The following is a 144179-nucleotide window of genomic DNA, read 5'->3' as shown; positions in this document are numbered from 1 at the left end:
ACAATTCTGCTTATATTAGGTAGATGCAGTCAAAATTTGTCAAATTGTAGACTTATGTGTAGGTTATTATATGTCAATTATTCTTCAACAAAGCTGTTTTGGAAAATGTCTCAAGGCCCTCTAGAAGGAGAAGAGAGAGTCTCCAATTAGAAACCTTGTTTTGGAGGTCATACAATTTGTCTGGTGCTCCAGTTCATGTCTTCTGCTCCTGCAAGATTGGTAGACGGCGTCAGACACACAGCTCTAAATTCTGAGTGTGGAGTCAGAATCTGGGAGTCCACAGTACAAACACCTTCCCAGGGTCCCAGATAAAAACACCTTCCAAAAAGGGACTATTAGAATGGATATTTTGCAAGCAACTACAAAGATTTTACTGGGGTAATGGCAAAGTTCTGGTTAGACCAGGACTGGGATTCAGAAACCTGTGGCTTCTGGAGGTGCAGCACCCCACTCCCCATGTGTCTGGAGGCAATGTAGGAAGTGGGGTCTCCTGAGGGGGGTGTTCAATATGTGTGCACAGTCACCATTCAGTCATTCACAGGCATGTTCGGTAAACTTTGTGTTGAGTGCTGGGAAGGACCTGTGGGTCAGCCAAGAGAGACTCAGTCTTAGCCATAGAACCTGAAGATCTTGGGTAAGGGTAGTTTTGGGTAGAGTCTGCCACTCAGGGGCCCTGGCTGCCGTGTGAACTCTGAGGAGGAAAAACATTTTTGAGTGAACTGAAAAAACTATCCCACTGATACTAAAGTCTATGCTCTTCATGATACACCCCACTGACTTCCTAGAGAGAGGTCTGCAAGTCACTAACCCCAGGCTGAATCTGGCCCATAGCCTTGTTTTATAAATAATGTTTTATTGGTACACAGCTCCACCCATTCATTTACATATGATCTATGGCCCCTATGGTGTGACAACAGCAAAGTTTTCCAGTTGTGTGACTATCACAGAGACCACTAAAATATTTACTCTCTGGCCTTTTAAGAAAAAATTTTCTGACCCTCCCAGCCCTACATTATAGCATGAATAACCCATTTAACTACTAAGCAACAGCACATTTTATTTAAAAGAAAGAAAGATGAATGGAGAAGCAAAGTGTGGTATGGATACACAATGGAATATTATTCAGCTTTAAAAAAGGAAGACAATCTTAAAGGCAAGTGTGGTAGTGCATGCCTATAATCCTAGCATAGCCCAAGGCAAGAGTATCGTGAGTTCAAAGCCAGCTTGGGCTACATAATTTCAGGGCTACATTGTGACACCTTCTCGGAAAGAAAGAAAGAAAGAAAAAAAAGAAAAAGAAAGAAAGAAAGAAAGAAGAGAGAAACAGAGAGAAAGAAAGAGAGAAAGAGAGAAAGAAAGAGGAGGGAAGGAGGACTTTATACTGAATGAAATAAGCCAATCACAAAGGACAAATGACTGTGTGATTCTATTCACGTGAGGTACACGTGGTTAAATTCACAGAAACAGAAAACAGAGTGGTGGCTGCCAGAGCTGGGCAGGGAGCTGGGATAGGGGTGGGTGTTTAACGAGTACAGAATTTCCGTTTTACAAGAGGAGTTCTGTGGACAAGTGGTGACAACGGTTACATAATAACATGGATGTGCTTAATGCTACTGAATTCTGCTCTTAAAATTGGTAAATTCAACGCTATGCATATTTCACCATAATTTTCCTTTAAAAAGAAAGAAAAAAGAAATAGATTTGTGATGCGATGAACTATGATTTTCCATGAAAGTTTTTAAAAAATAAAATATTAGGTGTCCTCCCCTCTGCTGTGAAAGATGCACAGGCAGAAATTATCTAGAAAGATCTAGAATCTAGCACTAAGCTGTGGCCTTTCCTTGTGTTCTCAAGGGCCCATTCAATGGTGTTTCTTTTTGGTACAGGTGAGTTCCTTCTGCTCACAGTGTAAGAAAAGGCCATGAAGCCCGGGTGAGTTGACAGGAGGGACAGCCACCTGCCCACTTCTGGGAGTAGGTTGCTCACTATGATTGGTGGGATCCCTTGTGGGGAGACTCCAGGTCTGGTATCTCCCCATCCATACCAGCAAGGGTCTATTGAGAGAAGCCAAAAGACAAGGGGAGGACATGGGGAAAAAAAGTTTAAAACACCTGATGGGAGCTGGGTGTTTCTCCAGCCTCCCAGGATCTATCTATCTGTTTGTGCAGGTGGGGCAGAGGTACCAGCATGGCTGAGGGCTTGGAAGACCTCCTATCAGGCCCCTGCTTTGCCACCTGCTGTTTTGTGACCTTTGGCAAAGCATCTCATTGATCTGAGCCTGCTTCCTCATGTGCAAATGAGTGTACAAATACCCCCTGGGCTGGCCACTACTTACCAGTGCAGTGTGTGCAATGTACCCAAGTGCTTGGCTAAAGCTGTACCCCAACTCACACCCCCCAGTGTCCTCTCCAGTCTCATACCAGCCAACCAATGGGCAACAGGCAGATAATGGGGTCCTCTGAAGGCCACTCCAAAGACTGACCTGTCATCCTTCCAACCTAAGGAGGGCTCTTTACTGGGAGGGTGGTCTGAGTGGGGTCAATGGACACCTGCTCAGGGTGCCAGAGACACCCGCATCTGTGTAAACCTACCCCCATTCTGTGCCCACAGTCCTGCAGGGTGATGAGTGAAACTGTTGCAAAAAATCCCACTGACTTCTAAGTAAAACAGACCTGGGTGGCGCAGCCTGGGGCAGCGTTGATTATTGTGACAAGCTGATCTTCAGGCTGAGTCCTAGAGTGAGTGCCATGAATTTGTCAGGACTAAAGCCTTCTGAGAACCAAGAGCAGAAGGAATAGCAGAGCTAAGGAGGGGACCACAGACCACCCACAGAACTTCTGAAGCACAAGACACCGCTTCCTGGCCTCTCCAGGGACTGCATCCTGCACCACAGCTCCGGGGTGGTGGAGGTGGGGGGGGGTGGAGTTGAGGGGTCTGAGCCTGTGGATCCTGACTCTCACCATAGCTGGCCCCAAGAGCACTCACCTGACTTCTTGCAGGGCTTATGGTACTTGGCCCTTAGATAAAATGTAGGCCTGGGTTATTTGGCTGTGACAAGGTTCTCTTCCTGTATGGGGGCAGGAGTGAAGGGGAGGGAACATGGGGGGAGCTAGGTTGGATGCCAGAGGAGAATGGCCCCCACTGGATGCTTTTGAATTGGGGAATGCAGACTCCTTGGCCTTCATTCTTAAGAAGCTCCATGTTGACTCTCTTAGCCAAAACAGAAGTTAAAACCCACAAATGGAAACAATAGTATTTCTGTGGAGATTTTAAAAAATCAAAGGAAGGGGGAGCACGAAAGATAAAGTAGTTGACCCTGAGTTATATCTTCTCATCCGGCTGGCAATCCAGGCCGTGCATTTATGGAGGACGTTCACTTTCTCCTCTTTCTGAATGCACTTGAATTGTCAAATGACACTTTTTGTTGAAAATATTAAAACCTAGAGGTCAGGCCAAACCCAGCTTGAAAGCAGGAAGGCATTCTTTCGTCTTAGCACAAGTGCAGATTTGGAATGTAAATGAAAATTCTTTGGAGACAGACTTGCCTTCCTGGCCAGCCAGTACAGACAGAACGTTTGAAAGCAGATCTCACTTTAATTTTTGACAAGTGTTAGAAAGAGATACTTTTCACAGCTTGAGAGAGGGGGAGAATGAAAGCCAGCTTGCAGGTCAGAGTGTGGAGAGTGGACAAAGAGATGGGACTGGTTTCTTGACGGAAGCCTCTGACTTTGTTTCCACCTCTGCAGAAGTTCTCTCTGAGGATAAGGAGGCAAGGGAGGTCCCTACTGGAAGTCAAATGACACTGCACAATGATGCTACAGGTACCTAAGAGTCTGGCAAGCAGTCTAAGTTTTTCTAGAAGAATAGAAGAAGCAGCAGGGTGTCACTACCTGATTCCCTTGCTCTTCTAGAATGTAAGTGAAGGACTGGAGGAGATGCAATTTGTCTCTTCATCTGGCGTTTTTCTACTCCCCACGCTTGTTCATGGGTAGGCACTGAGCTCTCACCACCCTGGAAGACCAGTAGGGAAAAGCAAGGCACTGGCACTGACTGTGTAGGTACTATGTGCCTGGAACTTGACACTGAGTCCCTCCACCACCATCTGTTACGAATGAGGGAATTGAGGTTGAGGAGGGCTGGGAACTTGCCCACGGTCCCTCAATGAGCAAAGGACAGAACCAAGATTCAACACAACACCGTCTGCCTCTGGCACTCCTGTTCTTTCTTCTCACAGAGCCACCTCCATGTGTAATATGAGGAGAAATCAATTGGCCAGGTTAAAGTTGCCTAGCAAGGAAAGAAATAAAGCCAAAACACAAGTTTGGACCAAACATACTATAGATAAGAGACCTCTGCGTGTAGTACTTACAGTTGATGATTAAGGAAAATCTTAAAGTAACCAAGAGAAATGAGTATTGAAGCTTTTTAAGCTCTCATTAGTCCCTGTTAACATTATAAATCTACTCCCCAAATTCATCTCCATGGCCTTTTCTTAAAATCGAGATATAATTCATATACCATCAAATTCACCCATTAAAAGTATATATAACTCAGTGGCTTTTAGTATACTCACAAAATTGCGCAACTATCACCCCCATATAATTTCAAAATACTTCCATTACTCTTAAAAGAAATCCCATATCCATTAATAGTCACTTCCCACCCTATCCCCAACCCCCAGCCCTTGGAAGCTACCAATCTACTTTGTCTCTGTGAGTTGCCTGTTCTGGACATTTCCTATAAATAAAATCATATAATATGTAATCTGTTGTGTCTGACTTCTGTAACTTTGTATAATAAAGTGTTTTCAAACTGGTTAGCAGTCTGCAAAAAACTGAAACTAGATCCATGTATATCACCCTATACCAAGATTAACTCAAAATGGATCAAGGATCTTAATATCAGACCCCAAACTCTAAAGTTGGTATGGGAAAGAGTAGGAAATACTCTGGAGTTAGTAGGTATAGGTAAGAACTTTCTCAATGAAACCCCAGCAGCACAGCAACTAAGAGATAGCATAGATAAATGGGACCTCATAAAACTAAAAAGCTTCTGTTCATCAAAAGAAATGGTCTCTAAACTGAAGAGAACACCCACAGAGTGGGAGAAAATATTTGCCAGCTACACATCAGACAAAGGACTGATAACCAGAATATACAGGGAACTTAAAAAACTAAATTCTCCCAAAACTAATGAACCAATAAAGAAATGGGCATGTGAACTAAACAGAACTTTCTCAAAAGAAGAAATTCAAATGGCCAGAAAACACACGAAAAAATGCTCACCATCTCTAGCAATAAAGGAAATGCAAATTAAAACCACGCTAAGATTCCACCTCACCCCTGTTAGAATAGCCATCATCAGCAACACCACCAACAACAGGTGTTGGCGAGGATGCGGGGAAAAGGAACCCTCTTACACTGTTGGTGGGAATGTAGACTAGTACAACCACTCTGGAAAAAAATTTGGAGGCTACTTAAAAAGCTGGACATCGATCTACCATTTGATCCAGCAATACCACTCTTGGGGATATACCCAAAAGACTGTTACTCCAGAGGCACCTGCACATCCATGTTTATCGCGGCACGATTCACAATAGCCAAGTTATGCAAACAGCCAAGATGCCCCAGCACTGATGAATGGATTAAGAAAATGTGGTATCTATACACAATGGAATTTTATGCAGCCATGAAGAAGAACGAAATGTTATCATTCACTGGTAAATGGATGGAATCGGAGAACATCATTCTGAGTGAGGTTAGCCTGGCTCAAAAGACCAAAAATCGTATGTTCTCCCTCATATGTGGACATTAGATCAAGGGCAAACACAACAAGGGGATTGGACTATGAGCACATGATAAAAGCGAGAGCACACAAGGGAGGGGTGAGGATAGGTAAGACACCTAAAAAACTAGCTAGCATTTGTTGCCCTTAACGCAGAGAAACTAAAGCAGATACCTTAAAAGCAACTGAGGCCAATAGGAAAAGGGGAACAGGTACTAGAGAAAAGGTTAGATCAAAAAGAATTAACCTAGAAGGTAACACCCACGCACAGGGAATCAATGTGAGTCAATGCCCTGTATAGCTATCCTTATCTCAACCAGCAAAAACTCTTGTTCCTTCCTATTATTGCTTATACTCTCTCTACAACAAAATTAGAGATAAGGGCAAAATAGTTTCTGCTGGGTATTGGAGGGGGGAGAGGGAGGGGGCGGAGTGGGTGGTAAGGGAGGGGGTGGGGGCAGGGGGGAGAAATGAACCAATCCTTGTATGCACATATGAATAATAAAAGAAAAATGAAAAAAAAAATAAAGTGTTTTCAAGGTTAATCCGCCTTGTAGTATGTATCAACACTTCATTCCTTTTTTATGGCTTAAAATTATTTCATTGTAGGTTACATCCCATTTTGCTCATCAGTTGATGGGCATTTGGGTTTTTTCTACCTTTTGGGCATTTTGAATCATGCCACTGTGAACAATGATGTACAAGTTCTTATGTGGACATCTATTTTCCATTCTCCTAGGTATAAGAGTGGTCATATGGTAACTCTACACTTAATTTTTTGAGGAATTGATAAACTGTTTTCTCAAGTATGTGCACTATTGTCTATTCCCACCAGCAATGTATAAGAGCTCCAGTTTCTCCACATTTTCACCAGAATTTGTTGTTGGCTATCTTTTTCACTATGGTCATCCTAGTGGGTAGGAAGTGGTATGTTGTGACTTTTATTTGCACTTATCTAATGACTAATGATGTTGAGCCTTTTCTCATGTACTTATTGGTCATGTGTACGTGTTCTCTGGAGAAATGTCTATTCAAATCCTTTGCCTGTTTTTTTCTTAATTAAGTTTTTGCCTTTTCACTTTTGAGCTGTAAAAGCTCTACATATTAGACCCTCATCGGACACACAATTTGCAAATAATTTCTCCCATTCTGTACATTGTCTTTTCACTTTCGTGATAGTGTCTTTTGAAGCACTTAATTTTGGTGAGGTAAAATGTAACTTATTTGCTGTTTGTTTATTTATTTTGGTTACTTGTACCTTTGGTACCATATCTAAGAAACCATTACCTAATGCAATCATGAAGAGTATATCTCTGCTTTCCTCTGAAAGTTTTAGCTCCTACATTTAGGTCTTTGATCCATTTTCAGTTAATTCTTGTATATGGTGTAAAACAAGAACCCAGTTCCATTCTTTAGCATATGGAAATCCAGTTGGCCCAGCAACCTTTGTTGACAAGACTATTCCCCTCCACCTCATCGGATTGTTTGGGCACCTTTGTGTGAAATCAACTGATCGTAAGTATATGGGTTTAGTTCTACAATTCTACTCAATTGCTCTATAGGTTAATCCTTTTGTCAATACCACGGTCTTCATAATTATCACTTTGTATTATTTCTTGAAATCAGGGAAGTGTGAGCTCTACCAACTATGCTCTTCTTTTTCAAGATCATTTTAGCTCTCTTGGGTCCTTTGCATTTCCACATGAATTATAGGACCAGCTTGTCAATTCTACACAAAGGGAAGTTGGGATTTTGACCTCATATCATTTTATTTTTGAAAAAGGAAAGAAGAAAAGCTGTGGACAGGTAAGGGACTTGTAGCACACTGAAAATGGGAACAGGACAAAATCTATCCTTCCGGCTAATTGTCATACAAAGGTTAATAAAAGCTAATAGGGCTTGTGACTTGCAATGATAGGGACATTGCAAATCAGCACAATGGGAGAGCACTTTATATTTGCCTGTCTGCTATGCCATGACCACTTGCAGAGGAATGATCTGATTTTCATCTAATGTAATCCATGACTAAGAGTGTTGTGAGACACAGTAAGTTTGATTTGGGGTTAAGTCCATCTTGAAAACTGACCATGCTTATAGAGGTATGGTTATACCAAATTGGATCACTGGTTAATACAACAATTAATTATGTATGAAGACTCACTGGTAGGGGCCTCAGTTTCCTCATCTGCAAATGGTGGTGATTCTTGATGCTAAGAGAATCCTCAGAGCTAGGTCTTGGCTGACTAGAGTAACAAAAGGACTATGCTCTGTTTGACTACTTCCAGCTGATATATATGAAGTTCTCTAAGACAAGGGGCAAATGTCTGCAAGGGAGAGGACAGTCTCACCATTACTGACTCAGACATCTTAAGGTCAATTAACTTCAATTCAGAGGTGGCTCATATCACTGAGATTTCTAAGGGCTTCATAGCCTTGAGTCACTCATTAGCATGATTAAACAAGTCCCAGGAGAATCCATCACAAGTTCCAGAAGTCTTTAGGTTCAGAACAATACTAAGCAAGCAGCCTCTGATCCCTACCCTCTAGAAACTTGCAGTCTACAGCTGAGGAAAGAAATCAATTTATCTCCCTTGCCAATTTCTATAGACAGGCAGTGGTTTCTTAGGATCCTGTGTTGGGAAGGACAGTATTGCTATCCCTTCTCTGTACACAATGGCCTGTTCCCCAATCTGCAAACTCTGAAGTAACTATAAAGACCATCAATTTGTCTTTATACTGAATATTACTTATAAAATGAATAAGTTATGTCTCCCACATGTGTAATGGTTTTTCAAATACAATTAGACTAACAAAATACAAGCTTATTTCAAAGAATTATTAAATTCAGGGTGGATTACCTTCGTTATATATTTTCTCTACCCACAGATAAGTCCAATTATGGATCTGTGAGGCTCCTTAAGAACCTTATGATATTTAAAAACTGTTCTCACCCTAAGATTATTGGGGACCTCTGCTTTTATAATCTTCTCCTGGGCAAAGACTAAAACAGAAGCAAAGGTGTCACATGTGGTCATGAGATGATTTAATAGGAATCAAATTTGCAGAATGAGTTTCTCTCATTCATGTTGCATCCTGGCATCCACACAGCTTTCCCAACGGCCAAGTAAGCCTTTTTCTACCTGCCTTGAGAGAGAGATCATGCCCCGCTAACGTAACGGATCCACAGAGATGAAGGAACAACCTCCACTAGTGTTTCTTTCCAATTTTGATCTCAGAGTGTCACAACCACCGACCCTTTGAAATGTCTACTTCAGTGATTCACAAACAGTGCTGTTAGTAGCAGATTTCTCTTTGCCACAAAATTTTGCCCAGAACTACAAAACACAAAACAGATAAAAGAGAAGTCATTGCAGTTGAGTGGTGGATGAGTCACCAGCCTCCTCCCTGCTGGCTGACACCCTGGAATGCTTAGCAGTTCCCAGGACTTGTACCAACAGTGTCTCCAACCCCTGACCTCAGCCCCAAACCTCAAACCAAATCCTGTCCAACTACCCCAATAAAGCCCAGACAAGCGATTGGTAGCTAAAAACAGTGGACAGGTGAATTGCCTTAGGATCCTCATGATGCCAAGGATAACGGGCAAAATCTTGAAGCTTCACTGTGATTCAATCCTTGTTCACCAATCCTTATAGGTTCTGAATTTGTCTGCACTTAAAAAAAAAAAAAAGACGAAAGAAAACTAGATGCTGGAATGCAGAGATCTCATGTCTCATTTACATCTGGGTCTTTAGTACAAACACTACCCAGAGTCCTCTTCTGCCCCTTTTCTTTCCTCCTCTTTCTCCCTTGCTCTCTTTTCCCACCACTTTGTTTTTCCTATGAGCTGGGTTGAGTCAACCTGGCCTGGGTCCCGCCCCTGCAGTCTGGGCCGGCAGCAGCCCACAGAGCAGTGAGGGCCTCACTCCATCCCATGCCACCCCCTGGGCAGTTCCTTGGCAGAGATTTGAAACATTTCTATTTAAATGACATTTGAACAAACGCGGAGGGGTTCAGTTGCACTTCAATCAAATTCCGTGGGATCCAGTTGGGAGCTGGGTCCCTGTGGACAGTGCTCACGGAGTTCCCTGTTTTCTGATTTGAATTGCTTTGTTCTTGGTCCAGGAAGGGGGAAAGAGGGGGATGCGTTTGGCCAAAAATGAAACATTTCCCTTTTAAGTCAAAAACTTGAACATGGCTTGGAGGAGAGAGTTTAAACTCCATAATCCCCCGTCCTGAGCAAAGTAGTAACATGCCTATGAGTTCCTTTCTAAAAGGGAGAAGTCAAGGGAACAGCTATTGGGCAGAGCAGCCTGGCACCTCGAGGCTGAGGCTAGAAGCTGGCCTTTCACATGCCCCAGGGGCCACCCTCAGAAATGCACTTCTGCAAGGCAGCTGGGCCTGTTTCCTTTGCAAGCTAGCACAGCTAGGAGCTGTTTTTCAATGGCTGAAGAAAGGAAATAAGGAAAGGAGGAAAAGAGGGAGAAGGAAAGAGAGGACAGGGAAGGAAGGAGAGAAGGAAAAGGAAAAGGGAGGGTGAGAGGGAAGGAAGGAAGGAAGTCACAGTGCAGCTTTTCTTTGTCATTTCAACTTTCTTCCCACTTTCCGTGCTAGGTGGCACTGCACACCTCTTACCACACTTGTTACTTTTGGTCTTATCTGGACCAGCTGCCAATGTGTTCTGCTGCAATCTTTCTTCTGTCCTTGCCCAACAGCCATTCCAGCATCAAGTGATGAAGTCCCCAAAGGTGTGAAGTAGATGCCAGGTCTTTGAGCAAATCCCTCAAGCTCTCAAGTGTTTTGTTTTTGTTTTGTTTTGTTTTTTTCATCCCAGACATGAGAAAATTGAACCAGACAATGCTCTGAGTGGTTATCTATGTTGAAAAATTTTTTTGAATCATCAAGGAATAACATTCTGAAGAATATGAGCAAAAAATTCAGATTTCTTCATTTTGCGAATAAATGAGGAGCATCTGGCTGAGCCTGGCCTCCAGGTCGGGAAGTGTCTTGTTAGTCCAACCTTGACTTAGTCCTTCAAATCCCCCCTCTTGGAAGGCCTTATGCCTAGCACTTAATTAAACCCAACAGATATTTGTTTAATTAATAGGTAAAGGCAGGGATGGATGGATGGATGGGGATGGAAACTCTACCAGACTTAACGTTTTCTATTCTGCAGGATTCCAAATCTGCTCTGCCCCCCTCCCCAATTCATATGTTCAAGCCTAACCACCAATGCATATTAGTAGGTAGGGCCTTTTGAGGTGATTAGATCCTGGAAGCAAAACTCTGGTGAATAGAACCAGTACCCTTATGGAAGAGGCCCGCAAGGCTGCCCCCCTTCTACCATGTAAAGACACAAACTAGAAGATGCCATCTGTGAACACAGAAGCTTGGCACCTTGGTCTTAGACTTCCAATTCCCAGAACTTCCAGTTCCCAGAGATATATTGTTGTTTAGAGACCACCCTGTTTATTTTGTTAAGACCTGAAACAGGTGCCAAGAACACTGCAGAACCAGCCCAAAATGTTCCACCTTTCCCTAGTCATGCAAGTTGCACTTAGCCATAGGGATGTCCTTTTAAGCCCAGCCTTGCTTCTGCTTTGTCCATTTGGGAGGAGGGAAAGATGGTTTATATGTTGATTTCCTACCTGGAACCTTGAATTTTTTTTCCAAGAACAATATTGCCAACTTCCGATCTAATTTCCCTGTGTTAATATTTATGTAGGAAGCTCACTGTGTTAGTCAGAACACTTTTATTGCAAGTGCGAGGAACTAACTCAATTTGGCTTGAGCCCAAAGAACTTATCCACAGGTAAAATTGCCTCTGTGTATAACTGAAATCCAGTCCATATGTGGTTAATAATCTTACTGTCTGGAGCAGAGGAGGGATTTGATCAGTCACTCTATATGCATGTATGGAAATATCACCGAACCCCATTGATAGGTACAATTCATACACACTAAAACAATTTTTTAAAGGCAAATCTCACTCTCTTCATTTCTCAGTTTTGCTTTCCTCACTTTGGGCTTCATTCTCAGGCAGATTCTTATACATGGAATCTTCTTTAAAAGATGCTACACACCAAGTAGTTCCAAGCTTACTTGATCCTTTCAGCCAATGATCATGGTGAAAAGAGTAGGTGTCTTTCCTGGTAGTTCTAGCCAAAGTCCCAGGGCTAACTCTTATAGGATTGGCATGGGCCTATTCTTGAATCAATCACTGTGACTAGAAAATTGAAATGAGTATTCTGATTGGTCATGCCAGGTTGTTGGTGGTGGCTGACTAAGAATGACCAAAGAGTAGAAATGGAAAGGGAAGAGTCTAGGTCAAGAAAGAGTGATGTGAACATAAAAATGCCACTTCATCCTAGGACATATTTACTTTCATAAAAGCAATAAAGACTTAGAAATAAATTTAACCAAGGAGGACTGAGATGTAGCTCAATGGTAGAAGAACTGCTTAGCATTAGTAAGATTCTGGGTTCAATTCCAAGCAACACACACACACACACACACACACACACACACACACACATTATCCAAGGAAGTAAAAGATCAGCACCCTGAAAACTGAAAAAGGAAATTAAAGATGACACAAATAAATGGAAAAATAATCCATGTTAACAACTTGGAAGACTTAATATTATTAAAATGTCCATACTAGCTAAAGTCATGTATAGATTCACTGCAATCCCTATCAAAACTCTGATGACATTTTTCACACAAATAGAAAAAAATACTAAAATTTGCATGAAATCACAAAAGATCCTAAACAGCGAAAGCAATCATGATCAAAAAGAATAGAGCTAGAGGCATCCTACTACCTGATTTCAAAATCAAGTACAAAGTTATATAATCAAAATAACATGATACTGGCATAAAAACAGACACATAGACCAAAGAAACAGGATACGGACCCAGAAATATATCCACACATACATGGTAAGTTGTCTTCTGGCAAAGGTGCAATAACACAAATGGGAAAAGACAATCTCTTTAGTAAATTGTATTGAAAAAACTGAATATTCATATGTAAAAGAATGAAATTAGGCCCTTGTCTCATAACATAAAAATTGTAAATTTATTTAGTAAATTTAGTAAATTGCATTGAAAAACTGGATATTCATATGCAGAAGAATGAAATTAGGCCTTTGTCTCATAACATACACAAAAAATGAGCTCAAAATAGCCTAAAGACATAAACATTAGCTCTAAAACTATTAGAAGAAAATATAGAAGGAAAGCCCCATGACATTGGTCTGGGCATTGAATTTTTTTTTTTTTTTTTTTTTGGTTATAGCCTTAACAACACAAGCAATAAAAGTAAAAATAGCAAGATAATATCTAACTAAAAAACTCTGCATTGCCGAGAAAAATCAACAGAGTAAAGAAACAACCCATGTAATAAAAGAATATATTTGCAAAGCATTCATCTGATCAGGGTTAATATCTAAAGTATATAGGGAATGCTAACAACTCAATAAAAATTGGATAAGGCACTGAATAGATCTTTCTCAAAAGAAGACATACAAATGACATGTGTGTGTGTATGAAAAAGTGTTCAGCATCACTAATCATCAGAGAAACGCAAATTAAAATCACAAGATACCACTTCGCACTTCTCAAAATAATTATTATCAAAAAGACAAAAGATAGCAATTGTTGATGAGGATATAGAGAAACGTCAATGAGTATAACCATTATGGAAAACAATACAGACAAGTCCTTCAAGAAGTTTAAAAAAGGACTACTGCGTGATCTAGAAATCCCACTACTAGGTATATAGCCAGAGAAAATGAAATCAGTATATTGAAGAGATATCTGCAGGCCCAGGTTCATTATAATACTATTCACAACTGCCAAGACATGGACGTATCCCAAGTACCCATCAATGGATGAATGGTTAGAGAAAATGTGGTCCATGTACACAGAGGAATACCATTCAGCCTCAAAAAGGAAGAAATTCTGTCAATTGCTACAACATGTATGAACCTGGAGAACATTACATAAAACAGCACAGCTACAAAAGACAAATACTACATGGTCTCACTTATATGTGGAATCTAAAAATGACAAAACTCACAGAAATAAGTAGCAGAATGGTGGTTTTGGAGTAGGGGAGGGATAGGGAGAGGTTGATCAAAGGATGTAAAATTTCAGTTAGACAGGAGGAAGAAGTTCACATACCTATTGTAAAACCTGGTAATATAGTTAATAACCATGTCTTCCATACCTACAACTCGTTAAAACTCTATAGATTCTTTTAAGACTATGATTTCTAGTGTTCTCACCACAAAAGAATCGTTATGTGAGGTAATACATATGTTAATTAGCTCAATTAGGCCATTTCACAACGTATACATTTTTCAAAACATTTGGTTGTACAACATTAATATATTTTTATTTTATTTTTAGTGGTAGTACTGGGGTTTGAACTCAGGGCTTCATGCTTGCTAAGCAGGTGCTCTAACACTTGAGCAGTGCCCTCCACCAGTCCTATTAATTTTATTTTGTCAGTCAAAATAAATAAATGAAATATTTATGGCAAGAATGAATAAAGGAATATAGTAGGGATGAATTCAAATCTCAGTTTACCATTTATAGCATATAAATTATAGAAGTCACTGAAATGTGACTTCTCTTCCTCTCTAAAATAAGAATAATACACTGTTTCCTTCTTGTGATTTTTATTAGGAGTAAGATAAATGTATTTTTGATGTCTCCAAGCCTATCATTGTCCCATAATACCTTTCTGCCATGTATTTCTCCTATGGGGCCCAGCTAATCTGAGTAATTGCAATGGATGTTTTCATGCCCAATGGTGGCTTAGCCTACAGGAGAGGTATTTGTGTGCCTCTGAGCTTCTGCCATGCTCACTGATCTTTTCCCAATAAAGTGACCAGAAATGGTCCCCTATTTGTTTTACTGATAGCATGTGATGCTGACACAGCTGACTGACATTGCAGCTGCCATCTTGGCTGGCTAGTGGCCTTTGAAGTATTTTAATGCAAGAACTCTGTTCACCAGAAGGCCCTAACAAGGTTGTCCACTGAAAAGTGAGGCCTTCAGAGAATGAGAGGTAAGATTAAAGGAGTAGGGCTAGCCATGGAAAGACACAAGGACAGAAGGTATCACACAGTAGTCATAGAAACTCTGAGACTGTGGGAGCCCCAGTGTGGGAGCATCTGGGAAGAGGGAAGAAAGTAAGTGTAGTTCCTCTTTGTCAGCAGCAGCAGGAGTCTCCTGGCTGAACAGCTGATCACTGATGTCTTCTGGTCAGAGGCAATAAGATGACCAAGTCCCTCTGTTGGATGGCTGGAGTTGTAAAAACACCAGGACTCCTGCTACAGTGTGAGATGTTCCAGTTCTTTGTGAAGTCTTGCTGAGGCTGCTGAGATATTTCCTGTCTCTTTAAAATCCCTGTGTATCCGTATCACAGACCTCATTAACTATGGTAACCTAAACATGTCCCTATTCCATGCAACTTAAAAGAATCTATCACACACTTCATTTTCTCTCTTTCTAACATGCATACTTAAGCTAGATAGCTAATATCTTAACTCAAAAGAAGTGTCATGTGGACATTTTATGCCCCAGTAAAAAGTCTAGTAGGTACACCATCCTTTTGAGCAGTGACACAGAAAAAAAATCATACCACACAGACTACAGTGTCCAAACGAATCAAGAACAGGAATCAGAATTCTACCATTTACAAAGGAAAATAGTAATTATCATACTCTCTACAAAAAAATCATACTGTCTGCAAAAGATGTGAATGGAGACTTCACAAGAAAAGAATAACCAAATGTCCAATAAACACATGAAAAGTCATTCAGGTATTTAACTTCTTTAAGACAATGACATACCACACCCACCAAAATAGAAAATAGAAAGTGTTGTCAAAGAATTAAGGCAACTGGAAACTCTAACACACTCCTAGTAGGGATGTAACTTGACACAACCACTTGAGAAAACTCTTTAATGGTATCTACCAATGTAGACTATACACATGTGACTGAGCAACTCCATTCCTAGGTGTGTGCCCCAAAGCAATGCATACATCTCTTCCCTGAACAACATGTAGGGAAAAAGGAAGAAGCAATCAAACGTCCATCAGCAGAATGGGCAAATTCTACTCTATATCCTCACAAATGACATAGACATGTGACATACACTTATACATATATCCACTAATGTAATATTGAATTCTTCTCTATATACTCACATAGGATAAATATATCCAATGACATTAAAAACTTTATAGAAAACATGGATAGATATCATTAACATACCATGATCCAGTTATATAATGTTTGAAATTTTCTGTTTACCTGAAGTTCAATAATAGGCAAAACTAACCTAAGGTGTTAGAACCAGAGTCATTGCTACCTTTGTTAGGGGAAAAGTAATGGATTGAGGACATGAGGGGACTTTTGGATCTCTTGGAATGCCTGATTCTTCAGCTGGGAGCTGGTTACATGGTTGTGTTCACTTTGTGAAAATCCATCCAGCAGTACCCTGGCTGCTACATGCTTTGCTCTATTTATGTCAGACTTCAATGAACATATACCTTTAAAAAATACTGCCTAGTTCAGAAAGTACACTGAGTAGATCAGTGTTGATGTGATTCATGTGCTTTTGCCTTTTAATAACAGTTCAGTTCTTTGAAAAAATGATCCTTTCATTGTTGCATCGATACAATCCATCATGGCACGTCTGTCGTTCACACTGTACAGACAGCTGTGTCCTCGGGCCCCACGCTGGCCAGCCCTTTGTTTGGATTCTTCTATTTATTGGCAGGGCCAGCTCTGCTCAGCACCTGTGCTCTTTTGCAGTCTCTAACTCTATCTCCAGATGCTTTGGCTAATTTTGTATTTAGCAAAGTTTCCCTGATAGACAATGGGGGGAAAACAGAAAGGACACAAGACTTGGAATCCATGCACCTGAACTATATCACTGCATATCTCCCATTTTGGGTAAGTTGTTTGGCTTCTCTGAACCTCAAATCCTTTGTCTATAAAATGCAGTAGTGACAGTACCTACCCCATATTAAGCTTCCTCAATAAACGTAAGCTAGTGTTGTTGTCATTTGGAGGAGGAGAAAGATTTCAAATTAACTTTATGTTCAAACTTCAAAATTAATATTTTATTTCAAAAAAAGCATGAAACACACAGGAGAGCACCAAGAAAGGAACAGAAATTGCTCCGTGATAAGCACTGAATCACTATTTGCGCCTTGTTCTTTTACTCTTTGCCTGGGCACAGGTGATGGGCTTAAAATAATAGTCCACATCTGTAGGTGGGCAAGAAACAGATCCTTATTTCCTCTAACTCAACTTGACTTCTCTTTCGAGCCCATTTCCACTGTGGGCAGGAATTCAACCTCTCCAGTTCAGTCTCCCTTCTTGAAAGAGGAGGAGGAGGGGCCAGGGGCAGGGGATGCAGTCTAGAGGTGGGTGCCTAGATCTGTAAACCTGGTCCCCTAGACCCCAGTTCCTCCCTTCCCCCACCCCAAACAACGCTGCTTTTCCACTGCTTTCCATTTCCCTTCCCTTCCCTTCCCAGGGGCAAAGAGCACCAAGTTAACTGAACTTTAATTCAGAGGATGGGGGGTAGGGAGGAGGTTTGCCAATAGGTCAAAGAAAATGCTGATGCTAAAATCCCTTAGTGTTTTAAAAATATTGTCTACACCACACACACACACACGAATAATGCAGCTTTGTGGTCTAAATTTTCCAGTTGGCAAGCTCTTATAGACCCCTCTCTGTATCATTATGGCACTTTTTTGGTGCTACTGGGATTTGAACTCAGGGCTTCATGCTTGCTAGCAAGACCCTTTATCACTTGAGCTATTCCACCAGCCCCTCGTCATAACATTTTTTATTGCCTGCCATTCTATGGAGACAGTGCCCAGTATTGGAGAAACAGATTCTTTCCAAATCTTTACTACCATAAACAACACTGAAATGAACATTCCCTGGATGTGACACCCTCAAGCTGTGGGTCCCAAGAATCTTTAAGCCTCAGTTTCTTCATTTATAGAACACACACAGTGCCTGACAGGCTTGTGGAAAGAATGGACTGAAATAATATAGGTAATATGCTCAGCAAATGCATGTTTAACCCAGAATAATGAAGTTGACTGTGATGACCATGAGAACAGCAGAACATCTTACAAATCTGTGAAGTTTTCCTCGGGATTAAAAAAAAGAAAAACTAAAAACAAAACTTCTGAGTTAATAATTCACACATTTTCAAAAGTCTTCTGGTGAATGATTCACTTCGGCCTCCCTAGCACCCAGCCAAGAGCCTCTCTGCAGGCTGATGCACCTGTCTCCCAACCGCTGTGAGTGGTGGCTGCAGGGGACTCACAGTCCCACTGTTATCTGGCTAGTTGTCCTTGTCCTCTGGCCACTGAGGTGGATCATGTCTGATACGTCAGCATATCTTAGAGGCAGCTACAGCCTCCAATGACTGATGTAGAATATTAAGTTAGCCCCCTTGCCTCAAGGGGGGATCCGCTCTGGGTGTCAGTGGTATCTTCTTGCCTGTCCTACTTCCTCACTTCCATAGGCTTTCTTGCCCCAAAGCCTGCCTTAATAAAACACTTGCATGAGAACCCCTGCTTGGAATCAATGCATCCCCAAAACCCTTCCAGTAGTGTGTGAGGTTAGGGGAAGGCCTCTCGTGCTTTATGTAGGTCTGTCTTTACAATGACCAGAGAACAGCTAGCATGCAGCACTGCTAAAATTGAGTTCTTCAGCCCAGAAAACCCCTGCTCAAAATGGTTGCATGTCCCAAAATGCAAGTGCAGAAGACACAGACACCCGATAGTCTGTGGATGCTCAGAGACAAAATGAGCTACACAATGAGGAACAAGCCAGTGCCACAGCCTTGCACAAAGAGAGGCCAGGAAAGCTATCAAAACAGGACCTAGGGAGGCCAGGGTGGCAAATGGGGTACACAGCCTGAAGACAGAGACATTGTTAAGGCAAAGTTCAGAATGAGGCCAAGGTGAAAAGTGAACAGTCTGACCAAGCTCATGGGCATCCGTGTGACAAGGACACGCATTGATAAGCTAACCACCTGATGCTTGCACAGTACAAATAATAATAAAAACACCTGGTACTGCCTTTGGGTTGATAAGCCAATATCTTTAATCTTTCTCTTTTCCCCCTCTTGATGACTGAAGTACCCACTCTGTGAGGCCTTCTGCTCGATCCACACTGGTAATAGTGACAAGACTTTGATGTCCCCCTCATTCAACAGAATGTTGTTTAGTTCAAAGTGAAGAACAGAGGCAATTCTTTGCTTTTAAATTATTAGCTTCCTAAGTCTTCTGTAATGATAGAGTTTGACTGAAGTGTGCAGTTTATTAACTACATAAAGACGACATTATGCCGCTGTGAGTTTTGCCTTTCAGCCTAGCAGCAGGGGTTCCTGAAACTTTGATCTCAATCAGTGCTAAATGTCTTTGTGAGATAGAGAGCTGAAATTATCTTTGGCATGACGGCAGCATCAATTATTCAAGCCTTTTTCTTATGAATTAAAGTGTTCTTCAACTTCTACCCCACTTGTGGGCTTGGGTGGGTTCCCCCCTCCCCCCCCCCTTATTGTTGTTTTTGCAGTCAGGAAAGGCACTTGGAATAAATCTCCAGGCGTCCCCTAATCATACTCCAGCTGACCTTTGAAAATGCACATCTACTCCTCCTCCTCCTCCCTAATTGCTCTCTCCCCGCTCCACTCCCAGCCCTGGTCTCCTCTGAGGTGACCCAAAGGACTAGTCAGAGAAAAGGGCAGCATTGTTTCTATTAGGCTTCATGCCAAAATGGTCAGCAGAGACCAATGAAGTAGCCCCTTGACAAGAACTGTCAGTTTGAAATTCAATGAAACGGAGGCGTCCACAGGCTGCTGGGAGCCTCTGGCTGCCCTCAGCTGCTTGCTGGGCCTCCAAGAGTGGCTCGATTCTCAGATTGCCCATGTGAGCAACATCTAGGTCTCTGCAATGTGCCCACCTTCTGGGATGTGGTCTTCAAACTATCGCTAATATTCATGAGTGGGCCATCAAAGCAATTTAGGAGGTCATGTCCATAAAGGAAAGGAAAGGGAAGAGAGAGAGGAGGGGAGGGGAGAAGAGGGAAGGTCAAAGTGCACTTGATGGTCACTGTTTCCTTAGTTCTTGCAGAAGATTGGTTCCAGAAACCCCCGGAATACTAAAATCCATGGATGTTCAAGTCTCCCTTCTATACTTCATATGATTTCAAGTTTTAAAAATTTATTGATATTTGCTTTGTGGCCTATTCAAATCCCTCATATCAAATAGTGTAGTCTTCATATAGAATCTCCACACATGTTGAAACTATTCCAGGAATGGAGGGAGGAGAGATAAAGGAGAATGATGGAGGGGGTGAATTCAACTATGATATGTTGTAAGAACTTTTGCAAATGTCACAGTGTACCCCCAGTACAACAATAACTGATAATTAAAAAAGAATAAAAAGTAAAAGTAAGTCAAGAGAGTCAACTGAGGAAAAAAATCTCCACACATCCTCCCCTATATTTAAGTCATCTCTAGCCAACTTACAATATCCCATACAATGTAGATGCTATGTAAATAGTTGCTATCGTTTAGGGAGGAACAAGAGTAAAGTTGGCGCATGCTCATTACAGATGTAAGTTTTTTTCTGATCCAAAGCTGTTTGAATCCACAGAGGCGGAATCTACAGACACATCAGGCCTAGTATACAAAGATAAGTATTGCTTCTTGAGACTTTTATTTCAGATGAGTGTACTGGATTGCTGTACGTCATCCTGTTCCCTTACCACGTTGGGTCGTAAGGATGATTCCAGAAAATACTGCGGAGAAGTGGAAACAAGAAGGAAGGAGAGCCAGTGAAGCATGTGTCAATGCCTGGGGTGCCACTATGGGCTACTGGGGCTCCAGCCCACAGGGAACCCTGGTCGAGACCCTATGAAACACAGCAAAGGTGTAGAAGTTGGAACATTGGTTCACATACCGTCCTCTGTGGGTCAGGGCCTCGTGGGTATTAGCCCCCTAGCATTCTTAGGATGTCCCTCACATAGACCAAGTATCCACAGTGGCCAAAGAATTCCCTAGGGCAGAGAGACAGGGTAACTTGTCAGAGTTCAGGGGAACTCTCTATGGCGACCTTGGGGTAGGCCAGGGAGACGTGGATGGAGCCCTGACAACATGAGTTCCACCATGTAAAATGTACTTCTTACCATGCATAGCAGTCAAAAGTGTATGAATAGCCTATCCTAACAGTAAAAATTCCTTAAATTTTCTAGACTTTTCTGGAAGACTCCATATTAACCACATGAACAAATTCACTACATTTATTTTACAAGGTATTAATGTTGGCACAATACAAGACCTTGTAGGTTAACAAGTCAAGTGTAGTGTTTGGCCTAGAATTGGCTATTCAAGTAAATGTGAGTAGAACTTGAATCCACCATGTTTGGGCTATGGGAGATCACTAAGCACCCACTGAGCATTTGACCTTGAGCTGCTGATTACCTCATGGGAAGACGAAGTCAAGCAGAAAGTCCCAGCTAGAAAACTAGTATGCAGCTGGTCATCACCCGGGCAGATGCTAGGACTTATCTCCAGTCTTTCTGACACTTAACTTTCATCCCCTAGCAACTTGGTCACCAAGCTTTGATTTCACCCCCTTTAATATGTCCCTAACCAATACCTCCTTCCTCATTGGTCCATATCTTGCTTGGATCATTGCAGTAGGCATATAACTGGACATCTGTTGTTACTTTCAGTACCACCTTTGGGTGGTACATTTATAAAGCATCAGTCAACTGAAGAATGAAACTTGGCCTTGACTGAGCTGACCTCTAGAGTTGGGCATAGAAGAGAAAGCAGGTAAACCAGGTAGAAGACTGGGGACAGAGGGAAGAAGGTACATAAAGTCTTTCTAAATATCAATGTGATGCTTGAAATAAGTCTTTAAATTAAAGAGAAAAAGATGTTTGTCAAGCAGGTAAGATGGAAGAAAAATCTAAGAAAAGTTTTAAAGGAAGGAAATGGCATGGCAGTTTTAGGGATGTAGCAGTTGTGTGTTTCCTGAATAAGAGGGAAGCTGTACAAACTATATAAGCTGTAAAAGAAAAGCAACACCTCGTGTGATAGGCTTAGGGAAAAATCTTGGATGTCATTCCAAGGAGTTTGGGTTCCATCTTCTAGTTTGTTGTTAGTCAGTTTTCTGTTTGCTGTGACAAAATAATTGAGATAAACAACTTAAAAGGAGGAAATATTTATTTATTTTGGCTATGGTTTCAGAGGTTTCAGTCCTGGTCACCTGGCCCCATTGCTGTGGGCCTGCGACAAGACAGAACATCATGGCAGAGAGCCTGTGGTTGGGTGAAGTTGCTCACCTGGTGGCAGCCAGGAAGTATATGCAGAGGGAGGAAGGGGCTGGGGACAAAATACACCCTTCAAGGACAAGTCCCAATGACCTACTTCCTCTAATGAGGTCCTACCTCCTAAAGTTTCCACCTCCTCCCAATAGCCAGTTGAGCTGTAAATCTGTAAGTGGAATAATCCACTCATGATGTCAGGTCCTCATGATCCAATTACCTCCCACAGGCTCCATCTCTGAACACTGTGCCTGGGGGACCAAGCTGTCAACACATCGTTTTCGAGGGACAATAAGAAGCAAACCGTAATGGTGTGGAACCGTGGAAGAATTTCAAGCAGGCTATCAGCGCTCCAGTCTATGCTTTTAAAAACTCATGCTGGAGGCAGTGTAGAGAATGGGTTGAAGGACAGAAGGTAGAAGAGTCCAGGGAGGAGGCAGTAAGCTCATGATTTAGATAGAGATCATAGCAATTGAATAAAGAGAATGCACTTTTTAACTTACAATACTAGGAGGAGCTGAAATGGGTACTCCCATATTCTGTGAGAGTATTCTTCTGAACGGCAAGCGATCAATGGGTACAAAAAGCCTTTACATTTTTCTTCCCATTCGACCAAGCAATTCTACCTCTAGGAATCTTTTGTAAGAAACACCTATAAAGGTGAAAAACTAGAAATATCCCAATAACCTACAAAATAGGGTTAGGTAAATAAATTGTGCTGCATCCCTACAATATAATATAATCCCATTATTAAAAATGTTAAGACAACCCTACATTGACATGCAGAGTGTTTATGACAAGTGACAAAAACAGAACAAGGACCATATGGAAGCTCTCTGTACTATCTTTGCAATTTTTCTATGAATCTAAAACTGTTCTCAAATTTAAATGTTCATTTAAATATTTTTAAAGCAGACATTTGCAACACGTTCTCATTTGACATCTGGAAGAATACACTTTAAGGTGAGCATAGAAGTTATCTTAGAGTGGTGGGATTTGAGAGTTTTGTTTTTTACTTATCTGTATTTTCTATCTTTTTTATAGTGAATATGTATTGCTTTTAGAGAAAGAAAAAGAAAAATAATCTTAAATTTTCTTTTAAGGGAAGGTGTGCAAAGAAGCCAAGAAAAAAGCGGAAGATACAGTAGCCAGGGATGGTCTAGCCTTTTATTTTAGTCTTTATTCTGGTTACAAAAATCATATATTCAATTTTGTAGTAAATTAGGACATTCCAAAAATGTATTAAAAGGAATACTAATCAGAGCTAAGTGCAGTGGAACATTCCTGTAATTCCAGCACTCAAGGGGCTAAGGAAGGCGGATCAAGAGTCCCAGGCCAGCCTGGGTTACAGAGCAAGACCCTGCCTCCAAAAATTGTATAATAATCACACAAAATCTGACTTCTCAGAAATAATCACTGGGCAGCAGACACTATGGTGCTCTACTCAGATCACCCATGGACCCTTTTTCCATTTCTGGAGCCCCTCCATCAGTTTCGATATGGTTTTACTTTGAACCACCAACGCCTGGGACTCTGTTGGAAGAACTGCACTCAGGTTACGGGAGCAGATTTGTTTAAGTGTGCAGAAAGGCAGGAGTGATTGGGTAGATGACTGTTGAAAAAGTAAAGTACAATTTGCTCTTGAATGAGGGGAGCTGGAAGCTACTCTCCATGGTCCTGAGATCCCACACTTGCTTGACTTTTTCCTCTTTCCTGCTCCACACTCCCATCTCCCTGAATGGTTTCTCCGGGAAGTACTTCTTTACTAAATTCCTTGTGCATGAATCCTCATCTCGATGTCTACTTTTGGGAAACCCACCTAAGCAATTGCTGTTGATGCTTCAATGCATGTCCTTCCATTCTTTTTCCTATACATACACCCCACGTGTTTGATTTGGACACGGTGTATTTTATGGAAGATCTGACTCTTACCTTCTTGCTAAGACAGTCATGTTTGGACATATGATTCATGTGTCCACGGACATACATATATAGTGACTGAGGAGAAGCAGAAGATGGGGGCAAGAAGTCAAAACAGTGTGGTTGAAGGAATGAGCACTCTGATTCTCTGATATAATCCGAGGATTAAATTCAGTGTTTAACCAGGGATTTCACAAGTAGGTTCCTACAGGGTCAAGATGGATACTGTAAATGATGCACCATGTTAGATTAAAAAAAAAATAGAGGGCCTACTTCCTGTCTAAGGGAGTCACAGCTTCAATCAACAGTTGCCAGGAATTCTGCCTCTCAAAAGAACCTGGGAATCAGAATTTACACTAAACTATCTCAACTTAAAAATATTGGTAATGAATGTTTATTCTTTTTTAAACACTGTGTTAAACAAATATGACCATAAGCCAAATTCAAACCCATGACTGATGATTTGCAAACACTTGTAGAGAGAAATCATGCTTTTCAAATAAGGCACAAAAGAGCTATCTGTCACAATCTAGCATTTATTTGCGTTTTTCTGTTGGTGAAGAGTATCTTGCCCAGTAACATTTATATTTTGCTATTTTCATTTATCTTATCAGAAGCATTTTCTTATCTTGTTAAATTCTATTCATAAAAATAACTTAAATGGCTAACATTACTGAAGTCCTGTGATTCCCTTAACCATTCTCACCATTCTCCATGTTTGACGACTTAGAGTGTTGGGGTTTTTTACTTTAGTAAATAACACTGCATTTCATATAATTTCCTCCAACTAAACTCTTAGATGTGGAATTACTGGATAAGAACTTTGAAAAGCTCTACACTCAAATGACGACTCATCATCGTTATTGCATATGTCAGAGTTCATTCCTTTTTATTACTGAGTGGTATTCCATTGTGTGGATATGTCACAGTTTCCTTATTGATGGACACCTGGGTATTTCCATATTTGGGGTATTATGAAAAAAGCTGCTAAGAACATTCTACAAGTCTTTTAGGGAACATATGCTTTCACTTTCCTAGGATGAAAACCTGGGACTAGAATTCCTATAAACTAGACACATACTTAATTTTTAAAGTTTTTAAAATGTCTGACCATTTTACACTCCCACAACCAATGCATGAAAGTTCTAGTTGTGGTACATTCCACTTTGGTCTTACCAAAATTGTTTTCTTGACAGCCATTCCAGGGTGTCTAAATGGTGTCTCGTATGGTTTTAACTTGCTCATTGGCTATTTGTAGAAATTATTTTGTGAAGTGTCTTTTGATGTCTTCCCAATTTTAATGGGTTATCTTTTTCATACTGAGTTGCAGGAGCTCTTTGTATATTCTGTATGCAAATTCTTGTCAGTTATAAAGTGTTGCAAGTATTTTCTCTCCATCTATGCCTTGCCTATTTATTTTCTTGATGGTGTTTTTGTTTGTTCATTTTATTTTGTGGCAGTTCTGGGGTTTTGAACTCAGGTCTTCACACTTGCTAGGAAGGCTTTCTTCACTTTTTGCTTTTATTTATTATTCAGATAGGATCTCATGTTTTTTACCAGGGCCAGCCTTCAGTTGCAATCCTCCTACCTACACCTGCATAGCTCTGATTACAGGTCTGTGCCACCATGCCCAGCTCACTTGTTGAGACCTTGAAGCTCAATCATCCTGATTTCCTCCTTCCAAGTAGCTGGGACCACAGCTGTCTCATCTATCTAAATTTCTTCTATATCCAGTTTCAGTCAATACATATGGGGTTGATATTCGAATGAGTGAATATTTGCCTTGGCTTATACCTTTCCTTGGAGATGTGGATTCCTTCTGGCACATGGAGCTAACCTATTCTTTGTGGTAGACTGCTTCTGTGGGATTCATTATAGCCTTATTTTGGACACTCCAGGCCCAAATCTGATACTATTAAACACTCCTCTCTGTGCTTAACTCTTACTCTCTTGCATTCAAGTGACTCATTAAGTCCTACTTATCTTACCACCTCCCTGACTCTCAAATGTTTCTTTCCATCTTCATTGCTCCTTCTGTGGTTCACTTGATCCCTCTCCCACATTGCACCTAGAGAGAGCTTAGAATCATAGATAAGTTACCAGATTCTAGAATTTAAAATCTTTCAGTGGGTTTCTACTGTCTTCATGGAAAAATCTCATATTTAGAATAATGATGATAATCTGGCTCCCCCTCTAGCTTTGTCCCTCCTTTTCCCATTCCTCAACCAGTTTCTGTCCAGCTGTGTGGTAGAAGAAAGGGCATTTCTACAAAGGAGGAGTTTGCGTGGCAATGCCTCAGGCCAGAAGGCCTAGAATCATCTAGAAGTGATACCTTTTTGTAGTTTGCACAACAGTGCTAGTAAGAAGAAGTTAAGTGACAAGGAGAAGTGGTGACATTCTGCATATAGCAATGGCCTTTTCTATCTTCAGTCCTCTTGAATTCTCCACTGGAAATGTACCTTTATGCAGCAGGTATGTGGCACATTCCAGACACTTCTTGAACCATCTCCATGGGCCTCCCCATGGGGCTCTCCTTTGTCTTCTGCAGCCTACCTCACCATGGTCCTCATCACTGGCTCTTCTCTGCATTCTACCTTTATGCTTCTTCCCGTCTGTGCCTCTGTTCTGTTCCTCAATGTCCCCCTCTATTCCAGAGCTGCAGTGTTTTTGATATATTCGTGAGGATACCCCCAAAGGATGTGTCCAGTTCAGACTTCCCTCTTGGAACCAGTTTGGCATTTTCAAACTCAAGGCTATGCCAGGCACTGGTGGCTCATGCCTGTAATCTTAGCAACTCAGGAGGCAGAGATTGGGAGGATCAAGGTTCAAAGCCAGCCCAGGCAAACAGTTCAAGAGACCCTATCTCAAAAACACCCAACAAAATAAAGGACTGGCTGGCAGAGTGGCTAAAGTGGTAAAGTGCCTGCCTAGCAAGTATGAGGCCCTGAGTTTAAGCCCTAGTATTGCAAAAAACAAAACAAAAAAACAAAGAAAACCTGAAAAAACAACAACAATGAGCAAAATATCTCAAGGCTATGAATTTATCTCCCTAACCCCTTCTTCTTTTTTACTCATTTCCTTGGTCCCAGGCAAGGGCAGCCCACCCTCTAACACACTGAGTCTCACATTCTCAGCTGCTGTTGCCTTCACCCTCTTCTGTCCCCTGAGGTCATGCTCTAGGTCTGTTTATGCTCCTCTTTTCTTTCCCTTCTGATCCCCGGGTGTCATTGTCACCCAAATGTACCTGTCCTGCATGGACACCCTGTCTTGTCACTATAGTCCCTTACCTCTTCAAACTTATAGTCACTTCACTTCTCAGTCCATCCCACATCCTGCTTCTGGTTCATTTTTCTAGTGTGTAGCTCCAATCAGCCATTGTCAGGCTGAAAAGCCCCTCATTGCTCCCCATCACGTATCAAGTTTAGTCTAATCACCTCAACTCAGCTCTGGGATCAACCTAGCCACAGTATTGTCGCCTATGGTCCCTTTAATAAACTGACTCCCAGTTGTTTCTGACTACATCCCCTCTCTAGCTGACCACACTGACATTTCTCTGTGCCCATGGATTGGAATGCTTCCTTTCCCTTTCCCTGTCACTTCAGGTTCAACCCAAATTCGTCTGTGAACACCTGATTGCAGGGGATGACTGGGAGAGGGTGAGTTTTCCTCTGAGATGCCATGTTCTCCAGCAATGGATCCCATTCCTTTGTGTATTGTTCCAGGCTGTGCTCTGGTGCCCTGACTGCTGGGAAAGTCCTTGAGGGCTGAGGTCATGAGAGGCATTAGCATCCGCCAGCACCAACTACCGAGTACATTTTCAATAAGTGGGTACTGAATGAAGGGTAAATGATTTGCAGTACGGAGACTGGCTGAGTTAGCCCACCTTTAGGTAGAAAGCACCCTCTACCTTAGTTCTGCTATCCATGACACACAGTATGTCACCTGCGCTTGTTTGTCAGTCTGCTCCTGTCTCTGTCAGTCCACACGTGCACATTCCCTCATTATAGAGCCATCTGACTGCTCTCCTCGGACTCAGATCATTTGCCCTTGGGGTTTCATGCCAGCTCCCCCAGACTAGAATCTCCATGCTTACTCGACTTCTAGGGGCCTCCTTCTCTGCCTTTCTGACTCCAATTTTCTGCTTCTGGGACAATCCCCAGGCCCCAGAGCAAAGGCAAAGCTTGGTCCCAAGGCAGTGTCCTGTTAGAACTAGCCAAAGAGCAAAAGAAACCCTGCCTCCCTGAGATCAAAGCTTTGTGTGGCAGGGTCACCGTGGCCTAATGCCATGCTGCTTTGGCAATGTAAATTTTAAGCAGTCACTGCATAACCTGCCTTTTCTGCCTCAGCAGCCCTGGAGCCAACTCTCCAGGTAGAACTCCCCACAGAGAGGCTCCTGAGGTATTTTCTGAGGTCTGGACGTCCCACCCTGGTAGTTGACATCCTGAAGCCTGATTGGATGAGGAGGAGGTGTCACATTTATATTTCCAGGGATGGAATCCACTACTGGGGAAGACATGAGGGCATAGCAACCCTCGAGGGAAGAACCCCAACAATAAGGTTCACAGAGGTCCCCACTCTCCCCTTTGGGGATGGGGACTTCATAGTCTCCAGTCTTGATGACTTCATACTCTCTAAGGGAAACAGTGTGTATCAGAACGACACAAAGTGCAAGGTAACTGATGTCATGATAAAGATTCTCTGACATCCTGTGAGGCTTTACACAGAGACCAATGATGACAGTGGCACTGAACAAACACCCAGAGGCTGGGTCACCTTTGCAGGCTGGGATGCCCAGAGGACACATAGAAAGGCATATGCTCTGCAGTCCCTCTAGTCATCCCCACTGTGCCTGCCCATCTAGGGCTAGGAGTTGGCAGGGGGATCAGAACCCCAGCCTTCTTGGCTTCTAGAACAATGTGTTCAACCACAGGTAGTCTTGTACTAAAAAGTAAACACTGGCACAGACAATGTCAAAGTATGTGTGACAGTCCTGGCTAAGATATAGGCAGTCATTCAATTTCCCTCATAGATCAATTGTTGGGAGCAATCTAAATTTTAAAACCTCAATTCAGCATGGTGGCATGGCACATTGGTCTTAAAATATGCACAGTCTAACTCAGTTAGTTTCTGACCTGGGAAGATGCAGAGGGATATTACAAGGACACTCATTACAATGTTGTTTTCATGAAGAACTGGGAACAACTTAATATTCATCTTTGGGACAATGATCAAACAATGGTACAAAAGTACTATACTAGTTTCCTAATGCTGCTATGACAAAGTACCATAGAGAAGGTGGCTTAAAACAGCAGGAAGTTCTCTCCCAGTTCCAGAGGCTGGAGGAAATCAAAGTGTTGCAGGTCCAGGCTCCCCCTTGAGCCTGCCTCTTCCTCTTCTGGTCCATCTTCCTGAGGCAATCTGTGGTGTTGCATTCCATGGAACCTTTGGTATTCCATGGAATATAGCTGCACCGTTCTGACCTCTGCCTCCATCTTCACGTGGCCTCCTTCTTCTCTCTGTGTCTCTGCCCTCTCTTCTTCTTAGAAGACTCCAGTCCTTGGGCTCATGCTCACTCTAGTCTAGTTTTTCAGTGCAATCACCTTTAGGAATTTTAAAAAGACATAAAAACTCAGACTACTGTGAAGTCATTGATTTTCCTCTGGTTCCAGAAAGAATGCTGAAGGTTAATGGGAGATGTAAAGTAACAAAAGGGGCACTGATTCACAATATTAGCACCAATTAATAAAGTGATATGTCTGGACATTTGTTATTTAGTCAGGAGATTTTTATCTTAATAACAGATGAGCCAACATCTTCAACACCCCGAATCTCAATGTGAGTGTGTTGTTGCCTTGAGCTCCACACAAGATGGGGCTGATGGAATGACTCCTGCCCTCTAGAAGTTCCTGTGGTTTAAATGTAGTCACGATATAGTGACAAAGGTCTGCCCACAGACTTGGCCAAAAGTTCCATGACTGTGTGTTACCCAATGCTTCAAGGTCCCTCTGTATTGAGGCCAGTGAAAAAGGGGAAGATGAAGGCATAGTGCAGGAAAGGGGGATGGGAAGCTCTGCAAGGAAACTGAGAACTCTGGGATCTTTCTGGCATCTGATGAGTGATGTGCACAGCAGAAAGCAATGATTTGACTGGAGCGTTTACCTCCCCCTCCTCCAGGTGTGAGGCTGTGCCCTGAAGTGTAGGTAGCCATATTTCCCTGCTGGATAAAATCTGCCCTACTCTTCCCTTGACTCCAGACAAGTCTCAACTGCTGAACATTCAGGAACTACATCCTGAAAGATATTTGCCAGCTCCTTCCAGAGGGAGCGGCTGCCTGCATTCTGTGCCTCCTTGTTTCTTGTGGTTCATCTCTCAACATACTGTTTTGTGATTTCTTGAATGTTCTGAGTGTACTCTCTTCTGTTTCTAGCCATCTCTACTCTGTGTTCCTCAAAGAAACTGAAGCCTCCCACACAATCTCCATTCACACACATGGCCAAATTCTGGGGCCACCCAGATGTTCTGGAGGCTCCTCTTTACTATAGTACCACCTTATAGATAAAAGTAGCAAATATTCATCAAGCATTCAGCAGGCCCCAGGCCCTGGGCTGAGCTTTTTCCATATTTTAGCTCATAATCATCACACACCTTTAGGAGGCAGTATTGCCTTGATCCTAAGTTTATGTATGAGAGTACTGAGATTTGGAGGGTTTCAGTAAGATGTCAAGGTCACTCCTCTAGGAAAGGGTAGACTCTGGATCTGACCCAAGGCAGTGAGACATCAGAGTGTGTTCTCCTAGCTGCTGTACTCTCCACTCCCTCCTAATGTGGCATATTTTGCTAGCTAGTTTAAAATTATGCCTCCATCTGCTAGGCATGGTGACTCATACCTATAATTCTGACTGTATAGGAGGTAGAAAAGATAGAGGGATCTTGGTTGGAGGCCAGCCTGAGCAGGAAAAGTTAGCAAGACCCTATCTCAAAGAACAAGCTGAGCATGATGGCACATGTCTATAAATTCCAGCTGTGCAGGAGGTAGAGGGGGAGGACTGCAGCCTGAGGCCAGTTCTAGAACAAAAGCATAAGACCTTATCTGAAAAAGAACCAAAGCAAAAGTGACTGGGGATATGGCTCAAGGGGGAGAACGCCTGCCTATTCTTTGTGAGGCCTTGAATTCAAACCCCAGTACTACCAGAAAAAAGAAAAGAAAAAAAGGATACTTCCCATCTAAATTATTCCTTGAACCAAGATCCTCCTGATCTCTACCTCCCTAGTAGCTGGGATTATAGGAGTAAAACACCATACCTAGCATTCTTTTTTTTTTTTTTTTGGCCATACAGAAGATTGAACTCAGGGACTTGTGCTTACTAGGCAGGTGCTCTACCATTGGGACCATTCAACAAACCCTTTTTGCTTTAGTTACTTTTGGAATAGGGTCTCACTTTTCTACTCAGGCTGGCCTGGATCTCAATCCTCCTATTTTATACTTCCTGCATATCTGAAATGACAGGTGCAGGCCACCACCTCTAGGTACTAGTTGAGATGGGAGTCTTGCTAACATTTTTTTTGCCCAGGCTAGCCTAGAACCTTGATCCTCCCAATCTTAGCCTCCAGAATAGTTAAGATTATAGGCATGAGCCACTACACCTGGTTTAAATTATGCATTCTTGAAAGCAGGACCTGATTTTATTCCTGAAAACATTCCAAATGCCTAGTTGGTCTTCCATGAAACTTGGATGGATGGGTGGGTAGATAGATGGATGAATGGATAAATGGATGATATATTGGGTAGGAAAGAAACATTTCTCTACCAATTTTGATTCAGTATTTGGGGCTCTGTGAATCAGCTGACAAAAGACAGAACCTCATGTAAGTGGATACTTTGTCCTTTTGTGACTGGCTTGTTTCACTTAGCAAATGTCTTCAAGATTCATCCATGTCATAGCATGTGTAACATGCTATTTCTTTCCTTTTCAAGGCTGAATGTTTTATTGTGCCACCTTTAAAGATCCATTCCTCCATCGGTGAACATTTGGCTTGCTCTACTTTGGACTATTTGACCTATGCTATGAACATAAGTCAATAATTACCTATCCGAGTCTCTGCTTTCAACTCTTTTGGTTATATAGCCCAGCATGGAATGACTGGATCAATTGATAATTTTGTTTTTAAATTTTTTTCATGAGTACCATATTGTTTTCCACAGTGGCTGTACCATTTTACCTTCTCACCAGCACATATGAGAGCTCGAAGTTTTCCATATCCTTGCCAGCATTTGTTATTTTCAGTTTTGTTTTAATAATAAACGCCTAATTGGTGTGAAGTGGCATTTCATTGTGTGTGTGGACAGGCTGGTCTCACTCTATAGACCAGGCTGGCCTTGAACACCATTGTAATCCTCCTGCCTCAGCCTCCCAAGTGCTAGAATCACAGGCATGAGCCACTCTAGGAACTATGGTAGTTTCTATTTGCATTTCTTTAATGACCTGTGATGCTGAGCATCTTTGTATGTGCTTATTGGCAGTTAATTAGTATATGTTCTTTGGAGAAATGGCTATTCAAGTCCTTTGCTCATTTGCAAATCAGATCACCTGGGGTTTTTTTGTTGTCGTTGCTACTAAGTTGGGGGAATTCTTTATACATTCTGGATATTCACCTCTATAATGGCTTTTTCATTTTTAATGGCTTGAAGGAGGAGGAGGAGCTGGAGGCCAGGAGGATGACAAAGACCAAATGTAGCTTAGAAGATCTAAAATATTTATTAACTGTCCATTTGCTGAAAAAAAGTGTATGACATAGAAGACGAGAGGGAAAGTAGATGAGGGGAGGAGATCAGAGCTATTGTTTTATCTTTTTTTTAAGCATTAGAAAGAATTAGGGCACAGCATCAATGTTAGCCAATTTTAAGTGATTGGTCTACAGATGTTTGTTATATTATTCCTTATATTTTTAAATTCCTCAATTGAGATGAGGGTCGGGGGAGAAGGTGCATTTCTACACTTGAGAGTGGGGAAGCCACAAATGCCAAAGAGGATAGTGATGCTGTCACCCTACCACACAGTAGTGAGGGTTAAATGTGAACAGGAATCCATGAAGGGCTCTTTAAAATAAGTCTGAAAGCTTCAGGACAAGACTACTTATGGCTACCATGGGTTGAGGGGAGAGAACAGAGTTAGCACATGGACTATGAAGAAGGTTCTTGTCTATAGGTTCTGTGGAACCCGGATTACCTGCTGTACTCTGCCCAGGATCTGCCCAAAGCATGACCTTAGTTGCATCAGCTGAACCCCATGGCACCCCAGCTGTCTCCTTTAACAACACTGTGTCTGTCCAGGAAACATTTTTCATGATCACCAAGCTTCTTAGACACCTCCTGTTGGTGCGTTCCACGTGCATGATCCCCAACTTCACTATGGAGCTACTGTTGTCTTGGGGTCTAAGCAGTGTCCCCTCTGCAGCCAGTACCAGGCCCGCCCACACCCACAGCAGTCCACGCACACACTGGGCAGACGCAGGCAGGGTGTGCACATGTGGCCCTGGGTGCCTGCATTCATTATCTCCCCTTCCTCTTCCTATTTCCTCCCTCAACCCTCTGTCATGTAGGAGCCCCTCCCATAAGCTGAGAAGGTGAAAAACTTGTTTATTCCTCCTCTCATGGCCCTAGCTTGCTCTGGTTGTCCCAGCCCTCCATCTCCCCTCTCCACAGAGGAGCTGATAAAGATGAAGAAGACTCCATCATCTCCAGTGCTAGGCATTCCAGCTTGAAACAAAGAAATGACCCCCAACCCAAGCCAGGCTGGGATGCTACAGGCTGCTTTCCACTGGGGCAAGGCAGGGGAAGTTTCCTTTCTGCTGGAGTTTTTCCACAAAGTCACCCAGAACCACCAGAGATGGACCCTCATCTCTGGTCCCCTTCTATGCACATCAGCCTGGGAACCCTGCCTGAGCCCCACAGTCACCAAGGGCCATACAGGCAGCACTGGAGCCAGCAAGAGGCATCCTGTCATGCATCCCATCCTTTGCCAGCTCCAGAGACTCTGGGGAGAGAGGACAGAGGGACAAAGTGCATAGCAGAGGCCCATCCCTCTTGCTGCCCCGCCCCCCAGCTCCCACAGTCCTTCCAAGGAGGAAAGAACCCTTCTTCATCCCTCCTCCTTCCATCTCTGCACACATCTCTGAAATCTTAAGGGAAAAATCCCAGCTGCCTCTTTGGGGATCCGTGAGTCTTGGACTCCCTCTTCTGGTGAAATGCAAGGAGGAACCAGCCTGGTGGAGTGGAGAGTTGGGCCTCTAAGTCGGAGGTGTTCAAGGGCCCTTGTTCCCTTCCCCACCAACCCACTTGCTGGGCACCCAGAGACTCCTCCAACACTTGGCCAGCCCAGGTCCCCGGATGGTCCTTCTCTTCTTTCCTAGAAAAGAAGCAAAGGACTGTAGGACCTCCTCTCAGCTCAATGGATTTATAGCCTTATCTGGGCCACCAAGAGCCCCTCCCTAGAGGGCAAAGGGACAATGGCTTTGGGTACCTGGAAAAATTTACTCTTCTTGTAGATTGTCAAGAGAAGGAAAATATACACAGTCCTGAGACTCTGACAAATGTAATAGGATGTTAAGGTCAGATTCTTTCTACCTCCACTGGTCTGTGACCTGAAAACTGAATAAACAATAGGTGACAAACATTTGCCCTTTGTGAAATAAGGTGCTGGGACACATGGGCAGACCTAGAAAGGGCAGGATCTAGAAGTTACTCACAAACTCACCTACTGGGGATGGGGAGCTTTGCCCTTTTATAAATGAAGTCAGAGGTGTCCTAGGACAGTGTGCATATCACCCCATGCCATATGCCTCCAAATAGAGGAGGAAATTGAGGTGCTGTCCCAAGCTGGAAAGGAGTCAGCCAGGACTCACTTCCTACTCCCTACACTCCACCAGGGACTCACAGATCCAAGTTCCCTAGCTTGCTTCAGAGGGAGAATAGTGACTGCACCCAGAAATGGGCTATACTCCTCATACCTCACTTATGGTTTGACATCCAGCAGAACATATTCAATCTGAGTGAGTAAAAACCCACCCAACCAGAGAACAGACCATAACTACATTGTTAGTCATTTACCAAATGCTTGGCCAAACAAAAAATAACCAGCCTTCCTATTTCCACTTACCCCATCTCTTATATTCTTGCTGTCTCTGTCATACTTTCATTCCCTACAAGACTGTGTGATATAAATGACCCAAGCCTTGTATGCACATATGAATAATAAAACAATTAAAAAAAAACAAGACTGTGTGATAGTTCCAGTGTTAGAGACATAAGTGTCCACAATTACCCATTCTCCCTATCTTCCTAATATTCAAACCTGTGGAAGTTTAACTGTTCATAAATTGGCCCAACTAAAGACTGCATGTCCCAGCTTCCTTTGCAGCTACATGTGATGCAATTGTGAGGGGAAATGATGCAATCTACTTCCAGTTGTGAACTTCAGAAGCAACTGCCTTCCAACCACTTCTTCCTGGGCACGGACCTGGGCATGGGTGTGGTGAACAATCCCTACACCATGGCAGTGGTTCATAACCATACCTGGACATTGAAATCACCTTGAAAAGATTAAAAGTCCCATGAGACCCTGAGCTCAAACCCCATTACTGGAAAAAGGAAGGAAGGAAGGAAGAGGGGGAGAAAGGAGGGAAGGGGAGGGAGGGAGGAAAGAAAGAAAGAAAGAAAGGAAGGAAGGAAGGAGACTTGATGCAGGGGTTCTTACTCCCTGGGATTCTGACCAGATTGAACCTGGTGTATCCTAGGCATCAGATCTTTCTAGTTTCCCCAGTGGATTCTAATGTTCAAATAAGATGAAGAATCATCATATATTGGATGATTGGAGCACCAAGATTTCTAAAAGTAGTAGTCCCTGAACTTTCTACCTTTCTTTGACTCTTTCCACCCTGGAATACCCTCCTGTCTTCGGGCAGCTATGTGACAGAGACAGAAACTCCATATTTGAGTCACTTCCTTCTGGGGTCTATTTATTACTGGTTCTTTAGGACCTTGGGGCAGTAGAAATGGAGCCCCATAAACATTAGTATCCCAAATCCGGAGTGAGATTATCCTTATTTCTGGACACTCTGGTTGGTAGTAGAGTAGGAATACAGATTGCCATCACCTTCAAACTCATTTTAGACCTGCTTTGCAAATAAAAGCAACAAATTAGCCAGCCCACTGGCCTTCCAGGAAAGACCCAGACTGTTTCACATATTTCCTGGGAGGAAAGTTTCCTTAGCCCCTGATGAGAGACTCCTTTGTGAGCCCAGTGGAGTAGGTTTGGCAGAATCTAAAATGAGCAAGGCTCTTGACGTACTGAAGCATCTGTAGTTGCTCTGCAGAGATGGGCAAGTTCAGGTTTTGGTCATGTGCCTGCCCAACATTCATTTTTAGAAGTGTGCAGAGAAATGATTCAGCAGCCCCAGTATTTACTACCTAAACAAGATAAGCTGCCAGAGGTTAAAAACAAGCCAGCAGTGCTTACCTGCTAATTGAATTCTGCTGCAGTTGACGGTTAAAGGGGAAGAACATAATGAGTGGTTTAGCAAACCACTGGAATTTTCTTCTCCTTGGAGGACTTTCCATGAAACTTTTTTCCTTTTTTGTTTTTTTTTTTTTTTTGGCAGAGCTGGGGTTTGAACTCAGGGCCTTGTACTTGCTCGGTAAGGGCTCTACTTCTTGAAACCTGAACCCCAATCCTTCTTGGTTTAGTTTATTTGACAGGGTCTCATACTAACCTTGTGTGGGCTGGCCTCAGACCTCAATACTCCCAGCTCTGCCGCTTACATACATGGAATTACAGCATTGCACAACCATGTCCAGCCCCTCCATGCAATTTAAGAACTGTTTTATTCATCACGTAGCTCTTAATCTCAACCCACAGCCAAATCCAGTCAAAAATCCAGAAGGACCATTTGGGACAATGAACCAGGATGGGGACAGAAACTGAAGGCAAGGATGTAATGTGGAACCTCTAGTCCAGATTTTTTGTAACAGTGGCTCCTCTGATATTTCTGACTGAGTCTTTTGTTGTGGGGCTCTGTGCACTGTAGGGTGTTGAGAATCATCTCTGGTCTTTACCTTCTAGATGCCAGCAGCAACCCCCACTCCCCACTCTAGTCTTGACCTCCAAAACTGTCTCCAGCTGCTGCCCAATGTCCCCTGGAAAGGCAAATTTGATCTGGTTGGGAACCAGGAGATGAATCCAAGGAACAAGGCTCACCAGGCCTAGCCCAGCCCTGGGCACCCAGTAGAGATTCAATGAATAAATACTTGTTAGTTGGATGAGTATCTGGGAGAAGAGATGGGAGGGGTACACCTAGACCCATGCCTCCAGAAGTGCCTGGTGGCCTAGAACAGGAAGGGAAAATGAGCTCTCAGATCAATGCAGGAATTGAATGGGCTGATGGACGGCCCAGTTGCTACAGCACAGGGTCCACCAGCACACATCTGCAGGACGAAGTTTCCCTTCCCAGGACCTGCAGGACTCCTCTGACAATGAGGTTGACTCAAGGGCGCCCTATTGGTGACCTGGCCCAAACTCTTTGATCTGTGCTGCCATCTGAGACTCTCCATGTCCCCACCTCCTTCCCCAGAGGTCAGACCTGCACCAGCGTCTGAAGCCCCTCTCCCATTTCTCCAGCTCTTGCCCTTTATCCTCCACAGGTGTTGCCCCCAACAAATCCTGTCTTGGCATCTGCTTCTTGGGGAATTTGGCAATCCAGGAGGATGCCTTTCCCTTTCCTATGGGATGTCACACCCTGGGGACCTCCAAATCCTAGAGTCCAGTAGATGAAAGTGTCATGCCCAAACCAAGATAGGTAGAGAGGGAGTTCTGGGAAAGCACTCAGTGTCCCCCTTCCATAAAAGCAGAGAGGACATGAGTTTAACTTAGATATTTAAGAGAACTGAGCACATACTGACATTCCAACCTAAGAAACTCTTCCAAGTTAACTTTTTATTGGTTTTAAGGCAGCAAGGGACATTTTCTGGACCACATGCCTTTCTGGTCAAGCAAGGGAAAGTCAGGGCAAGCAAAGGGGGTGGCCAGCCAGTGCACTCTTTCCCACACGCCACTCCAACTGGTCTCTCCAGCCCTCCATATCATCCTAATGCACTTTGGTTTGAGAGCAAGTGTGCCCCGTGGCCCCGTCCAGCGGTGTCTGCCAGGAGCATCTTCCTGACTCATGGTCCTGGCTCAGCCCGCCTTCCCCTCAGCCAGGCTCTCCCAGGGGCAGATGACCTCATTTTCTGTGGCCCGGTCACTAGACTCTCCCATCCCAGTGTCGTCCGAATCCATCAGGCAGGGCCCACTCTCTGTAGGCACGTCCATTTTGATCTGGAAAAAGCTTCAGGCACAACAGGGCACAAGAGATGAATGGGTGGGAAGACAACTAACACCTGAATGACTCCAACAGCCCCGGGAAGACCAGCATGCCAGGGGCATCTACAAAAGTGGCATGTGCCACCATTGGCTCAGGGATCCTTTTTATTGGGAATAATGTTTCCAAACACATTTTATTTTCATTTTCAAGGGGTTTTCAATCTTATGGTTCTGGTGGATTCAGAATACTTCTGTAGGACATACTAGGACTTAATCCTTAGTCCCTTTACCTGCCTCTTCAGGCCACAGAGAAAAAGGACCTTCAAAAGCCCCACACCCACATGTGAGGCCTGCCACTGGCCGCTGACCTAGAACATTCCGTCCCCAGGGCCAGCTGGGAAGAATCAGCAGACAAGCAGTGGATCCTGACCCTCTCCCTAAGGCAACAGAGCCACTCTCCTCTCCTTATCCTCCAAGCGACACAGGCAGGAGCAGATAGCAACCTCTGCCCCCCTCTGTCCCCCATGCACACAGAATACCAGAGGCCACACTCCTTGGGTATCCATGGCAACCCCAGACGTCTGCCTATCACTTCCTTCCCCAAGCCCACGCAGGCCAAACGCAGGAGGCATGTCGCTTGGTCTGGGGCGAATTCTTAATTTTGCATTTCAGCCCCCGGGGCCAGCCACCATTTACCAAACACTCTTCTCCACTCTCCACTTGGTGGCTGCCTTGGGGCACTTGGAATTTTCAGATGTCACACTTGCAGAACCAACCAAAATGCAGTTCAGAGGGGCTGCTGCCCAGAAAGAGATCAGACACTTCCATTTTCAGAGACCATGGCCAGGGATCCCTGCAAGACCCTCTAGGAGAGGGTGCAGGTGGAGGCAGAAGGAGGTGGGCAGGTGTCCTTGGGGACCAGGGAGACATGAGCACCTGAAGTAGGGGAATTGTGGGTTCTTAATACCTGGACTTCCCACTGCAGTGAAGTTACTAGACTAATATTCTTGGGATGGGGCAGCGTGAGTAGAAAAGAAAATGAGAAAAAAAAGACACCTGTTCCAGCTGGGCATAGGGGTGCACACCTGTAATCCTAGCCCTCAGAAGACTGAGGCAGGAAGGTTGCAAGTTCAAGACCAGCATGGGCTACATAGTAAGACCTGGTCTCAAAATATTTTTTTAAAATAATAAAAATTAAAAAAAAAAAACCCTGCCCTTTATTCTCAGGAAGAGAGAGGGAAACAGGACTGAATTTCTGGGGATGTTCCAGTGGCCTAGGGATGTGAGCAGCCTTCTTGTGGCATCTGTTCTGCACGGTCCTCCTTGTCACCCACCCCTACCCCTCAGCTCCAGGCCATGTTCACAACACTGAGCCTCTATCCACACCCGCAGCCTCAGAGCTGACATGCACAGAGCACTAGCCCTTTCTGCTTCTTACTTTGCTACTTTCTTGGATTTCAGCCTCGGCAGCTGCTGGCCCATGTCCCCCAGAGGCTGCACTTTTCCATGGGACACAGCAGGGCACTTCGGTGAGAGCCTGGCAAAGACCGGCGAGGCCAAACAGCCTCGTCTCAAAAACCTGCTGAGAGACAGGGCTGCACGGGCCTTGGGAAGGGCCCTGGACTGGCTGTGGGGCCCAGGGCAGGTGATGGAGGCCTCACTGCTCTCGGTGACCGGGGGCCCGCAGTGGGCACCTGCCCAGCTGGCCTCCCCCTTCGGCTCCAAGCCTGAGGAGCTCTCCAAGGTCACTCGAATGGGCGAGGGGCAGATGGCAGTGCTGGGCCTTCGGATGAAGCGGCTGGGTGAGGGAAAAGGCCTTCGGGGAGAGCGGCAGGAGGGGGAGAAGGGACCGGAAGGAGAGGGAGGCACACAGGTCCCCGTGTACACAGCCAGGTGGGGGCTGGGAGCCATGAGCTGGCCCTGCTGTGGAAAAGGAAAAGAGAGCAGTGAATGGTGTGGCCTTGGCCACCACAGCCCCCAAGTGGCCCTCAGCTAACTCAGCCCCCTTCCCATGGCAAGGGTGCAGGCCTGGTCTGGCTGCTTCATGGTGGTTTGTAAATAATACCCAAAACCACCTATGACAATGGCAGAGTCCTACAGAGACCTCTGCCTCTGTCTATCCTTGACAGTCTTCAGGATGAGACAATTGTGTCCCAAAGCACAAACTGACCTACCTCCAGGCCTGGGATACTGGTGTGTGGCCAGACAAGGGTTCTCATCACTCCTCAATTCCATTTTCCAAATGAGCAATGCCTCATACCCATCATACCCCTGTGTCACCCCTTCTTCATCATGGGCCCTAGCCTCAGGTCTAGAGGCATTCAACACTGCAACTGAGACCATAGCTTGTCCTGAACCCCACCTGTGTCTACCCAGACAACACCTTAGGGTTTTCAGGCAGGAAAGGAAGGCTGGGAAGAAAGGCTGGGAGTGGAACCTGGGCAGCCATTCAGAAGGACCTTTCAGTGGAGAAAAGGGGAATGTCTCAGCACCCCAGGGCCACTGCAATCCCAGTGCAGGGTGAGGATAGGGGGGCATGGATTTGGCATATTCTCAGCTCAAGGAGCCTGAAGGAGCTTTTGTCCAGGCTGGAAAAGAAATTAAAACTGGAATTTCCAGGATCTTTACTAAGACATACTCTTTGCGGTGCACAGTGGCCCACTGGCCTGGGTTTGCTGGGTCCTTCCTGAAGGCCTGCTGCAGTCACATGTCACATCAAATCCTAACATGGGCAGAGGTCCTTGGTGGAGGTGGGGGTTATGTCTCAGTGATGATTGGACCAACCTGGCCTCCAAAGAGAAGATTGGAAATCCCTTCAGTGAGGAACAGACCCTCTTTGAAATAGACCCTTGGAGGTCCTCCTCAGAGGACTCCACCTGCCCTTCAGGCCAAACACTGGCTGCTCTAGCCCTGAGTAGGAGGCTGTTGGCTTTTGTGGAGTAAGTCTCCAGGTCATCCAGGTGGACTGGGCCCAAACACCCAAGAACAGCTTTTAGGAAGAGAAAGGCCAGGGGGGACAGAGGCTCCAGAGTTGTTATGCTTAACCAGAATCTGCACGCTGGCTGGCTGGCTCAGGGTAGCAGGCAGAGCAGCTACATCCATCCTCCAAGGCACTAGTTACAAATGCAGGTCTTGGCCCAACCCAGCCCTCACTGAAGGAGACTCTTAGGGTGAGTGACTCAGGGGACTCATGTTCTGTGACACTCTAGTAAGCATGAGGAAGTCTGCACTAAACTTTAACAACCCTTCCGTTCTACAGGGAGGTATTATTTCCTCTTGGGAGCCAGTCTGCTGAGAATCACAATAATGATGGTGAAGAAGCTGGGTCCTGATTAATGGCTTGGGAGACAAGTGGTAAGAGAAATATTACGGCTGAATAATTTGTTCAGCATCTACTTTATATGCTAGATTACAAATCTATTTTAGAGAACAGAAAATTAAGGCCACAAGCGTTCAATATCCTCCCCAGGTTCTCATGACTAATAAGTGATATGATATATAGAATTCCAAGATGGTCCCTGAGATTTCCATCCCTGCCTTTGAGTGTGGCTGTGAACTATAAATGTTCTGAAACCAGGCAATGTGACAAGACACAGTTAACTTTTACATAGAAAGAAGATCTGGTAAGTTTGACCTCATCATCACATGAGCCCTTTAAATGTGAGGCTAGAAGCCAGGGGCAGAAGTCAGAAAGGCTCAAAACATGACAGGGATTTAACGAGAGAAAATTCTTCATTACTAGCTTGGAAGATGGAGGGCCCTGTGGCAAGGAATGTGGGCAGCTTCTAGGAGGTGACAGTCAGCAAGGAAATGATACCACAGCCAACAATGGCACACAAGGACCTGAATCTTGCCAACAACTTGAATGAGCTTGGAAGAGGGCTCCTTCAAGAGCCTCCAGGTTAGCCTGGCTGACCCCTGCGCATGGAACACGGGTGCTGTGTGTGGTCTGAAGTTTAGAGTCTCCCCAAATTTGTATGTTGAAGGCCTTCCCCCAAGGTGATGGTATTAGCAAACAGAATGGGATTAGTGCTCTTATACAAAAGGCCCCAGAGAGCTAGCTCAGCACTTAAGCCCTGTAAGGACACTGTGAGAAGGCACAACTAAGAACCAGAAAGTGGGCCCTCAGACTCTGATCTGCCGGTGACTGGATCATGGACTTTCCAGCCTTCAGAACTCTGAGAAATTTCTGGTGTGAACCACCTACTCTATGGTACTTTAGCCTCAATGGGCTAAGATACCAGTCACATCTCACCCGGACAACCATGAGCTAACAAGTGCTTGCTCTTTGAGGCCATTGGTTACCTAGCAATAGAAGACTAATATGGTGACTAAATGTGATTGTGAGACCAGGTTAGGATGACCCCAAAGCTCTTGCTGTTTCTACTGACCCATGTCGCCATCCTACTGGCTATGAGGTTTCAGTAGGACTTGGGGACTTCAAAAGGGTCAAAATACCCAAAGAGCTAGGCTTTATCAAGAGAGAAAAAGAAGCATCAAAGTGTTACCCCAGGAATCCATTAACTAGAATCCCACTCCCTCAGAATTTATGATAAATTCTGTCATAATCCTTCTGTAATCCCACTTTACAGAGAAGTAAACTGAGGTTCATGGAGATGGTGCTACTTCACCAAGATCATACAGCTTGTGATTGGATTTGTCTCTCTCTATACCTTTCCCCAATCCTGTGCCCCGCCTCCCACACACCTACCTACCTCCTTCTTTTCCTCACCCTACTCATCTTTCAGCACCTTCTCTTTTTCAGGATGAATGACAAGACAAGTAAGAAGAGTGGCTACTGTCTTTCTTCACTTGCCTGGCCTGAGATGGCCCTTTGTTCTGGGCAAATGACCACTAGCCCAGTTGGTGTGAACTCTCTTAGCAGCATGTCATTTCTACCCCTTCCCACCAGGGAGCCATGGATTCCCACATTGTCCCCTCCTTCAGAGGCTTGGTACTGGTACTTGGGGATCCAGGTCCTCCAGCTCATGCTCCACCGGCCATTGGTGTGAAGCAGCAAAGCAGGGGCATGCAGGACACATGGCACAGAAATGTGACAGGACACAGAGAAAGTAGAGGAGAACTCGATTTTGTTCTGTTGTGCACTGCATTTTATTGAGCAAAGGAGCTGAGAGAAGGAGGGGAGGAGCATGAAATGGAGCAGTATGTTAACATGAGAACACAATCACAGGCTTTTTATTTAATGGAAGGCAAAGCAGATGATGCAGAAAGATACAACTTATTTTTCTGTACCTAGAAACTGGCTGAGAATTTAAAGGAAACCTGTGACCACCTGAACTCCCTTCCTGGGAACAGGTTCAGCATTTAAGGTACACAGCCCCACCTGCCATTCCTTCCCATCCTCCCCTTCCCCACTTCTCCAAAAGAAAACAAGCAAAGTTGACCCCATGAGGAAAAATGCTCTTGGGTGACCACATCATTTCTACTATTAATCATCCCAGTTGGAACTGGCCCTTACCTCAGCCACGAAACTTGGGACCACAGGATTGACCAGTCACTACACTGTTCCTGGTTAGTCCTCTCCTAGAAGCTGCTGAAAGAAGGCAGGACATAAACTCTTCGCCTTCCCCCCGCCCCCCGCCATCTTGAATTTATCCTAATGTTCCCTGGAGAGCTTAAAGGGATGCACTTCAAGATTCTGAAAGAGCCAGAGAAGTAAGGTGACTTGGGAAAACAATGGTTTAAATACTCCTCAGGAAATGCCTTAAAAAATAAGGAATAATTAGTCCTATATTGGACAACACTGACAGATAGAAAAGGGCACACTCACTCTACAACCATGAAGCTTCTAGGAAGGCTGACAATGGTGACAGTGTGGTGATGGTGGTGGTGATGGCGATGGTTGTGGTGTGATGGTAGTAACAATGACGGTGATGGTGGTGGTGATGGTAATGATGGTGAAGATGGTGATAATGACAACATCAGCTAGCACTTATTGAGCACTCATGAGATGCCAGGCATGGTTCTCAGTACTTCACTCTTATGTTTTTATCCCTGGCCCTGATATTTACCCTAAATATTTCTCATGAAAGCAGTCTTTTTTCTAAAATCCAAGCTGGAGAATGAAATTCTACAAAGGAAACCTGGTATTTTATAGAATAACATATTCTAGCATAAAATGTACGCTCTATGGGTAAACAGGCTTGTAATGCTACGCTGTGACATTGAGGAATTAGGATGGTGTCTGAGTGCATGGTATAGTGCAGACTATCATAACAGTTTAGAGAGCAGACAAATAACTACCTCTGATGCCATTCGACACCCAAGTGGGCCCTGTGGGCTGCTGTTAGTTCTGACTCATAACAACAAAGTTAGTAGGAGCAGCTGCCAACTAGTGCTAGAGTTGTGACAGCGACAACAGGCATTCTTGCCAGACTTGGGCACTGGGTAGAAACTTGTGTCCCCTTTGCTATCGAAAGGAGAATTTTCTGGCAGATCCCAAGTTTGGGGAACAGAACACTGGCAGCCTCTTGAGGAGGCAAGAGTAAGAATGGAAAAGAACTGATGCCTGGAGTTGAAATATATGAAGCCACCCAAAATTATAAAGTCCTACATGCCTAGTTTCTGTATAGGGCTTTCCAGGATGGATGGTCCAGGAAGGCCACTGGTCCTGATCACATAAACCAACTAAGTGTCCCAGAGCCCCTCTGCACTCCCCAAGTCTTCACCCCCTCCCCAGAATAGTGGTTCCTGTGATATCCTCCCAAAGCATTAGGATGCTTTCCTATAACTCAGCTGGTTGTCTTTCCTATTGACTGTAAGTGTTCCATGAGTGTTTATCTTTCACTCACTGGTGACCCCCAGCACCTGGCAGGGTGCTTAAATGCAGTAGGGCTGAATATCTTTATTGACTCTTGAGTGGTTTGACACATAGAAGAAAACTGGTGTGGAGCCTGACTCTGTTCACAGAAGCTATTCCAGAAGGATTCTGGATCCCAGTCTTGGCAGATTACAAGAGAGAGCAGACAAAAACGAGAGAAATGGGCAGACAGAAAGGAGATAGAGAAGAGGAAAGGAGGGAGAGAGAGAGAAAGAGAGAGAGAGACAGAGAGAGAGAAATAAGTATACTTTTCTCTCTCTGAGAAAGAGAGAGAGAGATTTCTTACTCTATTCTCATTGGCTTTCTAAGAGAAATTACAACTTCAGTTAAGTTGAAGTTCAAAGTCATACAGCTAGTACACACCAAAACCAGGCCTGCCTGACTCCAATGTCTACACCCTCATCATTCAAGCCTGGCTTATGGAATAAGTGTTCTCACTTGTCACCTAGCTTTAAGAATCAAAAATTCTAGAACCACAATACACAGATTTGTTCATTCGGCAATGTTTAAGGACAAACTCCATGCATGACACTGATCTGACTGGAAGCTAAAGTTTAGAATCAAAAGGAATCAGTGAATTCTAGAAACCATCCCATCTCTCACTCTTGTGGACATGCCCCAGTATTTTCCACTGGCACGGTTGCCAGAATTCCACAGCTTTTCCCGAAATGCTGCCTGGCTGACCAAGAAACATCATGAAATGTGTATCTCTGTCTCTTTGTCTGTCTTTCTGTCTGTGTCTGTGTGGATGTACGTGCACATACATGTGTGTATCCACCTTCAAACACAGAGAAGTCTGCAGATAAAGAAATGAGATACTTATTCCTTCTCTTGGATTGACAACCTTTCTATTCACCTCTATTTGGCCTGACATCTCATCATCCTTGCCTCGTAGGGATTGTTAAGACCTTTTGCTCCTGAGGTCACCCTACCCACTCCCAGCTACTCTCTAACCAAACGCCTCAAATTCTACTTGATTATGAAAACCGATCTCCCCTTGAGTGTCTTCAGCTTCCCTCCTTTCCATTTCAAAATCTCCCTGAGCTGCAACATCAGAGAACGAGCTCTTCCTCTTCACGATCAGTCTGGACTTTTCTCTGATCACTTCCAGATTCATCCAGGCTTTCTTTTATCAACTATTTCTTTCCTCATCTCCATATCTCCTGGGATCATCTCCTTATTTCACTACTCTGTCCTTTACAAATACCTCCTCTCCATCCTCCATCTTCTAGGTTATCACTCCATCCCTTGCCTTCACCCCAAACTTCTTTAAATTATAATCTGTAGTCACTGCCTCCCCTTTTCACCTCCAACATATTCTCCTTCATCCCCATAAAACCCAGCTTTCTGCTCTAGTATTCCACTAACATCACCCCCTCAAATATCCAGTGATTTCCCAGCTGTTCAATCCAGGGGTCTCCTCCAAACTTCAACATACTCAACTCCTTGATCAGCCAGGACAGAATGGGCTATGCTGCAGGAATTAGAACTCTCAGTGATTTATTGTGATAAAGGTCTATTTTTTGTTCACCAAGAGGCTCCTGCTTCTCATGACTGGACTGCATGGAAGATGATGTAGACTCCAAGTCCACAGTGGAGCAGGAGGTGGAGGTGGAACACCAGGCTCTTAGCCTCAGCACAGTCCATTGGCCAGAACTAGTCACATGACCTCACCTAGCTGCAGGGGAGGCTGGGAAATGGAAGGGTGCACAGAGACTATTTAAAAATGAACACCAACATCATCGACAATTCTGTTGTGTCAAAACCATTGAGCACTCACTCATATCCTCTTCCCATCTCCTCTGTGATACATTCTAACAGCTCTCCTACTTCTTTCTTTCTTTCTTTCTTTCTTTTTTGGCAGTACTGGGGTTTGAACTCAGGGCCTACACCTTAAGCCACTCCATCAGCCCTTTTTTTTGTGATGGGCTTTTTTAAGATAGGATCTCATGAACTATTTTCCCAGACTGGTTTTGAACTGCGATCCTCCTGATCTCTGCCTCCTGAGTAGCTTGGATTACAGGCAGGAGTCACTGGTGCCCGGCTCCTACTTCTTCTCTTATATCTCTAAAACATGGCCTCCTCCAAAATTCCCTCTTAGCCTTCTTTTCTTTCCCTATCCACCCTCTCTCCTTGAGTTCTGGTCCACTTGCTCACATCTTCACAATCACTCTCAAGTGAATTAATCCATCTAAAATTACTCCCCTTCCACAATTCAGAATCACACAAACCAGCTTTCTTTTTCTTCAGAGCACTTATCTGTCATCTACTGTCTCTCATTTTCCATGGAAATGTAAGTTTGACAAAATTAAATTTGACATTTTTTATTCAGCTCTGCATCTTTCATGCATAAAACAGGAATGGTTTAGAAATCCCTCTCTTTCCAGAAACACATTTTTAACTTTCCGTTGGGACCTGGGAGCAAAGTGACAATCAAGGTCAAGAAGGACTTGAATGTCTTCTTTCTTTCATGCCACAACAGAGTTCTAAACCCAATTTGTCTCTCTTTTTGCTTGGTAGTTTTCAGAAATCTCAGAACAAATGTTAATGCTTAAAAAATATAATATAATCTGTTATAACCCAGTCACTCAAGGTGGGGTTGATTATAGGATACCTTGAATCCTATAATCAACACTACTTTTTTTGACACAGGGTCAGTAGCCCAGGATATTCTTGAACTTGTGATCCTCTAGCTTCTACCTCTTGAATGCTGTTCACCACCATGCCCAGCCTTCAACCCCACTCTCCTTCCTTCCTTCCTTCCTTCCTTCCTTCCTTCCTTCCTTCCTTCCTTCCTTGTACTGGGGTTTGAACTCAGACCCTTGTACTTGCTTAGCAGGCACTCTATCACTTGAGCCATGCCCCCAGCCCTCAGCCCAACTTTTAGATGACTTTCAAGTCATCTTTTTAGAAATTCCATCATATGCCATCATAATATTATAAGTTGTCTCAAATACTTCTGGAAGGAGGGAGCCTGTAATTATTAATCATAGCTATCTGACTTCCCCTGGAAAATTCTATTCAAATGTTGAGGTCCATTTTCCAGATTGGATTGATCACTTCCTCCTGGGCACGTTCCTTCCTTCCATTTGCACTGTGGTGAGAGTACTGACATTGCCTGTCTTGGAGGTGGACAGCATGTTTACCACTTTTCTGGACTGGAACTCCTTGAGGGGCCCTGCAGCCTCCAGTGTCTGGTGCAGAAGGTGTCTGTAAATGTCCATTACATGAATGGTGCCCACATTTCCATCTGGGACTCCAAAACCTTTGGTGAATTCCTAAACACTGTCACAAATCTAGTCCTCTTTCCACAATCTACGTCTTTCTTAGTGTCACCCCTATCTTTGGAGGCTCAAAGTCTCTGGGTCTTCCTAAACTCCTTCTCACACATCACCCTGCTGTCCATCGGTCCTGTATATTCTGTCTCCATTACATCTCCTCTGCTCTCTGAGCTCACCCTCACACTCCTGATCCAGACCTGCCTCTTGATGGAGACCAGAGCAACTTCTCAATCCATCTTTTCTCCTCAAATCTTCATCTTCCATCTTGAAGCTCATCAAACATATAAAATACCAACTGTAAGCCCATCTAATATCTAACCTGACCAAGACAAAAACCCAAAACGGCTCTCCTTTTTAGGAGTTTTACATCCCAGTAGGAGAAAAAAGTACACATGAGCTGATTGCTTCAATACAGTACAGACCAAAGTGTGAGCAGGGTGCAAGGAAAGCTATAGAAGAGATGTATGAACCATAGAGGAGTGAGGTCAAGCGTGGTTCTAAGGACCACAAAGCTGCCAGAACCCAGCTTTAATCTTGAGACCAAGGCCCTTCACAGCTCCCACGGGCAACAGAAAAGAGCCCATGATTCATCTCATGGCCTTCTGAAATACAACTTCAACCACCTCTTCCAGACTTGCTTTATGAACCCTGTGTGTTGTGCTACCACATAGTTACACAAACTGTTGCCTGCTCAGGGGCCTCTGGCTGAGGGACAAGCTGGGACTGAAGACCAGCACAATGCTTAGGGTTGGGTCTGCCTGGAAGGGTGCCCCATTTCCCAGCCCCACAAGTACTGCCTGAGTCAGTGACATCCCTGCCTGGCTCTACCCACATGACCTGCAGTGCCTACTCCCCAATCTCTATCTGATAACACCCTACTCTCCTCCCAGGCCCACTGTAGTCATGCCTCCTCTGCAAAGCTCCTCTTGCTCTTTCAGGCCAAACAATTCTGCCCCAACTCTGGCGTCCTCTCCCATGTTGTACAGCCCCAATGATACTCTGCCTCATGTTATGGCCATTTACACCCATACATCTTCATCAGCCCCTTGAGGGCAGAGACTACCTTGTACGTTTTTGTTTCCTCCACAGTACCCTCCATCCACTGATTCATACACAAAAGTGGTCTTTGAAATACATTTGTGAAACATAATTGCTGCCATTGTAGAGTAAAGTCATTTATCCTACTCCTTCCTTCAGAAGGATAATGCTCAGACTTATTTACTCACTTATCGGATAGAGAATGGGCCCTTACTCTGTTAACATGCCTGTGTCTCTTTAGGTCATGAGATCCTGTATGTCTGACATTGAGTAGGTTTCCATCAATATGTCGGGAGGATGTGGCCTGTGCCTGACATAGCACATAGTCATCTGTTGGAGAATGAAAAGCACACACACACAAGGATGGTTGAACCAAAGATGAACAGGACCTTATCAGTGCCATGGAGAATTCTTGATGAATTCGACACCTCTGCCATCCTGACCACCATTTTGCTAGGCGTGTGATCTCAGCTCACACAGAGGAATTGGAAGGAGCAGCAAATACTCTCTGATCTCATTCTTCTCAGACTTTCCCACTAAAGTAGGCCAAACAGCAGGAGTGCTGGGCAAACATGCTCCCCCAGGAGTCCAAGGGCACAGCCTGAACCTGCCACAACCAAGTACGAAATGTCTTTGATGTCTCCAATTTTATCTTAAAAAATTCATGCACATTTTGCATTCTATTTCATAATATATTAATGGTTATCTTAATGTAAATTTTTAAAAAACTACCTAACTTTACTCTTATTCTAAATGTTTAAATAAAATTGGTGTCCCTATCCTTATATCCCCTGAGATTTCACCAGATCTGTTTTGACTAAATCTTGTCCCAACCCCTCTTTTCACAAAAGACTAAAAAAGCAGAAAAGTCTTGTGAGTTGCTCAAGACTGTGTAGTTAGTGCTAGAACCAAGACCAGGGCCCAGGAGGTTAACTCCAATTCCAGGGTTCTTTCCACTCATTCATTCAGTCAGTCAGTCATTCATTTGTTCACTCATCCATTCATGGAATACATGTTTGTGCATAACCTGCTAGGTCTTAGCAAGTGGTAAGTGAGTAAATATGGCCCCTCCCCTCACAGCACTCAATTTCTAATGGTTCATTCCTGAAATTTCTGCTGGGGGTACCGCCAAAGCTGGGAGACTCCAATGTTCTTCCAAAAGAAGTGTGCCCTTTCAGGGAATAAACTAGTCTGTGACCCATGAAGGGCAGCAAAAGATCCCCTCTTTGGGGTTGGTATCATCTTGTTAACTTGAAACAAATGACCCAAACTCCTTATACTGGCCTAAGAGGTCATCAGTGACCTGCCCCGCCTACCTGACTCACCTCACACCATTTCCTCCTCACCCACCAGGCTCTATCCACGTGGCTTTCAGTTCACTCTGAGCCATTTCTCTGCGACTTTGCCCTACTCTTCCTGGGGGCATTCTCCCTATGTGGCCCACATTCTGTGGCCAACTCGTTCTTTTCCCCTGGTTCTCTTTCACTGCTTCAAAGAAGCATAGCCGACCGACCACTCATTTCCCTCTCATGACTCCATATCTATTTCCTTTAGAGCATTCAACAGGCCTTATCATATTTTTGTTTGTGTTATTGATTACAATGATGACTCCATTCCATACCCTTTCCTGTATCTGTTATGTTTTTGGTTATGAGACTCTGACATATTTTCACTAAAAAGGTAGAATCTATTTCCCACCTCTTGAATGAAGGCTGTTTTTATTGCTTGCTTTGGACAATAAAATGAGGTGGAAGAGACCATGTAAAACCTTATGTATTTCTACTGGCTCCCTTGCAATTCTGCCATCTCCATGGGATCACGCGTAGGCCAGGCTGTTAGAAGATAAAAGACGTGACACACAGCAGACTCATCCCATTCATCCAAGGTAAGCCTCTGCAGACAAACCTCCAGATGTGTGAGTGAACCCAGCCAAGATCAGCAAAGCCACAGAGGACTCCATGCACATTAACAATAAACACTTACTGCGGCAGGCCACTCTAGTTTGTGCCTCAGTGTTTTCCAGTAACAGTTACCTGGTAGTTTAGTTATTTTTGTCAGTCCTAGACTACAAATTCCATGAAAGAAGAACAATGTCTTTATTTGTTCCCTAATGTCTTGCACATAATAGGTGCTTAATAAAAGTGTTGAATAAATGAATATTCCTGCTTTATAAGGCTGTGTCTTGTTCATCTTCTTCTCTCTTTTTCATACAAGTATATGGGGTTAGCCTAACTTCAAGAATAACCTTTGAAGCCTCACAATGTATGAGCTGTCCTCTCCCTCCACTCCTGACTACAGAGCTGGCTTAGCCTACAACTGTAGAAGAGGGAAGCACCAACATCTAGAAAATATCCTAAAAAGTATTATATTGGATTGTGACTCATCTAAAAAATGCCATAGATGTTCACTATCGTTTTTCCCAGGAATGAAGACATCAGTGTCATTCCTTGGTCAAAAAGATGCCCCTCAGAGTGCTATTGGAATGGCTCAAGCCTGTCTAGCAAGTGTGAGGCCCTGAATTCAAACCCCCAGTACTGCTAAAAAACTTAAAAAATAAACAAAAAAACAAATGCCCCTCAGAGGGTGATTTCTCCTTGACTGTTCTGGCCAGAGTCCTTCATTCCTGCAAGCTGCTTATTCCCACAGTATTTACAAGTGAATGGGGAGACAGGAAGAACAGAGCCTGCTATGCCTCCGGTAGTTGTGGCTAAGAACAAGCTCAGCAGAAGTGTCCAAGTGGGGCACTTCCACACAGGTATAACACAGGAGCCTAAAGAATTATTTCCACAAGGGAGTCCTACAACCAGTCCTTGGAAGGATTTCAGATTACTTTAGAGGTAGAATCTAAATTGGAAAGATGGGATAAGGAGCTTCCTAAACCTGTTTTAGACAAATGTCTCTGGAAGAACTATGCTTTGGGGGTGAGGAAAAGCTTTCTCTGTGATTCTCCAAAGCTAACAGTATGCACAAAGCAGCTGTTTTCCCTACAAGAAATCCCTAAGGTAAGACAGGGAGCACACAGCAACTAGGTCAGGTGACCCTCCCTACCAACACCAACCCTGCCCCTTGGTGAACTGGAGTGGGAGAACAAGCTCCAGTGGCTCTAGTATTGGGAAGTCCACCATGAAGAACATTAGAGGAATATGGGAAATATGTCTTGACTCTACTAACCTAGTAATTGGGAATGGAATCTTCTAGACCCTACCTTCTTTTGTTCGCCTCTCCCAAGGGTATGCTGTCCCCACCCCTTCTAGAATCACAGATTCATTTAGGAGGCAGCTCCTTTTTGAGTTGGCTCCTACGGTCCAGCTTGCTCATGACCTGGGTGATGTCCACGGTGTTGGCTGCTTCTCGAGCTTTAGCTTCTTCTTCCAGCTGTCTCAGGATGACAGGACTCGGGCTGGAGCGTAAGTGACGCCGCATGAATGGGAGGCTCGAGCTGAAAGGAAAGACGGATTGGCTAATGGAAAACCATACTGCTTGCTCCTTGACACCATTACACCTGGTAGGAGTTGGGACTAGAAGGCCATTATCTGGATTTGTTCCCTCATTTCCCAAGTGAACCTCAAAGAAAGTCCTCAGTGACATGCTTAACTTTAGCTCTTTTCTGCCCCCTTGGAGAATGGGACCAGAGTGAGTACAACTGCCATCAGGCACATGGGAGACTTTTGGATGGTGAACACGACAGACATCCTTTCTACAATGTTTAGAAATCAGTTTGTTATCTTGATATCCTGTAAGATTTTCATGAAAGTAGGGGACAAAGTGGACTTGGATAATGGAAATCCAAGAGTTCCAGCCTTATAGAGCGTGCAGCATTTATCTTCACAAGCCAAGGCTCTGAGAAGGAAAGAAAGAACTGGACTGCCCAAGAGGGCTAGGCCCCCATACCAGACATAGCAGGAAGAATCTGCAGAGGAGTGATGGGTTGGTAGTGACCTGCTTAGGACACAAGATCTTAGGATGGGTCAGAACCTTCTACAGAAGCCAAACATGGATTCCTGGACCAAACTCTGCATCACATGCTAGGAGTCAGGTCCAGGCTATAGGTGGCTAAGGGATGAAGGGAGGTACAGCAGCTGAGATACCTGCCTTAGGAGGTCCACATGGGCTTAGGACACAAATTTTTCAGCAGCAATGATAGGCTGAAGACTCAGGACCCCAAATTTTGGGACTGCATAAACTGGTAGAACCCTAATATCTACACTAAAAAGGCAGAGAGCTCCTCTACCAAGAAGTGAGACCTGATATTGGGTGTTTCAACAGCCTGGCCAAGGGGGAGGCTTGGATGGAGCTTAGGTTTAACTTGTCCTAGAAAAATTAAGTTTTATACATGAAGAAATGCTCATAAAGGAAATGTAAATCAAAACCACATTAGGATTCCACCTCACTCCTATTAGAATAACTACCATAAAGAACAAATGTTGGTGAGGATGTGGGGAGAAAGGAACCCTCATACACTGCTGGTGGGAATGTAAAATTAGTACAACCACTGTGGAAAACAGTATGGAGGCTCCTCAAAAACTAAAAATAGAACTGCCATATGATCCAGCAATTCCACCCCTTGGGATATACTCAAAGGAATGTAAGTCAGGTTATAATAAAGGCACCTGCACATCCATGTTTATTGCAGCGCTGTTCACAATAGCCAAGTTATGGAAACAGCCAAGATGCCCCACTTACTGATGAATGGATTAAGAAAATGTGGTATTTATATACAAAGGAATTTTATTCAGCCACAGAGAAGAATGAAATTTTGTCACTTGCAGGTAAATGGATGGGACTGGAAAACATCATCTTAACTTAGCCAGATTCAGAAGGAAACGTCTGCATGCTTTCTCTCATATGTAGAAAATAGACCTAATACAAATACAGCAATATTATGAAAAATAGGTCATGCCAAGGGGAGGTCACATACGAGAGAGGGAGGGTAAAAGAAGGAAGTTAAGAAGGTGAATATGGTTAATGTACTCTCTAAACAAGAATGAATATAGAATTTTTAAACCTGCTGAAACCACCATAAGAAGGAGACTAAGGTAGAAAGAAGGAAAATAGAGGAGATGAACCAATTTGGGTTATAGTACATATATACATGGAAGTGTCACAAGGAGACTCCCTGTCTAGCCATCTTAAACAAACAAAAATGTCATTTTATTTTTCTTTTACATAATTGGAGAATAGGAGGGCAAAACAGGTCCATTCTGGGGGGTTGGTACCAGTGGGAGGAGAGAAGAGGAGGAGAAAGGATGAAGGAGGATGACAATAGTGCAAATAGTGTGCACAAATGCACATAAATGGAAAATGATACCTGCTGTAACTAATCCTGGAATGGGGGAAGGGGATGGATAAAGGAGAATGATGGAGGGGGTGAATTCAACTATGATATATCTGATATATTGTAAGAACTTCTGTAAATGCCACAATGTACCCCCACCCAGCACAATAATAAAAAAAAAGAAAAATTAAGTTTTAATATATTGTCTTACCCCTGCAACACAGGGAGCAAATTCACACTCACCACAATCCCTGCCTGGATACAGGCCCAGTTTCATGTTAGAAGCATTCACATGTGGGTCCCACTCACAATCAGATGACAGCATTTCCAGTCTGCAATGCCCCACTCCAAGTCAAGCACTCCATCAGAAGTCTCTGCTACCCAGGGCACTGGAAGCCCCAGCTATGCCCAAGAAAAACTCCAACTGAATTCTCATGTCTGTCCCCAACTTATAAAATATTTGGTGAGAGTATGAGACAGTGTCCCTACTACCTCCGTTACTTTCTGGCAGAACTTCTGGTGCTATTATGGTCATTTCTTATGACCTAAAGAAGAAGCTTCCAAGATCCTCTCAACTCCCTTCTTTACTTGGTCAACCTAAAATGGCACCACAAAGGCCTCCTTTCTCTCCTGGCCATAACAGGGCCTTTATCCTCAAGAATGAGACCAAGTTGGGGTCTTCTTTCTTAAGCTCCTTTGATAAAAGATCTGGACCAACTGCCTCCCCTTTGTGAATTGAATGAAAATACTGGAAAAGAGCCCAGCATTTACTAGCAATGGGGAGACAGGACACAGGAGTCCCACGACTTTGTCCAAGCTGTCATTTGATTACTCTTTTGAATCTTCAAGCCCTGTAGAGTTTATTTTAGCCAAACGAGACTCCAATGTGTCTCTCAGAACATTATGGCAATCCAATATCTCAGTGGCTCTACAAGATAAGATAATCCACATTCCAACAAGAAAAGTGAGAATGAACCAGTTAATGGACTTCTGAAAAGTAGCTCCTTGGGGACAGCAAGAACACTTGAGGTGTTAATGTTACTTGTTACCCCCAGCACTTGGAGTGCTATTCTCTCTAAGGTCTTGGAACAAAGCAGATACAAGGATGTAGCTAAATTAATTCACATTCATCAATTTGGAGGCAGAGAAGTGTAGCAATTCAAAAAACCAATGAGATGTTTCCATTTGTGATAACATCAGGATAATTATTGTTCTGATAATCAAAACTCTTTGGAACCAGCATTAAGGAAACAAAACTTACTGGAGGTAATTACTAAGGAAATCTTGCTAGAGTGATTTCAGTGCATTGTGAAGTAAATGAGGCCCTACTGAGCAGTACTTCCCAGTCCCCAATAAAGCCATCAAGTAGATATCTCAATAACAGCCATTTGGCTGAAAGAGACCCTTACTTCTCTGTAAACTAAACAGCAGGCAGCCAGCAATTATAGACAACTCCACTTGCCTTCTCTTGGTGGTTTCCTGAGGTTCAATGGCTTTGGCCAGCATTTCCTTATAGATTGGAGATTTTAAATAGCGAGCATAAGAATCCTGGCAGGAATGAGAGAAAAACAGTGATTGTGAGAGGGGGCTGTCAAGTTGAATGAATATGCTTGCCATTGTCAAGCCCTCCCTTGGCGTGAATGACAGTTGAGGGAATCTCTCTCCTTGCATGAAAGGTGCTAAGGGAGGTGTGGAGAGCAGCAGTTCCCAGGTGTGGACCAGCAGCATCAATTTCACCCAGGAACTCATTGGAAACACACGTTTTCAGGTTTAGAAACACAGTCTATAACCCCACACTAAAATCCTCAGAGTTGTGCACCATGTGGTAAGTCCACAAGAGATAAGAGGACATTGACTTCTTCCAACCCAGTACCTTCTTCCAAGGAAAAGTGAGTAACCATGAATATGGAGCCCACTTCAAAGCCTACTACCCCGCTTTCTGTCCTGTGTTTTGGGTATAAAGGCAAGAGTAACAAGGAAAAAAAGAAAAAAAGACCAAGGTGCAGAACCCTCCAGTGAGAATGTTTCCTGGGGTCCTGGGTGTTTCAGAGAAGTTACTTGCTACTTCTAGGCCAGCTGAGAACTCCAGTCATAACAAATATAGTCAAGGTCCATTATGGCAACCCAGGGACTCAGAAGTCTTAAAGGTTTCTGAAAACAGCCAGATTCTAAAGCCTAAGTGGTAGCAGTACCATTTATGAGAACTGGGATGGAGTCTGGGAGTAGGGATAATAGAGCCATTGAGTCATGTGAGCTTGTCACCATAGGATATGGCTGTAAGGACATGAAGTCTAATAAGCACATACATCCTGTTTTTCATAAATTACCCATGACTTTGTTCCATTCTGGCTAGTAACCTGTCTCCCTGGGTGGCTGCTGAAAGGCTGTATGAAAACTACATTTTTAAGAATCAAAATATTTTAAAATACACTTAGAAGGACTATTATTAAGGAAACCTTGTTGTGGATCTTCTAGTAAGAAACCCACAGGGAAACCCCACTGATGGAAAGAACGGTGAGAAATAGCCAGGGTAGCTTGCTGAAAGTGCTAATGATCCTAGATAGAAAAAAACAAAACAAAAACCCACAAAGAAGGGAAGCTAAACCTTTACTAGTCACACCAATCTATATCACTGCTTATGAAAATGCTTTCCCATAAAAGGAGTAACTGCCAAAATGAGAAGTTGAAGCACCTTAAGAAAGTAACTGATTATTCTCCCAGGTTCCATTTTTAATTATTTTTCATTTTTTTATTTTTTGGTAGTACTAGGGGTTGAACTCAGGGCTTTGCACTTGCTAGGCAGATGCTCTACCACTTGAGCCACCATTTGTTTTATTTTTAACAATTCCTTGAGTGTTCATACCATATTCACCATAATAATCCAGAAGGCTGTCTGAATTCTCATAGGGTTTTATTGCAATCACCTAATTTGTCACTAAACTCTCCACATGTTACATCTTTTCAGGGCCATGAGCATTGTCACCATCATAGCACAGCCAAGAGCTGAGCCTTTGGACTCTGTTAGACCAGGAGTTAGAACACCACCTTATCATTGCTGAGAGCTCGGGCAAGCCCTAGACTCCAGAGAAACAAGGGGTTCTTGTGAATTCTCTTTGAGAACAAAGTTTTGTGCTTTGCACAGTGAATGCACCTTGTGAGCCTGCAACAAATAGCAGGCTCACAATAGTTTATTAATAGATAATAAGCTTATTAATAGATAATAAGCTATTATCTTAATACCACAATTAGTAATGCCATTAACACTGCCTGTTGACGTTACTTCAGAGTAAGGGGCTCACAAGGTGCAGGTGGCTTCTACAGGTGCCCTCTACAGCCCATTGGCATGGAGCTCAAGGAGGGTCCAGTCCAGTAGACAACTGGCCAATTCTGCATCCCACCACTGGCAAAGCAGTGTCCACATGTGGTCTCCCTTTTCTCCCTGGCCCCTGAGCATCCTCGGCACAGACCCAGCCTACCTTCTTCATGAGCATGTAAATGTGAGTCTGCGCTGCATCCAGCACATAGCGGTGGGGGTGCCTCAGCCCCTTCACGGTGATATCCATGGTTTTCCCATCAATGTTGATCCACCGCCTTGCACCTGGGGCCAGGAACAGCCTGGGGAGGAAGGGAGGCAGGGAAATGCTTGCAAAAGTAGCTAACCCAAGTGCACAGGTGGGGGGGGGGCAGGACTGACACAACAGGTTCCAGGTTTGTTAGGAAGCACAAAAAGTTTGAACTTCCAAGGGGTCATTAAACCACCTTTCCTGGAAACAAGAAAATGGTCAAAAACGGCATTGGCAATGGAGAATTTAACTTTGATGTTCCAACCTCTAGGAGAGAGAGCCAAAAGAAGATGGGAGGAACCCAGGTGAAGAAGGCCTTAGCTACAAGAGTGAAAAATCTACCTTCAATCACTTCTTCCTCCTAACCTGGATTTCAGGGCCAACCTGAAACCAGGCTAAGACACCTCCAAATGGCTGTTCTGGGGGCCTCTGCTCTCCTGTGGCCCTGTCTAGATGGGTTTGGTGATGAATCTTCAATGTTGAGTTGGGAGGAGCCCATAATCCTCCAGGTGTGACCACCTGGGTGCAAAGACTAAAGGCTCCAGAGTCAGCCATAATTCCAGAGTCCTGTGCTTGAGGACTAAGGGTTTGAGGGTGAAGAGTTTTCCCAGTGCTTCCAGTTCTGAGTGGTTGCTGATTAGAGACCTGGATAATTCCCCTGCTCTCCTAGATACACATTTAGATCTGGAAATTCAAACAGAGGCTTCCATAAGTGGGGCACTTGGGGGGCAAGAGGCTGATATTCCTGTGGGGACAGCAGATTGGGAGCATTAGTTGTTGTCTGGATGTTGTAAGGGAGCAGACAGCATCTGGGGAAGGGTGTCATGGGAATTTCCTGGAACTACAGTCCTGTCTGTCCCATCCCAGCCATCCCAGCTTCTCTTGGGGCACAGAGTACATCTCTGTAAGAGGAGATGAGAGAACCTGCAAGAGAGCAAAGGCGTCTCCAAGTAGGAGGCACGAGTCCTCAGCTCTATTTATCAATGTTGTTCAAGGCTCTCTGAAAATCCGGATAGTCCAACCTGAGTCAGTGTGAAGGAAGGGCACCAAAGGAGCAAAGCCTGGGTCCTCAGAAGGGAACGGCCTACTGCTACCCACGGCTCAGCATCCCAGAAAGCTGTAGCTGCCAGGGCTCATTCCTGCCCATATGGTGCCTGGTCACAGCATAGCGTGTGAGTAGGAACTAGAGACACCAGAACCTTGGAGTCCTAGGTAGATTTCCACTGCAACAGACAGAAGGACCAGCAGGGATGGGACCACAGCAGGGAAGAGCACCACCAGGTTGGGGGAGCAGGGCTGAGGTGGGGAGTATGGCTCTCAGCAACTTCCCCTCCTCTCCACCTGGCCTTCAGAGGCAGGTCTGACCCAAGAGATTGACTCTTGGGTGATTTGGAAGGAGGATGGGCCTGGAGAGGAACAAGTTTACTGCTGTGCTGAGTGGGTGGGGGTGAGAGTCATGAAGTGAGAAATGAGAGATGTGTCTACACTTGTACCCCAAGCTGGGATCACTGTCCCAGACACATGGGAGAATGTCTCTTCTCCTTATCATCCTGAAGTCTTTAAGATGGCTCATGAAGTAGGTTCTCCCCATTTTACCTTCTCTCTCTCTCTCTCACTCTCTGACACACACACACACACACACACACACACAAAGACACACATGTACACAAATGACCTAAGGAGGGTTAGCCAAAAAATTTTGTGCTGTAATTCAGAGCAGCTTGCTTTTGTAACCACTAAACATGTTCCCACAAGAACAGAAGAATCTCATTGTCCATTGCAACAGACTTTTTTCAGAACAACAGGGAAAGAATTTACAGCACAGCACAGTAAGGACAGTGACCAAGGCACTCTGCCACATGGCATGGGACCTCCCATTCCATCCCAATACCACAGAAGCTTCCTCCACAAACTGGCTAATCCTCACTTGTAAATCTCCTCCGCTTTCTCCTTGACCTTGGATTGATCTCCATACTTCAGATCCTCACAGGCTTCCCAGAATCCCAGATTCTCCCCTGCATAGAGTCCACGCAGACAAAAGCCAGACAGGAAGCAAGGTGAAGAGAAGAAAAGAGGAAACAGAAGAAAGAAGTCAGCTGGGATGGATTCAGTACTGAAATTTGGTGAGCATCTTCCCTGCAAAACAAGTCACCGTGTATTGTGACATCAGACTACACGCTCCTTTAGAGAACGAGCTATGTCTCATTCTGAAGGCTTGGGAAGACAGCTGAAACCCAGCAATGACTCAAATTGCAAGTGTGCTTGGGAATACACTGGATCAGCACCTACCACACTTGGGGCAAAACATTCACACGGTGGGCGCTATTCTTTCTTCTGGTGATATACAGGTCAGAGCAGGGTAATAACCCTGCAGAAGTTGCCACATTCTCTAGGTGGCAAATTCTAGGTTCCCTAGAATTTGTATCAAATATTTCCTGAACAAGTTTGTGTATAATAAGGCTCCTAGGCTTGTATGACCACAGTATAGGCCTTCTTCATAAAAGCCCCTGTTTACTCTGCTTCTGTTCCTGGCTGCATGACATCTGCCTCCTTAGTTTGACTGTGGGAGACCTCACCTTCTGTACCCTCTCTCGCAGGCCATCTTCCAGCCCAAAGGTCCTTGCATTGCTCAAGTGTGATACTGATGACTGATGCTCGGGGAAGGCCTGACCACAAAGGGCACTTAACTAAGCATGACCAGAGCCAGAGGGACTCTGCTTCTCTGGGTGCAGAAGAAAAGCCAGACCCCTCTCTCCAAGCATTGGCAATATGTTGGTGCAGTGATCCCAGGCAGCAAGTTTCACCTGGGAAAATTAAGAGGATCACACCAACAGGAGAGCGAGAGCCTGTGTATGTGCGTGTGCGTGTGTGTGTGAGCATGTATGTGTGTGTGTGTTCATGTGCATGTGTGTGGTGCAGGGAAATGGACAAGAGAATTCCCTTCTCTCCTTTCTCATTAGTTTTAAAGCTCCAAGCTATTTCAGGTTGAAAAAGGCTGCACAATTCTATACCAGTCGCCTTTTGTCACACAACCCTTACAGAGGTCCTTTCCCTTCAGTGTGAACTTCGGAGTGTTCTTTGGACCAAGATCACCAGCCAATGCTACTCTTAACTGATGGTCAACTGATCTGACATGAAGTGCAATGTGGACCATCTTGCTCACAGCAAAAGACATTGACTGCTTAGGGTTAAAGTTAAATGAGCAATTAGTCACAATAGCCAAAAAGTGCAATTGGCTCAAAATGTCCACGGATAAGCAAAATATGCTATACACATGCCATGGAATATTACTCAGTCTTAAAAGGCAGGGACTTTCTTGAGGACTTTATGCTAAGTTCTATTCATACAAGGTACCTAAGATAGTCAAATTCATAGAGACAGAAAGTGAGATGGCTCTTACCAGGGCTGGGGAGCAGGAAGTTAGTGTTTGGTGGGGAAAGTTCTGGGGATGAATGGTAGTGATGGTCACACAGCAAAGTGAGTATACTTATTATCACTGAATTGTACCCTAAAAATGGTTAAAGTGGTAAAATTTGTGTTATGTATTTTTACTACCGAAAAGACTAAGCATGTAAAAGACTAAGCCCTAACGTTCATAAAAACATTATTCATAATAGCCAAGAGTCAAAACAACTCAAATGCCCATTAGTTACCTGACAAATGGGTAAAGGAAAGTGGCATATTTATCCAATGGAATATATTGCAGCCATAAAAAGGAACAAAGCTCTGTTACACGTTACACATGGACAAACATTGGAAATATTATGCTAAAATGAAAATGTTATATACTGTATGATCCCACTGGTAAGAAATATACCCAGAACAGGCAAATCCATATAGGTTGTAAGTAGATTCATGACTGCCTAGGACTGGGGTAGGGGAGAGCACAGTGGGACACAAGTGGGAATAGGGAGGAATAGGAAAAACTTCTGATGGATAAGAGGTTTCTTTTGAAATTGTCTGGAATTAGTGTTAATCATCGTACAACTTAGTGAAAAACTAAAACCCACTGAATCAAACCAAGCATGGTGTTACACACCTGAAATTCCAGCACTCAGGAGGCTGAAGAAGGAGGATCATGAGTTCAAAGCCAGCCAAAAATACTAACCCACTGAATTGTACATTTAAAAAGGGCGTGGTGGTGCATGCCTATAAACCCAGCATTTGGGAGGCTGAGGTAGGAGAATCACGAGTTTGAGGCCCACCTGTATTACAAGAAAGATCCTGTTTCAAAAAATTAAAAAAAAAAAAAAAAAACTCACTGGCCACTATAAAAGAGTGCATTTTATGTTAAGTGGATCATATCTCAATTTAAGTTTTTTTAATTAAATGAGAAAGTAGATGATTTATCTGCCCTGTTCACACATACATGAATCCTCAGGAATCTCATGAGGACATTGGCAATAATATGATTTTAATAATACCAAGAAATCAACTACTAAGGAATGGGTAGGTTGGATAAGCTCGGGTGTAGTTCATCTCTATGCCACTAGGTGACACCATTTCCACTTACTCGCAGCCCAACCTTAAGAGCTTGCTTTTTTCCATCCATCTTTTCTGAGGTTTATTGTATTATGACAATTAGGCCTGATTAGAGAGAAAGACTTTAACAATCTATGTTATAATGTAATACTCTGCATCAGGAGTCAACCAGAACAAAGGATTTGTTTCAAGACAACCCCATAGACAAATAGGTTTTGCAGTAAGCAGCTGAATTTCAAAGCCCAAACACCACATTTCCCAGGGCTTGGGGACTGTAAGCAAGCAAATCAATTCCATGAAAATCATTTCAGCAAAGGTGGTGAAACCAATTGAATGTTCAGCCTAGTGAAACTGGTTCTATTCTGACCTCTTGATTTCTCTGGATGTTTCTCAGTGTGGTATATTTAGGAAGTCTCAAGTTCCCACTGTGATGAGACGGCCCCGCCCCCTCCCATGAAAACCCACACATACCGAAGGCCCTGAAGAAATGAGACCAGGAGCCAAAGGCAGGGCTTCACAGTCGATCACACATTAGAACCACATGGGGAAACTTTTTAAACCTCAGCCGTTCCAACCCAAAGTGGGGAAAGGACCCAGGCAAACATATCCTTTAAATATCCCCAGGTGAATGAAATCTGCAGAACCCCTGCACTAAAGAAAGCTAGGCTGGGAGGCAGCAAGAACTTGCTTATTTCGCGTCCTTGCCACTCAATTTCCTTGAAAAGCTGCACTTAGAGGCTGGGGTGGGGCAAGAGAACTCTTGAGTAACAGTGAGAGTGGCCAAGCAAGGATGGAGCCCAGAAACCGCGATACTAATGGAAATGCAACCTTCTCCCTGGGCTGTGGGGCCTCTGAGCTAATGGAGAGAACAGGTCCTGGACCCAGGTACAGCAATTAAAGCTGTAAAAGGTTGAAGCCCTGTTTACAAGCATTACTAAAGCCATGGAAACTTCCACTAAGAAATTCCTAAAGCTCGAGGCCAGAAATTAAAGGAATGTTACTCAAAGTAAAAAGGTTTTATTTAAGAAAAAAAAAAAAAAAGACCCACCACTGAATTCCTTCTTGAGAAAGTACTGGAAGCTCTGTCGACCCTTGGGGTCTCGAATCAGTTCACTGAAGTTGAAGGCCCACCTCTCCACCCGCATCTTGGTTGGGATTTCCACCCTGTGAGGATGATGATTCATAAATGTAACTCTCCATGCAAGGAAAGAGCTTTGCCAGGAGGTGGCCTGGTTGGGTGTGAGCTGCTCACAGACCTCCATTAGCCCCACAGCCTGGGGCTCCACCCCTTCTTCTCCTCCTCCCCCAATCCCTGCATAAACACAGAACCCAAGCCATCACTGGCTAGGAAGTCGCAGCCTCAGGTAAGTCCCCTGGGCTCACATCCAGGGGTGGCCTCCCAGAGGCGAGGAGGATGCCACCGTGGGAGCTGCACCCTCAGGCCCTGTTCCCACAGTCACCAGGAAAAATAACTGAGAAGTCCTCTTCCAAAGCCTGGTAACAGCCTGGAGACCATGCAGGGGAGGGCCAAGCTGCCACTCCAGGCCAAGAGAGAACTCTAGAACAGCATTAGTGATGGATGTGATGGTCACAGCCACCAGTGAGGCACCTGGCACCCACTGTGGCTGCCCCTTCACCATAGTACATGAATGTTCACAGACCATTATTCATAAGAGCTTAGAGGCAGAAAGAACCCAGTGTCCATCAACAGATGAACAGGTAAACATGTAGACTATCCATACAGTGATTATTACTCAGGGATAAACAGAAACCAAGTGCCAAAACATGCCACGGCATGGATAAACCTTGAAAGTATTGTAAGTGAGGAAAACTAATGACAAAAAGTCACACCTATTATATGATTCCATTTCTAGGAAGGGCCCTGAATAGACAAATCCATAGAGCCAGAAAACAGAATGATTAGTGGGTATATGGGACTAAAGGGGTATGGGGAAATGGAAGCTTGGGGGGGTGATAGATAAGGGTACAAGACTTCTTTTGGTGGGCTGGCGGAGTGGCTCAGTGGTAGAGCACCTGCCTAGCAAGTGTTGAAGCCCTGAGTTCAAACCCCAGTACCACCAAAAGAAAATAAAAGGGTTTCTTTTCAGGGTGATGAAAATATTTTAAAATCAATTGTAGCAATGACTTACGATGCTGTGAGTATACTAAAAACCACTGGATTGCATATCATATAGCTCCTTTTTTTTTTTTTTTTTTTTTTTGTTGCTGGGGATTGCACCCAGGACCTCATGCACCTTAAGCATGTGCTCCACCACTGGGCTATACCCACAACCCTTGGATTGCATATCATAAAATGGGTAAGTTTGTATGGCATGTAAATTACAACTCAAAAAGCAAATTAAAAAAAATCTCAACACATCAAATACATACAATTTGGCATTTAAATCCCAGAACTGGGTATCATCTGTTATCCAAGGATTACTGGGCAGGCAGCCTGACATGATGGCATCGTTGGATGAGAACTGCTCACTGTATTTGACGATCCTGAAAAGCAAGTGAGAAAACAGTTTCCTCAAAGCTCAACACCAAGAGACTAAGTCAATGTGCACTTTGATTGACCAGCTGTCCTCTGTATCTGTTTCTATTTATCACTATCTTCTTAGAAAAGTGTTCTAATAACCCTCATAAAGTTTTCTCATAGCACTTAGAAAAGTGTTCTAATTGGTAGGAATTTGGCAATTTCTGTCCTGTTTTATTTGTGAAACAGGGTTTTCTCCCAATGTAGCCATTTTTCAATTCTCCAGCTCTAGTTCATTAAAATATGGCCTCTTCACATTCTTACCAGGATATTTTGAAAATTCAAAGCTGACTCAATTTGCCTGTGTCTTGGTTCCCGTCTTGGAAGGCCGAGGTGCCACAGACTTGCTGAGACTGCTGCCATTGTTGGGTTCCACTCTGTCATGATAATACCTAGGTTTAGGAGCTTAGGCCCATTATTCAAAACCTGTGTCCTAATTGAGGTGTAAACCCTAAACCTACTCTTTTTGACAGATGCAAATTCCCCCACATTAAGTCAGACTTTCTGAGTTAACATATTTCTTGATGTCTGACTGGGGGAAAATCCTGCATCCATAGGTGAGGAAGGGTGTCCCCAGTGTGGATACAAGGCACTTGCCATGAAGTCTTCCCCCAGCCATGGACATTTTCACAGGGGAGGTGACATTTTTTCAAACTATGAATTCAGGAAGATGTAAAAGGTTTTTGAAGATTTTTTACAAGAGCTGTACCCTTCATCATACTAGAAGGAAGGCACTGGACGAAACGCAGCCTCTTCACTTCCAATGGTACCCAGTACCACTGTTCCAGTCCTACGTAATCAGAGTGAATGATCACAGAAGTAAGCCAAGTTTATTTCCATGTCATACAGGAAAATCTTAGAGTTAGCAAGGTGTTCCTAAATTAATTCCACATTTCGAAAGGATAATTGGGAAGCAATTAATCCTTCTTGTATCTCCCAGATAACGGGGAACTGGACCAGGAAGCCTGAAAGCTCAATAAATCAAACATAAATTTCCAATATATCCAAATTGGATTTTAAATCAAAGATTAGCAGTGGACATTCAGCAGCACGTTGATTCAAGAAACCCAACCCACATATCCCTAACAATCTGAGTGAATGATGATGGAGTGCAGGCTGCCTTAGATCCCATAGTCCATGGACTTGCAACTTCCCCTACATTTGTGGATTTCAAGGAACATGGCAGACTTTTATAGAACCTTGCCCACCCTCGATTTTGCCCAACTCAAGACAAAACCTGGAGACTTATTGTGAGTGAAGAAATAGAAACTAAACCCCTAAAAGACTGGGGGATTGCTTCACAGTCCTTTAGAATCATAAGTCAAGTCAGTCCATGACTTGTCAAGTTTTCCCTAAAGCACCAAGTTCTCCTCTTGCCTGGGTATTGCTCAAAGTCTAACAAGATCAACAAATCAGAGACCTACCCTCCAAGGGACACCGAAGACTTCACTGTGGATCTCATTAAGGCCTGTTGGTAATACATAATCTGAAAGAGAGACAGTTGTTAGATGTCTACCTCCTCACCCTTGAGTGTCACGAACACTGACATTAAACCAGAAGCCATCTGTCTGTAACAAACACCCATCCATTCCCTCAAGCCAGTCACCTCAGTACCAAGAAAGTGCAGACCCAGTAGGTAGGTGACCCCAAATTCTAAGTTAGAGATCTCATTAACCCATCATATATCTGAGAAAAGGCACCAGTTTGAGGGTAAAAAAAACTGTCCTAAGGACCATTAAGCTGAGACAGGGGACAGAGGCTTGGCTTTTCCCTCATATGTCTCTGTGTGAGAGAAAGAGAGTGCTCCCCGCCACGGGGGACATCCTCATTCTGATTCCACAGCTTCTGCAGGAGCAAGCCATCCACCTCTTCCACTGCCCTCTTCTCTGTTCTGTCAAGCACTACTATATCCCACCTCAATGGCCAATGCTTCCCAGGGCTCCATCTTGGGCTCTGGATAGAAGATTTGCCAAAATAGACAGTTTGCCAACCTGAATGGCCCCATAGAGGCAAGAGCAGTGCCAGGCTGGGGACATGGACACTCAGCAGCACCCCTCCCACAGTTCCGGCCTTCCCTCTGAGGTGTGACTCAAAGGATGTGTTACATCTTGCACCTGGCCATCAGCCCATTCAGATCTCACAAAAGAGTCATTGTCATTCTGTGCTGTACATTAATTTTGTAACAACTGTTTGAACATTACATGGGCTTTTAATCTCATTGCTCAGTGCAGAGCACAAAGCCAAAATACATATAATTTGTTAGAGGACTTTAAATCAAACTCCACTGAAACTGGAAGCTAATTACCTCTTTTCTGATGGCAGTGATTGTTTGCTTCTGTAAAACAAAGAAGCAAAGCCATTAATGTCACTAAATCATTACAATCTAAGTATCCATTTGAAAAATAACAACCCTTCCCCATGAGAAAACTACCCATCTCATCTTACTTAAAAGATAGAATCTCCCATCACCATCCTTCCACTCTCTATTTGATGCAACCAGTGAAGAGTAACATCGATCAACAGATGTGGCTGGGGAAGGTGTTTAATTTGCTACTACAACTTCATACTGCTCTCCTAAAAACAGAGATGAACTGAAGACTAAGTTCTGGGATTGCACTATGTGGAGAGTGCAAGATACAGAAGGAAAACTTCACCTCTCACTAAGATACAGAATGAAAGATAAAGACGGATAAACTAGCATGGACCTTGATCATTTGTTTCTTTTCTCCAAGGGGAGAAGTCTGAATGAATGGTGAGACTCATTCTCAGATATTCATAACGACTTGACAATATCACAAGTTGGGGGGAAAAAAGCCAAGTTGAAAAAAATAAAGCACCCAGTTAAAAAACAGCATCCACTGCCACCTGACTCCCAGAGTTGAGCTGCAATATGGGAAGATCGCTTCAGGCCCTAACCCCTGGTTGAAGCTCCTAACACAGCTCGCCACCAGCTGCCAGGTGTCCTCTCTGGACTTTTGAGTTAAGGCTGAGAAGGATGGCTCCACACTTAGGCTCCTAGAAGCTGCTGGAAACCATTCAGATCTGTTCCCAACTAAAATACATAAATCTGGTACAATGTGAGAGGGCAGGCTCCCTTGGCACCACTTTTCTTCCTCCATGCAACGATTCATGGTTGTGTACAGGGGTACTTCTAGTCTCAGTTTTCCTAGATTTGGTTGTGTCCAAGGGTTGCTTGGTGCTGAATCTAATCCTTCGACTAAACTCATAATCCATGCCTTACTATTATCCACACTGCTAAACCCAAACAAATCTTCACTCAGAATAGGCAGAAGTCTGAGGAAGACACTTCCCTTAGCCAGTTAGCAAGATAAAGTTTCATGAGCCCATCAACAAGGGATGAAGGAAGGCCCAATCTGAAATGCTATGTCCATGCTTGGTTTCATTTTACTTCACTGAGTTGCTTTGACATAATTGCTTTTCCCAAGAAAAACTCAGGTAGTCTGTCTACTTCAGACTCACTCATCCTGGCCTCCTCCTTCTTAGCATTCATCACAATTTTAATTATATATTTATTTATGTGGCTTTTTTTTAACTCCATCTCTCACCATGAAGGGTATGGAAACAACATCTACCTCCCTTAGCATAATGTTTGTTGAATCAGTGATGACTTCAGTGTGCTTGGAGGCCTAGAAAATTGGGGACTTTTACTAAGCTTAATAGGAAGTCTTCGACTTAAAAATTTGAAAACATGCCCCAAATAATCTGAACATTTTACCAACCACACTTATTATTTGTTCTCATTGTATCTCAGCATTAGGCTTTGTTTCAGGAGACATGCATTTCAAGTAGAAAAAGATCCTGGAGCCAGAGTGGACTTACATCAAATCTAATATAATCAGACCCCCTGTTGGAGTCTTCCTGAAGTGGATTATTTAAAATAGTATCTAATGATCCAGACCTCTCTGCTCAAAAGGGAAGTTAGACCTTTGCATAAAAATAATTCCCTAGCAAATACTGCAAAGCAGTTTACACTTCTTTGAGCTTTTGCAAAGCATAAGGGAAGAAGATTTGATTATACTGATGTTCTGCTGAGGACATCAGAGGTTGTGGGTAACTTCTTCAACATCTTCTCATCAGAAATTGTCTGAGCCATGATTCAAACCCAGCCCTGCCCTGGGCAAAGCTGACAAGTGATCCACAAGAAGCAGAAAAATCATGAAGCCTATTAACTTTCCACCTAGCCTGCTCTATTTAGCAAGTCCTTCTCGCCCCTGAAGCTGAGAACACTGCAGAATGGAATGATCATCCATCCATTTAATTTAAAATTAAAACAAAAAGAGAGCAGAGTCCATCCACAACAGGAAACCCAAACACAGGAAACACTTTTCAGTTAACACTAATGATGGTAACAGCAGTCACTACCATAGACATCTTTCTTCAAAGTGCCCAGGACTAAATAAGACATGGTGGCAAACACCTGTAACCCCAGCACTTGCCAGGCTGAAGCAGGAGGGTTGTGAGTTTGAGGCCAGCCTGGGGTACATAGAAAGACCCTGTCTCAAAACAAAACAACAAAAGATAAAGTGCCCAGGACCCACATCAAACTTTCCAGCTGTCATCCATTGTCCTGTGGCCAACACTCAGGGCTCAGTGGACAGACAAAAAAGAGAAGGAACAGGGTCTGACTGTCCTAGGGGTCTCTGGGTCGCACCAGGAGCTGCAAGTCACAACCACGAGCACACACTTCCACTCTGCCTGTCCTGCGCTTCCTTTGGTCTAACACATTTGTTCCTGGAGCCATTGTCTCAGACATCATGATTTTAATTTTTTTATATCTTATTCACTTTATTTGCTTTTATTATCTTTTTAGGACTCTGCCTTTGGTGTGGTTTGCTCTGTTTTATGGTTCCCTGAATTACCAGGTAGCTTCTGGGAAAGAGACTGCAGCATGCATACTAACACAGTCTGAGTGTCACTTGTCCCAAATGCTGGAGGCCAGAAGTACTCCAGATTTCAGATCTTGGAATATTTGCATATACAAAATGAGATATCTTGGGGATGAGATCATTTCTGTCTCATGTATAGCAGGAAGGTAATTTTATATGATATTTTAAATATTTTGTACATGAAACAAAGTTTCTTGGTGTGAACTTTTCCACTTGTGGCTTCATGTCAGTGCCCAAAAAGTTTCAGACTAAGGATTTTGAATTTGGGGGTTAGAGAGACTCGACCTGTGATAGGATTTGTCTTAACTTGTCTGTGTGAACTCTACATTGGCACACAGTTAGCTCTACATCATACAGAGGTCACGTAAGGGGGCAGTGCAGGGAAAGGATTCTGGAGTTTTCTAAAAAGTGGAGAAACAATTTGATCTGTGAGAGAGGGAACAGCTCAAGAAAGAATATGGGCTTTGGGGCCCAAGGTGAAAGTCTTGACAGTTATTGAACCTCTCAGAGCCTCTAGCTACTCATTTGTTAAAAGAGATAATATATACAGATGACTGGCATATTGCACAGAGTGGTTATCAATGAGCGTGAATGTTAACACTGTTGCTAAAACACAAATGCATGGGGTAACACTAGCCCTCACAACAAGATAAAACATTGTGCCCATGCAATCTTTGGGCCATATTTATACTAAAAAAATAGTAAGTTAAGATTGTTTATCTGAAATTCCAATTTAACTGGGAACCCTGTGTTTTTATTTGCTAAATTTTACAAACCAATTATTAATATTATTATTACTGAGCCAAAGGTCATAAGAAACTTCATTTTAAAGTGAAGTTATTAAAAACACACAATTCTATGCAATTCAAAGAAAACCACCTCATGATAAAATAGGAAGAAACAAAACTTTTTTTTTTCACCCTGGAATTCACACACAAATCTCTTCCTCTCTCACAAGTTGGCCTCCTGCAGGGAACACACTTCCTTATTCTTCCTTGGGATGATACCCTTTGCCACACTAAAGAACCCTTGAGTGCTCTGCATTCCTGGAATTCTAACAACTTATTATTTTTCACTTGCAGAATTGCCCAAATAGGGACACATTCAGCCTTGTTTACACAGCTCTGGGGCCGAAACCGGGATGGAGACTGGGGACAATTGTCACAGGACAAGAGAGGTCAGGACCATGCTTCAGAGGCCCGAAGCCCCTGCCAGACAGGAGGGAGGAAGTAAGTGGAGGAATATGCCAGGAGCTTGGGATGAAGTAGCCAGGCAGGAATGTGCAAAGAACCGGAGGTGGGGCCTTTAATGACCATGGGTGCAGGACTTAGGCCTGGGGGTGGAGGTTGGGCTATAAACTTGAAAGATCTAAATTAGAATCCAGGCTGGACCACCTTGGGCAAAAAGCTAACTCTGTTTCAGCTTTGTCATATGAAAAAAAACCAAAAAACTGCTATAATCTCCCTTAATAGACTTAATAAAAGCCAGCAAAGCTTCTAGAAAAGCTACACAATGGGTATTAGAAGCCATCAGGCAGGATACATGGTGGACTCTGGTGGCTATTGGCAGAGGTTCAACCATCTGGGCTCCACCATTTCTGAGTTGTGTATCCTTGGGTGAGTTCCCTCCCTCTCTGGGTCTGCTTCTCAACTAGGAAGCAGAGATGCTCTTGGGATTCTGTTTATCCTACAGCAGAGACGAGTCTTCTCCAAACTGAGACCGGGTGTGGAACACATGGCTCTGTACCGGACTCAGTAAGCCATCAGCAAACATCAGTGTTTAGAGGTTCCCCTTCCCCAGCAAGCCATGGATCACACAAAGGGCCACAAGGAGAAAGCAGTTTATCCCCTCTTGCTGGGAGCACATGAGGGCTTTGCTCACTGAGGGCTCCAGGCTGAGAGCTCTGCAGAGCACAGTTAATACCCTGGAGTTGTATTTCTACCTTTTACTCAAAGTCTCTGAGTAAACCGTACTGTTCTCACTGCTGAGAATTGGATGAGGCAGAGAGATTGAAATTAGTGTGTAGCTCTTTCCTTATGCCCTACTCTGTGTAGAAGTATGAGGAGGCATAAGGACAGAAAAAGGAAATTGGCTAAGTCCACCACTAAAAGTTGGGTCAAAGGTCTTTGGGACCCCATACATCATCTCCTTCACAATATAGGGACGGTATGGTAATAATAACAGACACTATTTGTGGAATGTCTCTACATGTTAGATAGCACTCTAGACACTTTGCATAAATGGTCTTTAATCCTCTGAGGCATGAACTACTGTGACTCCCATACTATAGATGAAGAAACTGAGACTCTGAATGGCTGAAGAGCTTAGCCAAGCTCATGCAGGTGAGGAGTGGTAGAGGTGGGTCATTCCCAGGTTGCCACTCCCCTCAGCCCAGAATGATGGCTCTCCTCACTACACCACAGTGTAAGCCCCCCTGAGGTGGACAGGATGGGAAGGAAGGGCCAGCCCTGGGCACATCTCTGCCCACAGCCAGGCCAGGGCTCGGCCTACACTTGGGGTCCTCACTATAGGGCCAAATTCTCTCTGAAATAAGGGGAAGGGGGGACCTACACACTCAGCAGCCTGTATGCCCCCAAGGTATTAGAACTGAGACAGGACACATGTCCTGTATGTGGCCAGGTCCTCCCAGGGCTGGCCAGCCTTGCCAACCAGTGGTCACCAGCCTGAGGGACCAGGCCACCCAGGAACCTGGACACCCACCAACCTAGCAACCTCTTTCCTCATGCTTGATGCATGTTTTTGCCTCCATTTAGGGAAAACAGGTATCTTTTCAAGGATTTACTCATTCTTAGAAATGACCTCGTTCTTCAAGCCAGCTCAGGCACCATGAGTTTTTCTCGGAACTGATACCAAAACAAAGCCTCTGTACTCCCAAGGCTTCATGGGAATGCCTGATGTTCTCCGTGGCCCTGTCCTCTCAAGGCAGTACACAGGGGGAAGCAGGGACCCTCAGATATGGACATGCTGCAGCAGATAGAGCCCTGACCAGGCCCCACCCTTCCCTGCACAGTGGATCTGGCAGGCACTGGTGGCTGATGGACGGCCAGGGCCTGCGTACACAAAAACCACATGCTTCTTCTTACTACTCCACGCAGCCAGTGTGCACCCAGGAGAAAGAGAGCTGCAGAGAGAGACAGAGAGAGAGATGAGGTGTGAACAGAGGGGGCCCAGCTCATGTGGAACTCACCAAGATGATCCTACACTTCACCTCACCCCCACTCTGTACTCTGGCTCTGGGTTCAGGGCATTGCCAGCCCCTGGCAGGATGCCAATTGGAAAGCCAGAAGCACAGCTACCTCCCTCTGGAACTGCCAGGGACCTTGAAAATGTTTCTTCTTCCATGAGGATGGCATTGGCTGCCCTTCTCAGAAGTCTCCAGGACCAAAGCACCCAGGATAGAGCAGCTCTGCTCCTCAGCCAGCTGGGGGTGAAGTCCCACCCTCCAGTCTCCCCCACTATATAGCTCAGTCAAAGAAGGGACCCCTCTGTCCCCACACTCATGTCTCCCATGTCAGAGTGAGTGATGTGCTTTCTGCCTCCCCCTCCTCCACAGAAGAGAGGTTTCCAGAGCAGCCTGTTACCCATGAAAAAAAAAGGAAACCTTCCATCCGGGCTCTGTATTTTACTCTATGATTCTGTCTCCATGGCAACCGAGCCTATGAGGCTTAGCAGTGATCTGTTATCTGACAAGGAAACAAGGTGGAAAAGGCTGCCTTTACCAAGGAAGGGCTGACTGAGGTAGGCTGACGCACCGGCCTGTATCACAGGAAGGGCCACTGCCTTGTGGACAACAGACCCAGCCATTCCCAGCTGTGATGCTCTCTGTGGTTCACCATTCTCTCCACTCATGCCAGTGCTGCCTTGCCACCTTTTCCTTCTCCTTTCTCTCTTCTCTTCCCCTTCCCTGTCCATCCCCCTTTTAGGGCACATCCTTTCAGGTCTCCATTTTTGCTTTGGACCACTGCCAAGTTTTACAGATGACACACTAAAGAGGTAACTTCTTCTTGCTGGTCAAGGACAACATTGGGGAAAACGCAATGAAAAATCCAAGACAAGTTTAAACAGGTTTTAGGCTGGATTACTGGGATTGGTGGTTTCCAACCCTGGCAGGGTAGATTGGATAGTGTCTTGGAGACATTTTTGACTGTCAAGACTAGAGACATGGGGATCAGGGAGAGGACTGGAGGTCCTGACATGTAGTGAGTAGAGGCCAGAGTTGATGCTAAACATCCCACACTGATGCCCAGGACCTCCCCGCAAAGAATGGTCTGGCCCAAAATGTCAGTATGACATGCTTTCAATTGCTTATAAATTGCATCTTTTTAAATTAAAAAAATTATAGGAAATTGACCATCCACCATAAAAGGTGGCCTATTTGGGGAAAAGGGTCTTTTTAAAATAAGGTCTAGAGGTATGGCTCAAGAGATAGAGTGCTTGCCTAGCAGGCACGAAGCCCTGAGTTCAATCCCCAGTACCACCAAAACTAAATAAAAATAAAAAGTGTCTGAGAATCTTTGATAGATCCCTCCCCACCGTGGTATGAAAGTGTGATATTCTAATCATGTGGATTAAGATTTAAATCCAAAGTTGATTCAGAGCTTTCCAGTCTGGGGCCTATACTCTTCCCTGGGTCAAGAAATTGGCTCTGTGTGTGTGTAAAATGTCTGTCTGTACATCTTTGGGCAGGAATGTTACATAATTCTCATCAGATTTTCAAAAGAGGAAGTGATGCAGGAAAGACTGAAAACCAACCATCTAGATACCATCTACTTTGACTTGCACCCTGCGTACTCTCCTCTCTCCAGTTGTTATCTCTCTACCCAGAACCCTTGTCATGGGCTTCCCTCTCCCCCAACCTTATTTCCATAGAGCCATGGCGCTTCTTTCTGTGGAGGTCCCCTAGGGACCCAACAGACACAAATGTACAGGTGGATACCTTCTCCCTTCCTAGCCACAGAACCTGGCCTAGGTCCTGCCCAGAATGCAGCAGAGACATACCTGGTTTACCTTGACTTCATTTGGATTGCTCACTCGGTCCAGGCCATAGTCTAGCACATTGTTCATTCCTGGCTGAATAGAACAGAAACAATATAAGGACCACTATAGGAAGAGTCACATGTTTCTGATCAGCTTTAGGTCTTGGCCAAGCTGCCAGCTGTGATCGAGCTGATAAGAGCTTGTGGTCTGGGCCAAGAGGGTATATAAACCTTCCTGGTGAGCTGGGGGATTTCCTGGGGGCTGTTCTTCCACCACAGCTCCCCAGCACCTAATAGTGACATAGATGGATGGATGGATGGATAGATGGATGGATGGATGAAAGAATGGGTGGGTGAGTGGACATCAGAAGTACAGGCAGACAGATGGATGGATAGCATCTTCAACACCATAGTAAGATGGATGGATATCACCGAAGCTCAAGAAGGTTTCACTAGGATTAGCACATGGGACTGTTGACTCCTGCCATAGAGCAGTTTTCTGTACCAGGCCAGCTAAGAAGTAACAGAGCAGTGCTTTGGGAGAGTCCAGGCTTTAGTCAGGCACCTATGTGGTCAGTCCTGATTCTGCTGCTTCCCAGCTGTACCACACATCTTGGAAAGCACTTATCTCCACACTCACTGTGCCAGCTGGGAAGCAGAGATGATGCCCCCTCCCTGGTAGTTTCCTCTGAGGATTTAACAAGATGGGACAAGGTGCTGTCAACAGAGAGTAGCTATCACTGACAAAGAGACTAGATTCATTTTAAGATAATGTGCCCCAAAGCCGGTTCTACAATCTTTGTCACTTCCCTTTCCCACCATAACCCACCTCTCCAGCCACACTCTCATCTGGTCTCTCATCTCCTTGAGGCCAGTAATTGAGGTCTTTCACTTCTTTCTGTGCTGTTTGGGGCCAGGCACCCACCAAGGGCTCAGCATATATTATTAAGCAGGCCAACTATACTGAAGCAGAGAGTTGGGCTGCAACTGGCTTTCCCTTCATCAGAGTCAGCCTCATCAGTAGCATGGAAAACATTTTAGCTATCAGATTAAAAACTAGGACATCCAGTTAATGTCAGATAAACATCAAATGATTTAGGTCTCAATAGTTTTATACTTATCATATATTTATGCCAAAAATATAAGATAGATATTAATAAAATCTGTTTTATCTAAAAATTATTTATCGGTTATCTGAAATTCAAATTTAACCAAATACCTGTATTTCATTTGGTAAATCTGGCAACCTATCCCAGCAGGCTACCATGGAGGCAAATACTGGCCCTACAGCCTAGGCAAGGAAGATAAAAAAGACAGGAAAATGGAAAATGTGTGAAAGGAGGACCAGCAAGGGAACCACTGTCCTTACCCTCCAGGTTACCTGCGGAGCCTTTGTCCTTACCACAGCTGTTACCTGTGGATCTCAAGCAACAAATAGTTCCAAGGTACTTCCTACATACTGGACACTATGCTCAGTCCTGGGGAGACTGTGAATGTGACATGAGACCCTACCCTTGAGGCATTCCCAGAGGCATACGAAGGCACTTCTGGTCTTGGTGGGGGGTGGGGGCAGCCCCTCAGCAATTAATCACAAAAGATAACTTACAGTTGTGACAAGTGCCACGAAGGGACAATGCAGACGTTCAAGGCAGCCCTCAATGGAATCTAACCTTCTGGGGAAGGGAAGGGAGGCATGACCATAATATCAATGATCCAGGAATTTCCCCCTCCTTCTGCTATGGAGAAACACCCACCCACTGGCATAACCTAAGACGGACTTCACACAGTTGCACACACTCTTATGTGCCTGCTCACTCACATGCTAACACCCTCACGGGCACCTCCACACTCTCACCCTCACACCCATACTCACACACACTTGCTCACACACATGCACACCCCAGTGCACTGACACACGCTCACCCAACCCACACCCACAGTGACCTACAACCACTGTCTGGCTCCCTTCTATAAGCACTTGCCTCAGCAGTTCAGTGGGTCCTCCATTGGAGGCTTGAATTAGTTATCCAGCTCTTTCCTTTGAACTTGTCTCACACTCTATGTGAATTTAGCTCTCCTCCAGGCTCAGCAGTGCACAGAAATCGTTACAGTGGCTGCTTCTGCTGCCCAAATTGGACTGCCTCGGACTGTCATACCTGCGGCCATTTCTGTTCTTTCTAGCTCTGCCTTCCAGTCCAGTTCCAGCCATTCTCCCCACCCCACGATTTCTGGGATGGCAAACATTTTCCTTTGCCTGCCCCACTGTCTCCACTCTTACCTCCTCTCAGTCTCCCTATGTGCAGCAGTCCCCTAAGTCTCAAGTGATGGAGCTAAGGTCCCACCCAGTGTCCTGCTGCAAAAATTCCCAGGGAGCTGCCTTTCTGACTCTGCTTATCTGGGAGACTCCCAGGCTAGTGCTTTCATTCATTCATTCATTCATTCATTCATTCATTCTTCAGGTAGTAGCATAGTCTCTGGTCCACTGTGATGATCAGTATAGCTGCTGCTGACACAGTTTCAGGCACGCAAAAGGATGCTTGATCGAAGATAACCCAGAGTTGATTGTCAGTGCACAGGAAATAAAGCCAACTGACAAACCCCTGCAGCATGTTGCCAGCGGCTACCCTGGTGCCACAGACAGGAAGCCCTCCAAAGGCATGCACACTTCTATCTTCAAATAGAAGAAATGTGGGTACCACTGATGCCTATCTATAGTCTTTGGGCATAAACAAAACAGGCAATTTGCTAAATGTCTAGTAACTCAGGTTAGTTAGGGAAGGGCTTTTTGTACTTTCAACAAGTGATTCTTGAGAAGGTGACACTCCCAGGAATCAGCATTCCTGAGTAACGCATGAGAGCTTATATGCACTGCTTGGTCACCCTCTACCATGTCCCTCCTTCCCTTTTCTAGTCATCTCCTTCATTGGTCCTCATGCTTTTCCTTAAAGTATCAGATGCTTTTATGCATGGAACAGAAAAGATAAATAAAACACTAAATTGTTTTATAAACAGACTAAAACAGGTAGAGAGAGATGAGGCTGAAACAGGAGACAATTTTAGGTTAGAAGGTTAGAGAAGTCTGCTCCAAGCACGTCTTGGCTCAATGTCACTTCCATGGAGAGATGTTCCCTGATTCCCAGACTTAGACAGGGTCCCTGTCTTCCACAAGCTGCTATAACATCCTGCACATTACTCATTCGTATGTGCAGCAGTTTTTCTCCACTTGACTGTAGTAAACTCCTTGAGTCATGGGCCAAGTCTGTCTTGGCCCATAATCCAAATATCCCCATTACCTACTAAGCATCTGGCATACAGTGGACATGCAAAAGTATATCTTGTTTTTTTGTTTTTGTTTTTTTACTAGTACCAAAGTGTATGTTTTCTTGTCATAACAATATATGTCAGATGATTTTTCTATGTCAATGAATGGCCTTTGAAAATTTCATTTTAATAGCTTCATCATGCTCCATGAAGTTGGCTACACCTTTATTTTGTCATCCTCTGTCATTGGGCACTTAACCCATTCTCGGCAGAAACTGGAGGACAGATGTCTCCTTCTCTGTGTATGTTCTGTGTATGTAGTTGAAACAAGGACCACTTAGCTCTATATTTAGACATGTGATCATTGATTTAGGGCACACTGTCAGCAAGCAGTCTCTGCCCACAAAACTAGACCTGAGCGATGGACTACCCCTCCTGGAAGGCACTAAGTCATGGGTGGTGCAGCAAAGACAAGAAAGGACTCCTAAAATGACCCACTTAAGGAACAATATCTCCTAGTGTTCATTTACAGTACTAACTGTTTGCATTGGCTCAAAGCTGTACTGTGCTCCACTTGGGTAAAAAATGAAGAAGGAACATCATCTTCCCTTACTACAGGATGCTGAATCCTGGATGACGTTTGGGCTCTGTGATTCCCAAACTTCCACCCCCATATCCAATCCTGGCCTCTACCAGTAATGTTATTCCTGATACAGCATCAACAGACATCCTTCCCCTCTTAAGTCAATCACTGCTCTCTGAGCCTCTTCGCACTTGGGTCTCAGCTCTGGGAGGGACTGAGAAGACAATTTGGATTCTGAGCTCCATGAACTTTGAGAGGGGGACACATCAGGGTTCTCCTTGCACAGTAGCACCGGAGGAGCTTTGGTCATAACACAAATGTGGACTCACAGTCCAGAATCAAGCAAGACTGAGCTCCGAGCCTTGATTTTTCCGTCTGAGTGATGACAATAATACTCCCTACTTCCTAGCATCATTGTCAGGTATGAAATGAGGCAAGCCATGCCACGAGCTTCACATGTGTACACAGTAGGTGCTCAATGACTTCTGGCTGCTATTATATACCCAGCACTTAGCTCTTTTCTTGGCACAGAGTCAGAGCAAACATTTCTCAGATTCAGAAACAGACAAATGAACAAGTGAATAAATCAGTTCGGTAACTGCGGCCGCGTCACACTCTACAGCAGGTGGCTACAGTCAGTCCACAGATTAGAAGCTCAACATCCACAAAGCCAAATGCTCAAGTTTGTTGTGGCTGGCTTTTTTCCCACCTCACTGATGGTTTGTTTGGGATTCCTGGAGACAGTCTGCAGTCTGTGGGCTCTGGGGCCCCTTGAGCTTGTCGGACACATTGCTCTATCTAGGCTGAGAGGCTCCTCAGACTAACACTGTCTGCCCCGTGCAGGCCAGTGAGAGGTGGAGAGTGATCTTGGAGGATCAGGGAAAGCAGGCTGGACATACTCCTGCCTCATCCTGACTGCTGGACTGGTTTCCACTGAGGGGAACAACAGCGAGGGAGATCAGATATGAAGAGCATTTTAGGACTGCTCCAAGTACACCAAAGCCTCAATCTGAATTTGGATCCCCCAGGCTATCAAAGAGGAACCGCGCACATTTGAACTCAGGTGTGATGTTTACTGGAGCATCAGTGACAGAGGTAATGTTCCAATGACCAACGAGGCTACAAAAACACCAAAGTGCATGAATACATTGCATAACCTTGTCATGGCAGCAAAGGGCACAGGGACCAAGGGGAAGGAGTCAGATCTCCCCACTCAGACCTCCCAGCTCAGATCCTCTAATCCTTAGGAACCTTGTGACTGTTGGCAAATTGTCAACATCCCTGAGTCTCAACTTGCTTATCAGTAAAATGGGAATAATAATATTACTGTTTTCCATACAGGGCTGCAAAGAAGAAATAAGAGTGAGTTCAGAATGCTTAGCACAGTGTCAGGTACATAGGTCTGCTGTGATGATGACAATAGCAGTGACAACAGATAGTGGTGGTGGTGGTGGTGGAAGTGGCAGAAGTGGGAGAAGTAAGGAAGGAGGTAGAGGAGGGGGAGGGAGGTGTTGAAGATGGAGGTGAGATAACAGTCATTGTTGTAGAGATGGGGGAGGGAAAGAGAGGGAGAAGTGACCATGCAGACACACTGTCATATTTATGTACTTCTATATTGTGCTGTGAAGAGCCACTCAGTCACTTGCCTAGTAGGAGCTAAGAGCTTACTCCAGGAGAACTGGGGAGAACCGGAGGGGGAATGTAATTTGTTTTCTTTCTGATAGGCCTTCTGGATTCCAAGAGAGAAGGAGAGGGGCCCGGGACAGCTCATGTGCATGGCTAGTCTGTGTCACTTTGCAAGGAATGCATTCTAACCATAGACTCTCTGCACATACAATGGAAGCCATTCCCACCCTGCAAGGAATGGGGTTCCTTGGCTGTGATGCCACCTGGCACAGGTCACCTTACCAGACAAGTGACATACCTGCCCTTTTCCCTTCTCCTTGCCAAGGTGTGTTTCTTCTGGAACACATGAGCAATGTTCAGTTCATACAATGATCTCACTCCAAAGCTACCAACAGGGAGGCCCAGGCTTGGCTCTGAGCCTCCAGAACCCTGTCTGTCCTCTACACCCAGCCCCAGGGACCAGCGTCAGGCATCTGCAAATGGTTTTCCCTAAAGGAAGACCCTGAAGCAAGAAAAACCAAACAATCTCGTTGCGCATCAACCCCAGAACCTTAACCTTGGCCTCGTGACATTCAGACTGACACACCACTGTGGCAACACCTTAAAGAGAATCTGTTTGAAAGAAAATAAACAAACCAGCCAAACTCTGATGGGACTGAAGTTTAAAAATCCCTAAGCTTTGGCACCATGCCTGATCCAATTTACTTTCTGGTTCTGAGAATTTCTGATACCTGGCAGGAGGCAAGGGAACTAGAAGAGAAAGAGGAAGACCATTCATTTTGAACTCTTCAGGTCCTGAAATCTCCTTCACATCTCCCACCTCCCATGATCCAAGGAAATACAGGGGCCTGACCCAGGAGGAAACTAAGGCAGAATTCACCCCAGCAGTGGTGTCCACAGCCTGCTTCTCTGTGCCAGGGAATGAGGCTGCTATTTCTCAGTCATGGACGCTTGCCTCTCTGACCCACTGGAAGTCCCAAACCCAGCTTCTCCAAGCACTGAGAAGCTTAGCACACACTTTTTCCTTTTCTCTTCCTCTCATCGCAGCTGCTGGTCTGGACCTAGAGGAAGCAAAGAGGGAGCCGGAGGCATAGGACTGCATTTGCCATGCACAGTGTCCATTCTCACAGTATTTTATTTTTCTGCTTTGGGGCCTGTATTCTAACTTTTACTTCTCATATTCCTTTCCCAAGATATGGTATCTTCAACAACAACATAAAACAGTCCTATCCCTCACACAGACAAATTCACTCAAGTCCCTTGACACCTAACACTTGGTGTTAGGGACCATGAGCACAGACAGGCCATGAGCAGACCCCAGCCAGACACAGTGCATGTCCTTTTCCCGCTGGGCGGGCACCAACACTAAACAGCAACTCCTGATAATCCAACTCTAACCCCAGAGGAAGAGGAGCTGGTAACAGGCATGGGGAATACAGGCAGACAGGGGAAGAATACAGGGGAGGCTCGGAAAAGATGGGGGACCCCATACTCACAGGACATCGGTGCACCAGCCAATATGCCTTCTCCTGGCAATCCAGTGCATACCTGTCTGCCTTGTTCCTTTCCTTTCCAGTCCTGAAAAAACAAAAACCATGTTGGAGGCCAGTCATACTGTGCATCTGTTGGTCCATGATAGTCTCCATTCTTGATAACCCAGAAGCTCTCTTTCAATCTTCCCAAATTATTCATGGGTGCTACAGTAGCAATAAACATAGCAAAGCACTAATTTCACAATTAGGCACCAGTTAAATTCAAACTACTTTTCCATGAATTAACTCATCAGACCCTAGTTAATCCTCCCCATCACCTTTTCTAAATTTACAGTTCAGGGAACTGAAGCAAAGAGGAATTTGCCTTGGCAAGGCCACTATCAGCAGGTGGCAAAAGTCCAGTTCTCCTTGATGACACCAGGCTGCAATGAGATAGGTCATGCTGCCATGACCAGACTTAAAATCATATCAACTTCACTACTGGGGTGAGCAGGAATGACCCTCTGGGCTGGCATTTGTCCCCCTGGCTTCTTGCTGTTTCCCCACTTTAGTGAACAACGTGATCAACATCTAGACAAATAGGTAATGCCTCAGTCGGTATGGAGAGATGCTTGGCTCAGGGGTCCTCTTATCCCCCTAACCTGTTAGTCCTCTGTCTCTCCAAAGAGTTCAGCCACGTCAGGGCTTTTTCTGAGCCTGACTGGTGATTGTCAAAGGCTCTTTTCCTCTTATCTCTGTACTCCCTCTTTCCCATTGCCCATAGGAAGTGGCTGGGCCTCCCTCCTACAGGAGGGAGAGAACACTAATTATCACACTGAGGGCCCCATTCAGTCCATTTCTGGGGTGAGCAATGTGCCCCCATTTATTAAAGCTTGTTTTCCTAGGCAACATGAGATGACGCACAAGCTGTCACCATGACAGTCGGTGGATTTATTTCCCTGTTAATGTACTGTGAACAACATAATAACCTCCAGAGAGCCAGCTGGGTGAACAGTGCCATTCCGGCATGGTGTTTTACCAACCTCCCCTGAAAATCAAATATAAACACTGTCACTCCTGCTTCCCCTCAACAGCCTAACTGGATTTTCCATCAGGTTAACTAGCCCCTGTCCTGGGGAGGCTGGGCCACATTTGGCCTGAGGCACTGTGGGGTTCCCATGATGCCAGGCGGCCTTGTAAACAGAGCCAGTCTTTAACTTCTCCCGTGGTCCTTTCTGACTTTGCTTATCTGCTTCTCTGTGATAGATATTAATGGCGAGAGTCATGGTGGATGGAATTAAAACTGTCAGCAAACTAGGAATTTTTCTAGTTGGTCATATGATGATTTTTTAAATAACAGCACGTGTTTCGTCTTTTATTCACTCATGTATGTATTGATCTTCCACCATGTTCCAGTTTGTTGGTGAGCCAAATACATAGGCCCAGCCTTTGAGTAGACATCACACAGTCAACAAGTAAAATACAGACTTGCAAAAGGCATTGTGTGTTATAGGGAGATATTCAGGGCACTATAATGTAGGCTCAGGGATGGTGTGCATCTATAGTCATTTTTAAATACGTCTACTATTCTTTGACACTCGTTCCATTGACAAGAGATGTCATAACCCCTCCCCTTGAAACCTGGTGGGTTTCTGTGATGGTTCTGAGACAGAAAATTTAGGGAAAGTACCCAAACCAGGTCATGGGGGACAGGTGTGTCTCAGGGGGGAAAGGTGACCTAGCTCCACCAAGAACCACCCCAAAATGCCCCTTTTGGTTTTTGTGGGTTTTTTTGGCAGTACTGGGGTTTGAACTTAGGACTTCACACTTGTTAGGAAGGCACTCTACCACTTAAGCAACTCCACCAGCCCAAAATGCACCTTTTGACATAGCATCTTCATCTGAACCCAAGCTGGAGCATGCACACAAGAGCCCCTAATAACAACTCATTGGAGTCACATGTGCAGTCAATCACCAAAGCCACTCCTAAGAACCACCAAAATCTCTTCTTGCTCACCCATTGCCATAAATACGCATCCAAACCAAGGCACTGGTGCTCTTGAGCTACAGGTGCTGCACTTAAGCCACCTTGCTCAGAGCCTGCTTCTCCCTGCCCCCCTTCCTTGAGGAGTGTACTTTCTTGCTTTCATTCATCTTTCACTCTCAATAAAACACTGCTGTTACTTTGCAATCTGTGTGTCTAGACCCAATTCTTTGTTTGGGACACCAAGGACCTGAGATTTTCTCAACCAGGGTCTTCTGAGGCCACCCACTGGTAACAGTTCTGACCAACACAGTATGTCCAAAATGACGCTGTGTAATTTTTGAGGCTGGGCCACAAAAGTGGGAGAGCTGCAACATGTGCTCTGGAAGCCTTCTCTAAGCAACCTGACTCTCCCAATGCCACCACGCTGAGAGGAAGCTCAAGCTGTGCCACATAGAGGGCCCAGAAGCTGCCAAAAGAGAGCAGGGAATTCCAGCAGGCCCCCAGCTCTGGTCATCTGACTGCAACCACTTGAGAAGCTCAGAGTTAGAACCATTCAGCCAAGTCCTTCCTGAATCCCTGACCTTTGAAAATCATGACAGGTAATAAAAGAATCGTTGCTGTTTTGAGTCATTAAGTGTAGGGTGATCTGAGAGCAACAAACGTGTTATCAGAACAGCCTCTTTGGAGAAGTGACATTTCAAGGGAGCATTCTCTATGACAGCTTAGAGGAAGTCAAGTCACATGATCCTAACTGTGTTTCAAAAATGGGAGCAGGGCTGGTTGTGGTTCAGTGGCAAAGTGCTTGCCTAGCTTGTGTAAGAGGTCCCATCCCCAATGTCACCAAAAAAAAAAAAAAAAAAAAGGGGTGGGGGAGCAAAAAGAGAGCAGAAAGACCCACAGAGTGGGAGAAAATATTTGCCAGCTACACATCAGACAAAGGACTGATAACCAGAATATATAGGGAACTTAAAAAACTAAATTCTCCCAAAACTAATGAACCAATAAAGAAATGGGCAAATGAACTAAACAGAACTTTCTCAAAAGAAGAAATTCAAATGGCCAAAAAACACATGAAAAAATGCTCACCATCTCTAGCAATAAAGGAAATGCAAATTAAAACCACGCTAAGATTCCACCTCACCCCTGTTAGAATAGCCATCATCAGCAACACCACCAACAACAGGTGTTGGCAAGGATGCGGGGAAAAAGGAACCCTCTTACACTGTTGGTGGGAATGTAGACTAGTACAACCACTCTGGAAAAAAATTTGGAGGCTACTTAAAAAGCTGGACATCGATCTACCATTTGATCCAGCAATACCACTCTTGGGGATATACCCAAAAGACTGTTACTCCAGAGGCACCTGCACATCCATGTTTATTGCGGCACTATTCACAATAGCCAAGTTATGGAAACAGCCAAGATGCCCCAGCACTGACGAATGGATCAAGAAAATGTGGTATCTATACACAATGGAATTTTATGCAGCCATGAAGAAGAATGAAATGTTATCATTCGCTGGTAAATGGATGGAATTGGAGAACATCATTCTGAGTGAGGTTAGCCTGGCTCAAAAAACCAAAAATCGTATGTTCTCCCTCATATGTGGACATTAGATCAAGGGCAAACACAACAAGGGGATTGGACTATGAGCACATGATAAAAGCGAGAGCACACAAGGGAGGGGTGAGGATAGGTAAGACACCTAAAAAACTAGCTAGCATTTGTTGCCCTTAATGCAGAGAAACTAAAGCAGATACCTTAAAGCAACTGAGGCCAATAGGAAAAGGGGACCAGGAACTAGAGAAAAGGTTAGATTAAAAAGAATTAACCTAGAAGATAACACCCACGCACAGGAAATCAATGTGAGTCAATGCCCTGTATAGCTATCCTTATCTCAACCAGCAAAACCCCTTGTTCCTTCCTATTATTGCTTATACTCTCTCTACAACAAAATTAGAGATAAGGGCAAAATAGTTTCTGCTGGGTATTGAGGCGGGGGTGAGGGAGGGGGCGGAGTGGGTGGTAAGGGAGGGGGTGGGGGCAGGGGGGAAAATGACCCAAGCCTAGTATGCACATATGAATAATAAAAGAAAAAGGAAAAAAAAAAAAGAGAGCAGAAAGGCAGTTGGGAGGACACTGTCACGGTCCAGTTCACAGTGAGGTTAGTTCCACCTGGATGTGGCAGTGTTAGTGGGCAGGAATCACATTTAGTAGGAGGGACTCTGAGGTAAATGGATGTGGGACATTGCCAGGAGGGATGGGATGGACAGTGGTTCACTGCACTAAAGTGAGTAATCCTGGAGGAAAAGGACTGGACAGTGAGGGAGCGACACATTCTATGCAAGCAGTGAGATGCTGAGCCTAGAACTCAGAAGAGGGGTTCAGCATAATAACAACTACTACTACTGCTACCCCAGCCAGGTGCAGTGGCTCATGCCTGTAATCCCAGCTAACTTAGAGGCAGAGATGAGGACAATCATGGTTGAAGGGTATTTATTACGACAGTCTAACTTCCTCCTGATTGATATACTCTCCTCCCACCCCACTTACCGTCCCTAACATTTACATCTGGTTCTCATGGGCAAGGCAGAGCCCTCCAGGGGATGTTTGACTCCAATTCTTCTGTGGACAACAGGAAAATGCAAGCGAGTATTAAAGTGTGAATCAACTTGTGGCCCCGGCGGCCCTCAGCACAAGGCCCTCTGATAACTGTCTGTCGGTAGCGCTCCAGTGAGCAGCATGCCAGCTTCTGCCCAGTCCATGCTTTGCGCTCTGCTCCAGTCATAAGAAATGTTTCCCTTCTTCCCGCCTCCAGACTGTGGGTCTGTCTGCTTAGAACAACCTTCTTGGTACCCCACCTCTCCTTTGCACCCACCATCACCATCCCTCACCTGGATATGTTCTAAGCAGCAACCAAGTTCAATGCCATTTCTGCAGCTGGCCATGCAAACTCCTGCTGTGTGGTGTGGTCCTCATGCCACAGTAGGTCATGGTTTGACCGCCTGGCCCACTAGACTATGTCCGTTTTTCTCCGGGCCGAACTCAGATGCTCAGTAAAGACTTACTTTAAAAGAAAACAAAAAGCCTGTAATTCCAGCTTCTCTGGAGGCAGAGGCAGCAGGAGGTTTATAAATTAGAGGCCAGCCTGGGCAAAGTTAGCAACACCCTATCTCAAAGACAAAATACAAACAAGAGGACTTGGGGCGTGGTTCAAGATGTAGAGTGCTTGCCTAGCACATGTGAGGCCCTAGGTTCATTCCCCAGTACTGCAAAAATAAAAAAATTCAAAGGAAACAAAAAGGAGAGGAGGGACAACCAGAAGACAGGTGTGATCCCTTTATACTCACCTGTACTGCTCTTTGGCCTGCATGATAACAAAGTCCCACTTGTAGTTAATTTTCTTATTCAAGAAATTGTAATTTTCCTAGAGAAGGAAGACAAAAAATAAGAACAGTGAGCCTCATGGCGTAGGCCACATTCACCAGTGAAAGCCATAAGCCAACCAGGGCCTGCCCTTCTCCCTGCAGCTGCAGTCCACCCAGCTTTGCAGTGGCCTTTGTTCATTCAAGGAACAGCATGGAATCCTCAAAAACCTTTTCTACAAGCCTTGTTTTTATTAGTTTGGTTTAGTGTTGTTTAAAATAAATTATCTCAAATCTGCCTGGCATGGTGTGCACATCTATAATCCCAGCGCTTGGAAGGTTTAGGCAGGAGGATGGTAAGTTCAAGGCAAGCCTAGGCTACATAGCAAGACCCTATCTCAAGAAATATTTTAATTAAGATAAAATAAATTTATCCCAAATCTCATTAGGAAGAGGAGAGAAATGGAGTCATACATGGAAAATCAATATTCAACAATGGAACATCAAAACACCACAAAGTATGTACAAAAATATCACAATGAAACCCAAGATTTTGTGCAATTGATATATGTTAATAAAAAATTCATGAAAATAGGCTGTAACATTGGTGTGATGTTAGCTCTTCTAAAAACATGGGGTTTTGTTGCTGTTGGATTTGGTTTTGGTGGTACTGGGGTTTGAACTCAAGGCTTCAAGTTTGCTAGGCAGGCATTCTACCACTTGAACCATTCCACCAGCCCTAAAAACGTGCTTTTAAAAAGTTAAAACAGAGCAATATTATTGCCCTCTGCCAGAAATGTTAGCCTTCTGAGGGTTAGAGTGTGCTCTTTGGGAAACTGAATTCACATAGCTGCGAACAGAAGTCTATACTATTACTTTTGTATCATAAGCTCAAGTTCAAATGTGTTCATGAAGGGCTGTCCATTATTATACATGTTAGTTAAGTCATATTCTTTTGGGACTGCAAAAGAAATAAGATAGACACTGTGTGCCCAACGGCCACTGAATTAAAGGACTAAATTATAACGTGAGAAACTGAAGCTGGACACAAGGAATAGTTAACTTCAGTGAGTTTCTTCTATACAAGTCAGTAGATGGATGGATGGATGGATGGATGGAAAGGGCACAGACAAATGTAGTAACGTGGGGAAGGGGAAAAACAGATCATGACAATATTCTACTCTACTGAAATAAACTACATTAAAACATCTCTGTACCTTTTCATATTCCTCTAAAATCCCTTTCTTCTTGATATTTCGCTTGGCTAGATAAATGGCTGGAAAAGAAAGCAATGGCATTTTCCATCAGCATCATATTTCAAAACCCCTCCAGCTTCTCTCTGCATGAGGCTGCCATGCTCAGAAAGCTGGAAAGGATGCTCAGAAGACCTGGTCCCTTCCCCCAGGGATACTCTCCATACAGATGTGAGCTAAAGAAAGGTCATGGTGACAGCAAGGCAAATGTCACCAAAGCACAGCAAGTAAATAAGCAGTGTGTTAGCATAAGCCAAGGCATAGGAGGTGGTGAAGTATTTACCATAATCTGTATCTTCAGCTGGCCACTGCTGGGTGGGCCAGAAATATGGTGTCTACAAAAAGAAAGCAGAAAAACCATGCTTACCCACTGGGTTGGGACCTCATGGACACCCCCCACCCCAAGCTCTGTGATGGAAGAGGTAAAGCCACCTTAATCCACCCCACTATTTCTAAATTCCTGATCCATGAGGATATGAGGTCAACCTACTATCTTTCCAAATAAGATCAACCCCACACTAACACCCAAGGTCAAGGTCAAAACTTACCTGAAAACGGTAGAGGCTGCTGTCAGGCTTGAGAATGAGATTCTTGGGGTCTTGCAGAGGGTAAATGTAACCATACTTAACAATAAAGTTGCCCAAATTCTGTGCCTCTGGTGGGGAGGGAAGCAGTTCAGATATGGACGTTAAGAGCAGGGACCAAAGGCAGAAGAAGCTCATTGCCCAGCCTCCACACAACACCCCAAACTCCAGATGAGTGCACCATCCTATCAGCACAGCACCTGAGGAGTGCTGTGGTTCCTGAACTTGACTGTGGACAAGCATGGACTGGGGAGATGGGGAGAATGATAAAAGGAGGATTCCCAGATCCTGTCTCCAGGAGTGACGACTCAGTAAGTCTAGATGGGAACCAACAAACATGAATGTTAAGGGGTACCACAGGAGGACCACTACAGGCAACGTGGGGGTGATGAATGGTTGGTAAAGCTATGAAGATTTATCTCTAGGCTCACTGGGAATATTAACTTATCACAACTATCCCATGTGCAACTCTGCCTGCATCCATATCCTTCCACTCCTACCACCTCACTTTAATTTCCGCCCACTCCACTTTGTTTGGAAGCAAAGCCATGTGTCTGGATTTGCATCAATTAAAGGAAAATCTTCCTGGTTCTTGCTCAGAAGCAAGAGGCAAGCAACTCTCCATCCTCTATTGGAAAATCTCTCCCTCCCATTTCTCCAGAATCACCCTGCCCTGGGCCCCAGCTTGCATCCCATTCCATCTTTAGGAAGCCTTCCTCCCCAGCCCCTTCTCTTCAAGCCCCACTCCCTCCATCACAGACCAGACTCTCCGTTTTCTTGCCTTGTACCAACAGCCTTTCTTCTATTAAGTCTGGTCCCCAGATTCATTTCTTTTCTTTTTAGTTTTGTGGGATTGAAGTTTGAACTCAGGGCTTTGTGCTTGCAAAGCAGGTGCTCTACCATTTGATCCACAGCTTCAGTCCATTTTGCTCTTGCTATTTTGGAGATGGAGTCTCTTGAACCATTTTCCCCAGCTGACCTTGAACCACAATCCTTGGCCCCAGATTCTTTCCCTCCACTCCATCCTATAAGATGCTGCCAAACATTTGAGCTTAAGTGCAGTTATCAAACACTTGCCAGGCTCAAAAGCTGTCCATGACTTCCTCACACCTATCTCTAGATAAAATCTGAATCTTCAAACACTGGGTGTAGAGCCAGGGGCACCCTCCCTCTATACCCAGCTGACATCATGACTTCCAATTTCCCCTCATTCCTCCTCCATTTCCCATTCATTCCATTTCTGTACTATCTCACATCTCTAGACAGACTGTCTTTGTTCCTCTTTGCCAATTCATGAGAATCACTTCTTTCCAGACCATGTGCAAGCAGCACTTCCTCTGAGAAGTCTTTTTTGACTGAATCTTCCCCAACTTCCCCTGTTATTTACAAGCTCTTAATTCTCTACATGAAGTAACTATTACAACCCCCAAAGTATCATATCTTTGCTTTTTATTATGGGTTCTTTTATGTTACTCTAATTAAAATGTAAATTTTTTAGAGACACCTGCAAAGTCTCCATTTAATTTTCCTTGTGGTGCAGTTAACAATAACTAAGAGCAGAACAAACCCTTACCCAGATTGGAGATCCAAAGGCGCTGAACAATCCACTGTAGAACATCACCTCCTGCAAAACAGACAGATATCCAGTCACTGTCTCAGCCTCCTACCCATCCCTAGAGGGTCAGTCCTCCTGCATGTGCTTGCCTGCCTGATCTCCTCCCCGCTTGGCAGTGATCTTGTCCCTCTTCTGCTCAAAATCCTCAGGGACCTTCCCCTCTCCACTCATATGGTCAGTCAAAACTCTGCAGCCTGAAATTCAGGGCCATCCACGATCTGACTCCAGCAGCTCTGCAGCTTAACCTACCCTGTGCACATTCAATCTTGTCACACTCATCTTTTACCATACAACAATTTGTACACGGACCACTGTTCATCAACTGGCTGGTAAACAGACAGTCTAAACATTGAAAAACAAAATAGACCCAAGGCCATTTGCCTGAGAGAATCTGGATAGAGCTTAGACACATGTGAATAAGGAAGAAAAGAGGGACTGGGGACAGGGTTGGCACTCCCACACACCCCAAGTTCCCAGATGGGATTCTGAGGAGCCAGAGAATTCTAACTTTGAACCTGCTCTTCAGGTTGTGGTGAGGGTACTTTGGACGATGGGACATGGGCTTCATTTATACTCTTGCTTCAGGTCCTACAAATCTCAGGCACTGGTCTGAGAACAACGCAGAGTGAAGGCAGGCATGAAAAAGAGGCAGGGATGTCACACCCTCTTATCTAAGGCCTGAGGCAAGCCAACTTAACCCACTCCAGACAGAACTACTATAGGACCCATGGATTCCTTCTGAATCTGGGCCTCTGACCTCATAACAGGAAGATGCTCCTTGTAGGAGAAGGGCAGTGGCATTGCAGAAGGAAGAAAAGGGCCTGGAACCAAGAACCTCAACTCAGATGCCATCTTGCAAAAGTCAATGGCCATATTTTCCATCAACTTCTGCCATTTCTTCTAGTGACTTCCAGAGATGGCCCTTATGATACACTTACACTCCATTGGCTTAATTATCTGCCTACAGCTATGGCTGGGTGTGAACAACTTGCATCTCTTCCCTTCAAGTCCACACCCTAGGGCACAAATGCCCTTCTGTTGTCTTTATTGTCACCCATATGCCACCATTATTGCTTTCAGAGGACTCCCTTCTGTGGCTCTTAGTTTGGTTTACCTGTCTGGCAAAATTCTTCATCTAAAATCTTACTTAAAATCCTAGGCCAGGGCGTTAACATTCCAGCCCAAGTTTCTCTTTAAAGGCTACCCAGAGACATGCAGCCCAAGAGACAGCTCCAGGCAGACATCAGGCTGATTAACTCTGCACTGAGAAGGAGTCACAGGCTTTCTCATTAACTTGACTGCTTCCCAAAATAGACCAAATGAGATTATGGTGTCACCAGCATTGGCACCACATGGTCTATGCTGACAAAATGGTAGGCTGCTCAGGCTCCCACCTCAGGAAGCCCTGGGTCCCCTGCTATCTGAGAGATTGGATGGCCATTTGCTGTCATTAGCAATGCTGTTGGAGGACCAAGGTGCCTCCCCACTATCTGTTTCTATAGAAATTGGGATCCCCCTCAAATCCAGGAAGAGTAAGGGAAAATATGGCAGGGTGGGTGGCTTTACCTAAATCACAAACCAGCATGCCCTGTGTATAAGGAAGGAGAGCAACTCACACACACTGATGGACGAGATGGACTCAGAATCACAGAGCTGGACTCATATCTAAGCTCACTCATGAACGGGCTTCATGACATGGGGACAACTTCCTGAAACTCTGTGTCTCCATTTACAAAAAAGGGTGGTCATACCTACCCTGTCTTTATTATGGGTATAACAGATACAGCACAAGAGGGTGCTAGTTTTGGCTACCTGTCAAGCATCTGACACTCACCGGGCCCCTACCTAGTACTGGACCAGCAGTGCTAGACTGCTTCACCTAGTCAGTAGTCTTTTCTTAGACATACCTTACATCCTCTGCTACACTAAGCAGCAGGGTTACCCAGATGAGCAACACAAATATCTCCCCTCAAAGGATTCTGCAGTCCAGAATTAGTGAATTCAAGTCACCTTATTCCTGACAACCATGGCAGGGATGGGTTAGGTTAGGGATGCCTTTAAGAATTGCAACAGCTGCCTCATAAACAATGGGGGAAGGGCAGAGGCTCCCTGAAAAGCCTGCTCATTGGCCCCCACTCTTTGGATGCCCAAAGCTCCTGATTCTCACTTCCCCAAAAGTTTCCCTTGCTTCCTGAGCTGCCCTGCAGCCTCCCAGTCAACTCCCCTTTCACCTCAACAAGCCAGAGTCATTGTCCTGCTGCTGGCTCTCAAGGAACCCAAGTGACACATTGCTGGTGGGTCCCCTTCTTCCAAACAGTCAGAGGGAAATGGAAGTCTGGGAGCTAACATGCCTCCACGGGACTAGGGTGCTTTGATTGAAAAATACATAGTCAGGTCATGGAAAGGGTTAAGAGTGAGGGCTCATGTGGGCCAGTCCCTGGCTGTGCTTAGAGTTGTCTGCTTCTGCAGGTCACATGCCTTGTGTGGTACCTACTTTTTACTGCAAAGCCAAGATCATAAAGCATGGATAACAAAGCAACCAAATGCATTCTGAAGCTGGCGTCCAGCCCTTCTCTCAGCAGACCTTTAACCCCTACACAGAGCAGTGCCAGCCAGGAAGTCTACTATCATGGGGTTGCTCAGGTCTGAGTGTGAAAACTAGAAGGTAGAGAAGGATGGAGCAAGAAAAAAGCCCTTTTCTCCTGCCAAACAGAATTTTTTCCTGCTATCTGATTTCATTAAAACAAAAGCAAACAGAAAAATGATAGTAAAAGTTTCTAAAATTACCTCCTGGGAGTAATGGCTTCAAGTGACCTGTTGCTCAGAACAAAATTATAGTCCAAAAATTAACAAACTTATTCTATAAAGGGCAAGTTGTATGTTTCAGCTTTGTGGGCCCTAATACAGTCTCTGCACAACTCTATATTTTAATTCTGCTATTGGAGTGTAAAAGCAGCCAGAGCTAATACGTACGTGAATTGACATGGATATGTTCCAATACAACTTATTACAAACACAAACCTTAGGCCAAATTTGACCTGTGTGTCCAAGGTTGCCAACCCCCTTGTGGAGGTGTGTTTCAGGCCAAGATCAAGCCATGAGCTACATCACCTGTCATGGCATGAGGGACGCTGGTGACCAGGACCCTCTGGTTCTGCATTCTGACCCCAGTCTCCGGATTTTGCATGTCTTTCACCAGTGCTTCAATCTGTAAGACAGAGCAGGGAAAGTCGGCTGACTGGAACCATTCCAGAGTGGGATCCAAAGACATAAATGGGACCCACGGGTCTTCAGTCTAGTGTAGGAGCCAGACAGGCCCTGAGCAGCATCAGTGAGACCAGAACCACATGCATGCTTCATAGGCTCAGATGCCCCCCAGGCTGGGAGGGCTCTGAGAGTGCGTTTGGAGTTGGAGAGTCTGGAGAGATTTCAAGAGCAGATGGGCCTCAACAAAAAAAGGATTTTACTCAATAGAAAGTAAAAGAACACCACGTGCAAAGGCACAGTAGGATGACAGTTCCCCAAATGAGAAAGACAAAGAAGACAGGGAGATGAAGCTACAATCACAAGTGGAAGCCAGGTCACAGTGACCTTCACATGCCACTCCTGGAGAGTAGATTTTGTTCCAGTGGCTGTTGCTGGAGTGCATTTTGGAAGCACGCCCATGACAAAAAGAACATCAGGGTGTGAGGTGGTTTGCTAAGGTAGGAAAAAGCGGGGTGATCCATTCGAAGTTATTGCAGCAGTCCAGGCAAGGAACAATGGGGCTCCCATCCTGACCCTCCAATCTGTCAGATGAGCCTCTTGATTCCTTTAGAGTAATCCCTGGACCTCTCCCTGACCATTGCATTCAGACTACATGGTGGGCTACATAGTGGGAACCACCTGTCTTTCTGACTCTTCTCCTGCCTCTCCCCACTGGCTTCCTCTAGTCCAGCTACAGTGGCCACCTTACTGTTCCCAACCATGTCAAGCAGGCCCCCTCTGCCTGCACCAGTCTTCTCAAGAGATCTATTTAGCTCACCCCTTACCTTCCTTCCTCCTCAATATTCCCAGTACACCCATCCTGACTACTCAAAGTAGTCCATCCTGCTTGCTTTTTCTATCACATTTGCCTTCTAATATACAAAGTAATTTACTACTTTATTAAATTGTTTATTGTGTATCTTTCCTCACTCCGGGAAGTATGCTCTCTCTTCAAGGACTGGCCTTTTTCTGTTGTTGCTCCCTGCTGTGTTCCAACTGCCAGGAAGAGTGCCTGGCACATCGGAGGTATGTGATAAGCAGCTGATGGAGGAATTAATAAATAAATGAGAGCCACGGTGGGGAAGATGGTAGTACTCACCCTAGTGGAGTGCGTATTGACTGCACTTGCAAGTAATCAGGTATTTCAGTGACAGTGGCAGAATATAATGCTCAGGTTTCTAACTTACATGATCAGAAAGGCTGGGGATGAAGCTCAGTGGTAGAGGACTTACCCAGCATGCACAAAGTCCTAGGTTCCATCCCCACATCATAAAACAAAAAGCAAAGAAAGGAAAAGAAAGAACATGGTTCTTCTTTGGCTTGTTGGCTACAAAGGGCTGCTGAGGGACTCACAGTGACTAGAATGTGCCCAGAAGAGGCTGACCTAAGTTCAGTAGAGATGAGGGTCAGAGAGATGAATTACAGAGTCATGAATAATCAAGGATGTTGGAGCCAAAGAAAGTCAATAGACCATCCAAGAAAGACTGATCTGAAGGAAGACAGCACAAAGACATCCCTGTTTATCTTTAGAGTCATTTTTAATTTTTACTACTAAGTAATCTTTTCTGCAGGATATGGTGGTACATGCCTGTTTTTCCAGCTCTTGAGAAGTGGAAACAGGAGGATCTTGAGTTCAAGGCCAGCCTGGGCTACCTATTGAGACCCTGTCTCAAAAACACCAAACAAAACCAAAAGAGTTTCCACTTGAAAAAAAATTAAATGGAAACAAAATCAACTGCAGGATATTTTTAAAGAAATTGGATGTTTTATACTGGGTGTTTCTTTTGTCATTCAGAATTTGTGACTGATGTTGATCAAGCCTCACCTGCAGAGGTTCAAACTTCACATTCCCCAGTAAAGTCACCATTAATGGGGACACTCTTCCACATCCCTTGCCCTGGATGTGCTCACCAATGGTTAACCAGTCCTTCAACAACCAGATATAGCCATGGTGACTCTGGGAAACCAAAGAGAAGCAGCTGTAGTCCATAAAGCCAAGAGCCTACCTCTAATACTATTGTCCTTTCTATCCACAGGGAACACATTTTAATACCCTTGGAGGATGCCAGAAACCACAGATATATACTGGTTTCTCCTATATGCATATACCAGTGACAACATTTAGTTTAGAAATTAGATACGGTACGTGTTAGGGTGTGAGTCTGAGATGTCCCCCAAAGGCTCATGTGTTGAAGACTTGGTCCCCAGTGAAGTGGGGCTTTTGGGAAGTGATTGGATCATGAGGGCTCTGATGGATTAATCCACTGATGGGTTCATAATTTGATAAGTTATTGGGAGGTGATGGAAACAGGAAGTGGAATCTCTCTCTCTCTCTCTCTCTCTCCCCACCCCCTTTCTCTGAAATTTTCCACTTACTACTTTCAGACCCAAGTTGATGACAGGTAACAAACAGAGAAGAGTGAAACTGTGGATAAGGGGGACCAGGATACACTAGGACAACACGGACATCCACGGGATCATGAGAATGCCACAGCACCTGCAGAGTTGTCATAGGGTAGCACTCCTGAAGTGAATCACATATAACTAGCATAAAGGGGGCAGCAGAAAGGGAGAAAGAAGGCACCTCTGTTCTCCCAAACTGAAAGGCATCAGGTGCCAGAAACTCAGGACAGAAACCAGCAAATGAGAGCGAAGAGCCTCCCCAGCCTCCACCAGCCTGAAGCTCTCTGGTGAGACCTGGGAGCTGCACACACCAGGACATAATGCTCGTGGAGGGCTGCAGCTCACCCAGCCTGTCCACATTCTATCATTACTGGAAGTAAAGCAACTCCCTGAGATACCCGCTGCCCCTCAACTTAACTAACTTGGTTACATTGCCATTATTCCCCTGTCATTTAATAAAACAACACCCCCAATGCTAGGGGCCCATTACAGTGAGCAAAGTTGAAGGTGCCTGTAATTAGAAGAAAAAGAACCCCAAGTTCTCACATCCTCAGGAAGGGTTTCCTTTCTCTCTTAACTGAAGGATCTTGGGCAACTCACTTAACCTGTCTGAATTTCCTTCCTATTCCTTAAAATGGGAACCTTGGTAGGGTGTGCCCCACAAATTGATATGGTTCTGCTCTTAGAATCTAATTAAGTAACTGTGTAAGGATGCTTTATAAGGAGAAATGTATGTTCTATATGCATGAAGATATTCAGGTTGGATATTCCTTATCCCAAAATGTTTGGGAACAGAAGTGCTTCATATTTAAATTTTTTTTAAATTGTGGAATATTTGGATATACTTGATGTGTCTTAGGGATGGAACCCGAATAAGTCTAAATATGAAGCCCATTTTTGTTTCATGCACACTTTATACGTATAGCCTGTAGGTGATCTTATAGAACATTTTCAATAAGTTTGTGATGCAACAAAGTTTCATGGTGTGGACCTTTCCACTTGTGGCATCATGTATTATGATCAAATTTCAGCTTTTGGAGCACTTGGGATTTTGTATTTTTGAATTTGGGATTCTCAACCTATATAAGCATGAGGATAGATGCATTGTAAGGAAAGACATGTTAGTTGTACTTATTTTAGTACTGGTAGCATTCAAACAATTAATGCAGTTTTGAAACATGGCATGCAAGACTGTGTTTAGATGCCCAGGATTAAAAATCTAGCTCTTTTACCCAAACAGATATAGGTATTTATTGAGCATATATTAAGTGACCAGCACTGTGAGGAATACAACAAGGTCAAAGAAATACTCCCAGCCCTCAGAGAGTTGCAGAGACAGTCACATGAAAATCAAGCGTTTACTAATATAAAAGCTAGGTATCTGGATACAGAGAGAGCTCAGCTCAAACCCCTACTCCAATTTAGAATTTAGAGGTCTTAGGTAAATTGCCAAAGTTGGGTTGTAGCTCAGTAGTGGAGTATATGCTTGGTATACATGAGATCCCAGCAGCAAAATACAAACAAAAAATTGCTAAGTTTTGCTAAGACTCATTCCTCCATAAAATAAAGATTACCATCTACATCGTCATAGGAATGTTGGAAAGATTAAATGAGATTAAGCACTGAAAGCATTTATAAGGCAGCAATTCCACACCAAAAAATAAAGACGATGCTGCCTGGAATAAGACCCAGAGAGGGTGAGGAGGGCGCGGGTGGCTCACACCTGTGATCCTAGCTACTTGGAAGGCTGAGATTGGGAGGATCTCAGTTCAAGGCCAAGCCTGGACAAATAGTTCTCAAGACTCCATCTCTAAAATAACCACAGCAAAATGGACTGGAGGTGTGGCTCAAGTGGTAGAGTGCCTGCTTTGCAAGCGTGAAGCCCTGAGTTCGGACCCCAGTCCTATCACAAAAAATTGGTAGGGGAGGGAGCCCAGAGAGGCAGGTGTGCCTATGGGGAAGGCAGACTTTCCCTAGATAGTGAGGACCGATCAGGTTGCTCTCTAAGAGAGGACTGGTGCAAAGGCTCTGAGTCTCTCTACACCAGAAAGTGAAGAGATTGGCACTGAAACTCTTCTCCACTGTTGGTGGCAATTCAAAACAATGCTACCGCTGTACAAAACTGTATAGAGATTCCTCAAAGAAATAAAAAAATAGACTAGGTAATCTATCACATGATCCAGCAATCTTATCTCTGGATATTTAACCAGAGGAACTGAAATCAGCATCTTGGAGTGACATCTGCACTCCCATGTTCATTGATTGCATCACTATTCACAAAGGTCAATCTAAGTGTCTACCACCAATGAACAGATAAATAAGATGTGGTATGTACACACAAGAAGGAAAGTCTGCGCGATATGCAACAATATAGACAAACCATGCGGATATTCTAGTAAATGAAATAAGCCAGACAAGAAGTAGACAAATCACTCATTCTGTTGCAGATACTCAAGGACAGGGAAACAGGACGCTGAGGCAGTTCAGTGGGAAGCAACATTTTATTGTGCTGACCCAGACTCAGCAGATTTAATGTCCAAAGGCTGAGCCCCAAGAACAAAGGGACCTTACCTTACATACCCTTACAAGCAGGTTACAGAAGCAAGAAACAAGGTTTAACCTATATATGGTTGCATGTGACTCTATTGGCTACTTCACCCCCAGTGCTATGTGACCTGCAAATTTAGATTCTTTAAGTTTTATCTCCCTGCTATGCCATCTGTCCCCTCCCCCCTGCTACATTATCAGAACACAGACTTGTTTCTTTTTGAGGTGCCTTATATAGGCAAGTTCATAGAATCAAGGAGTAGAATGGTGGTTGCCAGGGGTTAGGAGTAGAGGGAATGAGGGGTTGATAGCTAATGGATATAGATGGTACAAAATTTCAGTTAAGATGAATTTGTTCCGCTGAAAGCATGGCTCAGGTGGTAGCAGACCTGCCTAGCAAGATCAAGGCCCTGAGATCAAAGTCAAGTACCACCACAAAAAAAACAAAAACAAAAACAAAAACAGACAAGTAAATTCAGAGATCTGCTGTCCAACATTGTACTTGCTACTAATAATTCTGTACTGTATGATTAAATTTTTAGGAGGGTAGATCTCACATTATGTGGTCTTACCACCATAAAATTAAATTAAAATTAAAAAGAGAGACCAACCCAGCTGCATTAGAGGTAAAAGATCATTCTAGGAAGCCCTAACTTGGAAATTTCTACCTCCCACTTCCCACTCCGCCAACTTGCTCCTGAAGCTGAAAGGCTGCCACCTTCCCAAAGGGTGTGGGATGATGTCTTATTCAATACTGGGAATAGGGTTTCCTATTTCAATCTTTGTTGCAAGATCAGCATTTGCAGCCAAACCACTGTCTCAAGAAACAGGTTGAGATCAGCCACATGAACCAGTAGCTCAGCCAGCCAAGGGGGCCCCTGCAGCACCAGGGGCTCCCTGTGCAAGACTGCCAACTCAAGGGATTGTTTCATTTCAGACTCACTCAAAGCTGTAGCCCTTGACCTTCTGCAAGGTCAGTACTTGGCCATGTCTCAGGCCATGGATCAGCCATGGGGTCAGAGCAGAGAGAGAAGTAAAGGGACAATCCCAGGGGGGGTGTTGGGAGGCCACCGAATGACTGCTCCCAGGGATGGTCAAGGGATCCTGTAAACCCAAGGGCTGCAGAGGTGACTCTTTCCAGACTTCTAGACTAACTCTGGATCTTGGACTTACAGGGTTCTCCTCTTTCCCACATTAATTGCCAGATGAAAGGCAATATTCAAAAAAATTAGATGAAACACGAGCCTTTCATGGAACAGAGGGCCCATACATTGGGGAGGAAGTAGAACCCCACCTTAAAACTTAGAAACCTAAACCCCTCCCCCACAAAGTCAGCAGATTTGATTCTTTGTCTTTGCACTAAAGAGAAAAACCTAGCTATTAAGAATCTGAAAATAACCTTCAGAGGAGGAATAACGAGAGTTATTTTAAACCACAATGAGGGGAGTCAGATTTCTTTCTAGCAGGTGTGTCACCTTTCACAGAAAGAAGGAGCAGGTGGGAAGGAAGATTGTCACATTGGCCTCAGGAACATTAGGATGAAGTGCACATTGGGATTTTGATTGACTCTTCATATAAACTCCTCCGACGGGTCTCCCCAAGTCACCTACTTAAGAACGCGAACCCAGGATTCTAGCTCGTGCCACTGTCTCTGAGAGACTCTGTTGTGGGCTGAATTGTGTCCTCCCCAAATTGATATATTGAAGTCCTAACCCTCAGTACCTCAGAACTGGCTGGTTTAGGACGCAGGGTCTTTAAAGAGGTAAGTAAGAGCTGGAGGCATGGTGGCACATGCCTGTAATCCCAGCACTTGGGAGACTAAGGTAGGAGGACCACAAGTTTGAAGCCAGTCTGGGCTCCATAGAGACCCTGTTTCCAAAAACCAAGGGCTGGGGAAGTGGTAAAGCATTTGCCTAGTATGTATTAGGACCCTTGCTTCCATCCCCAGAGCCATAAAAATAATAATGATAAGTAAGGTTAAGTAAGGTTGTATATGTGTCTCTAATCCAGTCAGACCAGTGTCCTTATGAGAAGAGATTGGGACTTTAGTTGAGAGTGATGTGAAAAGACAGAGAAAAGACAGTCATCTACAAACCAAGAGGAGAGTCCCTGACACACACTGGCCTGAGACATTCAGTCTCCAGAACTGTGAGAAAATGGATTTCAGTTGCTTAAGCTGCTAGGCCTGTGTGTACTTTGTTACAGCAGCTCATATAGTCTTATACCTACTCTATGTTTTATCCTTAGTCAGAAAAATCCCTTCTCCTTCAGAGAGGAAAATGAGTGAGAAACCCTTGCCTTTCTGCTCCAAACTGCTCCAAACTGTCACACCCACCTCCTTGTGTCCTCCAGGTGTCCCTCTGGAGATGAGGAAGAGCCATCCCTACCCTGGCACACCAGTGCACATGCTCCCAGCTGGACCAGCTTCCCAAATTCTCCCACACAATGCTACGAAGCAGGCTAGGGCTGGGACCTGTCTGACCCTGTGCTGGGACAGTGGGGAGAAGGGAAGGTGACTCTATGCTGGGGGAGCAGTGGCAAGAAAGGGATGTCAGCCCTATATTTTCTTTCTCAGACACCCACATGCCGAGGCAAGACTGCAGGAATTCAGGGAACCCTGACATTGTGAAGGGATGGCTTTGATGGCTTTGACATCCCACCCACCACGCCCACACTACTCATTGAATTAAGGAGCTGTCACTCACAGGGGAAGATCTCAGGGGTTGGAATTTTCCTTTAAGCTGAAGAAAGCCCCTGAGGAGACAGTAGCAATCAGGACTCTTCTATACAGAGACAGGGAAACTGACCCAGAGTCATGGGTTATTGTTCTAACAGAGGAGGGTGTGATCTTGCTAATAAGCCTTTCCAGACAGAGTCCAGCCAACCTGTGGCCAGCTTACCCCAGCATCTCAAAGGCACTCACCAGCACTATGCCTAACAGTACATGCCCGCAGATCTGCTCTTGTCACCCTGACTACTGCCCAGCAGGCATTCCAGATGACCCCAGGCAAGAACAGCAGTGCCCACCTCTGCTGATTCAGTTTGTATATTTAACATGCCTTTTATCTACTCAGTAAACCCGTCTCAATGGAACGTCCTCTAAACCCCAACTGGACCACAAGCTCTGCCTGTGTACTGATATCTGTCTCCAGCCTTCAGTGTTCCCCTCTGGTCCAGGGGCTTTCCACTGCAATCCCATTGGCATTTTGAGTGCAATCAGTCTTTGTTGGGGCACAGGGGGGCATCCTTTGCATTACAGAATGTTAGCATCTGTTGCTACCCACTATGTGCTAGTAAAATCCCCAGATGTGACAACTCAAAATACATCCAAATGTTGCCAAACATCCCCAGGGCTGTCATCTCAGTTGCATATTCAAACCACTTGCAGAAGCTCTTTTAAAAAGACAAATGCCTGGGCCTCACCTCAGGCCAAGTAAATCAGAAATTCTAAGGACAGTGAGTTGATGTCAATATTTTTTAAGGTACATCCAGAGTTGAAAAGCATTCACACCCTCCATCAGACTCCTCTTGTAGCATGTAAACCGACTCATCTTACTCATCCCTGGTTTTAAACATCAAACAGCATCTCATTAAATAGAAAGCATCAAATCCTCTGCATGTCATATGAAGCCCTCCAGTCCTGAACCCTTCTTACTGCCCAACCTTCCCATCCTCTCTAAGCCCATCTCTGCCCTTTCTGGGCTGGCAATCCTGACCCTAAGGAGTCTGCCATGCTACCAGGCTCTCTCTGTTTTCTATCAGTCTAAAAATGTCAGTCATCTTCCCACCCTTCTGGAAAAACAATGACTAATTTTTCAGAACTCAACTCAGTTGCAAATCAGTTGTGGAACCTTATTTCCCCCATCCTAGATGGAACTCTCCCCTCCCTGGTGGGTATATCCAACAGTGTCTGCCACAACCCATGTAGTGTGTCTCTCCTTGTTCATACATCTGTATTTCTCTATGTACTCTAAGCTCCTTAGTGTCCCCAGCACCTGGCAATGTAACTGCTCCATTATGTGTAGTGAATGAAAGAATGGTACAGGTGAGTGATACGACCCTCTGTCCAGGTCTCCTCAATATTTCTACTTCTGAAGTTCCTTCCCAAGCAAAATCAAGATGCCAGAAGCCACACAGGAAATCCAAGTCATCTAACAAAAGGCTTCTGAGATTGCACCAATGATTCATTTCACAGTGAATCTCAAGGGCAGTGGTAGGCAGAACTGGCTAATATGGTGACCTAGGAGTCACAGAGGTGTGTAGACCAGCACAAGAGCCCATGGCTGTCAGAGCCATAGGAGGCCACTCATCTGTGTGTCATAAGTGAATCTCCCAGCAAAGCCTAGGCAGGTGGGCTCTCCACCTCTTTTCCTCACAACTTGTCCAAGCGTGGGCATCCCTGGTGATGGGCAAGTCTCCCCAGGTGCTGCATCGAACTTGAAGTAGAAGTGGGGTATGAGAACCTCAGGGCCTACAGGAGGAAGGGCCCTTCGAACTACCAGTGCTCTTCCCACCCCTGTTAGAAGATGCTATTTCCTGAGTGGCAGAGCTGTGAGAGGCACAGGAGAACCCTGAGTGAACTCTCTGAGCTCAGAGACAAAAAGACATTCCATCCACTCCTCTATCTCACACCAGTGGTCTTCTTAACTTGCAAATCTGCCAAATTCTGCAATGACTCCCTAAGGGATAAAATCAAATCACCTTCGAAAGATTCTAAGGGCTCATTGTCATTCCCTCCATCTCTACCCACCTGTCTACCCTCTTCCCCTTGCTTCAAACTCCCTCCATTAGAATCTGGCACACCAGATCCTCTGTGCCTCTAAGACTCAGCATTGCTGTTTCTTCTGCCTAGATCATCTTTCTGCTTCTCTCTACCTGGAACCTACTACTCATCCTCCAGCTCTGAGCTCTGTGAGCCAGCCTTCCTCCAGCCTCCACACTCTATCCTACATCATAGGAAAGTCCATAGCATTCTGTCACATTTGGGGACAGACAATAACCACTTCTGCTTTTTTTCTTAGTTCCACTACTTAAGGACTATATAACTGGCAATTCACTTAGCTTCTCTGGGCCTCAGTTTCCTTTTCAGTAAGGTAGTGATCATACCACTGTCTGATGGAACAGATAAAAATGAATTCTAGAGATACAGCACACATCATACCATGCATCCAACCAGTGAAGAATGGCACCTGTACCTAGGTGCACATCCCTTTGGTCTGGACCCTTCTGCATAAAGCTGGTTGCTTGCTAAGGAGCTCCTAGCACAGGCTCTTGCTATCTATTCTACAAACCTTTGTTTTGTCTCCTGCTCTAATTATCTGTGTGACATGACCCAACATCTCAGAACATACAAACAAGATCCTAGCCAACACAAAGTAAAGGGGAAGCAATATTGGAGGTGTGGTCAGAGTTTGTAGGCACAGAAAGGAAGTTTCTCCATTCAGGGGGTCAGCAAACCTGCCAGAGGAGAGGCCTGTGAGTGGGCCCTAGGAAGAGGAGTGGAAAGTTGGCAGGGCATGTGTGGAAGGCAGGGAGAGGTAGAGCCAGGGAGATGGGTTGAAGCAGGAGCCTGAGCACCCAAGCTGGGAAGGGTAAGCTGTATCCTATGAGCATCGGAAGCCAGCTGGAGGTGGTTCTGGTGGAGGAGGTCACTTTGTTTGGGAAAGAAAACCAATGTGTGCAAAGGGTGTCATGAAGGGGGAGAGTGTAGAGTGGGGAGGGGAAGCAGAGGCTGGGGTGGAAGAAGGAGGAAGGAAGCTGGGGTGGAGGAAAGGAGGTCATGATGGAGGGGAGGGAGGCTGGGATGGAAAAGGTGGCTGAGGTTGAGGAGGAAAATTGGGTAAAGAATGGAGGACTGGAGATCAAGACAGTCAGAAGGCCAAGGTAAAGAGAGGAGAAGCTACTAGGTGACGCTGGTGATGGAAAAGAATTTAATAATGAAGTTCAGTATCCCCAGACAATTACTCTCTAGGCCTCCAAGTGAGAGCTGTCCTATCCTGGACTGAGAAGGCAGTCCTGGGATAAAACATGGACACTGATGTTTGCCTTTGGAACATCAGACTTGGGTGGTTTCTTCTTTTAGGAACTGCCAGCTGCAGTATTTGTTCTCCAGGTTCTTTCTGAGTGAGACAACATTCAGCCTCTCTGTCTTATGGAAAATCTTCACACCTCTACTATCTGGAATGAGCACAGGCAGACAGGGTATGACCAACTGCCTTGGTGTGCCCAGGCCTGTCCAGGTTTTAACATTTAGCAAACAGGACACCTGGTCACTGGCTACCCCAACTTGCTGAGCTCCAGGAGCTCAGGGCAGGGGCCAGCTTGTCCCAAAGCATTCAGCTAATTCTATTCAAAAGGATAAGCCTAAGAAGATTCACACTGCCCTGTGAAAAGTGGCTGTGGACAGGAGGAAGGACACACACAAGTGACCTGGACCTAATCCTCTGGAGAGCTCTTCCCACACTAGCTATCTCAAAAGCTCAGAACAAAATGAACCAATTTGTTCCCAAACACATCACCCCACAATGTACTCCACCTCCCACATGTCCATCCAGGATGGACACCCTGTGCCTAGTCACTTGGTCCGACAAAGCATTTGCAACGGAGGAGAAAGGTTTCTGATGGTGCTGCCAGCACAGACAGAAAGGAGACAGACAGCCACTCATCCTCCTATGAGGGGATCTCGAGGCGCTGTAAATGGGGTGGCTCTGTATCCTAGAGGGCACATCATTTTCAATGGTCTGTGTGTGCACACAAACACACTTACTTTAAAACACTACAGTGTTTGCTCAGAAAAATGGTCAAAAATGTTAATTTAACATCTGGCGTCTTATAATAATATCAGCAGGCTGTCTCAAACCCAGCGCAGCCTCGTCTCAACTGCCTCTGGCACCCTCTTCTCCGAGTAACAGGTTGCTTTCAACCTTCAACAGACCATCATAGCTGACCTTAGATTTTCCACTACAAACAGTTCGCACGAAAACCTCATTATTACAGTCTTTAAAAGGCAGCAATACAGCAAACAAGTCATTTAATACAATCAAGCAGCGTGAATCGACCAAATGGGGCGCCCGTTACTCCCGCCCAGCATTTCCTCCGATGCTCCCCAGAGTCGGTCCCCGCCCACCTGCCAGGGCTCAGGTGAGGGCACCCAGGGTACCTTTTGGAGAAATGCCATCCTCGGCCTGTACTGCTGGCCTTGGTGTCGGATCGTCATCCTGGACCCTAGATGAATTCACCACCAGAACACGCATGGAGAGAAAAGGCAAAGCCCCCAAGTTCACCAGCCGCCTGGCCCGCCCCGGCCTGGGCGTCACCCGGGAGGCTCTGCGCGGGGAGCGCGCCGAGCCGGGGCCCTGGACTCTACTCGCATCCCAGACTTGCAAAGCAGCTGGAATCCGCGCCAGCCAATCAGCGGGCGGCGCTGCTGGCTCATTAGCATACGCTGCGCGGGCGCCCACCTGCCACCAGGGGGCGGCGTCCCGCTCCACCTGGACCTGGCAGAGCCTCAGATGTGACCCGCAGGTCAGGGACATGAGAGCAGAAGGAGAGACTTTTTACCTGAGTGGAGTTATGTACAGAAGTGAGACAAATGTAATCACTAATAAAGCACAGTGGAAACTGGCTTTTCCATGCCAACCTTGTGCAAGTTCCTTAAAGTTTCTAAGAATTAATTTCGTTATCAGAGAAGTAAAAATTTTTAAATGAGATAATAGTATCCAACAGAAGAGTTTCTCTAGCATTTAATGGAGAAATATATAACAGTGATTGTGCCTCAATAAAGTGTTTAGGAAAAAAATCAAAGGGTGATCCGTTGACAAATAAATAGCAGATTAATTAATAAGACGCTAAATATTAAAAAGGGGAAAAGCGAAGAAGGGAGAGTGGAGGGCTGTCGTTACTGAGCCAGCTGTCTAGCCTTGAGCAAACTGTATTTTATTTCTGACTCTATTTTTAATAGACGTCTTAGAGGCGGGTTTAGATTAACTGCAGAATTGAACAGAAGGTGCAGTGTAAAAGTTCCCCATCTATCTCCTCTCCTCACTCATTCATAGCCTCCCTAGTATCAACATCTCTCATCAATGTCTCGTTATTTTTTCATCTTTGTCATATCAAGCACTTTCTCCTAGGAATACAAGCTGGGTGGATATTGAGTACAGCAGACAACAGGTTTAAGTTGGAAGAGAACTAAGAGGGATTTAGTAGAGATCTTAACCCATTTGTTTTCTTTCAGGTCACATTCACCTGTTATAATATGATGAATGCTATGAACACTCTCAGAAAGTGTGCCCATGTGCACACATGCACACACATTCATGTAATACTGACTCAAGTCTGCAAACAAGGTCAAGGTGTTCATGGTTGGTTCCCCCTTGTAGCCTTTTCAGAAATCCCTGATTCAGACACTTCAATTTAAAGGGCCTGAATGCTATAGAGGTCCATCTGTACAGAGGAGCAGGGATACTAATTCTCAGACCTCTGACAAGTATGTTCCTGGAGGTGAGCCGAGATCCAAGGAAGATGCTGGAATATCTTGACTTTTTCAGGGAACATCTTTTGATGCTGGTATTATTTGGAACACATGCAAGCAGAAATTCTTTCCAGTTTCCACATTCCTTAATTCTATAAATCCTGAGCAAAAAGAAAACTAATAACTTTCCGGTATGAGAAAATTTAAGTTGTTCAGGAGCAAAAATACAAAGGGTTTTGTTCAGCAATAGGATAGGAAAAACCTCAGAAGGCCTGCCACTGTCCTGCCCCTTCTTCTATCAGGCGCTACTCTTCATGCACCCACATTTTCTGGGACCCACCCTTTGCTCATTGGGCCAGGGAATGTTGGGCATGTGGTCGAGAAGCCAGTCCAAGTTGTGAGGTAGACCTGAAAAGCTTAAATGAATTTTCTAGATTATTAGTTTCACAAGTGTCAACTAGAGCTATATAGACATAAAGTCAAGGCCAGAGGAAGCTGATTCAAAATGCAAGCTGACATTAGGAGGAAGGAGAAATGCAAGGTGAACAAAGGAAGCCAATCAGAAAACAGAAGTAAATAAATCGAACAAGCAGAGAGCAGCAAGACAGATGGAGAGGTTTCTCAGGCTAAGCTGAGTCAAGGCCTTTCCAAGAGTAAGGATGTCTTCAAGAATCTTCCCATACATGTGAGTCTTTATTTCTTGCAAACAAGTATGTAATGTGGTGTTAAAGGTTTAGGTCGTGGTAGTGACCTGTAAAAAATACTGATGCAATTCATCTATTTAAACATCATACATATTGTTGCCAGGCGTTGTGCTAAAGTGTAGAATTCAAAGCAGAGTATGACCACGTCCCTGTCTCAAGGAGCTCACAGTTTAATAGAAAAAAAGAATTCTTGCATAAAAATGGCATAAAACAAAACCTAGATATGATAGAGAAGCAGACAGACTTTGTGGAAGGGTCTCTTATCCAGCCTGAATGGAGACAGGATCACAGGGTCTTCTTGGAGGAGAGGTCTTAAAGGATCATGGGAATGTAATCAGGTGAAAGTCGGCAAATGAAGGTAACTCACAGGGAACAACACCAGAAAAGGTGCAGAGGCAAAGATCAGCATGATTGGAGGGTGGTGACAAGCAATTCATTGAAAACTGTGTCACAGTAGTGGTATGGTTGTGAGGGGCTGGGTCCCAGATGGAGTGGGAAGGGGCACAAGAGATCTTGCTTGAGTGACAGAAATGTTCCATATCTTAATGAGAACCGTGGCTATGCAGGTAAGATAGTCAAAACTCATCCAACTATACTCTTAAAATGATAGCATGTCATTCTATGTAAAGGATAACTTAAAAAAGAGGGTGACCCCCAAAAGTTATTATTATCTTGCAATAAGGTAAGGGAGCACAGTACTAACACTCAGCCCTCTGAGACTTAGGTAAATGGACATTCTGTCATTGTCATAGTCGTCACTGTTGCCCTCAGTGTCTCCTCATCATCATCAACAAAAGGAAGTTTGGATGTAGGTGTAGGCAGTGCTGTCACAGAACTATCCAAGGTAAGAGAAAGAACGAAGGTGTGATTCAGGGCCTAAATTGGAGTCATGCTTCCCTGGATGTAATACAACGCAGTCCACATAGTCTTGGACCTTGTCCCTGAGAATAAAATCAAATCGAGGTGCGATGATGTGTCATCCATGCAAACTGCAATTCCCTTTAACACCCAGGTCAAAGATCATCTCAATAAATGTCTTCACGCCCCTAGTCAACTCAACCACTTAGTTCCATCCAGTGAGCCAAGGGCTGGAGATATAAAACTTAAAAAGACGTGCTTCCTGACCTTGTGCTCCTCCCACAGTCTGGGAGGGAAGACAGACCTTAAATGGTTCATTTCACCATGATGGATGTATCAGAAAGTTCTATCAAGGAGTTTCTGAGAGGAGGAGCAGGATTAAAGGAGCCACCAGGAAATATGGCAGTACCCAGAGAAGAGCAACCGTGGAAAGCCATTACCATTGCCTAAGCCTACCGGGATGGAAAACCAGAGCCCTGGTGGAGGGGCTCTCTTCATGGAGGGGCACATGGATGTCCAGAGATGTCTCAGAGTTTATTCATGTCTCCAAGCACTTTGGCTGGCTCCATGATAGCACCAACCACATCTGTATCAACAGACATCTCCTGACTTGCACAGAAATGGGATCAGATTCACCTGATGACTGGGCCACAGTCCATATTATACCCATGTTTGCATTCATAGAATTCTGTCCTGTCTGAAGTTGTTACAAATGTCTATGTTACGTTTGCAATTCCAAAATATCATATAAAAAAACAAAACCTCTTAGGTGCTGAGTGTTTCTTCTTCACTCCTGTTAGAAAAGCAATAGTTCATGAACATGTACTCTGGTGGGGAAACCAAAGGGCCTTATGCTCCACAAAGTGAGCATGCGGGGCCAGCTGGACACCCTATGGGTGGACTCCAGTTCAATGAAAGGGAAGTGAGGGCTAGACACACCCATATTCTCTCTGTACTTCTGCCCTCTCCACAAAGAGGCTATTTTAGACCTCAGGAAGCTGGCCACACTGCTAGTCCTGGGTGTTTGATCAGGGAAAGGGAGGAAAAGAGGCATCAGTGCTTTCTGGAAAGTTTCCTGCCTCTTCCTCATCCTAGATTATTCAGAAACTGTTTAAGCCCAGTGATGATTACCAGCTACTGTCACAATTCTGTAATAAAAATCCCATTCCTTTTGTCTTTCTTATCCTAAGTTAAATTCATGGTTGCATCTAGAGAAGGAATTTTTAACAAGCATTGCTAAAGAAGAATGGAACAAGATCACTTCTTGCTCTGTCCCCTACCTCCTCCCAACTCAGGAAGGTACATAACTGTCTCTCTACAAACCAGGGCACTTTAGAACTGGTGAGTGGGATCACTGCTTTTTTAAAGTGTGTTATTACCATTATAGATAATTTGGAAGTATGGAATTTTTAAAATGGCTCTATGGAAAAAGACATTTTTACAACTTGTAATATGCTTTGGTTTTAAAGCAGTGCTGGGGTGAACAGGAGAGTATAAAGACTTTAAGGAACAAGATGTGTGTTCTGGTCTCCTCTCTGCCTTTGACCAAATGGGTGGATGTTTAAAGCAGCTTTACTGAAGTGTAATTGGTGCATAATAAACTGCTCATAGGTAAAGTATACAATTTGATAAGCTTTGATATATGTAAACAGGTATAAAACAATTCATACAATCAAGATAGAGTTTATATCCATTGCCTCCCAAAGTTTCCTTATGCCCTTGTGACCCCCTCCCCCTGATATCCTCACACAACCATTGGTCTGCTTTCTGTCACCATAGATTAGTTGAATGGGTGACTTTGATCAAGTTACCAACTAACCTCTTGCATTCTCTAGTTTCTCACTAATAACAAGAGTCAGACTTGATGAATTCAAGGCCACCTTCAATTTAAAAATACTATAACTTTGAAATTCTAAGCAGAATAAGAAACTCAATCAGCTCCAAAGAGTGGCAGAGTTGGATTTGGTGGTCTCTACAAAGTGAACCCTTCTGACCCTGGACTGGTCACCCCAAAATGGGATACCACATGGCAGACATTCAAAATTGCTGAGCACTAGTATTGATATGCTTCAATCAGCAACACCATTGATACACCCCAACCACTACTGCCACAGTGATCAGAGAGGGATGGAGTGAGGGTATGGTTATTTCAGGAAAAGAGAGACAACAAGGAAATTTAGTACATGGTAAACCTATTTGTATAAATCTTACTGAAATTCTTTTCATTAGTCAAACTCACCCATCCTGCAAAGCATGCATAAATGGGCCTTACCACTCCAGGTAAGGGTCCTCTATTAACACTGAGCCTGTGGTCGTCTTGGGGGCTGTGGTTTCCTTGGTTTCTGTGAGTTGTATACATTCCTCCCCATTTTGACTGTGATTGGGCAGCTGGGGCACTACAGCCCAAAGATCCCAGCCCAGTCTCCTGCGTCCAGGAGCCACCACCACCCTCTGTAAGGAGCTGGGAGATGCAGAGATCAACTTTCATTCCTATGGCATTCCTAAGCAAGGAATTTTTCCAAGTTCCTGGCCCTTCTGCTTCCCCCTCTTCTTTTCCCCAGGTATGTAAGGGATATAGGAAGATAATATACAAGAAAGATAAAGAAAGTAAAAACATTAACCTTGCAAGAATTTTTTCAGTATCTATTACTTTCCCCTATTCAGATGCTGCATTTGAAAATCAACTTCTCCTATGTTCCTTTGTCTTTGTTCCCATGTGTTCATCTAATATTGCTCTATCAATCATCTATCTACTATCTGTCTATCTATCATCTATCTACCTACCTAGTTACCTATCTATTCATCTACCTATCTATCATCTATCTATCTAGCATCTGTCTATCTAGGATCTATTTATCTACCTACCTATCCATCCATCTATCATTTGTCTATCTATCTCTACCTCTATCTATCTCATTTCATCAGCTGAACCTTGAAATAGCTAATTCTTTTCTTTCCCCTTTTTATCTTTGCTAGATAGCCCTTCTGAGTTCAAAATTCAAACTACCTTATAGACACCAAATCGAATATTTTATAAAAGGAGCGGCTACTAGTTAGCATAGGGGGTTCTTCTTTTAAAATGTTTTGGAATTAGACAGTGATGATGGTTGCATAACCTTCCGCATATAAAAACTACTGAATTGTACACTATATGGGATGAGTTTTATGGTATATGATTTATTCTCAATTCTTAAAAAAAAAGCACAATACTTTAGGATTTAACTTTCCTGAGGTATTGCTATTATCATGTCCCTTCCTTGCTCAAATATCTTCAGTGCTGCCCATTTGCCTCCCTAATATGGTTCAATTTTTCATAGTCTGCCTCAATCTGATTTTCTATCCATAGAGTTATTTTACTGCAACATAAAGATTCTTTTCTAATGAGGTTTGAAATTTGCTTTTTGGAACTTAAGAAACTAAACTCTCCCAAAATCAATGAACCAATTAAGAAATGGTCAACTGAACTAAACAGAACTTTCTCAAAAAAAGAAATTAAAATGGCCAAAAAACACATGAAAAATGCTCACCATCTTTAGCCATAAAGGAAATGTGAATCAAAACACACTAAGGTTCCACCTCACCCCTGTTAGAATAGCCATCATCAAAAACACAAGTGTTGGTGAGGATGTCGGGAAAAAGGAACCCTCGTACACTGCTGGTGGGAATGCAAGCTGGTGCAACCACTCTGGAAAAAAATTGGAGACTTCTTAAAAATCTAAACATAGACCTGCAATATGATCCAGCAATCCCACTCCTGGGGATATACCCAAAAGAATACAACACAGGTTACTCCAGAGGCACCTGCACACCCATGTTTATTGCAGCACTATTTACAATAGCCAAGCTATGAAAACAACCAAGATGCCCCACTACTGACGAATGGATCTAGAAAATGTGGTACTTGTACACAATGGAATTTTACTCAGCCATGAAGAATGAAATCTTATCATTTGCAAATAAATGGATGGAACTGGAGAACATCATTCTGAGTAAGGTTAGCCAGGCTCAGAAGACCAAAAATTGTATGTTCTCCCTCATATGCGGACTTTGGGTCTAGCACAAATGCAGCAATGTGGTTGGACTTGGATCACATGACAGGGGGAGAGCACATATGAGAGATATAGGAATAGGTAGAAAACCCAAAACATGAAAGCATTTGATATCCCCACTCCAGAGGAACTAATAAAGAAACATGAAAGCCACAGAGGTTAACATGAGAAGGGGATCAGGAACCAGTGTAAAGATCAGTTAGAGATGAATCAACATGGGTCATAACACGTGTACACGAAAGCAATACTAAGAATGTTTCTGTATAGCTAGCCTCAACTCAACTAGCAAAAACGTTTTGTCTTCCTTATTATGCTTATGTTTTTTTCTTCAACAAAATTAGAGATAAGGCCAGACAGATTCTGCCTGGAAGTAGAGGGGGGAGAGAGTGGAGGAAGAGGACAGGGGGGAGAAATGACCCAAACAATGTATGCACATGTGAATAAATGAATTAAAAAAAAGACATTTGCTTTTTCCCTAGCATGTAATGGATTTCCCCATCTTCAGTTCTTTCCTCTTGTGAGTGCTTTGTTGAAAATCCCCTCTCCCATATTTTTGACAAGTGAAATCCTATCTTTTCTGCCCCTACTTCAAAACCCAGATGAAAGGGATGAATATGACCAAAGTATATTATGTATACATATAAAATGATATGATAAAACCCCCATTATTTTGTATGATTAATACACGCTAAAAAGATCAGATGTCTAAAGTTGGCTTATGAAAATTGGAAATTCCAGTATACAGTGTTATTTTTTAAAGAACAGATCAATAAATACTATCCAAGGAGATGCCCTCCCCCCATTCTCACACAGGTGGCATTTTCCACTCACAACTCTGGGTTGTGGATAATGGTACATATTTTTCATGCTCTCCTAATCAAAGAGTTTTAGCTAGAGTAAGGGTGGTTGGTGGCTTGTAAACAGTTATTTCTGGGTTTTGTTTTACATTTTTTTTGAGACTAGGACAAGATCTGATTTGTAGCATTGCCAATTTCTGTGGTATAAATACTTCTAGCAATGTGACATCACTGACCAGAGTCAGTAGACTGGAGCTAGGAAGAAATGTACACAATCAACTCACCTCAGTCCTCCTTCTGCTCTTATTTGTCTTTCTCCAGATTCCCCCTACAACTTTGGCACCCACATACTACTTTTACTCTCATCCTGGGTGATTTTAGGGTCCCAGTGGATACCAAGAAAACTCCCAAGTCTCACAGACCCTTGGTCTCCTCCCTTCCACTGATCTTTGTTTATGCTTCATTTTAGTTGTCCACTATCAGGATCATAAACCTGGTTCTTAATCAAGCCAGGCCATCTTTGAAACTTCGCACCCATATCTCACCTTCTCATCAACCTGAGACTTCCAGGCCCAAGAACACCACTTGCTCCCCTCCTTCCTCCTTTTCTTTCTTCTCTCTCCCTCTTCCTCTTCTCTCCCTCTCCCTCCCCCTCCCCCCTTCCTCCCTCCACCCCTAACATATTTGTCCTAAGATCCTCCAGTGATGGGTTGATCCTATATCCAGGTAAACAGAACCACAACTTACTTCACTGAACTTTTTTTGAGACAGAATCTCACTATGTAGCCCAGCCTGACCTCAACCTGATCCTCCTGCCTCAGCTTCCCAAGTTCTGGGATTACACATGTGCAACACCACACCAGGCTGTATTTATATTTTTATCAGTAGGGTTTATTATATTTTCATTAATTGTTCCAACTTGCTCTGCTGTATTAGAGAGGCTTCAGTTTTGTACAACAAACATTTATTGAGCACCATTTCTGGGGTGGGAACTATGTTTAGCACCCAAGGCACAGAGCTGAATAAGACACAGTCCTGCTCTCAGGATATTTCTAGTAAGAAAGAAATATATAAAATATAATTTCTCAGATAACATAGCAGGTTATATTGGAGTATGTGGAAGGCAAAAAGAAAAGTAAAGAAATGCAATGTGGTAAGAGACTGCTGGATACAGGAATATTGCAGGCATGAAGGTAGGATATAATAATGGTATAAAGGCATTATACCTACCTCACTCATTTAGCCTCCATTCACCTACTCTATGTGGTAGATGTTTCTTATTAATGTGTCCATCATCAAACCACTACTGCTCAGAGAGGCTAAACAATAAACTAAAGTTCACACACCTGCTAAGCAGCCGAGACAGGTTTAGGACTCTTATAGCCTGGCTTCTGGCTTCATGCTTTACTCTTTGTCATGCTGGTATATTCTGATCGGCCAGACCTGGGTCATGTGCAAGAACCCAGAAGTGCATTGCATGCTAGCTGGTTCCCCACAGAAAAATCCTAGTGTGAAGATCAAGAAAAGAAAAAGTGGATGTTGGGCAAGCAAATTCAGCAGTTGACCACTGTAGAATTATAAGAGGTATTTAACTGCTTTGCTGAAAAGCACTAACTCCTTACTCAAGTCCATGAATTAACTAAACACAGGAGAAAAGCATGGCAGCCCTGTCTCCATTTTGTACCTGTTGTCCTTTGCTCTGAGCCATTCTCTCCTGAAGCTGTCTTGGAATCAAGGAAGGACAGGAATGATCCACAAGGAACTGAAACTTCCCATAAGGAAGAGACTTGCAGGACATCACCCACCCCACCACCATCACCACCCCAGATGAGGTTGCACCTGGAGCAGGAATAATCATGTCTTAGGAACCAGATTGCTCCCCTCAAGGACAACAGCAATAACATCTTTTCCAGAACCCAAGGAATGAGATAATGGTCAACCAGAACACACCTGGTTCTGTTTGACTATGTATACCTTTTGTCCTCTGCCCCAAGTTCTTTTGTCTACTTAAACCTATAGCTCATGACTGTACCCCGAAGATGACTGAAGATGGGCTGAGCACTTATTCTGCCTCTTCCCATGGCATATCCCCAGCCATGTAGTAAATCTCCTTTCTCTGCTTTCACTATGCCTCTTTATTTGGTGTTTAGGGGTAAGTGACTGGACCTGGAATGTGGAATCCCAGGATTTGGGGCCTTGGATCCAAAACTTCAGTTTTAGAATCACTTTGGAAATGCAACTTTTATTTTTTCTTTGCTGGAAATAAATTTTCCACAGGTGGAATAAATTTTCCACATGGGCCAGAATATGAACACACTGAATGGCTTTTGACATAAAATACAAAGTAGTTATTCACACGAGATTCCAAGATGGTGGCTAGAGGGAGGAAGCAGAAAACATGCCTCCTAAAGTAAAATCTTGGAGAGACACTGGAGATACACCTTACAGGAAAAACCACCAAGAAGAGGCAAAACTTTGAATCCTCCACACCTCCATCCTGAGCATAGCATCTCCACTTCACATTAAATGGAGAAACCAGGAGGGCTCCCGTGCCGCTGCCAGACAGCAGTGCCCAGACGGCTTGGGAAGACACAGACCACAAGATGCAAGAGGCCTCCAGGACATCAAACAGACCAGATCAAAATAGAACTACCCCATGACATATCATCATTAAAACAACAAGTTCAGAAACTAGAGAAAGAATATTGAAGGGTGTAAGAGAGAAAAAACAAATAACATACAAAGATAAACCCATCAAAATCACAGCAGACTTCTCAACAGAAACATTAAAAGCAAGAAGAGCATGGGGTGAGATCTTCCGGGCACTGAATGAAAATAACTTCAACCCCAGGATACTCTACCCAGCAAAACTATCATTCAAAATAGATGGAGCAATAATAATAATAATAATAATGATAAGCAGAAACTAAAACAATATGTGACCACAAAGTCACCACTACAAAAGATTCTTTCAAGGGATTCTGCACACAGAAAGTGAAACCCAACTTAACCATGAAAGGGCAGGCAGCACCAAACTACAGGAAAAGAAAAAGCAAGACAGTAGAGAGTAACCTCAACTTAGGTACACACAATCAAACCTTCAAACAACTAAGACAACTAAGTGACAGGAATCACCACATACCTATCAGTACTAATGCTTAATGTTAATGGACTTAATTCACCCATCAAAAGGCACCACTTGAGGAACTGGATTAAAAAAGGAAGATCCAACAATTTCTTGTTTACAGGAGACCCACTCACCGACAGAAATAAGCATAGGCTTAGGATGAAAGGCTGGAAGATTTACCAAGCCAATGGCCCCGGAAAACAGGCAGGAGTAGCGATACTTACCTCTGACAAAGAAGACTTCAAACCTACATTGATCAAATGAGATAAAGAAGGACATTCCATACTAATAAAAGGGGAAATAGACCAAAAGGAAATAACAATTATCAACCTGTATGCACCCAATGTCAACACACCCAATTTTATCAAACATAACCTGAAAGACCTAAAAGCATATATTAACTCCAACACAGTGGTTGTGGGAGACTTTAACACCCCATTATCATCAATAGATAGGTCATCCAAACAAAAAATCAATAAAGAAATCCTAGATCTAAAACATACCGTAGATCAAATGGACCTAGTTGATGTCTACAGAACATTTCAAACAACTTCTACACAATATACATTTTTCTCAGCAGCCCACAGAACCTTCTCCAAAATAGATCATATCCTAGGGCACAAAGCAAGCCTCAGCAAATATAAGAAAATAGAAATTATATCATGCATTCTATCTGATCACAATGCAATAAAACTAGAACTCAACAACAAAAATAAAGACAAAAAACATGCAAACAGCTGGAAACTGAATAACTCATTGCTTAATGAACAATGGGTCATTGATGAAATAAAAGAGGAAATTAAAAGGTTCCTGGAGAAATTAATGTGAGTCAACTCCCTGTACAGCTATTCTTATCTCAACCAGCAAAAACACTTGTTCCTTCCTATTATTGCTTATACTCTGTCTTCAACAAAATTAGAGATAAGGGCAAAATAGTTTCTGCTGGGTATTGAGGGGGTTGGGGGTAGAGGAAGGGGGCAGAGTGGGTGGTAAGGGAGGGGGTGGGGGCAGGGGGGAGAAATGACCCAAGCCTTGTATGCACATATGAATAATAAAACAATAAAAAAAATGGTTCCTGGAATTCGGTGAAAATGAAAACACAACCTACCGGAACCTATGGGACACAGCAAAGGCAGTCCTGAGAGGAAAGTTTATACCCATGAGTGCATATATTAAAAAGATGGAAAGATCTCAAATCAATGACCTAATGATACATATCAAACTCCTAGAAAAACAAAAACAAGCAAACCCCAAAACAAATAGGAGAGAAATAATAAAAATAAGAGCTGAAACCAATTAAATAGAAACCAAAAAAACCATACAAAGAATTAATAAAACATAAAGTTGGTTCTTTGAAAAAATAAACAAGATCAATAGACCCCTGGCAAACCTGACTAAAATGAGGAGAGAAAAAACCCAAATCAGTAAAATCAGGAATGCAAAAGGGAACATAACAAAAAACACCATGGAAGTCCAGGAAATCATCAGAGACTACTTTGAGAACCTGTATTCTAATAAATTTGAAAATCTTGAAGAAATGGACAGATTTCTAGATACTTATGATCATCCATAACTAAACCAAGAGGACATTAATCACCTGAATAGATCTATAACACAAAATGAAATTAAAGCAGCAATCAAGAGTCTCCCAAAAAAAGAAAAGTCCAGGACCTGATGGATTCTCTCCTGAATTCTATCAGACCTTTAAAGAAGAACTAATACCAACCCTCCTTAAACTGTTCCACAAAATAGAAAGGGAAGGAAAACTGCCTAACACATTTTATGAAGCCAGTATTACACTTATCCCAAAACCCAGCAAAGACACCTCCAAAAAGGAGAACTATAGGCCAATTTCCTTAATGAACACTGATGCAAAAATCCTCAATAAAATAATGGCAAACCAAATTCAACAACATATCAAAAAGATCATTCACCACGACCAAGTAGGCTTCATTCCAGGAATGCAGGGATGGTTCAACATACGAAAATCAATAAACGTAATAAACCACATTAACAGAAGCAAAGACAAAAACCACTTGATCATCTCAATAGATGCAGAAAAAGCCTTTGATAAGATCCAACACCACTTCATGATAAAAGCTCTAGGAAAACTAGGAATAGAAGGAAAGTACCTCAACATTATAAAAGCTATATATGACAAACCTACAGCCAGCATTATACTTAATGGAGAAAAACTGAAACCATTCCCTCTAAAATCAGGAACTAGACAAGGATGCCCACTATCTACACTCCTATTCAACATAGTACTGGAATTCCTAGCCAGAGCAATTAGGCAAGAAGAAGGAATAAAAGGAATACAAATAGGTAAAGAAACTGTCAAAATATCCCTATTTGCAGATGACATGATCCTATACCTTAAAGACCCAAAAAACTCTACTCAAAAGCTCCTAGACACCATCAATAGCTACAGCAAGGTAGCAGGATATAAAATCAACATAGAAAAATCGTTAGCAATTCTATACACTAATAATGAACAAACTGAGAAAGAATATATGAAAACAATTCCATTTACAATAGCCTCAAAAAAAATCAAATACCTAGGTGTAAACCTAACAAAGGATGTGAATGACCTCTACAAGGAAAACTATAAACTTCTGAAGAAAGAGATTGAAGTAGACTATAGAAAGTGGAGAGATCTCCCATGCTCATGGATGGGTAGAATCAACATAGTAAAGGCTCACCCCTGTTAGAATAGCCATCATCAGCAACACCACCAAAAACAGGTGTTGGCGAGGATGCGGGGAAAAAGGAACCCTCTTACACTGTTGGTGGGAATGTAGACTAGTACAACCACTCTGGAAAAAAATTTGGAGGCTACTTAAAAAGCTGGACATCGATCTACCATTTGATCCAGCAATACCACTCTTGGGGATATACCCAAAAGACTGTTACTCCAGAGGCACCTGCACATCCATGTTTATTGCGGCACTATTCACAATAGCCAAGTTATGGAAACAGCCAAGATGCCCCACCACTGACGAATGGATTAAGAAAATGTGGTATCTATACACAATGGAATTTTATGCAGCCATGAAGAAGAACGAAATGTTATCATTCGCTGGTAAATGGATGGAATTGGAGAACATCATTCTGAGTGAGGTTAGCCTGGCTCAAAAAACCAAAAATCGTATGTTCTCCCTCATATGTGGACATTAGATCAAGGGCAAACACAACAAGGGGATTGGACTATGAGCACATGATAAAAGCGAGAGCACACAAGGGAGGGGTGAGGATAGGTAAGACACCTAAAAAACTAGCTAGCATTTGTTGCCCTTAATGCAGAGAAACTAAAGCAGATACCTTAAAGCAACTGAGGCCAATAGGAAAAGGGGACCAGGTACTAGAGAAAAGGTTAGATCAAAAAGAATTAACCTAGAAGGTAACACCCACGCACAGGAAATCAATGTGAGTCAACGCCCTGTATAGCTATCTTTATCTCAACCAGCAAAACCCCTTGTTCCTTCCTATTATTGCTTATACTCTCTCTACAACAAAATTAGAGATAAGGGCAAAATAGTTTCTGCTGGGTATTGAGAGGGGGAGCGGGAGGGGGTGGAGTGGGTGGTAAGGGAGGGGGTGGGGGCAGGGGGGAGAAATAAACCAAGCCTTGTATGCACATATGAATAATAAAAGAAAAATGAAAAAAAAAAAACATAGTAAAAATGTCTATCCTCCCAAAAGTAATCTACATGTTTAATGCAATTCCCATCAAAATTCCAATGACATTCATTAAAAAGATTGAAAAATCTACCATTAAATTTATATGGAAACACAGAGGCCACGAATAGCCAAGGCAATACTCAGTCAAAAGAACAATGCAGGAGGTATCACGATACCCGACTTCAAACTACATTACAAAGCAATAACAATAAAAACAGCATGGTACTGGCATAAAAACAGACATGAAGACCCCTGGAACAGAATAGAGGATCCAGATATGAAGCCACACAACTATAACCAACTTGTCTTTGACAAAGGAGCTAAAAATATACGATGGAGAAAAAGCAGCCTCTTCAACAAAAACTGCTGGGAAAACTGGTTAGCAGTCTGCAAAAAACTGAAACTAAATCCATGTATATCACCCTATCCATTTTTAACTCAAAATGGATCAAGGATCTTAATATCAGACCCCAAACTCTTAAGTTGATACAAGAAAGAGTAGGAAATACTCTGGAGTTAGTAGGTATAGGTAGGAACTTTCTCAATGGAACCCCAGCAGCACAGCAACTAAGAGATAGCATAGATAAATGGGACTTCATAAAACTAAAAAGCTTCTGCTCAACAAAAGAAATGGTCTCTAAACTGAAGAGAACACCCAGAGAGTGGGAGAAAATATTTGCCAGCTACACATCAGACAAAGGACTGATAACCAGAATATATAGGGAACTTAAAAAACTAAATTCTCCCAAAACTAATGAACCAATAAAGAAATGGGCAAATGAACTAAACAGAACTTTCTCAAAAGAAGAAATTCAAATGGCCAAAAAACACATGAAAAAATGCTCACCATCTCTAGCAATAAAGGAAATGCAAATTAAAACTACACTAAGATTCCACCTCACCCCTGTTAGAATAGCCATCATTAGCAACACCACCAACAACAGATGTTGGCGAGGATGCAGGGAAAAAGGAACCCTGTTACACTCTTGGTGGGAATGTAAACTAGTACAACCACTCTGGAAAAAAATTTGGAGGCTACTTAAAAAGCTAAACATTGATCTACCATTTGATCCAGCAATACCACTCTTGGGGATATACCCAAAAGACTGTGACTCAGGTTACTCCAGAGGCACCTGCACACCCATGTTTATTGCAGCACTATTCACAATAGCCACATTATGGAAACAGCCAAGATGCCCCACTACTGACGAATGGATCAAGAAAATGTGGTATCTATACACAATGAAATTTTATGCAGCCATGAAGAAGAACGAAATGTTATCATTCGCTGGTAAATGGATGGATTTGGAGAACATCATTCTGAGTGAGGTTAGCCTGGCCCAAAAGACCAAAATTCGTATGTTCTCCCTCATATGTGGGCATCAGATCAAGGGCAAACACAACAAGGGGATTGGACTTTGATCACATGATAAAGGGAGAGCACACAAGGGAGGGGTGAGGATAGGTAAGACACCTAAAAAACTTGATAGCAGTTGTTGCCCTTAACACAGAGAAACTAAAGCAGATACCTTAAAGCAACTGAGGCCAATAGGAGAAGGGGACCAGGAACTAGAGAAAAGGTTAGTTCAAGAAGAATTAACTTAGAAGGTAACACACATGCACAGGAAATCAATGTGAGTCAACTCCCTGTATAGCTATCCTTATCTCAACTAGCAAAAACCCTTAGTCCTTCCTGTTATTGCTTATACTCTCTCTTCAACAAAATTAGAGATAATGGCAAAATAGTTTCTGCCGGGTAGTGAGGGGGTGGGGAGGAGAAGGGAGGAGATGTGGGGGAGGATAAGGGAGAGGGTGGGGGAAGAGGGGAGAAATGACCCAAACATTGTATGCACATATGAATAATAAATAAATAAATAAATAAAACAAAGTAGTTATTCAACAGGATTGCATACATTTACATTCCATTTGCCCAGAATGAATTAATTTTGCCACACTTTTGTGTTGGAATTTATGTGTTAAACCTAGACTGTTCTAATTTTACTAGGTTCAGTAGTTATATTTTCATGGTCTTCATTTTTCTTTTTAGAGTGGAAAATACAAATAAAAGAAAGTCTATAAAAATTGGCTAACCTGAACCTATGAATCAACAGATGAGCCAGCTGGAGATATTAGGGGTGGTGGGATTGTAAGGACAAGTATGTCTGTTTTTTTCCTGTGGTATTAAGGGACAAGGGGACTGATTCTGTGAGGAGGTCAGAGCAGATGTCCAGTCCAAGCCTGGGCTAAAATTCATACTTTACACTGTAAAACATTTTATTATTACTATTATTATTATTATTTAGGATCATTTAAGCTGTATTACTGTGTGAAAGTTAGATTTCCTCTCAATAAAAAATGTGCATAGCACTAAGACAAAAACAGAAAACTATACATGAAGTTGTCTTCTGAGGGGGCATATTAGTCAGGTGAGGCCTTAGTGAGATTCCACCATGGCATACCATGGCCAGGGCCAAAAGATCCAGAGAGTCCAGACCATCAACCTCACCTTCAAATACTTACAGAATGATTGCTGATTCAGGTGTGGCTCTATGAGCAGGTGAATATGTAGACAAAGGGCATTATTGCTTTTGACTAGTAAACGCACCTTGTGTTAGATGATGCAGAAGAAATTCATTCTAAAACAAAGTGAAGAACACAGCTGGGTCCCCACATGCTAAAGGAAATACTACTGCGTTATAAAGTGTCTTCAACTAGAAACGATGAATGAAGTTAAATTTTGTTGAAAATCCTATAGGTTTTTTTTCTTTTTCTTAAGTATTCTTTGCTGGGAGTGTAGTTCTAAAACACATACTATTTTTGATGAGCACTATTTTTGAGACCTTATTGTGCACACAGGTTTAATGACCCTTAAGTTATTATCAAATGGCAATAAATAATAATTTTTTTTAAAAAAACCTAAAGAGCAGTGGCACCCAATTGTGCCCCTATCTTCTGGGATTTTGTTTTGTTTCGTTTGGTCATACTGGGGTTTGAACAAGCGCCCTACCACTTGAGCTACACCCCTAGCCTGCTCTTAACGTTTTTTTAAATCGTGATAACAACAATTTCCGATCCTCTGCTGATGGTGCTGCCAGGTGAGTCTGCATATGAAGGGGCTGGGAGTCCGGAGCAGTCTCACCTACACTTCCAATTCTGCCTGGGCACACCCTTTGTTTCCCGCCACAGGGCCAAGAGAATCATAGAGATGAGGAATCCTCCAGGTTCCTAGAGAGGAAACGCGGGCTCCATGAACGCACTTCCGCCGGCGGCCCACTTCCGGCCCCGCCCACCCCCGCTGGTGCGTCGCGTTGGGGTGGAGTTCTGCGTTCGGCTTGCTCGCTGCCAGGCGTGGGGGGCTTGCGGGGCCGAGTGGACGGTGCCCCCTCCGAGGGACCCCCCACCCTTTGAAATTGGGGAGCAGAGAGGAGGCGCCACCTTGAAGCTCATGGCGCCAGGACTCCTTTCTCCGATGTGCCTCGGGATTGGCCACTCGAGTACCCCCATGCCGAGGACTTTTTCCTGTTTAATCCTTCGAAGTCTTCTGGCCTGTAGAAAATAATGGTGACACTCAAGCTTGAACGAATGTGGTTTAGGGCCCGTTTTTCGTGCATCTGAGACAAAGACTGATTCGTAACGTTAAAAAAAAAAGTGAATCATAAAATGTACTTTAGTATTTAATTGTGACAAATATGAGATAGCTTAGGTCAGACGATTGTGAGCCTGGAAGAAGAATGGGGGAGAGGAGCTATGCGGACAGTGATGCTGGGAAGGAGGGGGAATGCACTGGGTAAAAGATGGTCATAATGCCTTCCCAATGCGAGAGAAGGATGAAGAAGTTAAATCAAGATCTCTTACTAAGGAAAAATGCAACTGTCATGATTTTAGATTACTTGGCTAGAATATTTGTCTGGTTTCTTTCTCTACTAGGCAGCAGCCATTTAACACAATCAATTGCCAACTGCCCTCTTTTTTTGTTTGTTTGTTTTTTTAAGTGGTACTAGGGTTTGAACTCAGGACTTCGTGTTTGCTAGTCAGACCTCTACCACTTGAGCCACTCACTCCCCCATCCCTGCCTGACCTTTTTGAACTACAGTATCTTCAATTTTAAAATGAGGATGTTGAGCTGGTAGAAGGGCTTAAGTGGTAGAGTGCCTGCCTAGCAAACATGAGGTCCTGAATTCAAACCCTAGTACCACCAAAAAAATTTAAAAAAAAAAAAGATCTAAAATGAGGATGTCTGCTATCATATCCTACTGATATATGTTCTGACACTATTTTATAACTGTTGGGTAATATTTTACCTAAATAAGCTTCATCGCAATATATTCCTGAGGGGAAAATGAGATGAACAAAGAAGTTTAGTGTTTATAGTCTCAAAGCGGTTAATAACAGAATATTAAATTGTTCTGAGAAAACATGCAGTAATAGAACTCACTTAACTTTGTTCAGTCTGTATTTCTCAAGCATTTTGACCACAAACTTTTGAATACCGCTCTTAATGTCTCACTAATGTGTGGTTTTTTTCTGGGAACATGTTTGGAAAGGCTGATGTAAAATCAATCACCTGAGCACAGGCTTGCTCAAAAGGCACTCTTGCTTCTCAAAAGGTATTTTAGATCTACTTTTTGGAAATCATCTGACTGGATTTCAGTAAGGATAGTTCCAGATTTATGAACATTTGAGAAAAAGTACCACAACCTATATAACATTTGGAAAAGGAAATGAACAAAATCTGTCATCCTTGTCCTTTTTCCTCCATATATCATGGACAGTAACTAACATCTCAGAATTATTGAGGAACACATCAATAAGTAGTTACCTATAAAAGAGTGGGGATAATTATTTGAGAAAAACATGAACTTGGTCAAGTGAAAATGGGTTTGTAAAAGAATCACCATAGAACTGTGGCAAAAATCCTAGATGAAAAAAACACACACAAAAAGAAAATGAAGCCAAACAGTTAAATTGTATGGCACTCTGAGAAAATCAGATCAAAGAAACCAAAATGTGGCACACACCTGGAATCCTAGCTACTCAGGAGACAGAGATCAGGAGGATCGAGGTTCAAAGCCAGCCAAGAGAAATAGTCTGTGCGACCCTATCTCGAAAAGTACCCACTCAAAAGAGGGATGTCAGAGTGACTTGTGGTAGATTGCCTGCCTAGCAAGCTTCAGGCCCTGAGTTCAAACTCCAGTCCCCCTTAAAAGAAAAAACCAAAATGCTCAGCTCAGCCTGGTCAGGGCTATATTCGTCTGAAGGTTTGGATGGGACCAGAGTATCCCCTTTCAAGATGATGCCCTCACATGGCTGTTGGCTGGAGGCCTTGTTTCCTCACCACATGGACCTCTTCATAGGATTGCTTTAGAGTCCTCACAACCTGGTAGCTGACTTCTTCTGGAACAAGTAACAAGAGAGTGAGGCAAAAGCCGTAATTATCTATTATAACCACATTTTCCAGATGCCTGATGATTACATGGATCAGCCCTATTCATTATGAGAAGGCATGAATACAGGGTGCAGGGGTAATTGCATGCTATCTTGAGGGCTGGCTACCATAACTCTTTCTGTTACCTTTGTTCCCATTAATAATGTATGTCAATTTTGTTGCTAGGCATACTACGCATGGTAAAAGTGACCCTTGGTTGGTCATCTATATCTAATTGGAAGAACTGCAATCCCTGGTAGGAAGCCACTATCTTGACAGTGGTCACTCTTAAAACTAAAAGGCCCTGAAAGCTATTTCCATCTATGGTTGTTACAAAAAACATATTGGCTCCTAAGCTAGGTGGATTTCTACATCTCCCCAATATGGAGCTCATGTCCCTGTAGCTGAGCCATTACCTGGAGGAAAGATAGCTTTATCAGCTGCCTCAAAGCTGTCCTAGGAAAGGAACACCCAAATCTGCCCTACTATACATCTGTTTCCTATTCTGTTACTCTCTGAGGTGATGGGTGACAGTGGCTTCTGGAGGTGAAATCTAAATGTTTGTGAACCAGATGCTTAGATGAGTCACCTGAGAAAATTCTTTGGTGGACACAGAGTGGAACATCATGATAACCCAGGACTGACAAAAGTGATTAAGACAGACCCACCCCTTGTAAGTGTGATTGAGAGATATATAAACCAGAACACTGAAATATTTAGTGTTAATGCAAGAAATTTGCATGAACATGGTAAGTGTGTTGGGAGTTCCCAAGACACCCGAGACTCAGTGATTTGCTTGGAAAACTCCCATGACTCAACATGTAAGTCATCTTCATGGCTAGGATTTGTTAAAGTGAAGAAACACAAAGTAAGATTAGCAAAAGGAAAAGGCACATGGGCAGCCTGCAAGCTACCAGGTGCAAGATTCCAGGAGTCTTCTCTCAGTAGAACCACAAAGGACACATTTCACTCCTCCAGGAATGACATGTGACAAGTATGAAATGTGAAGCAGGAGAGCTTATTAGAAACTCTGTCCAAAGTTGTCATTGAGGGGCTGACTGATCATATAGGAACCCTCTGCACAGCAAGTACCGAGACTTCAGACTACCAGAAGGAACACAGGTGTTCAACATACACTATATTATTTGCACTGAGAGAATAGGAACAGTGAGCCACTCTTATCAGGGATCCTTCTGAAATCCAAACCCCTAAACACCAGCTAAGGACCATCCTTGGAAGCTGAACTTTGAAGGGCAGCAGTCTTGGACCCAGTATGGCAACTCTCTGTGCACAGTAGAAATGGCTGACTCTGAGCAGCAGAAGCTCAGGAAGGGCTTCAGAGGGAAATGATCCTTGGGGTGAACCTTGAAAACTAAAGGGATGATTACCAACTTGAAAAGATGAGACAAGCATAGTCAGCAGAGGAAGCTTTTATAGCAGAGGTAGAGAAGTGGGGGAAATGCCTTATCTTTTATGTGTGGGTAGTTTGGAGTGGCAGACGTGGTTATGGATGAGAAAGGGTTGGTGAGGTCCTTCGTGACCAGCTCACATGGAGCCAAGTGTGCATGCAGGACTGAGTAGGGATTCCCTGGGCATTTGTAGGTGAAAGGGACTCCAAGTGGAGGGGACAGTATACACAAAGACTAATAGCACTGTGTTCATGTCCAAGGACTGGCAGACTTTCTCACAGTGCTGGAGGCTAAAAGTCCAAGATCAAAATCTTAACAGTTTGATTTCTTCTGAGGTCTCCCTCCTTGACTTGCAAATGGCTGCCTTCTTGCTGTATTCTCATATGGTCTATGTACATGTTTGGTCTCTCTAATCTCCACTTCTTACAAAGACACCACTTCATACAACCTCATTTTAATTTAATTAGCTTTTTTAATAGCATATATCAGTAGTACGGGGTGGGGGGGTCATTGTGAAATGTTTACTTGCCATACTGGGGTTTGAACTCAGGGCCTTGTACTTGCTAGATAGGTGCTCTACCACTTGAGCCACTCCACCAGCCCCTAATTACCTTTTTTTTAAAAAGGCCCTATCTCCAAATCTAGCCACATTGAAGTTGCTGGGGGTTAGGGTTTCAACATGAGTTGAGTTAGAGATAACACAATTGAGCCAGGCATGTTAACATTTGGTATGACTGGAATAAAGTGCCTATGAGGATGAACTGGAGGCCTGCTAGAGCTTTCAGCTTACCTTTTCTTTTCCACTGAAAAATAGACAAGTACATCATAGTGTTTTTCATACTGCTGATGGTAAATAATTAGTGGATCCTGAAATTAATTTTGTAGATAGGACCAGTACTTTTTTAATGGAATGAAATGGGTTAGAGTACAATACAAGTAAGTACATCACAAGTATTATTTCAGAAAAGTCTTGTTTTGCTTATATGTGTGTATGTGTATGTATACTGGTTCATGATACAAAATGTAAACATTTTGCAAAGTATGATATTTTAAATATGGTAGAGACTGAGCTTTTCCCCCGTTGATACAAAGATGAAGTATGTATCTTGGCGTCCTCCAGAGAAACAGAACTGACAGGATACAGAGATATCTAAGATTTATTTGGGGAATTGGTTCACACAATTGTGGAGGCTGAGAAGTCCCATAACACAACATCTGCAAGCTAGAGAACCAGGAAAGCCAATAGTGTCTTCAGTCTCAATCTGAAGGCCTCAGAATGGGACCAGGGAAAGGGGTTACCATTGGTTAAGTAAGTCCTACAGTCCAAAGACTGAACAACCAGAAGCTGTTATATGCAAAGGAAAGACAAGGGATACTCCAGCTCAAGAGAGAATTCATCTATTCTCCATCTTTTATTCTATCCATGCCCTCAACTGATTGTATGATACCCACCTGCATTGTGAGGGGCAGACCTTTTTTACTCACAGTCTACTGATTCAAGTGCTAATCTCTTCCCACAACATCCTCACCAATATGCCCAAGAATAATATGCTACTAGCTTTCTGGACATTCCTTTGCTTAGTCCACTTACACGGAAAATTAACCATCATAGTATCATTTCCAATACACTACTTTTATAAACCCTTGTCAAGGCATTAAAAAGTCCTATTGTGTAGACTTACCTGTTGCATAACTAAACAAAGACCGGTTCTGGTTTGGTGAGACCTGTCAGGCAGGCCTTAGGAGCGGACATTCTTGGTGGCAAGCTCAGCCAATGGCAGCAGAATCGGAGTAACATCATCACCCTAAAGATGACACTGAGGACCAGTGTCATTCCAGGGAGCAGCTGCAGTCCCTCACGTCCACACCTAGCCTGGAATGACCTCGAGTCCAAAGCTGCTGGGCAGACTTGGAAACTCAGTGTCAGAGAAAGTTGAGCTCTGAGTCAAAGTACCACCTTCACTCCTTCCTCTCCCCAAGGGGCAGAGTTGAGGGGAAAACACACACACACACACACACACACACACACACACACACAGAGTAGGTATAAGAAAATCATGGTCAGGATTAAGATCTCCAGCTTGAATCAGAGAAGCATCCATTGCATTGGTGATCAAAGTGAAATGTGATCAACATCTTTCTGAATAAGAAAAGGTGAGGTGGAGATTGAAGAGTTGCCTAGGCTCACAGAAGGGCTAAAGTCCCCCATTGGGGGAGTAATCCCCTAATGGCAACCATCAAGAGGGGATAAATGAGCTGACAAGAAGGGAATCCAGAGTATGGGGTGAGCACAGGCCCTGCCCTCATCACAGTGTGAGCTTGGTTAGGCCACTGACCTGCTCCAAGCCTCAGGCTCCTCATCAATGAAACCAGGAGCTTGTCCTAAATGAGCTCCAAGGTCCTGTACCTCATTTCCAGAGAAAATGGAAACATCTGAGTCACACAGCATCAGCAGCAGAAGTGTGGCTAGAAGTCGTGGCTAACCCTAGAGCAAAGGGCATGAGTTAAACCTGATCTCTCTGTACTTCTAGTTGGGTGACCACAGGCACACTACTTCTCTGAGTCTCCTTTCCCTGATTTAAAATTGGACAGTAATGCATTTTCTTCACAGAATGGTTGTGAGGATGATTGAGACCAGAGAGAAGGTGAACAGTGACTGCTCAAATTTTAATGTTCAGTCTTTACTTGACAGATTAGTCATCAATGTCAGTAGCCTTTCTATGCCTCATCTCCACAGGAGGCCAAAGTACAGCTGACAAACCTTGCAGTCAGCAGGAGGCTGTCATGCTTTGAGGAGCCATCCATGCCTGCAGGGCTCAGGGAACAACACACAGAAAAAGATGCTAATAGCAGTCACGGAGAAAGACTTCCCTCCCTCTGAGAAAAGGAAGCCAGAAGGCTGACTGGGTGATCCTGGCTCAGTTTGCCTGAGCAGAGATGAATTGAGATGGGCACCTTGACAAGAAGAAAGAAATCAGGTCACAGATTGGGCAAGCAGGGAGTTCCACATAATTTGCACTCACCATGCCATCTGCTTGGAAGGTAAATAATTTGTTCATGAGATACAAACCTCTGCTTCTTTAAACATGGATGAATGTTTTAAAATATGCATATCACATTCTGTTTGTGGAAAGGCATTGACCTATAAATGTTTTCTGTATGCACCTGCTATTTTCATACATAGATATGCACATATGACATATTAATCACAGTGCATGGCACTTTGTCCCCTCACTTTCATTCAATATTTGCAATTAATGTTTTTCAGCCCCTTTTCCTTCACCCCATGAGAGATGTTACAGTGGTCCCCAATTTTATAATTGAATTTGATTGGAACAGGAAGGGTAAATGAGAGAAAGGCCAAATATTTTGGTCAAATACAATTTTTCGCTAATTTTATAAAACAACAAGGAATAGTTTTTGTATTGTTTTGTTTAATAACTTGCTGACAAGAGCTGGTAGCTCACACTTGTAACCCTAGCTTGGAGGCAGAGATCAGGAAGACTGAGGTTCAAAGCCAACCCCAGGAAGTAGTTTGAGAGACTGTATTTCAAAAATACCCAACATAAAAAAGGGCTGGTGGAGTGGCTCAAGTGGTAGAGTATCTGACTAGCAATCGTGAAGCCCTGAGTTCAAACCCCATTATTGCCAAAAAAAAAAAAAACCCTAAAATTGTCAGGCTGGATAAAGAAACAAAGCCCAACTTTTAGGAGAAGCAGTTTCAATATATGGAGATAGATGATTTAAAAGATGGAGAGAAACAGGCTACAAAACTCTAACAAAAAGAAATCAAGTATATCTATATCAGTATGAAATCAGACTTCAAGGCAAAAAGCACTACTAGAAGGTCTACATCACAACGCATCAATCGCACAAGAGATACCAAATTGTAAATCTGTACATACTTAATAACATTGCTTAAAAATACATAAAGCAACTAAGAAAAGACAATTCCACAATCATTATGGAAGACTGCAACAAGAAGATAAAAGACCAGTAAGGATATATAAAATCTAAATAACACAATTAACAAATTTAACCTGGTTGTTGTATATAAAATTTTGTATCCCTAATGGTAGAATTTACTATTTAAGTGTTTGCAAAACACACCAAAACTTTTCATATAGTGGGCAATAAAGAAAGCCTCAACAAATTTCAAAACATTGAAATTATTCTGACTATGTTCTTTTTTTTTTTGTATTCACTTTTTTTGGCAGCACTGGGATTTGAACTCAGGGCCTGCCTGCTTGCTTGGTGGGAGCTCTTACTGATTAAATCACTCTACCAGCCCAATTTCTTTCTTTCTTCCTTTCTTTCTTCCTTCCTTCCTTCCTTTCTCTCTTTCTTTTCTGCAGTACTGGGGCTTGAATTCAGGGCCTGTACCTTGAGCCACTCCACCAGCCCTTTTTTGTGATTTTTTTTTTCAAGGTAGGGTCTCACAAACTATTTGCCTGGGCTGGCCTCAAACCACTATCCTCCTGATCTCTGCTCCTGACTATCTAGGATTACAGGTGTAAGCCACCAATGCCAGCTCTTTCTTTCTTTCTTCCTTCCTTCCTTCCTTCCTTCCTTTCTTTCTTTCTCTCTCTGTCTCTCTCTCTCTCTCTGTCTCTCTCTCCCTCTCTCCCTTTCTCCCTCCTTCCCTCCCTTCCTCCCTCCCTCCCTCCCTCCCTTTCTTTTTTTAAGCAACACTGGAATTTGAACTCAGTGCCTCACACTTGCTAGGCAGGCGCTCTTTCCACCTGAGTCACTCCCTCAGCCCATGTTCTTTTTTTTTTAATCATCTAATAGTGGTACAAGTGAATACAGTGTGATATTTACATATGTGCTTACAATATATCTTAGTTAGATTCACCCCTCCATCATTCTGCTTCTTCTCCCCCACCCTTAGAAAAATTTCAAAGATTTCATTCTATTTGCATATATGGATACAAAATACATCCTCCATATTCACCATCATTTCCCCTTTCCTTGTGCCCACTCACCTCCCACTGATACCCACCCCCAGAAAAGACCCGTTTTTCCCTCTTGCCCTTCATTTTTTTTAAAGTGTACATTGATAGTCCAAGGGGGGGTTCACCTTAGTACTTCAGGCCTGTATATATTGTGCTTTAATCAAACTAACCCCCTCCCCTCCATACTTACTCATTCTCTATCACCATGCTCCCCTAGTATTCAACAGCTTACAGTACAGCGCATTGTATTATATTCATATATAGATGGGTTGTTTCAATATTTTTCATTCTCTAACATTTTATTTACCTCTCCTGCCTCCTGTAGTCCCCTCTGACAGACTCACTAATACAATTTTGTTCTCTCTCTCACTATATATGTACATAAATGTAAATATATATATATGATCATATATACGTGTGTGTGTGTGTGTGTGTGTGTGTGTGTACACACATTTAACCTATAGGCCTAGCTTCCACATATGAGGGAAAACATGCAATCTTTGACTTTTTGAGCCTGGCTTACTTCACTTAACATGAACTTCTGAGTATGTTCTTTGATCAAAATTGAATTGAGCTAGAAACCAATAGTGAAAAGATAATTTCCACTGCTTAGAAATTTTTAAATATTTTCCTGAATCCATAAATTAAAGAAGAAATCCAAACAAAAATCAAAAAATAATTTTAATTGAATGTGATTTTTGCTACTTTTTTTTCTTGGTGCTGTGGGGTTTGAAGTCAAGGATTCATGCTTGCTGGGCAGGCACTCTACAACTTGAGCCATTCCATCAGCCCTGAATGTGATTTTTAAATGACGTAAAATGAAAACTCCTGGGATATAGCCATTGTAGGTCATAAAGGGATATTATAACCCCAAGAATGTATATATTAGAAAAATGGAAAGGCTGAAAATCAGATTTATTCTAGATCAGGATCAAAAGAACAGAAAGTTATATCTAAAGAAAAGAGAAGGAAGTAAATAGAAAACAAATATACAATAGAGAAAACCAATAAAACCAAAAGTTAGTTCTTTATTATATATTGTTTCAATACATAAATTCCAACTGACAACAACCAAACAAAAATAATAAACAAATTTCCAGTATCAGAAAGGGATGTCACTGCAGACACTACAAACATCAAAAAGATAAAAGAATACTATTATTTTTACACCAAAACTTTGACAATATGGATAAACTAGACAAATTTCTTGAAAAATGCAACTTTCCAAAGTCAACTGAAGACAAAGAAAACATGATTATTCAAAATCCAATAAATAAGTTGAATCTATCATGTAAGAACTTCTCATAGAGAAAATTCCAAGCCCAGATGGGCTTCATCAGTTAATTCTCCAAATAGTTAAAGAATAACAGCAATCTTGCACCAACTCTTCCAGAGAACAATAAAACATGCTATCCTTTCTACTCTTTTTATGAGACCAATATAACCTTGATAGAAAAATTGAACTAGGAAAAATTACAGGCTGGTGATTTAGTAAAAAGTAAATATTTGGTCCTTGTCCCTATTTCCTGGTACATAACTCCTAAGCCTCTTAGAATCTCCAGTTACAAGAGCATCTTTTGTGTGCTATTGAATGACTAGTGGCTGGAGGCCTCAAGATGAGGGTCTTTCACCAGAAAGACCTAGACATGACCAGTGAGTTAGAACTTTCAGCCCTGCTCCCTCTTCTCCAAGATGGGGAGAGGGGTGAAAGGTTGAAGACTGAGTTAATCACCATTGGCCAGTGTGATATAATCAATCATGCCTGTGCAATGATACTCCATAAAAACCCCTCATTGATGGAGTTCAGGGAGAAAGGTATTCTTCTGACTAGGAATAGGTTGATTCTGGAAGGCTTTTAAAAAAGAGGTAACATTTAAGATGCTACTTTAAAAAGTGAAGATTTTAGCTGGGCGCCAGTGGCTCACATCTGTAATCCTGGCTACTCAGAAGGTGGAGATCAGAGGGTCTCAGTTCAAAGCCAGCTCCAGGCAAATAGTTCACAAGACCCCATCTCAAAAAAATCCCAACACAAAAAAAGGGCTGGTGGAGCGGCTCAAGGTGTAGGCCCTGAGTTCAAACCCCAGTACTGCAAAAAGAAAAGAATAATGAAGATTTTAACTGGTAGAAAATGAGAATGTACAGTCAGGATAGATTAGGTTATGCTGCAGTAACAAGTGAACACCACAAAGGTCTATTTCTCTTATGAAAATGCTAATTGAAGTTGAGCAATGTCCAGGTCCCTCCCTTGAAGTCCTGACTCAGCAATCCAGGCTGCTACCATCTGTGAACCACTCATTCCTTCTAATGTGGTCATGATCACGATGCAGTGGAAAAGGGAGGAACGTGGAGAACTTGCACCTGCCCTTCAGGGCTTTGGCCTGGAAGATACACACACACACACACACACACACACACACACACACACACACACACGTCATTTCTGCTCATGGTTCTAACTAAGAGCACGTGGAATATTTGGTGAAAATGTTGTTCCTCTACCAAAAAGGGACATTCCAGACCGAGAAAACATACCCCAAGTATGAAGGGATAGAGTACTGGTGAAGAACAGTAGACACGGCACAGCAGGACTTCAGCGTCATTCCATAGGCAAGTGGAAGCTCTGGCAGGAAAGGGAACTATCTGAGTTTGCCTCATTTTACACAATTATAGATGGTAGAAAAAAGGAGAACGTGCAGAGATGACAGACCAAAGAGTTGGGTACAGGAACCGTCCAGGCAGAAGCATGAGGACATGTGAGCTAGGACGGTCTCTAGAATCCCTGGAACTGAGGACTCTCTTGTGCTTTCTTGGAGACTGGACATGACTTGGGAAGAGCCAGAGAACATGATTTAAAGGTTTCCAGTCTTCCTGCCAAGCAAATAGTGGTATGGGTAGTTAAAACAGGAAATGCAAAAGAAGCAGCCTGTTTTGAAAGAGAAAAAATTAGTCTGGGCCCTGCTGCTGGAATATACACATAGAAATGTCTAGGAAATTTCACTGCAAATGCAGCCTTGAGTCCTGATGGGTGAGGAAGGGATCCCAGGATAAGCAGAGAGAGAGAAGGAAGAACTCTCGGATACGTGCAGGGAACTGCAATCAGAACAAAGGTCTCTTTTTATCCATTAGCTTAGCCCTTTCTGCCCTGCTCAGAACCACTTCCTGCTGCTTGCTTCACCTCTGCACCTGGAGGGCCCTTCTACTGCATCCAGCTCTGGCTCCTGCCAGTCAAAGCCAGAGTCATCCTTTGATTTCACTGTTACAACCTTGCAATTCATCATGATTCTATGTAACACTGCATGAATCATCTGTTCCCCAGCTCCTCGCAGTGTGCAGGAATGCATCTGTGGTCCAAGAGAGAACACTTGTTTTCCTAGCATCAGTGAAGCTGAGAAACAGAAAATGATGGCTGTGTGTGCCAGTCATGTCATTTGACCTCTTCAGCCACTGGGGGAGGAGGGGCAGAATTAATACCTGCTCCATCTATTTTTAAGGGTGGTTGTAAGATCAAATGAAAATAATGAATGTGGCCAGGCATGGTGGTTTACACCTATAATCCCAGCACTTGGGAGGCTAAGGCAGGAGGGTCATGAGTTATAGGCCAGCCTGGGCCATGTAGTGATACCCTGTCTCAAACGCCTAAAAAAAAAAAAGAAAAGAGGAAGAGAGAAGGGAGGAAGAGCAAGAGTGAGGAAGGGAAAGAAAAAGAAAAGAAAAATAATGGATGTGAAACAGTTACACAATCTCTAAGGCAGAAGGGAAAGGTGACAGAGTAAGCATGGTCCTGACAGGCATTACTGATGCCACAACACCTCCTTTGCAGACCAGCCAGGAAAGCTCTGTAAGAAACTCTCAGTTAGATAGGGCACAGTGGCTCACGCCTGTAATTTCAGCTAGTGGGAGGAATAGGCAGAAGTATCTCAGTCCAACACCAGCCTAGGCAAAAATCTGGCATCCTATCTGGAAAATAACTAAAGTAAAAAGGACTGGAGGTGTGGCTCAAGTGGTAGATTAATTGCCTAGCAAGTGCAAGGCTCTGAGTTCAAACTCTAGTACCGCCCCCCTCAAAAAAAAAAAAAAGAAGAAAGAAAAACTCAACAGAAAACCTTATCTAAGAGACTTAACTAAATGCTTTTCTTTTTTCTGTGACCTGGGGTTTGAACTCAGGGCCAGTGCTTGCCAGACAAAGACTCTACCACTTGAGCCACACCTCCAGTCCCTAACTGAATACTTCTTATAGATCCATTGCCTTGATTTATACAAATAAACAACATAATCTGTCCCCTGGGAGCTGAGATAACAAAGTATGTAGACAGACAGAGATGAGTAACCCAGAGCACAGGCTCAAGTATGCCCATGGGAGCCATATAGTTCCAAACTACACAAGGGCTCAAAAGGAACAGCAATCACAGGATGACCAAGGACTGCTTCCTGGAGGAAGTGGACTTTGAAGGGAACTCACGATGTGACCAGGGAAAGAGGAAGAAGGTGCAGACAGATGTTGCTGCATCAGAGGGGGAAAAGAACCACACAAGAGAGCCAATGGGAAAACTTCTATCTGCCACCTCCCACCCAGCCAGCCTGCTCCTGGAGCAGGAAGGAGAGACTGAGCACAGGGCAAGTCCCTGAAGTCAACACTAAGAGGTGGGAGTGCCTATTGATTTTTATTGCAAAGCCAGCCTTTGCAGCTGACCACAATCTCAAGAAATGTGCCACGATCAGGTGCATGGAGAAGGCTGTGAAGACAGTCACACTACTGTGCTCTGGGCACAGTGCCAGCACTCAGACGGTATGCAAGGCCTGGCTGGGCTCCTCGTGCAAGACTGGCGGTGTGCTTTATCTGCACAGACACTTTCTTGGCTCACAAAATTGTTTTTGGAACAGAAACTATTCATTGTGGCTCCATGCAGAGCTGCAGTCCTTAGTCATTGGCAGTGCCAGGGCCTGGCAGTGACTCAGGCCACTGGATCAACCATGGGGCCCGCAGCAAAGAGACAACCCCAGAAAGGTGCTGGAGAGGGGGCTGGGAAGTAGCTGCTGCTCCTGGGGATGGTGGGGGACCAAGGAGCCACCAGTGGCAGGATCACTCCCTCCAGCAGCAGCCACCAGTCCCTACTTCTCTGAGAGAGAGAGGGAGAGAGAGTGTGTGTTGTGCTTGTTTCTGAGGACAGAAGCTTACAGCTTCCTCATCCTTTCTCTCACAATTTTCATGTTATAAATAACTCAAAATCCTGTAGTTCATTGGGCCAAGAAACTGTCTTCTTAGACAGAGGCAGAGGGCGCTCAGCAGCCAGATATAGTGGGATCTGTTTTGCTGTTAGAAATTTCAACTTCTCTGATAAAAATGTCAGCAGCTTCATTCCTCTGCCCATGTGTTTAAAAAAAATAAATAAACTTATGAAGAATTCAAAACTAACTTTCAAGAGAGATCAACAAGAGCTGTTTTTAAAAGTACAACAAAGGAACAAATTTCTTTCCACTGGGAAAGACTTTGTGCAAAGTCTCACTTCCTTTGTACAAAGGAAGCATTTGCTGGGAGGGGAACATGTGCACCATGTACATTTCTAGAAGTCTTCCCACTAGGGTACAGGATAATTTTCCTCTGACCTTTTCCATGTAAATTCATTTATGCAGCCAGACATGGTGGTGCACAACTATAATCCCTGCACTTGGGAGACCGAGACAAGTTCAAAGCCAGTCTAAGCTACACAGCAAGACCCTGTCTCAAAACAATAACAAATTGTAATAAGTCAAAAAAAATACAATAAATCTGCAGAAAACATGACTGACTTCTCGGGTCCGGAATGATCTTGGAGAGGTGAGATTGGCCAACACCCCGTCTCAGGCAGACACCCTGCCCACCAAGGTCAGGAGAAAACTTACCTTGATTTTAAAACTCCCCAGAAATGGTGCTGCTGGGGCCATTCTCCAACCCGCCTCATCTTCACGCTTGTGTGCATCCCTTCCAAGCTATGGCCCCTCATCAGGCACAGTGGTTCTCCCTGCCCTTTTCCACACTGCCTCCTCCAGACCTGTTGGCCAGACCATGGCTTCCAGGTTCTCTCAGAATCCTGTCTTCACAACTCTTTCCGAAGGCCACAAACAAATTCTACGAGAGAGCTCATCTGTGGATCCCATCTGACCCCACTCCAGGCCTAGCATTCCTCCCCACCCCAGATTTCAGCTGACTGAGGCATGGCGTCAAGTGTTGCAAAGGACCCAGACAGTCACTAAAAGGACCCCTTCCATCCAGGCTCACAGTTTCTCCTCTCTGTAAGCAGCTGTCACTCTCTATAAGACCCCAAGGACAAGAAATTTCCTATAAACCAGAAAGGGCTCCCTGGAGGACAGTTATAATCTTCTACTTGGCTGAGGAAAAACATTAAAAGATCCAAAACCACTACACTGTCTTTTCTGGTGACTCACACCCCAACTTTAGCACTACCATTCATGGTCTGAGTGCCCAGGCCCAACCTGGACTTAAAAATGTCTCTGTTTACGTTGCCAGTTTGATGTGTGTCTCAAGTCTTCTAGAACCTCCCTCCAGAACTAGAATTGTCTACTGGACATGACCAGTTGTGGCTCCAACCAACAACTGACACTCAGTAAATCCACTGCTACATTCATGTTTCTCCTCCTCCTTTGTCCCAACCCCCTTCCTGGCAACCCAGCTGCCTCAAGAACACCTTTCTGCCAAGTGGCTCAAACCTGTAGTCCCCGCTACTCATGAGGTGAAGATTGGGAAGAACATGATTCCAGGCTAGGCTGGGCAAAAAGTTAATGAGACCCCATCTGAACCAACAAGCTGGGTGTGCCAGTGTGCACCTGTCATCCCAGCTACACAGGAGGCATAAATAGGAGGAAATAGGTTCCAGGCTGGCCTGGCCTGAAAAATGACTAAAGCAAAAAGGAATGGTGGAGTGGCTCAAGTGATAGAGTGCCTGCTTAGGAAGTATGAGGCCCAGAGTTTAAATCCCAGTACTACCAAAAAAAATTCATTTTCCCATTCTGCAAAATCCAGCTAAAGCACCTCCTGGTCTTTTGGAATCCTTTTGTGACACTTCACCAGGGGTAAAGTAAGCATATGACTACCTCCTATTATTAGACTATAAGTCACTTGAGAACAGGGATCATGTCTCAAAGTCTTTGTTACTCAGCATCTAGAAGTGTCTGACATGTTTGTTAAGTGAAGAAATGTATAAATGATACAAACAATTCTAAAGCATGCCCAAACTTCATCAAACACCCACATACACACTTCTTCTAGCCCTCCCTGGAGAGTTTTGTTCCACCTTACTCCTGAATGGCTTCTGGAACATAGCAGATGATGAGATGGAACTGGAACAGAAGCCTGTAGGTGACAGAGATCACAGCAGGCTGCCCAGCCATCCTGCTCTCTGGTCCACTGTGTATCATCAGCAAACTCCCCAAGCAACACCCTGGACAGGTACACTCTCTACCTCTTACCAGCACATCCTAAACAAATCCAGACATCAGAGGTACATGGCACCTGGGCTGATGGAAATGTCTCCTGGGGTTGCTCCAGCCTGTGATGGGAGCAGGGGCTCCATTGCAGGGGATGGAAGGCCCTCGGACCAGCACCACTCTCCCAGCCCCATTGAGTAGCTGCCATTTCCTGGGTAGCTGGAGTGTAGGAGCACAGGAGGACACCATCCACTCCTCTTGCTCACATCGGAGTTGTCTTTTGAATCTGAATCTTTTTTTCTTTTGGCAGTACTGGGCTTTAAACTCAGGGCTTCATGCTTATTAGGCAGGTAGTCTATCATTAGAGCCACACCTCCAGCCATGAACCTCAATCTAACCGCGTCTCTCACCCGCTCTGAATCCCGCAGAGGCTTCCTGTGGGAAAAGTTGGAGTACCTTTGGCAGGCATAGGAAGCCTTTATCAACCATCCCTCCTTGTCCTTAAACCCTAGACTCTCACACCCTGGTGCGTTGGCAATGCTGCTCCTGCAGCCTAGCCAAGCCCTCCTCCCCCTGCTTAGCAGCAGCCTCAGCATCCTTCCAGAGAGGCTTCTCCTCTGTGGGACCCCCCACTTCCCACACTGACTTCACGCTCCTTCTCGCTGTGGTCTGAGCTGTGTGTTTCTACCCCTGCAGCAATACCAGCATCGCTCTATCAGGCTAGCAATGTATCCAGCGTTGGCCCATAATGGCCTGAGTTTCCTTATCTGTAAAATGGGGAAACTAATCAACCTTCAGCACAGAGAGGAAGACAGATCCTCAAAAGCAGTAGTAGGTAGTTGGGGAAGTGACAGAGACAGTAAGGGGGGCAATAATGCAGAGCACATTCATGAGCAGGTTGCCCCTGTGGGCCGCTAGATTTCTATCCTACTGGGAACCTCTGGGAAGAAGAGTGTATAACCCCCTCAGAAGAGCCCACAAGGCAGCTCCCCTCTGTGGTCAGTTGCAGGGTAATTCTGGGGGCACTTTAGTCACATGTGTCCCAGTCATGTTCCAAAGAACAGAGAAACCTCCTGGTGTTTCTCTGTCCCTAGGGAACCCCCCTTCACCTCCCCCTGCAGGGAGACTGAGGCACTTGCAGCTGGAGTCCCTGCTCTTGAGTGGGATGCCAACAGCATCCAGCTTTGCCATTAGCTGACTGAGACCACTTGACTTATCCACAAAGTAGGAACTCTGGGTTAGGGGCACTTAAAGTTCCTTGGGGTGGGCCAGGTCCTCAGTCAGTCCACATCCTTCAAGGCTGGGCACAGTTAAACTGCCCTTGGGTGGGTCATTGAAGATGGGGGTCATGCCTGTTTGGCTCATTGCTGTATCCCAGGTAACTAGAACAGTGTACAAAACACTCTTGACTTAGTACACGTTGGTCGACAGGAAATGGTACAGAATGAGGTTGGCACGAATAAATCCTGACATTTATACTCAAACCCAACCAAGGAACCCAAGCAATGGAAGGGAGTGACCACTGCCTACTGAGCTGCGTGTATGTTGTGGTCTATGTTATGTGCGTAAGATATGTTTTTACTTTCAAGTATCACATTTCAGATCAGAACCTGTAAGAGCTGTGAAATTAACACGTGGGTGTCTTGTTACCTTAGGTGACTGAGAGTGGCTGCAGCCGGTTGAACTGGCTCCCACATTCTGCCCACGCAGTGCTGCTTCTGCAGACCAAGAGGCTGCTTGCAAACTTGAACGGACACTGTTAGTCAATAAACGACACAGTCAATACAATCAAGCAGCGCGAACCGACCAAATGGGGCGCCCGTTACTCCTGCCCAGCATTTCCTCCGATGCTCCCCAGAGTCGGTCCCCGCCCACCTGCCAGGGCTCAGGTGAGGGCACCCAGGGTACCTTTTGGAGAAATGCCATCCTCGGCCTGTACTGCTGGCCTTGGTGTCGGATCGTCATCCTGGACCCTAGATGAATTCACCACCAGAACACGCATGGAGAGAAAAGGCAAAGCCCCCAAGTTCACCAGCCGCCTAGCCCGCCCCGGCCTGGGCGTCACCCGGGAGGCTCTGCGCGGGGAGCGCGCCGAGCCGGGGCCCTGGACTCTACTCGCATCCCAGACTTGCAAAGCAGCTGGAATCCGCGCCAGCCAATCAGCGGGCGGCGCTGCTGGCTCATTAGCATACGCTGCGCGGGCGCCCACCTGCCACCAGGGGGCGGCGTCCCGCTCCACCTGGACCTGGCAGAGCCTCAGATGTGACCCGCAGGTCAGGAATGCCTGCGAACAAATCTGTCCCAAGAAGCCAGGTTTAGGCCGCACCACTAAAGCCTGGGAAAGTGAAAACGGTGTGTAACGGGCTTTGGATCCCTGGCTAGCCCGCCCCCAAGTTACTGAACGGTCGTTAGCAAGTTACTTTAAACTGAGTGTCCTCAGTTAATTTGAGAAAAGCAAGTAAGTGGGAAATTACACCTGTCAGGGGTTCTGAGGGCTGAATGAATGGCCGAATTAATGACTGGCAATGGAGTCGGATTGGCAGTGAAGAATGCTGCTCCTCAGTCAGATGGGTTCGCACTGAACCCCAGATTGGCCACTTAGCTGTAGGATCTCACACCAGGTATGGAACTTCTTTGGGCTCCATTTTTTCTCATCTGATCAATGAGAATAACCACACTGTCTTTGTGGAGGAGATTTTGTTTGGTTCTGTTTTTGAAGATTACTGAGCTAATGCACGTACAAGCACTTAAAACCACGGCCAACAGGTTCTCTTCTATCTCTTGGGACTTTTTCCACATCCCCACATCCCACTCTGATGCTGGGATTGAACCCAGGGCCTCTTGCACCCTAAGCATACACCATGCCACTGAGCTATAACCCCAACCCCTCTTGGGAATCTTTTTGTTCAATTATCATGCCTAGTGGTTCAGTTACCTATATAGTCATATATATATATAGTATGTATATATATATGTATGTATGTATATATATGTGTGTGTGTGTGTGTGTGTGTATATATATATATATATATATATATATATATATGCTCAGATTAATATAAGAACCGTTAGGGTAGCAAATGGAGATAAGACTATAGGATATAGAATCAGATTACTTGGAGTCAAATCTTAACTCAGCTATCTGTGTGACTTTGGGCAAATGACTAAAACCCTCTGTGCCTTAGTTTGGTTATTAAGAGGAGAAAAAGGAGTAAGGATTCAATAAGTGTCAGTTATTGTGACTAGCGTGGTGAATACTATGATCATTAAAGACTGTAATTTTTGAGCCCCAAATTTGGAATGCTGGCTTAATTTCAGAATGGATGAGATCCCGTAAGCTCAGGACTGTCAGGATCAAGGATGGGCCCCTTTTCATTTCCAGGGCTGGGTGGCCTAAGTGTGATGGGCAAAGCTGATGTCAGAAGAGGGAGATGGGCATTTGTCCCAGAAGGTGCACCTGGCAGATGCCTCTTCAGGGCATCTGGATCTCATCCCAGCACAGAGTCAATTTCCCCACCCTGTTCCTCAGTCCTCTTCTCTCAGCATTACAATGCTGAAATAACAGTTTCAGAAACCAGACTCTGAGGTCTGGTGACTCACTGGGAAATGACTTGGCAGACAGCCATGGGATGGAGCTTCCAGCTTGGCCACTGCCTTGCCATCTGACAGCCAGGGAACTGCTGTTTCCTCCAGGCTTTCAAATGTATTTGAATTTCAGTTCCAACCTCATTGAATGAGTTAAGCAAAGTAATTTCAAAATTGTTTTAAATTTACTTGTATCTGTGATCACTTATTTTACTAGTCCCCACTCCCCCAATTGTTATAATGAGACCCTTCTGTGGGTTTTGGTTTGGTTTGGTTTGGTTTTAATGGGGTTTTTTGTTGTTGTTGTTTTGGCAGGGTCTTACTATGTAGGCCAGACTGACCTCTAACTCAAAATTATCCTGTCTCAACCTCCTGAGTACCCAGCTCT

The 144179-nt window shown here is 43.9% G+C and overlaps 1 protein-coding gene across 6 annotated transcripts; it reads right to left on the bottom strand.

The window, feature by feature from the left end:
• Nucleotides 1-38069: 38069 nt before the first annotated feature.
• On the bottom strand, nt 38070-142319 carry Rgs9 (regulator of G protein signaling 9). Of its 6 annotated transcripts, XM_074045286.1 has the most exons (20): nt 142115-142319; nt 141857-141962; nt 94225-94321; nt 91072-91122; nt 89463-89569; nt 89198-89249; nt 88879-88937; nt 87647-87723; nt 82334-82415; nt 75390-75461; nt 67769-67798; nt 66888-66949; nt 65316-65429; nt 63973-64088; nt 60370-60457; nt 58356-58494; nt 56342-56427; nt 52926-53043; nt 39883-40367; nt 38070-38469 (listed from the first exon to the last, which is right to left on the bottom strand). In XM_074045286.1, the coding sequence occupies exons 3-20, from the start codon at nt 94298-94300 to the stop codon at nt 38319-38321; spliced, it is 1965 nt and encodes a 654-aa protein (XP_073901387.1). In that variant the 5' UTR covers nt 94301-94321; nt 141857-141962; nt 142115-142319; the 3' UTR covers nt 38070-38318. The 6 variants fall into 6 exon arrangements, with proteins under 6 accessions (XP_073901387.1, XP_073901383.1, XP_073901384.1 ...); XM_074045282.1 differs by lacking the exons at nt 141857-141962; nt 142115-142319 and adding an exon at nt 106469-106702; XM_074045283.1 differs by lacking the exons at nt 141857-141962; nt 142115-142319 and adding an exon at nt 106469-106702 and having other exon boundaries at nt 39883-40364.
• Between the last annotated feature and the right edge of the window lie 1860 nt (nt 142320-144179).

Source organism: Castor canadensis, chromosome 11 (genome assembly GCF_047511655.1).
Source record: "Castor canadensis chromosome 11, mCasCan1.hap1v2, whole genome shotgun sequence".
NCBI lineage: Eukaryota > Metazoa > Chordata > Mammalia > Rodentia > Castoridae > Castor > Castor canadensis.
This window is presented reverse-complemented; position numbering and strand designations above follow the sequence as displayed.

Coding starts and splice junctions, on each gene's coding strand:
- Rgs9 (XM_074045282.1), bottom strand. CDS start 106,525: ATGACGATCCGACACCAAGGCCAGCAGTACAGGCCGAGGATGGCATTT. Junction 66,950..67,768: donor TCACTGCCATCAGAAAAGAG/GTAATTAGCTTC, acceptor TCTCTCTTTCAG/ATTATGTATTACCAACAGGC. Junction 56,428..58,355: donor TTTACATGCTCATGAAGAAG/GTAGGCTGGGTC, acceptor CATTCCTGCCAG/GATTCTTATGCTCGCTATTT.